General features: G+C 37.4%; 3 protein-coding genes and 1 long non-coding RNA gene across 8 annotated transcripts; 3 read left to right on the top strand and 1 right to left on the bottom strand.

Moving 5' to 3' along the window:
- Positions 1-25,612: 25,612 nt before the first annotated feature.
- Positions 25,613-69,604, top strand: nt5e.L (5'-nucleotidase-like). 2 transcript variants are annotated; one of them, XM_018263421.2, is made up of 9 exons: positions 25,613-26,035; positions 50,521-50,743; positions 51,903-52,091; positions 56,089-56,286; positions 58,197-58,351; positions 58,802-58,910; positions 59,246-59,395; positions 63,372-63,572; positions 65,917-66,633. In XM_018263421.2, exons 1-9 carry the CDS (start codon positions 25,709-25,711, stop codon positions 66,066-66,068), a joined length of 1,704 nt encoding a protein of 567 aa, XP_018118910.1. In that variant the 5' UTR covers positions 25,613-25,708; the 3' UTR covers positions 66,069-66,633. The 2 variants fall into 2 exon arrangements, with proteins under 2 accessions (XP_018118910.1, XP_018118909.1); XM_018263420.2 differs by lacking the exon at positions 65,917-66,633 and adding an exon at positions 68,883-69,604 and having other exon boundaries at positions 25,616-26,035.
- Positions 69,605-78,579: 8,975 nt separating this feature from the next.
- Positions 78,580-135,496, bottom strand: snx14.L (sorting nexin 14 L homeolog). Of its 4 annotated transcripts, none has more exons than XM_018261830.2 (29): positions 134,381-135,496; positions 132,941-133,061; positions 131,769-131,842; positions 131,600-131,678; positions 130,843-130,886; positions 128,909-128,996; positions 127,981-128,065; positions 125,097-125,253; positions 120,661-120,736; positions 118,135-118,179; positions 116,914-116,994; positions 115,798-115,912; positions 113,494-113,649; positions 111,373-111,497; positions 110,523-110,581; positions 107,027-107,053; positions 101,846-101,978; positions 100,873-101,080; positions 100,235-100,318; positions 93,524-93,624; positions 93,122-93,233; positions 90,855-90,895; positions 90,645-90,764; positions 87,980-88,103; positions 86,255-86,419; positions 84,435-84,530; positions 83,282-83,373; positions 81,542-81,598; positions 78,580-78,807 (listed from the first exon to the last, which is right to left on the bottom strand). In XM_018261830.2, exons 1-29 carry the CDS (start codon positions 134,515-134,517, stop codon positions 78,769-78,771), a joined length of 2,841 nt encoding a protein of 946 aa, XP_018117319.1. In that variant the 5' UTR covers positions 134,518-135,496; the 3' UTR covers positions 78,580-78,768.
- On the top strand, positions 96,483-97,740 carry LOC121393714. Its single transcript, XM_041563037.1, has 2 exons — positions 96,483-97,273; positions 97,638-97,740. The coding sequence occupies exons 1-2, from the start codon at positions 96,517-96,519 to the stop codon at positions 97,703-97,705; spliced, it is 825 nt and encodes a 274-aa protein (XP_041418971.1). The 5' UTR covers positions 96,483-96,516; the 3' UTR covers positions 97,706-97,740.
- LOC121393715 lies at positions 97,741-98,799 on the top strand. The gene is made up of 3 exons (XR_005961290.1): positions 97,741-97,809; positions 97,941-98,055; positions 98,723-98,799. It is a non-coding gene; the product is annotated as an uncharacterized LOC121393715 (long non-coding RNA).
- Positions 135,497-137,412: the final 1,916 nt, after the last annotated feature.

Below are 137,412 nucleotides of genomic sequence, written 5' to 3'. Positions count from 1 at the left end.
GCCAGAACACTACTTCCTGCTTTTCAGCTCTCTTGGTTTACACTGACTGTTTACCCTGGTTACCAGGCAGTAACCAATCACAGACTTGAGCGGGGGCCACATGGGTCATATGTGTTGCTTTTGAATCTGAGCTGAATGCTGAGGATCAATTGCAAACTCACTGAACAGATATGTACCATGTGGCCCCCCTTCAAGTCGCTGACTAACTCAGAGTTAGAGAGCTGAAAAGCAGGAAGTAGTGTTCTGGCTGTTTTTTTAGACATCCAGTCACTCCAGTCTTTAAAGATTATATTTTTGCCAAACTAAATATATTAGACATTTTTTTTATTTTGCACCGACTATCTATTTATCCAGTTTTTATTTTTACATTGAACTGTTCCTTTAATGCTCATTGGTTAGAGTGGCATGATATCTGCTTGTGAACAGTATACAATGAAACCTCAATTTTATATCCCCTGAGTTTAAGTTTCCCCTCATTTTACATTGTTGTTTTGTGGTCCCACCAATACATTTTCCCTGATTTTATATTTTCTGGGATTTTACACAATTTTTTTCTGGTCCCCATAAAATGTAAAATGAGGGTTCTACTGTATTCAAAAACCCCTGCTGCAGTACCGTGTATATCTTTAATTATCGGGTAAAACTTTTGATGTGTAGGTAAAATGTTGATATGAAGCATAACAGAAGTGGTGTAAACGTGATAACTTTTATGACTAAGATGATAAAAAACAGCAAACTTTTAGAACATTTCAAAAGTTTACAGAACATTTACAACACTTTTGTTATGCTTCATATCAAAATTGTACCTTCATATCAAAACTTTTTTTTAATGGGAGACTTAACTGACATATATTAGCATAAAGATGCTACTTCTATGTTTGACATGTCCAGCTTCTGTCCCAGGGGTGTAACTAGAGAGGAAGCAGACCCTGTGGCTGCAGGGGGCCCAGGATGTATAGGGGACCCACGAGGCCCTAATTCATATATAGTTTCAATAAATATTGGTAAAACAAATCAACCTCTAAACATTTTTGGGGCCTAAAAATAATTTGCTGTGGGCCCAGTAACATCTAGCTACGCTATTGCTTTGTACACTAAAATCATTGTTAATTTTCATGTAAATTACTTATATGATGAAGTACTGTTTTTTGCTTACAATTAGAGAGGCTACACTATTGTGCATGTTACATATAAATAAGACTGATCATCATGCCTCTTGTGTCACAGAAACCATCCTGCTTAGATGGCTGAAAATCCATGAAGGCATCTTAAGTATCACATAAATGAGCAGTCTACTATATGCCATACAGCACATTTTAACACCTATTAACATTTATCCAGAGAAATTGTGCCATATAAAATGTGTTTGAAAGTTTGAAATTATTTTTCCTTGTCTCAAATATATGTATTGGTTCTGATACCACTAACACCACCCTGCAAACTGAAACCTTAGTGGCTAGTGATAAGCGAATTTATTTGCCAGCCATGGATTGACGGCAAAATTCTGAATTTCGCCATGTGCAAATTTTTATGTGAAACTGCGGCAAAAATTTGCCAAGAAAAAAAATGCGTATATACTTAAATGAATTTGGAGAAAAAAAGTCACCGTAAGAAAAAACGCCCATTGACTTTAATGCATTAGGACAGAAAAAGTCGCCATAAGAAAAAACGCCTGTTGACTTTAATGAATTTGGAGTAAAATAGTCGCCGTAAGAAAAAACACCCATTAACTTTAATGCATTAGGACAGAAAAAGGAGCCATAAGAATAAACGCCCATTGACTTTAATGCATTAGGACAAGAAAAAATAGCCCATCTAAATGCATTTAGTGAGAAAAACTGTCACGCCCATAAAAATGCCCACTGACTTCAATGGGTTTCGCAAAATTTCTTAGTTTTTTGAATTTTTTTCGCAGTTTCGCAATTTTTTTGGCAAAGCAAACTGGGAGAGATTCACTCATCACTATAAGTGCCTGTTTTTTTTTTATTCAAATTGTTTTATGATTAAAAATGTTTTATATGGTGCACAGTTTAAGTTATGTACTAAATATTTTCTATGAGTAACATGTTTTTATAGGTCAATATTACCTCTCTTTTGTTACGTGAAATCTCAATTTTACATCCCCTGATTTAGAATTTTACTGTGTTTTACACAAACCAATATATAATGCATAATAGATTTCCCTGATTTTAAATTGTTCTAGGTTTTGCACAATCCTTTTCTGATCCCCTGAAAATGTAAAACGGAGATTCTACTGTAGTTGTTTTTCATATCTTTCTTCGGTCCAGTTTGGAACAGAACTACATTTAATCCCCAAGCCCAATAAACGTTAATGTTTAATCAGTTATTAAAAATGAATTAACAATAAAATAATTATTTTAAATTATTTTAATTTGTTTTTTATTTTTGTGTATGTACAGTACATTGCAGAGAAGACAAATTAGGATTCATTCATTAAGGAGCACTGCAGAGTTCTGTAAAGTACTAAAAGACACAACATTTACACCAGGTCTAGTAACCCCTACCGACTTACTTGCTATGAGTTGCAGCAAAGCTTTAATCTGTCATTATGTTAGTCCTACATTTTTAAGGTTCCATATTTTCCCTTATTCATGCAAGGTTTTTGGACCCAAATGCTCAGACACGAAGGCTCAAGAATTCTTAAATCAGGTCCCACTTTTATGACTTATGACAAATGTTGTTGTAGTCAATTCTCTTAACAACTTTCACAGGAGGTAAAAACTTATATACTTTTAAAGAAAACTTTTCCATCAGTTTTGGAAGTGAATATTGATAAAATGCCAGATTCAGCCATGTTATTGTGGCAGAGAGGAAGAAACACTGTCAGATTCACACTTTTCTTTTCCTAATGATAAAGGCCTGGGGGAAAAGACTACAACATTTCTTATGTAAAGAGAACTGTGTGTTCACATTTATTTATCAAATTTATCTCTGTGACTAAGGTGCTGTGACTTCAGAGAGGATAGTAGAGTTTGCCATGATTCTCCAAAGGGGAACCTCACAGCGGTCTAATTACTTGCACTGTACAGGACATTCAAGCCATACTTATTGAACTGTAAAAATAAAGCTCACCCTTTCATATATAATATATGTCCCTAAATAATTTCTCGTTGGGTCTTTTGGGTCAAAGGAGAACAGCTTAACAAAGTAGGCAACGAAAGCTGCACATTATATTTTGGTGTTCTGTATCAGCCCAAGGCAATTTTAACTCTAACAGTGAAAATCTGTACCTCCGAGTATACCACCAGTAGCCCCCATCATCTGACCTAAGGGACTTACAGTATTTACAATACATATATGTATGTATAAATATAAAAGTGACAATACAAGGCTGAGTAACTATTCAGATTCTCATAACATGGCAGTTCAGAAACCATTGTAATTTGCGACAACAGCTTTTCGCTTTGCAACAGCTGCACAGACCACACTGAGCATGTCAATGACACTCCTAACAAAATCCAAGATCGTGGGCTCCTTGCACATTACTGAAGGCCTGGATTATTATTGTTATAGTGATGCTGAGCTTTTAGGCTGGTAGACTACACCTTTAGGCTGAAGTCTATGGAAGATGTCCTTCCCATAATTCTGAATTTTCTGCATAACGAGTTTGTGTTTAAAATTAAATCAGTAAACAGATATTTTGCAAACTATTTGAGGAAATTCATGCAGGTCTAGAGATAAGATAAGGAAAGTATGTTATGAGCAGCTAGAGTATGAACATGAGTTTTTTTTTCTGTAATTACTATAACATCTAAAAGCTAAGATCTGTCATATTTAAACTAAATAATCTTCTATTTTGGCATCACTTTAGGCTGTTCTTATTCTAGAACATTGTGTAAGCTTGGTTGCATCATGCATTATTGATCTGATTAGAACAGGTACAGGTATGGAATGTTATCCAGAAATCCATTATCGAGAGTGCTACATAAGAATGTCATTTCCCCATAAGATCTCATTTTCTCTCTACTTGTTCAATAAAACAGTATCTTGTACTTGATAGTAACGAAGCTGCATAAAGATAAGGTATTGCTAATCAAACGATGGGGAAAAAAAAACACAGGTCCCAAGCATTCTGTATAATAGATCAAATACCTGAATCTCATTTTATGTGACAAAGAAACTGAATCTGACCAAAATATTTATTTAAAAACATAAAATCAAGAAGATCATTTTAAAGTCTAAACAGATAAAATGATTAAATGACAAAACACACAAGAAGACCAATGCTAATTGCCTTAGATTGTTCATAAGTGAACAATGACCAACAGAATAGAAAATAAAGAAGAGCAGATTGAGGACAAGAGGCAGACAATACAAAATACTACAGCTACTATACTGTACTCGTCCTTTTACTAAACCAAGCTTGACCAAACTCCCATCCACAATTTTAACTTATTTATTAATAACATAACGCGATTTGGTGCACGGAAAAACTCTAGTAAAAACTAGAATCATATACATTTTCCAGATTTGACACTCAATTTGCTTGATTTTTGCAGAATATTTCAGATTATCAGTAGTGATGGGCGAATTTGGGGCGTTTTGCTTTGCCAGAAAATTTACGAATTTCTAGCAAAATTTGCAAAACGGCAACAAATTTGCGAAATTTCTCATTTTTCACGCCGGTGTCCATTTTTTTTATAGCCGGCGCAATTTTGCTGGTGAATTTTGGCAGCGGTTTTGCAAATTTATTAGCCAGCGGCGGATCGCGGGAATTCGCCGTAAATTTGCACCTGGCGAATAAATTCGCCCATCACTAATTATCAGACAATACCCAGCACAGATCATGACATCTGCCATTGACTTCTACGTGATCTCAGCCGGTTTGAGATTGCATTTTTTAGATTCCGACTTTTAGCACTTTCCAAAAATCTGAGGGTTTTTTCTACGAAAAATTCTAGTTTTTCGCCCAACAAAACCTCAACCTCAAGAAATATATATTGATATATTGATAAAGTAAATATATATTGATATTGTTTAGTTTTTTTTATTAGTGTTTTTAAAGTTATTTAGCATTTTATTCAGCAGATCTCCTGTTTGCAATGTCATCAATGTGGTTGTTATTATATCTGTATTGCTTGCCTACATAGCTGGGGTGGATAATGCTGTCACTGTTGTCAGATAAAAATATTTTTTTTAAAAAAAATTCAATATGTTTTTTACATTGTAAACCATTACATTGACCACTGAAGTATTGTATTCAGACTATTGTATAATAAAAGTTTTTTTTCCATAATATGTCAGCCTTCCATTTACCCATCGGTTAGCTTGGCAAGCCTTATAAAAATATATATATAATATATAACTGTTGTTGTTTATTTTAGGATTAATCATTATATAGCTTTACAGAGCAAGATGCCAAACAAGTTGGAACGTGCCCAGAGCCCAGTTATATACATGGCTGATCTTTCATCTCCATCATCACAAAGCATTAACATTAGAGGGGCAGTGGTGTGAAGTCATTAATACATAGCTAAAGCCAGAGTTAGTGCATAGCTGAAAATGCTTTTGGAATGTAGAGTATTTCTGGTTTATGAAATTGCAATCAATTTCTATCAGGAAAATTTTAACCAAAGGAGCTTGTTTATTGATAGGGTTGCCCAGAGCGATGTACTACTGGGTTATCTCAGTAAAAAAAAACAGCATACTTTAATTTTCCCATGATGGCACTTAACATATGTGTACAACTTTGCATGCCACGGCACTCCAATAAAGCATTCTACATTGACATTCTGCAAATTGCCTCTGAACATCACTCTCTACATCATACTTAAAGTTAATTTAAAGGTGAACAACCCTTTAAATAAACCCAGCAAAACCCAACCTAAAAGTTGAATTTTCGCGCTAATTCAAGCGCAAACCACAGAAACAGGTTGGAGATGGCGGATTTTCGGATTCAGGATTTTTTTAAAAAAACCCTGAAAAATTTGAGTTTAGTTAATAACCCCCACAATGTCCAGTTGCCTTTCATTTAATTCTACTAGATACTGCAAGGGGTGATATACAACAAAATGATCAAACCCCCCCCCCCCCCGGGGCCTAGTGGTTGAAAACCAAAACATACATTGGTAGCCAGGGCCCCTAATGTCCCAGGTTCTCTATAAAAAAGAAACTGATTTCAAATATACATTTATTTAGAAAAAAATCCACACTGTTTATATAGAAAATGTGATTCCCCCTTCACTCCACTAACTTTGATTACTGATCTCACAAATCTTTAGATGCCGCTGGCTGCAATACGTTGAAATCATCATCGCTACCCAAATGTTCAATAGTTATAAAAAGTTGACTTTTACCCTAAAGATTCTCGTTTCCGGGGGTATTTTTAAGTTAAAACTCAAATTTTTCGGGTTTTTTTTTAAAACAAAAACCTCACATTTTTTCAAGATGCATTATACTCTGAACCTGGAAATATCTTGAATCCAAAAATACACCGTCTAAAGCCTGCCTGGGTATGTAGAAGTCAATAGCAAAGGTCCCTTGAACTATTTCAAGATGTCTGCAGCCTTCATGATGCTCAAGTTTTTTTCAGTGGGTTTCTCTCGAAAACTTGATCAAATGGAGCGATTCGAGTTTTTTCCCCGCAGAAAACTCGATCAATTTGAGTTTTCGGGTTCTCAACCCCGACTTCATCGATTCAAGTGTTTTACATTCAAGTTTTTCTTAAATTAGAAACCATTCAGGAGTTCTTTCGAGGTCTAAAATAGCTCACATAGCTCTAAAAATGTGATCTTTGATAAATAACCCCCTTGCAGTAATCAGTAAGAATTATGTAATGCTCTGAGAGGTTCTCTACAAGAGGCAGAATGAAGCTTTATGTTTGTATATATATTTGGATGCAGAAAATAGAAATACAAAAGATAAAAGTAGAATCTATGGTTATGATGGAGACATCTAGATATTTCCTTTTGAATCTGTAAGGTGCAATAAATGCTGATTTGGAACTTGATATTGTTAAAAGAGTAACCTAGGAACCATGTTGTAAACATGCTTTGTGGATTTGTAAATAAAAGTGACATGAGATTCGGATGTCATGTTGGGAATATAATATAACTATCCTGTGCGTGTGAGGCTTCAACGGGGCAGCACCGGATGTGTGTCCTCTCTGTAAGGCGCTGCTGAATATGTTGTCACTATGTAATAATAGTATAATTATTATAATGTTGTAAAGATGCCTCTGATTTCGCATGTAAATTATGATCCAATAACATATGATAAAAATCTTTTTTTTTTTTGATACTATAACAGTCTTCTTGTAAAACACAAAAGTGTCAATGATGTATTAATCATGTGCATTGCAGTACACAACAAAATAATACAATTGGAGGGGAGATTTTACACTCTTGGCTATTTTTATAGTGCTATAATAATGCATTTGCAGGTTGCATTGGGGCTTTCAGGATTCTAAGGGGTAACTAATGACTGCACAGTGCAGTGAGCCATATTCTGATAAAACTGTCAACTCATTAAACAATTTCCTAACATCCGAAGAGCTGAGCATCCTTAAGGATTTCCCTGTTTGAATTTTAGTAAAATCTGCCCCTATGTCCTAAAATCGATATTCTTGTATGAGGGTATTTTATTTACTGAACACTGACATAAACAAATAAAAAGCATAGTGTAAGGGCATAGTGTGGTGCTTCTTCTGTGCCGAGCATAACCCTCCTTGATCAATAATGAATGTGATGAATTAGAAACCGGATAAGCAGCGTTAGTCAGAAGTTATTATATCTGTAACAAATACAAGTCAGGTTTCTTTGCTATGTGAAAGGATCTCGCGTTTCATAGCAAGTCATGCATATAATAACTGTCCTGTCTGTAATGCGAAGAGAAGACAGCTGAATAAATAATGTATCTGAAGCACAAATAAATAGCGCCAATTATATAAAACAATTAAAACACTGTATATGTAGATTTAGAATATGTTTGCTTCAGTTTGATGCCAAACATATGCCTCTTTTAGGCTATCTTTGAAATTGCTTCTATTACACATTGGTTCTCCAAGTCAGGGACATCTATGGTTGTCGGATGGCAGATTGATTTTCATGACCCTTTATATACATTAAGTGGCTTTGTAAGAAACGATATCCCAGCTAAGCATAACGTTATCCTGTTATCAGCATCTTACATGGATTTAGTGGCTGTTTTCAAGGGCATTCAGGGGTCTCTGCCAACTGATAGCTTAACTGCTTACATTATGCATTGGTACACTTATTGGACTAGGTAAATAACCTTGCAATGTATTGCTTTGGGTTAATGAACAAAAAATGCTCAAGATTCCCTAGATCTACAAAGAGGCAACCTGTCTTTTTACTCTTAGCATTAATAGTATTCCAATATGTAAACATAGCACTTTGCCCAGCCTCATTTGCAGGATTTGAATTATATTGGACTCTTACAATCATGTGGCTCTGTTAAACTGGGATTGGTTTGTGATATGAATAGAGTAGACTTTTGTGACTGAATAATTTTTTAATGGCAAAAAGTGTGAGATGTCGAACAAAGGTTGCCAGACAGAGCCAAACTATAAAATGTATTCAAGACATCCAAGTGATGGATAAAAAATCCAGTGATTGGTTGCAAAAAACAACGTGAGTAGGTGGTTGTGCAGTCATATTCTGTCTTACGCCCCCTGATTCTTACCACCAGGGATCATGGAGCTTAAGGGGCCCATTTATTAGCTTGATTGAAGGAATAGAGGAAAAAAACTTTGAATTTCGAATGTTTTTTTTGGCATCGAATGGGCTACTTCGACCTTCGACTACGACTTCGAATCGAACGATTCGAACTAAAAATCATTCTACAATTCGACCATTCAATAGTCGAAGTACTGTCTCTTTAAAAAAAAACTTCGACCCCCTAGTTTGCCACCTAAAAGCTACGGAAGTCAATGTTAGCCTATGGGGAAGGTCCCCATAGGCTTAGCTATGTTTTTTTGGTCGAACAAAAATCGTTCGATCGATGGATTAAAATCCTTCGAATCGAAGGATTTAATTGTTCGATCGTGCGATTTTTCGTCCGATCGTTCGTTTGATCGAACGAATATCGCTAAATCCTTCAACTTCGATATTCGAAGTCGAAGGATTTAACTTCAACAGTCAAATATCGAGGGTTGGTTAACCCTCGATATTCGACCTTAAGTAAATTTGCCCCTTAATGTAATACATTTTTTTTTTACAAAAATGAGTCCATCCCTACACATCTGTGAATAATCCAATTTCCAAAATAAACTGCACTCATGGGGCTTATAGGTGCATTATAACCTTTATTGTTTCCTGAGACAGGCTTTAGTTTAAATCAAAATATCAGACATTATTGTAACATTCTTTAAAGCATCTAACCCCATATGTAATATAAGACACAACGTTTGCCCAGGAGCAGTAACCCAGGGCAGCCATTAAGATGCTTGCATTTAAACAGGTGAATAGTAAATTCTACCAGCTGATTGGTTGCTGTGGGTTACTGCCCCTGGGCAAACTTAGTGCCTTTTATAACATAACCCTATATAAGCCTTTCATGTGAGGTTTATCTTATTTTCCTGTGCCAGATTTTTTTTTGTGGATAAAAGAGAAGAATAATATAAGAAATTACGGTACTACAAAAGAGGGATGGAAATGAACTCTAGTAAAAACCGAAAAGTATCAATGCTAAAGAGTGATTTTCCTCCTATATTTTATCATTTACAATTTTTAAAGAAAATATATAATTACTTTTGAAATAATAATATTATTCATAAAGGCAAATAAATTATATAAATAACATACCCTAAAAGAAACAATACCAGTAGCAGTATCAATACTGGGGGTTGGAACCCTCATAAAATAGTATGAGGTCCCAGTTTACATCCTGTCAGTGTCGGACTGGCCTACCGGGCTACCAGGAAAACTCCCGGTGGGCCCAGGTGTCAGTGGGCCCTCATGCTCCTAAACAAGAGAACAAAGAGGCTAAATAGATGAGATAATAGATTTTAGTATTATTGTATGTAAAGAAAAGAGACTAGGAGAATAGAGGTTGAGTGAAGAGAGGAAGAATAATAGTACTGAGAGTGGGCCCCTAGTTTAAAGTTTTTTGGTGGGCCCCTGGTCTAAGGTTTTTTGGTGGGCCTCTGGTGTCCCATTTGGACACTGCTTCCTGTTACATGTGGGATATGTTGTTTCTTGCTCTGTTTGCAGTTTATTTGATCAATTCACACATTTAATATGATACAGAAGTGATATTCTGAGAATTTTTATTATTTGTTGTTTTTGAGTTATTTAGCTTTTTATTCAGCAGCTCTCCAGTCTGTAATTTCAGCACTCTGGTTACTAAGGTCCAAATTACTGTAGTAAAAATGCGTTGTTATGAATAAGAAGTTGGAATATGAATAGGAGAAGGCCTTGGTAGAAAGATGAGTGATAAAAAGAAGCAATAACAACAAATGTGTAGCCTTACAGAATATTTGTTTTTAGATGGGGTCAGTGACCCCCGTTTGAAAGCTGGAAAGGGTCAGAAGAAGAAGGCAAATAATAAAAAAAACTATAAAAAATGAACTGGCCATTATATAACATACTATAAGTTAACTGAAAGGTGACCCACCCCTTAAAAAGAGACCCACTTAATTAGAGTTTAGTGAAATAATAGCATTACATACAGGATCATCCCGATAATCCATGGTATGCTCTTCTTGAAAAATCAAGCGAAAACCCAAATCGCTCAAATTTTTTGGGCTTTTTCCCAAATTGCCCAAAAACCCAGAAAATTCAGATTTTTGGGCTAAACCCAGCGAAGACCACAAAAAATCCAGGTGCCTCATCCGTTGACTTATACAGGACCTCGATAGTTTTAAGATGGCGGATTTTCGGATTCGGGTTTTTTGCAGCATTGGGGCATAATAAATATCTTTTTTTTTCGTCTAAAAATTTGAGTTTTCTAGGGAAAAAAAACCTAACATTTTTCAAGATTTTAACATTCGGATTTTATAAATAACCCCCATAAAGTATGGAGATCCAAATTATGGAGAGACCCTTTGGATAACAGGTCCAAACCTGTATCTTGAAAAAGCCCCTTTTATCCATTGAAGGGATTGTTCACCTTTACATTAACTTTAAGTGAGATGTCGAGAGACATTTTGGGATAGCTTTTCATTCTTTATGTTTTTTTGAGTTATTTTGCTTTTTATTTAGAAGCTCTTCAGTTTGTAAGTTCAGCAATCTGGTTGCTAGGGCCCATAGTACCATAGTATTCATGCATTGATTAGAATAAGAGACTGGAATGTGAATAGGAGAGGCCTAAATAGAAAGATAAGTAATAGCATAACAATCTGTAGTTTTACAAAGCATTTGTTTTCTGATGGGGTCCCCTGTTTGACAGCTAGAAAGACTCAGAATTCATTAAAAAAAAACTATAAAAAATAAATAATGAAGGCCAATTGAAAAATTGCTTTCAATTACCCATTCTATAACATACCAAAAGTTAACTTAAAGGTGAACCACCCCTTTAAGGCAAGAGTATAATTTTATTTTAACGCAATTCTGTTATGACATAATTAGATATTTTACAAAAATCTCATAAGACCAAAACAGAATCACAATTGCTTTATTCAATTATAATGGCTTCACCATCTTTTCATTAAATCCCAATGTCATTTTTATTTGGAAAAAAGTATTTTGCTATAAAAAGGTCAATGCTACTGGCCATAGTAATAATAATTTTGTGATACAGCAGTGAGACTACTTTACTATTATTAGTGATGGGCGAATTTGCGCCATTTCGCTTAGCCGAAATTCGTAAAACGGCAAAACATTAGCGAAACGGCGCTGGCGTCTAATTTTTTGATGCCTGCGTCCGTTTTTGATGCCGGCGCCCGTTTTTTCGACGCTGGCGTCTGTTTTCCGTTTTTTGCCGGCGTTTCGCAAATCTATTATTACACACTTGTGGGACATCATGCATGTCCGGTAAAAGCAACATATGGAAGGTTTTCTCCGGTGTCTCCAGCAGTACACTAGATGGAATGATTCCATTTATGTTTACTTGTTTTCACTGTGACAAAAATACAAATTATATAGAGGATACTGAAATTCAATATTTTAGAGATGGGAAGGTTGAGTCCTGTTTTCAACGTGACTCAACAGAACTTTATTTTAAGATGTTGGTGCTCTCTAGTGGCTTGTACACATACATGGCCTAATAATGTCAGTGGAATGAAAACATTTAAGAAAACTATTTTAAAGCAGGTTTACAAATGTATATTTGTGCTGAAAATCTTCTTGCAGGGTTCAATTTACTTTTTCCATGGGGCTAAAGGTTCTTTAACCTTGCAGGCTGTTCAGAAATCATCTACTTTTATATTTCATGGTATGGTGTTTAGCTGCAAGCACAGTTAGTATGATTATTTTTGGACCCTCATAGGATTGCTACCTTTAAAAAAAACTTATTTTTTTATACCTGATCTTGATTCTGATTCTATTCTGATTCTTATTTCTGAATCTGAAAACTGATCCTGATAACTAATACTGAAAACTGCTCACAGTCCTGAAACTTGATCCTAATACCATATGAACAGAACACAGCTGGGAACAAGCTTTGCTGACAGTTAACTCTGATTCTGATTGACAAAGGGTCTGTCTCCTAGGCATCTTTATTTCCTTTTTATCCTTGTTAAAGTAATGGAGGGAAATTGTAATGTAATCATCCTACAGGCTACCAGAAAAGGAGAATTGCCTGAGTCCCCCTTACACCATCTTAAGTATAAGGTAATGTTTTATTAGAGAAAAAGGAAATACATTAAAATTATTTGTTTTCAATAGGATATGGGATATATAATGGGATATCATTTAGGGCTTTGTTAATGTCAAGTTTAAGCATAATGTATCCCATACCTGTATATAGTGAATAAAGTACCCCCTCTTGTAAATTATAAGGATATTATAAGTTACAGAGGAGTTTCATGACCATATAAAAGCCAGAGGCCGAATTTGAATCGAATTCGTCCAAACTCGATTCGAGTTTTTTTCTCCCTGGAAAAAACTCGAACGTCAGGAAGGCTACTAACATGTCCAAATTGGTCCTTGGACCTCTCCCATTGACTTATACATGAACTTGGCAGGCTTTAAGTAACGAATAGTCTAATTCGAGTTCTAAAAGGGCCAGAGTGTGATAAATCTCAAAATTAGAATTCTCAATGTGACCCTTAACAAATCTACCCCCTAGGGTGTGATAGTTAGTGAAGTACCCTGGCTCCAGGTAATTGGTATTGATCAATCTAATCATATATCAACCTAATATAACTATCTGTAGGGATATATATACCCTTAGGCTCCCTAGCATAATGCAATCAGAATTTGTATCATTTTTCAAATGTACTAATATCCCTAAATGATTAAGAGGATAGGGTTTGATGGGTAAAGCAGAAAAACTGGTTTTTGGTTTAACAGTATAACTCCAGTGATATAATGAGTGGAAAACACAAGGCACATGGCATGATTCCTCTGTTTATATACATAATCATTTATACGGATGAAGTGAAAGGCTAAGATGGGGGCCACTAAAATTGATCTTTGCCCAGGACCCACCAAGGTCTTGAAGTGACCTTGTTTCCTACAACAAGACAAGGTTTAATAATATACCATAAAAGCCACCGTGAGCTACTTGAAAAAAAGCTGAAGGTTTTGGAAAGGCCCTCACTGTCTTCTGACTTAAACATCATTGCAGTTTTGTGGGTAGATCTTAAACCTGCACGATGGCCCAAGAAGATCTCATAATTAAAAGTCTTCTGCAATGAAAGGTGAGCAAAAATCCCTACAAGAACAGAAATACTCTCAGCTGGATAGGTGTTTACAAGCTGTGATCTATGCCAAAGGGAATGTTATTAAATATTGTCTTAATAGGGAGGCCACACTTTTGCACATGCCACATTTACTATTTTCTTTGCTCCTATGTTTTAAAGTTTGTACTATATAAATGTAACTGTGCATTAACATTGGCAATTTAATACACTGATTCCTGCATTGCCTGTTTCCTATTTTTCCCAAAATGAACTAAAAAAATGGCAAAGGGTGCCCAACTATATAGTTATATGTAATATATATATAGTTGAATATAGATATGAAGATGTATCCAGCTGTGGACAGATATATATTGTTGTGTAAAGATGTACTGTATATAAATATACACAGAACAATGTAGATATTTACATATAGATGTTTAATAAAGTATATATGTATTATGGACGCACTGTATCCACTATTTTAGGATTCGGCCAAAACCTGAATCCTTTATGAAGGATTTGGCCGAATATCAAACTGAATCCAAACCTTAATTTGCATATGTAAATGAGGGAAAAGAGGGGGCAAGAAAACCACGCACTGCTTGTGCGGCTGAAGAAAATGTTGACTTCCTTGTTTGTGTGACAAAAAGTCACATGATTTTTCGGATTCAGTTCGGCAAGGTACTTGGATTCGGCCAAATCTTATCCTGCTGAAAAAGGCAGAATCTTGGCCAAATCCCAAACCAAATCCTGGATCATCCCTAATATATACAGGTATTTGTGCACTATAGAGATAGCTATACTCATGCATTCCCCATAATGAAGGAATAGTCTCTTCTCATTTGCATCAGGAATGTCCCTAACATATACCCATGGTTTCATTCCTCTGTTTAATTTTAAAAAATCATTTTACCCAAAATGTTTGATAACAAGTACTACCTCCATAAATAAGGAACTAGTATGGGTGCCAACATGGCACCCAGCTAGGCTAACATTTTCAACTATGATTTGGAGGAGAAAACTATATTGCAAAATTAAATGTTTTGTAAATAAATTTTCTGGTATAATAGATATGTGGATGATGTATTCTTTGTCTGGAGAGGCCCTTTGAACAAAGTGCTGCAATTTTCTGAATATATACTGTAAATAAGGTGCACGATATAATGTTTGCACTTAACTATGATAGGATGTATTGTGAATTTTTGGATGCAACAGTAATAAGGCAAGGTACAGTCCTGCAAAATATGTTGGCACTATATAAATACATGTTAATAATAAATAATAATACTGTACTGTCCATATCGATATATATAAAACTGGTGGACTAACATAGTAAGCTAAAATAATATCGTTCTTTTAGTACGTAAAACAATATTTGGACATGGAAACTATTTTATTTTAGAAAAAAACAATTAAAATTATAGAAAAAATATGATTGCTTTCATCCCTCTAATACAATAATTGGTCTCCCTAAGAGCAAACTTCTGAAATGTAAACACATCTCATTTTATGGAGTTAGCTATTATCTAGGGATTGAGACGATATTGGAGATGTTTAGGAGAAGGGGTACCCTGATAAACTGTTAACAAAAGCCAAGGAAGAGACAAATTAGATATTAAGCCAGACGTTATTAGAGAATAAAGTAAAATATACATTAGGTACAAGGATACCATTTGTCACTACATGTGATATCCACTGCAAAAAGGTATGAATCAAGGATTCATATGATTTTCGGACCGTGTGTGGAGAGTCTTGACATTTTTCGTCTGGCGGAGATCGGTCGTTTGGTCGATCGGACAGGTTAAAAGATTTCTGTCGGCTGCCGATAATATCTCTGCGTGTATTGCCGATCGCACGATTTTCAGTGGGAGACTGTCACTAGCTTTGGACGGTCATAACTTTTGTACGATTGCTGTCAGGGGCAGAACATCGGCTGATCTGTTCTTTTGTACTTTATTTGATCGGAATGGTTAGCGGCAGGTCGGGAGATGGGAAAGTCTGATGGTACGATGATTTATAGAATTGGATCTTTGCATCTATGGCCAGCTTTAGTGCTTGTTTACTGGCAGTTAAAAATGTTCAGAGGGGCCTGGCACCACTTAAACAGAGACCTGCCTGCCAGCTCACTTAAGCTATAAAGGAAGCAGACGCCATAGTCCAGGCCCCCCTTTTCCCCTCTGTTTCCTCTATAGTTACACCACTGCTCACTCTCTGCACAGTGTGCCAGATCAAAATCTGGTATATGAAAAGATAGCCGATACCTGTTATACTGCAAACGGGGTGATCCCAAATTTTATTCCATGGTGCTCTCAACACTTTAAATTGACCAACTGTTTTGGGGCCGCATGACCCTTCCTCAGTGATACCCAACCAAAGATATGTTGCAATTTTATAGCCAAAAGACAGCGACTCGTAGTGGTGGTATATACTTAAAGTTCTCTAATATATACTGGAGAAATGTCCATTTTTTTTGGGTTAAAGTCCATATTCATGTAGTTTTTAACACCCTATTTTACTCCATAAATAAATACTTTTTAGAAAAATACTTATTTCATTGCTGGCGTGTGGCTGGGCCAGTACCATATACCTGCTTCCCTGTATTGATTTATGTAGATCAAAATCTGGTGCATAAGAGATGCAGCCCAGTCCTGTCCTTACTGCCTGCTGGACAGGGCCCTGATGCTGACTGCTTCTTCATCTGCTCCAGTCAGCGCTGGAACTAGGGGTAGGTAGAAGAGGTACATTCCTAGGGCACAAAGCTGGGGGCTGCCAGTAGGTACCTTCTGTGCCACCTACCTCAAATCCTGTCCCCTGGCATCACTTCCCTCACTCGTGCTGGTCTGTTGGTCCCGTAGAGAGAGAGAGACCGTCTGCATCAATTTGTGTGAATGCATGCAACCGTTCTTGCTGGTGCACCAATTTGCATGTGCGTCAGGGGGAGGGACGCAACACGACCAACCAGGTTGCCTAGGGTGCCTGGCTGGCCTGGCCCAACACTGGCTTGGGTAGGGGGCTACTCTTTAATCAAGTGCTGCCTAAAAACAAAAAAAACAAAAAACTGCCAAATGCGGCATTGGAAATGACCCCTTCAGTCTTTTTAAAACCAATTTAGCAGCAAGCCAAAGCAATAATTTGGAGAGAATGCAAGTGAGTTCAGGAGCTGTGCCCAAGGTTGGAGGAGTTTGAGTTTTGTGACCTACACAATATCGGTACACTAGGTTACTCCAAAAATCATTCCAACCCTGCTGTATATATGGGTAGTGTATAAACCAAAAAAAGAAACATCATTGAACCTGGCTAATATTTAATTTTATATTCATTTAGTAGTCTTTCATTGAAGACATATGCTTTCAGATAAAAAGACAAATTTGAAAATAACCACAAGATGGCAATATAGCACCACATTATATTATTACCAAACGCATCACCAGCTGGATGTACACATTTTTTTCTTCTCTTTTCGTATATAGGTTTTCTGTGATCATGTATTGCCAAATAAGCAAAAATGGAAGCACATAATATTATTAGTTCTGCCACATCACCAGGATGTTTTCATTATGGTTAGCAGTATGTTATATGAACACAGAAAACTCCCCCACACAAGTTAAAGAAAAGTGGAGCCAATACCGAGCCCTGAGGGACCCAACTAAGAACATAACTCCAAGTAGAGAATGTCCCATTAACAACCACCCTCTTTACCCGACCCTGTAGCCAGTTTCCTATCCATGTGCAAATGACTTCACTAAGACCAACAAACATTGGTTTTCTAGTATTTAAATGGAAAGTTTCATGTCACTTTCTTATGTCTTTTTAAAGCAGCTCAGGGGTGCCAACTATGTAAATTATTCTAAATTGATACATTTCTTATCTTTGTCCTTGCTGAGCAGAATCCCAGTGTTTCATTAATGGCAGCTGTTATAATCGATACAATAGTTTATAATAGCCAACAGATGCTGATGAGAAATGTATCAACTAATGTAACAGTTCAGAATCTGCACCTGAATTACTGAGCTGCCAGACTGAAACACCAGAGGGAGGAACATAAAACTTAAAAGATTTTGGATAAACAGTAAAAAATAAAAGATGCAAAGCAGTTGAAAAAAGCCTTTATTTCTGGTGAACTGTAAACAACTGAACTGAAAAAAGTATTTGGAAGGTGAACAACTCCTTTAAATGCATTAAAGAAAAACTTTACCCCCAAAATTAATATTTAAACAACAGATTTTGTATATATTATATTAATTGGCATATAAAGGGTTTTTACCAAACTGGAATATACAGTTAAGTAAATATTGGTCTAATACATCTCTTGCCTTGAACCACCATTTTGTGATGGTCTATGTGCTGCCTCAGAGATCACCTGACCAGAAATACTGCAGCTCCGGGGGTCTTATTTATCAAAATATATAATATCAAATATCACCTCAGTGTCTAGGTTTCTGCTCACTTTCTCATAGAAGGCAATTGCATCTGTCTGGCAATATCTATTGCACATAAAACCACACTAACTGATTAGCACAGTGGTTTTTTTTTAAGTATTTAAACCTCCTAATTTCCCTCAGGTTGGGAAAATAAAGCCACAATTAAGTTATAGGCACGAGATCCCAATCCAACAGTTTTTAATAACCAGTGTAGAGCTACCTTCAACAAAGGCAGACACATATACAAGAATTGTCATCGCACAGGAGCTTGAATCTCTGCTAGTATCTCACAGATACAGTATACATACAATGGCCGGCTCACTGGAGGGCATAAGCATCTCTGAGGCGCTAACACGCTCTACATTGTGACATATTGTAGTTAGGCAGTGAGTATGTCTTTCTGAGCAGTGTTGGAGCTCTGGGCTTCTCCTCTTGAATGAGCTTAGCAGAAGCACCACCTTCCTGGACAATGTTATTGGCTGGAAATGATAGCATGATGGAGTCCCATATAACCACTGGTGACCCACCCTCCAGTTTGCTGGAAGTTCTCAGGGAACATGAGTAAGTGTTTAATTCCCAAAAATGTTTTGTATCCTGGAACCTCCTACAGCTTAATTATCAGCAATTCCCTTAAATTTAACTTTTTAAAATACTTGGAACTATATTGGCTGTTTTCAGGCTACTCTGTTTCCTGCCCTACATTTGATTATTATTGTAATAAAACCAAGTTTCTGTAGATGGCAACAGGACTTTTTAATAGAGCATGCATATCTTTTTTCCACTGCTTACTAGTGCTCCTCTCGCTGAACAGGAAAGCTATTTCTCATTTTCGGAAACATTACATCCATGAAACAAGAGTATGATTTTATTCGGATTGTGCTGAGGCTCAGTTGTTATTCATTCTCCTTTACTCCCTATGGGTTGCTTCCCAAAGACATCAATGGGAAGTGCCAGAGGTCAACCTGAACTTTAATTATCAACAATCATATGGTAATATGATAATAGAATGCTTATAGAAGCCCAACTGCATATCATTTCACTAAATCCTACTCACTCCTATGTGTTATAAAAGGCCAAAGTTTGCTCAGGTGCAGTAAACCTATGGCAAAATATAAGTGTTTTGCTTTCAAACAGGTGAACATGTTGGATAGACCTGTAATAACAAACGTTGCAACTTTTATTACATAAGCCCACACAACTGTCCCTTTAAACTGTAATGTGTAATGTTTGGGTCATATGGATATATACACAAGAAGCTCACTGACAGGTATAGGGAGTCAAAATATTGTACCTAGTTTAATTATATTATTCTAACTGCACTAGAGAAGTAAGGTCTAACTGCTAAAGTTTATTGGACCAGAGTGGACTTTTCCAATGTTACTTCATAAAAGTCTCCATCAGTAGAAATCCAAGTGCAGGACAAATCCACAGCAGTATTCTTAACTGCAAAATCTTTTATTGGGATTTGTCCTGCACTTGGATTTCTACTGATTGACTCTATTGGGGGATCAACACAGGATACCCCGCAGGATAACCAATCAAGCAAACAAACGGTGAGCTGCAGTCCATCTTTATATATAATAGACTGTTCATAAAAGTCTCCCTAGTGTACATTTATTTTAGTCTTTCTCCTGTATCATATGAATTAAAGGAGAACAAAACCTTAAAAAAGAATATGGCGAAAAATGGCATATTTATACTGTATATTGAACTTACCTCATCAGTCTAAAGATTAAACATCTCTATAACAGTAATGATCCAGGCACAGGAGATCCCCATCTTGTATTTTGTTAGGAGTGTCAGTGACACACACATGCTCAGTGTGCTCTGGGCAGCTGTTGAGAAGATAAACTTAGAGGGTCATCCCAAATCATCAAGAAGATGATTCTGCTAATGTAATGAAAATGTACATTATATAATATAATGAAAAACTGAATTATTTACTGTTCAGCCTTGTATTGTGACTTTTATATTCTATATATGCAGTATATTCAGAGTCGGTCGGAATATCTTATGGATGTAAACTTTTTTTTTTTAAACCATTAAATACATCTGACAATAGCAGTGAGATAGAGACAACAGAAGGATACTGTGCATATTTATATAAGTATTATACATATTAATATTTATCAGCAGTTGCTAATAACACTGATAAACAAGTAGTGCCAGAGGTGCTGACTAGCCAATGTTCTAAGTATAAAATCTGCTTGAATGCACTGTTAAAGTCACTGAACACTTGCACTTGTGCAACAATTACTTTTGCTTACATGTGCGCTCTCAGCATTTATCTAGATAATTATATCTTTCTGGAAATGAGTCAGTCATAAAGGACAATAATGAATCAAATATTTGTACGTGTCACTAACCCGTTCCCTAAATAGACCCTATAATGAAACAAGACAAGGATGCTCAGTATACCACTTGCTTTTTTTATCTTATCATTTGACCCTTTATCAATCTGGAATTCAAAAGAAAAGATTACATTTGAGGAAAGAGACAAATTAACTTCTTGGGATAAACTCCACATATATATACTTCCAACGCACAGTATGCTTGCGCTATAATATTTTGAATATTTTGACTGTTTGATTTTAATCAGGTGACAGTAACTGCAATTGACTGATTCTATAGGTAACTAGACTTGTAGTAAACTTTGCATCTTTTATTACATAATCCTTACAACATATACCTGCCAAAAATAAACATACTTTTATATGAAATCATAATTTTAAAATATCATCCAGCCTGTGACAATATGGAATATTTAACTAAATCGAAAAAAGTGAAAAGCAATTATATAGCATATTTATTTCTGTTACAGGAATGTGTAAACTCTGATTTTAAGTATCTCTGTCAAATCTCATATTCTATCTCTCCAGGAGGTGCCCCACTGCAAGCTCTTTAATATTATCCTATATGGTTACAAGCCCGGATTTTTCGGGCTGGCCCGCCCACACTGACCCCGTGCGCCACGAGCGCACGTTCGCCTGCATGTAAGTGCCGGCATACAACGCTATTGAATGGGGACGCACAGGTCCCCATAATGCGGCCTTGTCACAAATCCGGGCCTGTATGGTTATGCATTCTGAAAATATATTCAACCAAGGTAACCAATTAAGAAAGCATACCAGGACACAACCTTGGAAAACATATTTTAAATAATGGAACATGTATCAAGTTTTTTTATTGGAAAACTTTCAGGGTTTGCTACTGGTCTATTCAGCCTTTTAATGGTCATATGTTTGAAAGTAAACATCTCAGTGGATGCTATGGGATCCTGCATCTGGCAAAATGTAGTTGGTAATGTAATAAATTATTTCCAATTTGATCTAGTAACGCATAGCAACCATCCCACAGGTAGCATTTACTGATCCGATTGGTTGCTATGGGTTAATAGATGTGGGCAAACCTAAAAGTTTTCATTACATTACTCAATATGTGGCTTTTTTGTTACATACAGTTTATATGTTTATTCTGTCTCTTTAGACATCTCAAATTTTTAAATGAAAACATGAGTGTTTGTAAAGAAATATCCTGTTTAACCTTGGCTAACTGAAAGCTATACCACTTATTACCATATATTCTTGGTTGGATATGAGTAATATGCAATTTGTGGTATTTTATTGTAAGATCATTTTCCTACTGAATTTCCTGTATAGTGCAGATGAATAAAAGTAGCACTGTGCTGCATGGAAATACTGAGCACAGATGTTCTTTCCTATTTCATTTTTCAGGCTAAAATTGAACATGGTGTAAACTCCACTGCATTTTCATGATAATTTCATGATAAATACAAATAAGGCTTGAAATTCATAGAAGATTTGTTACACAGGATAAAAAAAGATTAATTATAGAATTACTGTTAAACTGAGATGATAATTAAAACACTCCTACAAATCACTAATAAATTAGATGTATTTAATTCCTTATAACTTTAAAGGAATAGTTCAATGTAAAAATAAAAACTGGGTAAATAGATAGGCTGTGCAAAATAAAACATGTTTTCAATATAGTCAATAATGTAATATATAAAGGCTGGAGTGACTGGATGTGTAACATAATAGCCAGAACACTGCTTCCTGCTTTGCAGCTCTCTTGGTTTCCACAGATTGGTTACTAGGCAGTAACCAATCAGTGACTTGAGGGGGGCACATGGGTCATAACTGTTTGCTTTTGAATCTGAGCTGAATGCTGAGGATCAATTGCAATCTCACTGGACAGTTATGTCCCATGTAGCCACCTTACTTACTGACTTACTCAGCATTAGAGAGCTGAAAAGTAGCGTTCTGTTAAGTTAGACATCCAGTCCTCCGCACCCTACAAACTCTACACAAGAATAGACCACATCTGGGTTTCTCAAACACATGTCTCCCTGCCCAAGTCCTCCAAGGTTTTAACAGTTCTATGGTCAGACCACTCCCCCTATCATACAGAGTTATTTTGCAACAGATATCCAAAACCTATACCAGATGGCGCTTGAATGAACTCCTGTTAAAAACTCCCCTGAATATTATACACAACTTTACTTAAAGACTACTTCTCAAACAATATAAGCTCAACAATATCATATGACACACTATGGGAAGCCCACAAATCGGTTATTAGAGGGCACCTGATTAAACTGGGAGCTTATAAGAAAACTAGAACTAAAGAGCTTGAGGATTTACAATCTTCCCAAGCTGCCAACCTCAGTATTGACCTTTCTAGTCACTAAAACACAACATGCATTACAGTGGCAACATTTTTGTTTCATTCTAACAAACCGAGCCGTCTTTTTGCATGAAGGCTGCTACAGACTAGATTTTACCACAATAATCACCCTCAGAACCACATCTGGCCAACTTTATAATGCACTACCTTAAATTCTGCAAGAGTTCTACAAATTTTATAAGCAGCTTTATGCTTCCACCACCTCTATATCTCAAGCACAGCTCAACAACTTTATTAGGAACTTACCTAATAAATATATGTAACCATACTGGTCTCCAGACCACTCGCATCACTGCCAAATGTATGCAAAATTTTGCAAAACTTTGGATTGATAAGTGATAAATCCCATAAAAACTGTAGCTTTAAATATCAATCTGCCCTCAGAGATGGTTAAGCTTTTGACCATAAACTTTGAAGTTCAGTGGTGTAATAAGCATATTACTATATTGGGCATAAGTTTTACTGTATCATACAACCAGTTATATCAAGCTTACTTCCCCTATACATAAATAAAACTGCAAAGGATGCCGGAGGACTGGAGCAAATCTCTTGGGTAGGTAGCATAACGGAAGTGAAGATGACACTCTTCCCCAAACTTCAAAGAAGACCCCAAGAAGGAGGCTCAGGCTTCCCTAACCTAAGAAAATACTTTATAGCATCCCAATTAGCTCAGTTTTAATTCTCATCCCCACTATGGGTAGAACTGGAAAACTTTTTAAACCACCCATACTTTGCAAAAGCTTTACTCTGGGCCCCACTGACAGTCTGCCCACAAGGACAAAGCCCATGCTTACAACATATACTAACGCTTTGGGATCAGCTATACACTCTGGTATACACTCTGCTATCTCCATAGCACCAATCACATGCAACCCATACTTCCTCCCAGGGGTACAAGCTCACCCCTTTGCTTGATGGTCCTCCTATAAACTGACTAGAATGGTGAACCTCCTCACAGTAAGAGGACCCTACACACTCACCTAGCTGGTATTAAATCACAACTTACCTAAAACAGAAAACTTTCAGGCATCCCAACTCCTGCACTGGGCCAGGAGTTCCATTTGTTGTTATGCAGCTTTCAGGCTTGGAATTTTGGAACTTTAAATGCTATCCAGTTGCCAGAGCTTACCATAGCAACCAGGCTACTGCTTGGAAGTTACAATGCAATAGCAATAGTAAGAGGGCTGAACTATAAACAATAAAGATAAGAAACTATGATAAAACTAAATCTTTACAGTCACATACCACATAGGGATGGGCAAATCTAACCTGTTTCACTTTGCTGAAAATTTGTGAAATGGTGAAAATTTACCAAAATGCATTTACATTTATGGACAACCACAATTTTTTGAAATGGGACAAAATTTCGCACATCACTATGATGGCTGATGAGTTGTAAAAGACAAGGAAACCCCAATTAACATGGGTATCTGCAGAAAAAGTTTCCAGTGGTCGGCAAAGTCATCAAACAATTTCAACCTGTTTTTCTAGACTTAGGGGCAGATTTACATAGGGTCGAATATCGAGGGTTAATTAACCCTCGATATTCGACCATCGAAGTTAAATCCTTCGACTTCGAATATCGAAGTCGAAGGATTTAGCTCAAATAGTTCGAACGAACGATTGAACGAATTTTCTTCGACCCAAAAAAGCTACCAAAGCCTATGGGGACCTTCCCCATAGGCTAACATTGACTTCGGGAGCTTTTAGGTGGCGAACTAGGGGGTCGAAGTTTTTTCTTAAAGAGACAGTACTTTGACTATAGAATGGTCGAATAGTCGAACGATTTTTAGTTCGAATCGTTCGAATCGAAGTCGAAGGTCGAAGTAGCCCATTCAATGGTCGAAGTAGCCAAAAAAAACATTCAAAGTTTTTTTCTTCCTTCACTCGAGCAAAGTAAATGGGCCCCTGTGTCTGTGTAAAGTAACTTGTAATACCCGGCAATGCCAGTTTTGTGGGAAAGTTGTTCAAATTTATATAATCGTGTAACTTAGGGGGCTGTTTTAGTAGAGAGTCGAAATCATGAAAATATGTTGCACTATACATAACACGATAACCTGATATTATGAACAGGTATAGTGTTTTATGTCCTAGGAGAGCGCGGTGGTTAAGGGTCGGGTGCAGGTTCTCAAGTGTCGGGTTAGGATCAGGTGCAGGTCGACTAGCACCCAATGTCTAGTATTGAAAAAAAAAATTTCCTGCATCTAAAACGAATTAAATCTGTACTATTTTTTCACTGCTGCCTAAAATACCAGTGGCTAATGATTTACCGGTATCTCTTCTGTGCACATTGTAAACCTAAATACCATGCCCACACGTATGTGTAAGCAAAGAACACAATGAAAAGTTCCCCTAGAATCTTTTCTGCTGTAAGCTTAGATGCAAATAAATATATGCTTGTCGGAACTTGGTCTGTGTGTGTAATGTGACAGAGAAAATACTACTAGTTACTGACACTTCTGCACCATTATTCACAAACTGTATTATCAGGGGGGAAAATTTTTTTTCAGAAAAACCTGCTGGGTACTTATCTTCTTTCTGCTTCTTTCTTTCGCACCTTGGATCAATAAATATCTGAATAGTGTGATTGCTTCTTGCCAGCTAGAAGTACATGTAATCTAAGGCTTGTGTAGTGTGCTTGAGCAGTTGCAAGAGCAGAGCTACCAGCTCTCTTTGCAATCTGATTTGGACTCCACCTCCCCTTTCCCTTTCTAGGCTACACGCCTTTCACTTGAAGTGTAGGAGGCAGCAACAGTAAATGAGAGCAGAGTCCCAGAGCAAACTGCACAGCAGGTAGAAGTACAGTGCAGAAATGCAGAACCTTTCCATGTTGCTTCTGCTGCTCTGCAGTCTATGCTGCTCTCCTACCACTGGCACCTTCCAGCTGACCATACTCCACACTAACGATGTCCATGCTCGAGTGGAGCAAACTAACAGGGACTCGGGCAAATGTGGCAACCCTGAAGATTGCTATGCTGGGGTGGCCAGGAGGTTCACCAAAATCAAGGAGATCCGGAGCACTCAGGAGCATGTGCTGTTGTTGGACGCAGGGGATCAGTACCAGGGCACAATCTGGTTCAATTACTACAAGGGGCACGAAGCTGCTTATTTTATGAATTACCTCAAGTATGATGCAATGGTAAGAGTCATAAATATATATATATACACATACATATATAGTGCTGTGCTTAAGTTTGAATGAATGAATTTATCTATGGTTATATATTTAGATTAGAGGACCACGATTTAATCTGGGAGACAGCTTTGCCACCCATGAATTCATTATTCATCTTATTTTAATTACCATTGTTTATCTATCTGGGAGATAGCTTTGCCATCCAAAAATTAATTATTCAGATTATTTTAATTAGCAGTGTTTATTGTGGGAAGAAATGTTGCTGTATTAAAAGGGATCACACCGATATCCAACCTAAACAGCATGAGAAGCTATTTTTGGGTATTGACCCCTAGGTTAAGAAAGCCTAATTTAGATGTTGTTTCTAACCACATGTACAGCCTTGTTCTCCTTTATTCACAGAACATTGTATCTACTAATACATTTATTATTCCTGTTCCTATCACACAACAATAAAGTGCCCTTCTGGAAAGCCAGTCACAGTCCACAACACACACCTGTGGGCCCCACGCTCCCAGCACCAGTGTTAGATGTAAGCGTGGGGTGGGGGTCCTTACTCGCCCACTCTGCCTGCTGCCAGGACCGCTTTAATTAAAGGGAAAATTTTAATCAACCCCAGCATGGGCTTAATGAAGGCAAACCAGCAGTGTCAACATCTGTGGGACAACATCTGCAGAAATAATGAAAACTGTCAGCATAAGGAACAGGCACTTTTTTCTCTCAGAATGAGTATCTTGGTGAAGCAGTGCAGGGAGGAGGGGGAGGAGGAGGCAGCCTGGTCAGAACTACAGACCTACAGACCTAGACCTCAGCATGTCAGGGAACATCATAGGGACAGAGAGTCTTTTGGAACTGGTTAGTGCATACAGTGGAGAGATGTGAATTTGTTTCTGGTTAACTTTATTTGCATCTGAACTGAACACTGCATTTATTTTACTTGAAAGAATATGTGTGTCATTTTACTATGAAAAAGCAATGCAGAATATTGCATTAACTAGCCTCCCTAAACAGCGAAAGTGCCAAATCTGCCTCATGGTCCTTACCTTCACGCACCTCACACCATTCTCTGCTCAACCTACAATATGTTTGTAGGTTTATACCTGAAATTTTAGGGGAGATAGAGGGAGGATCTGTTGTCTGTGGAGCAGTGGAGGGTGATTGGTGAAGGCTGGGCTGGATTTACATAGCAGGCACCCCTAGGCCCGTCACCATTCATTCACCCTGTCCCATCCCCTTCCTTTATGCACATGAGCAAATTTTCAACATCAGGTCCGGATTACTGGGCATTGGTGCGCAGGAAATTTAAAAAAGTATTGTATCTAATGCAAAACCCCAGTGCTTCTGAACCAATGCGGGTGTGGTTGGACGGCATGCTCATCCTCCTAAAATTGTGCCGCCTTAAGCCTGGGCATTTGTGGCCATTAAAACAACCCTGTCTGACTTGTTAGTGCACAGACATGGCATATTTCTGCACAGAACCACAAAAATGCATTTTTGCGATGAGATTCACCCCATTTGTGCACTAACATTATTAATACAGTTAAGATAGAAAATAGATCATATAAGATTAATTATTTGTCACATGCATAGTTATACAAGTACAACTTGCAGTGAAATGCATCCTGATCCACGGTGCAAAGTTAAAACATACTAGTTAACTACTACAGCTAAGTACAGAAAATTTTTTAAAAATAAAATTCTAATTTAGGTAGACTTTGTCTTCTATGTCTTTGCATGCTATTTATAATTTATAATTTTCCCAATAAAGTGTTTGCCAAATCCTATCAAATTACATATCAGACCCCCCAAGTTTCTCTATAAACTGCCATATTTGTGCATTTTTGTGAGAAGGGACAGTCAGGCTTAGGAACTTCAAGTAACAATTACTTACAAAAGCAGCCCTATCAATGAAACATGATCAACATGACCTATAGGCAACTTTTAATGCACATTATTATTTTAAAGAGTTGTTTTTTTTGTGTTTTTAGTGTTTTTCATTAAATTTTCGATTTTTTGGTCAACACTTACATTTTCAAGTTAAAAAACAACTACAATTTTTGGATATTTTTTATACCTGACCCTGGAAATAGCTTGAATCTGAAAATACACCATCTAAAACCTGTCAAGTTCATGTAGGAGTCAGTGTCAGATTTCCCTTGAACCAGTTCAAGATGTTAATAGCCTTCATGATTTTTGAGTTTTTTTCAGAGGATTCTGCCCGCAAACTCGATTAATTCGACTTTTTGGGTTTCACAACTCGAACTCGCAGAATGAAGTTTTTTCCATTGGAGTTGTAAGTTTATTCGAGGTATAAAAAAAACTCTAACATTCGACCTTTTATAAATAATATCCCTAAATGTATATACTGTATCTGTGAGAGTGTAGATGATGAGTGTAGCACTGTGATCTACCATCTGCAAAATAATTCTAATTCTAAAATAATTCTAAAAATATGAAATGATTCTCCACTTAAGAGACCAGAACACATTAGTAGTTCTGTTTAGTACAGACTGTAAAAAAGCAACAATACATTTAAACACTAAGATAAATATAACTCTGCATCAGCTTTTGTATGTACAAAGTAATGATCAGCAGCAAGTGGACTATAATTAAGCAGCGGAAGCACTTGCTCAACATACTGCATATAAACCATATAAATAACCAGCAAATTGGAACATGACTGGAATAAAAAAAGTACAAATTCCCAATATATGTAAACAGCAGCTTTGCTGGGAATAAAGTAGCCTGTTAATATGCTGAAAATTCCTTTTTCAAATGGAATGCTTTTAGAAAAGTAGCCAGGCATGGCAAATTTAAGTCTTCATGAAGTGTCTTTTATTGTGCACATGTAAGGCGGAACAGAAAAACACCTCACTGTTCTGAAATTTCGACTTGATTATTTAAAGAGGTTGTCCACCTTTGAGTTAACTTTTAGTACAGTCGGAACTTTCTGGATAACGGGTTTCCGGATAACGGATCCCATACCTGTATTATGAAGAGACTTATATTCTGAGACAATTTACTATTGGTTTTATTTGTGGTTTTTGAGTTATTTAGCTTTTTATTCAGCAACTTTCCAATGAAAGTTGCTGTTTAGATAAGTAGTATTAGATTAGATTAGTAGTAATCATTAGATAAGTAGTGTTAGTATATTTAGTATAGTTAGTATATTTTTATAGGTCACCTTCCTTAAGAAATGATAAGAAGGTGCTGAGAAGGGAAGAGTCTGACAGTTCAAGGCAAAGAGTTCCAGAGACAGACAAAAGTCCTATGAGGAGAACAGAGGTGAAGGTCAGAAGTAGAGTGTAGGTTGTGTGAAGGAATGTATTCAGAGATTAAAGCTGAGATATTGGGAGGGGCCACTAAGGGATATTCATGGGGGAGCGGCTGATGTGGGGCAATGGCATAAATTAATGAGTCTAGCAGCATTTTAGAAGAGATAGGACAAGGAAAAGTGGAATTTTAAGGACCTCCTCCCAATAGCTGTAGGTGAGCGTGGGCATAGTGATGATGGGGGTCACGTATTGTTTTCTATTATTCTTCAGCTAATTGATCCGGGAGTAAGTAAAGCAAATGTGGCTAGTTATTTCCTGGACTGTTATCCCATGGTGCGTCTGTGTCTTCTTTCTTCAAAGGTTATTAAGAGGTTCGGTATTTCTACTGACATATTAAATTAATCCTGAGGAATCTTACAGAGAAAAATAACCTTGCTTGGGCAATGTTGAGCCTTGGACTCTGAGCAGTGGATATTAATATTGGTTCAGTTGGCAAGCATAATAGAAAATAACTCCCAAAGAAAACAGTTTCAGGGAATTTGTTGCACCTGGGAGTTGCATGTATGTATGTTACACAATTATATGTCATACAAATTATGGGAATCCTATTCCCAGTAATTAAATGTAGCATTGCTCAGCATTACTCTTTTCTGAACTCACTGGGTGGTCTCACAAAAAAAACTATGTTTAGATCCAGTTACCCACTTTGTCTCACATATACTAAAACCACTCATCACCTTGCATCGACCAAACCCCCCTAAGGTATTCAGTCTGCCTTTTTTGTTGTTAAATCCCTGCCAGTAGTAAGACATTTTTACACTGAGATCTTACTAACACGTTATGCCACTGTAACAAAATCATGTGTATGTTATTCACAATACAGTTGGATGTCACAGGTGGTATAACCTCAGTTATACACTACCCCCCTTCCTCCTTTGTTGTAAATTTTTTGTTAGCAGAAGTTTGTTAAATAGGGGAATTATCGCTGTACTTGTAATTTAATTATCTACCTCCCAAGAATTTCCTGTTTTGCCCAGTTAAGTTTAAGATATAATAAAAACAATAGATTTTTCATAGTTAAAAAAATGGCAAAAGGCATGTTCAGAGCAAGTCCTGTTCATTGTACTCATGTTAAACAAGAGGATATACTGCCCCATTAAGCTGGGGGGAAAAAGAGTGCGTTACATTTAGGTATAATATAAACACATGCCAGAAAGAAAAGTCTTGCAGTCGGGAATGGGATGAAGTTATGGGAGGAGAAGAGAGAGAAAGGTCAGAAGCAGAGTGTAGCTTGTAAGGAGTGTATTCTGAGATTAGAGCTGAGATATTAGGAGAGGCTATTCACTGTTATGGGCTTTGAATGTGAGTGTTAGTCATTTTATTTTAATTTAATTTAAAGTGGACCTGTCACCCAGACACAAAAATCTGTATAATAAAAGTCCTTTTCAAATTAAACATGAAATCCAATTTCTATTTTTTATTTAAGCATTCATAGCTGTTGTAAACTCATTTCAAAATCTCAGCTGTCAATCAAATATTGTCTGCCCCTCCTCTATGCCCATGGCATAGAGGCGGGGCAGACCATTACTTTCACTTTCAATTCAGCACCTTCTAGATGTCACTGCTCTCCACACATTCCCCCGTTCTCTTTACCATTTAATTGTGTAGCCAGGGCATGGGGATGGACTTCGGGTCCCCCATTCTGGAGCACAAACAAGATTCTGAGATGATGCAAGGCTTGCCTTAATAACAGTGTCCACAAAATGGCTCCTGCCTGCTTGCTATAATTTTGAAATCCCAGACTGAAGGAAACAAGATTCAAATGATTTATATAGTGTAATTAAAGTTCATTTTCCTTGACTAATCTGATAAAATAGGATTTTGAATAATTTTTTTGGGTGACGGGTCCCCTTTAAGAGGAGATTGGGAGCCAGGGATATTCATGGGGAAGTGGCTGATGTGGGCCAATGGCATAAATGATTGAGTCTTGCAGCATTTTAGAATAGATAGGACAGGCAAAAGTGGAAGTGGAAATTTAATTATCTAGCTTAAGACATAATAAAAACAATAGATTTTTCATAGTTAAAAACTCATGAACATGGCAAAAGGCATGTTCAGAGCATTTCCTGTTCATTGTACTCATGTTAAACAAGAGGATATATTGCCTCATTAAGCTGGGGAAAGAAAGGTATAATATAAACCCATGCCAGAAAGAATATTTTTCCCCTAGAGTCCAAAAAATATATTTTACCACATTACCTACCAACCCCCACAGGAGGCCGGAGGAGTGTTCCATCAACCAACAGGAAGTTAGTAACAGGAAATACATGGAAAGTGTTTTTTTTGTGAATCAGAGTTTGTACATTGTACATTTTATCTTCTCCAGCATGGGCAACAAAACATACTGTGTGTCATCACCCTTAATGAAGGCTTGGAACAAAATTACTTAGTCCATTTTTTTTTTTTTTTCTTTTTTTTATGCTGTATAATTTTGTGGTTATGCTTTATAGAAATAGTTCATGAAAACCATTCTCTTGGTTGGATTCTATTTATATTCAAAATTACAACGGCAATGCGTTCAAGTGAACTAATTAGATACAGCCCCCTAAGGTTGGATACAATAATTCATTTTTTGCTGGATCACACGGAATTTAGTTTGAAGTGACACACGTATCCAAATGATTTATTTTTGATTTATAAACAGAAAATATTGGAACACAAATGAAAAAAAATGTTGCAGTGCTAACACATTAATTAGCCGTTCTTTTCTGTGTGGGTGAAGGTACACTGGATCTTAGATCAAAATAAAACACACACCTTTATAAATACCGCAATTTTTCTATTTTTTTCATGAATGGTTTTAGTGATCATGATGCACAGCTTAAAATCAGACAAAAGAAGCTCTATTGTATATATTTTACACTATTGTCTGTTGCACATTATTTCTCTGGTATAAATAGATTTCACAGCTTTGTAATTGAGTCCCTCATATGTCTGAGGTGATATGTAAATCATTGGGTTAATGTGCATGAGTATAATGTGGACATAGGATGGGTTAAAAAAAATAACTGTTTACTTGCTTATGAATCTGAAGACTGTAAATTAGTCTTCATGTGTCTAATTTAATGTTATTTCAGCTCAGCCCTCTTTTGAACCCCCTTTTCACATTTATGTTTAGCTTAGTTCTGTATAACCTGTCTGGCAAAGATACAAAGCAGTACTATGTACTTCATTAATCAAAGATGACCTGCTAGTATATCCTGACTGGGTATTTATATGTGCAAAGTGATCAGGCATTTCAAGAAACTGTATAAATAGTATTCTCTCCCATCATGTATCCTATTCCAGCCTGAGAGACTACTAGGGAACCCAATGGCAAGCAGGTACTGCAAAATATCATTAAATTGTTCTCTTTGCAGAAATGAAGCCTGTTTTTATGGACATTAAATAATCATGTCACACCTACACATCACAATATATTTTTATTGTCATGAAAGAGATTAGCATTCTTTTTTGTTCATTTTGCATTAATTTTGTATTTTATGGTATTTCACTTATGGGCCATTTTACATTTATTGGCCATTTTGCGTTTTTGGGACTTCTGACTGCAACAACTGATCTTTATACGGGTATGGGAACTGTTATCCAGAAACCCATTTTCAGAAAGCTAAGAATGACAGGAAGGCCGTCTCCACAGATAATCAAATAATTCAAATTTAGGGACATCTGGTAGGGGAGATATGGCATTTTAAAGAGCTCCAGCTCAACACATGCCATTTGGGCTGATCTTACTGTGCACATGGTTTCCATTAACAGGTTATAAGCATCACTAATAGTGCCAAACACCCAATACAGATGTATTAAATCTTTCTCTTACCACTGCTTATCGAACCTACTTGATTACTGGCAAGGAAAATGATTGCCAAACTTACATTCAAGCTAAGCAGGATTTGGACACTTTATATACCAATAGGGCAAAGAGAAATCTTGATTTTTAGAAGGAACCAATTTTATAGATGTGGCAACAAAACTGGTCGCCTTCTAGCTAACTTGGAACGAAAAATGAAAGCTGCTTAATATATTTTGAATATTATATCCCTGGAGGGACCAAAATTCACTTCATCTGAAATTATGAATGACTTTAAAAGATATTATGAAACTGTTTATCAAGCCCACATAAACAATTTGCAGGATATTCACTCAATTAATATTCCCATTAATAGCTGATTCTATTAAACCATTTGCCAACCAAAAAGCCCCAGGTTTAGATGGCTTCACAGCAGAGTATTATAAAATACTGTGCAATGCCATTACACCAATCTTACATTCTCTCTACCAACACATTTCAGATAGAGCAGAGACCAGGGAGGGGTTCAGCGAGGCCAAAATGGGTGACCTAGTTGAATCTTACAGACCCATTTCGCTCCTTAATCATATTTATATTTTCACTAAACTTTTAGCAAATAGACTACAAATCTCTTCAGAGAGCACAACACTTGAACAATTAGGTTTCACCTGCAATAGACAGTCAGTAAAAGATATACACTCTCACAGCAGTAATAAGTTACACCCAAGACAAACACTCACATGTTAGTGTATTTAGATGCTGACAAGGCATTTGATCGGATATTTCATTCTCACCTGAATAGATTGGTGAAATTCAGACATTTCAGACACTTTCTGTTAAAGCTATCACAGCACTATATCGCCGTCTGGCTAGATTCTCTTATTCTTTCACGTGGAACCCTACAGTGATGCCCACTCTCTCCTGTTATTTAATTTGGCTTTAGGTCCTTTTCTGCGATACCTGCTAACTTCTCCTTACTTACAAGGGATACATATTGGCACCCGGCATATTAGACTGCAAGCCTTTGCAGATGATATTTTGTTGATAATAACCAACCCACAAGAAGCTATTGCCTTACTCTCGGGTTACAATAATAATTTTGGTAAAATAGCAGGATTTATGATAAACATAAATAAAACTATTGATATGCAGTCTTAACATCACCCCTTTATTGAATAAACTGCCTCAGGAAATCAAAGTGTGGTCAAATCTACCTATCAATTATTTAGATTGGTGCTAGGATCTTGGTACACATAGGTACCAATGACAAAGTTAGAGGAGGTGAAGTCCTCAAGAACGATTTTAAAAAACTAGATGTAAATTTGAGGGCTAGGACTTCCAAGGTAATTTTCTCAGAGATATTACCTGTGCCATGAGCAACGATAAGAAGACAGTGGGAGCTTGGGAAGATTAATGTGTGGCTGAGAGATTGGTGAAGGGAGGAGGGTTTTGGAGAACTGGGCTGATTTCTCAGTCGGCTACAGGCTCTTTGCTAGGGATGGGTTGCACCTCAATGATGACAGCTATTTTGGGAGAGAAGATGGCTAGAGGATTGGAGGAGATTTTAAACTAGGCATGGGGGAGGGTTCAGTAAAGGGTTCAGTGGAAGACAGCTTAGAGGAGATAGTGGGCAAAGAAAGGGAAATGAGGGAGGAAATTTGGTTGGGTGTACTGTTAAGGATAGGGAGGACCACATGCCATTTGTTCAATATGGTACCAGTATTAAATGTATGTTTGCAAATGCAGGGAGTCTGACTGGTAAAACTGAAGAGCTGGAGGTGCTGGTGCTGGAGGGAAAATATGATGTGATTGGTGTGGCTGAAACATGGTTGAATGAGTCACATGACTGGGCAGTTAATATCAGTGGCTATACTTTGTTTCAGAGGGACAGAGGCAATAGAAAAGGAAGAGGGGTATGTCTGTTTGTTAGGCAGGATTTAAAAGCTTATATAAAGGAGGAGGTGATGATTTAAAATGAGGGAGCAGAAGTGGAGTTCTTGGGTGGAGTTCTTTACCAATTGTAAAGAGTCCAGCAAATTAATTGTTGGAGTATGCTATAGACCCGCCTAATGTAAGTGAGGAGGAGGAGGCTAAGGTCCTGATACAAATAAAAAAGGCTGCTAGTTTGGGTAAAGTAATGATAATGGGGGATTTTAATTACCCAGATATTAACTGGAGCAATAGTACTGCCAGATCAGTTAATGGGAACAAGTTTATAAACTTGTTGCATAACAATTTTCCTAGTGGGGTCCCTCAGGGCTCGGTATTGGGTCCACTTTTTATTTAACTTGTTCATTAATGACTTAGGGAGGGGTATTATAAGTAATGTATTAGTGTTTGCAGATGACACAAAACTATCCAGCCCAATTAATTCCATCCAGGATGTGGCATCCTTGCAACAGGATCTTGACAAACTGGCAATCTGAGCAGCTAAGTGTTAAATGAGATTCAAAGTTGATAAATGTAAAGTCATGCACCTGGGATGTAAGAATATCCAAGCCACTTATACCCTTAATGGGACTGCACTAGGCAAATCCATTACGGAAAAGGACCTTGGAGTCCTTGTAGATGATAAACTTGGCTGCAGCAAGCAATGCCAGTCAGCAGCATCAAGGGCAAATAAGGTCTTGAGTTGTATTAAAAGGGGCATTGATTCACAGTAGGAAGGGGTCATTCTTCCACTGTATAGAGCACTGGTAAGGCCCCATCTAGAATATGCCGTACAGTTTTGGTCTCCATCACTCAAACAGGACATTATTGTATTAGAGAGGGTACAGAGAAGGACAACTAAGCTGGTGAAAGGTATGGAAAATCTTAGCTATGAGGAAAGACTAGCCAAATTGGGGATGTTCACATTGGAGAAGAGGCGCTTAAGGGGTGATATGATAACTATGTATAAATATATAAGGGGATCATATAATAATCTCTCTAATGCTTTATTTACCAGTAGGTCTTTCCAGCTGACACAAGGTCCATTCCAATTAGAAGAAAAGAGGTTCCGCCTAATTATTCGAAAGGGTTTTTTTTACAGTGAAAGCTATGAAGATGTGGAATCCTCTCCCTGAATCAGTCGTACAGGCTGATACATTAGATAGCTTTAAGGAGGGGTTGGATGGCTTTTTAGCAAGGGAAGAAATACAGGAAGATAGCTCATAGTACAAGTTGATCCAGGGACTAGTCCGATCAGGGCCTGAACTAGGGGTAGGACGCAAAGGCAGAGGGGCGCCAGGCACATACCTCTTATGATGTCTTCCCTTAGTTCGGACCCATGTGTCCTTAAGCTGCGGCTGCAGTTCCTTCTAAATGCTGAGTGTGCGCTCTTTCGCACTTGAGCCTCCACTGCGCTTACGATCTTCCACACAGCGCACTCACGCCTCCTGTGCACTTCCACTCTTCTGCGCATGCATGAACGGTGGGGGGCGACGTAGTTGGCCAGGCACCCTAGGCTCGCCATTTTGGAGTAAGGAAGTAACATTTTCCCCCTCTGAGGCAAATTGGAGAGGCTACATATGGTTTTTTTTTTGTCTTCCTCTGGAGCAATTAGCAATTAGGCAGGTTAAAAAGTTAAAAGGTTGAACTTGATGGACGTGTGTCTTTTTTCAACCTAACTTACTACTTTAAGAAAAGAAAATAAATACATTTAGCTCTTAAAATGGTATTAGAAAAAAAATCATTCGTAAAATAAAAACAAAAGAAGAAATAGTTGTCCTTCAATATAATTCTTCTTTTCTACACAGAAGCATTGTTATTACATTCCATACACGAGAAATAGCTGTCTGGTTATCCAGTAACTGGAATCTGTTACATTTGTAAAGGCTTACATTTGGCCTTGTAGGATAAAAATGTCCAAACTCCACTGTGATTAGTTGGGGAGTGGGGGGATATATATCACTGAAGCTCTGAAAACAATCCTATACTCTGGGCTGATTTATTATTTCTGTAAATTTCAATCAGCAATAATGATAGCTTTACTTATCACACTGGAACTATTTGTTCCAGCACAAGAAATACTTTTCTGAATCCTCTCTCCTTGCAGTCTATACACATTTGGTAAGGATTCTGATTTGGTGTACAAAACTGCTGCTGAGCTACCCAGTGCATTAATCCCCCATTAGAAGTGAATGTGTTAAATTTTTCAGAGAAGCCTAACACCATTCTGAGTAATTGACAACTTTGCCAGTTTGTTAAAAGTTTTTGTCAGGAAAACAGACCGAAATGCTGCAAGTCTTTCTGGATTCCCGAGTTCCATCATTGATAAATCAGCCCCTGTGTCTCTGCTCTGCAAGATTGCACCATGTCTTTTCCCAGCATGTCCCTGGTGGAATTTGCAGGCAGTAAATATTAAGTCATAAAGTGTGGTGAAGTAGAAGTACTTTATTCAGCTCTACGGGTGAGATTAGTCGAGATTAGTCTCCCTTCTTCGGCCAACTAATCTCCCCGAAATGCCTTCCTGCCGCAAGAATACGAATCACCAGCGGGATGGCATACATTTCCAAAGTCCTCATGAGGAAACTTTGGGCGACTTCGGAAATCTGAAGCATTTCGTATGCCATCCTGCCGTTGATTCGTATTCTTGCCGACGGGAAGGCATTTCGGGGAGATTAGTCACCTGAAATAGGGGAGATTTATAAAACACAAGGAAAACCTGACTGTTGCTGTAAAATAAAGTTGCCAGAATTTTAAAGTGAAATCATACAGGGAGGAGCAGGTGTATAGCATGTTGTGCTGTATGGAGGCCATGTCTACCCTTTCACCACTTTTATTTAAAACACCCCATTCAAGGTCACATGGTTTTTCATCTTATCTTATATATTTCAATTGCTATGTTCAAATTTACTTACAGACGGATCATTTGTGTGCACACAGGGAACACCAGAAGTTTGTGACACAGACAGACTGACAATTCATGCTAAAAATCATTGTTGCTAGAGAAGTACACAGACAAGCTGAGCATCTGAGCAGCACACAGATTTCAATACCATTTGATTTGATTCCATGAAATCTGAGTTTAATAAAAACTGACTGAAAGCACTAGTTTGAAGCTTTGCCTATTAGCTTTCCGCTCTGTTGTGCTGATTTATCACTATTAAAGGCAATTTGCTTGATGTGCTATGTCATTTGCAGTAACTCTCTCTTGGCTTGCACAGAAAAAAAGCCCCTTTTCACCTGCCAAATGTTTTGGTTTTAAGTAGTGAAAGGAAATGTCCAGTGTCCACCCTAAGAAGAAAAAAAAATATTATTTCACATAATAAAAGGAAGTATAATGCTTAGCAACGTCCCAATACAATAAATACACATTTACATTATTTTAGATTTATATGACGTAAATTAAGTTATTTGGAATTGTCCAGTTTAGTTTTGGTAATATGGGATGCTGAGTAAAGTGATGACAAATGTAAGGTTATGTACCTGGAATATGAATATATAAAAACCACTTATACCCTTAATGGGTCTACTTGAATAAAAGGGAGGGGGTGGGGGCGATGAACGTCAGCTGGCCTAGGGGTAAATCTGGCCCTGCATACAATAAACTCTATAATTCAGCAGTAGAGATCCTTCCAGCAGAAATAATGCGTCCACTGAGATTTAAAGAAAAGGAGGTTTCAACTTAAAACGTGAAAACTGTGAAGCTGTGAAATTCTCGCCCTGAAAAGGTTGTACTGGCAGATACATTAGATAGTTTTAAGAAAGGATTGAATGCCTTTTTGGAACAGTTTTTTTAAGAAAAATACAGGGTTACTGGCATGGACCTGAGTATTTTTTCAATCTCATTGACTATGTATGTTACTATGTAATTACTACTGAATGTCGTTTCTCTCTGATTTTACAATTCCCTCCTCTTCTTTCCCTGATTACTCATACCATTGCAAAATTGTACCTGTGGTCAGCTCGCCTCCAGCCAAGACTCCCCAGGTTCCCACATCTGGAATTAACAGACCTGAGACGGAGAGTAACAAATATGCAAAGCACTGTGGGAATTGGCCGGAGCAGAGATTATTTATGATACATTGTTTCTGTAGTCTGGAAAACTGAGAAGTGAGTAGCAAAGGACATAGAGAAATAGTTTTTATTTGCAATTCTAATTTATGGACATACTGAAAAATAAAGGAGGTGATATTGTTGAGGTGTAAAACTAGGGGGATTATTTATTATTTATGGACACATATCTCCATAGCTGGGACAACCATTTTGAGAAATGGGGGCACAAATGCAGATAATGTTTATTGCAGTTTTATTGTTCAGCCCAACTAACAGTTTGTTGTTTTTCCTCTGCAATTTTTTTTTACAATGGATGTTGGTCTGTGTCTGCTACTAGCTCTAATAAACAATGGGTAAAGATGTGCTAGTACCATGGTCAGGGCTGTATTTACATTGACACCCAAGGGCCGTGCCTATGGTGGTATCTTTAGAGGGCAGCCTTTGGGTGCCTATATGGAAAAATGTGTTATATTTACAAAATAAATCCCCCCCAGCTAAATCTAGTAGTGGAGCTGAGGGGGTACTTCTCTCTTGTGCAGCACATGTAAACTGATTATATTCTGCATGCATTGATCAGGGAAGAAAAGGTGACAGCTGACCAGCAAAGACAGTGCCAGTTGTTAACACAGCCCAGATTATGGAGATTCACACAGATTGCCAACTCTGCCTTGGCCCTGCTCTTGCCCACAGCCAGTCTGGAGCCACAACACTGCAAATACCAGTCTGAAGACAGCAATTTTGGTGCTTTCTCTTTGCTTCCAAGTTACCAAATTGTGCCAAGTTGAATGTGATTGATTAGATGGTTTGTTAACCTATAATTTCTATACTTGATGCTTTACACCTATCTACAGCCAGAAAGCACAGGGTCTAGGCACCATTCAGGACTAGGGGTTGGCAAATTTTTTCACCTTGTTTCGCCGCAAAAATGACACCCATAGACTTGTATGGCATTGTGCGACAAAAAAAAGACGCACGTCAAAAAAAAAAAATTTGCCACGCAACAAAAATATTTTGTACGCCCATAGACTTTAATGGGCGTCGGTGACATTTCGCCGGCGGCAACATTTTTGGTGAAACAAAACGGGTTTCGCCGATCCCTATTCAGGACTACATTGGTTGGTTAACAATCCTGGGATTTATATTATTAGCATACAGTATATTATATCCATACACCATGAATATATTGTAACTAATACAATTAAAATGAAATTATTTTAGTTTGTAAAGCAAGCAAATGTATAACTTGCTACATTTATTGCATATTTAGTATGCATGGCTTCTTCTAGATTTACAGTAATTAAACCTTATCATGCGCAGCTTTTAGCTACTGTTTGTGGAGTTGATTCATTTTTGTAGTCAGGGAGCACAGGAAGGTTATGCGCTTGGGAGTAACTGATATGAACTTCATATCTGTGGGTTTGGTGTTCCTTTTGCTTATCTAAATAATGACTCAGAATGCTCTCCATGTGGGATGTCCTGCTATACCACAGAGACCCGTTATCTAATGCAGATTGGCTTATTTTGTATTCTGTTATATAAATGTGCTGTAAGAGGCGTTATTAGCTATGTAAATAGAAAGAGAATAGAAACTAGATGCAGTGCTATGGCACAGTTGCACAGAAGCCAATGCTTAGAGATAACTGGGGAGTTTTATTTTGAATTGAATTTATTATGCAACACATAGGGCCTCGTTTATATATATCTTCCCAGTTTTAAAAAAAAAAAAGGGGCCAGAGTATAATGTATTTGAGTTAGTATTTTTGCTGAGTACAATAACATGTGGTTTAAAAGATAAGACTGCTGCATTTTAAGCTACTCTGCTATGAAAAATGTAATTCTGACAGAAAGCAGCTCTGTTTACATCAGGAAAAAGAGTCCATAGCAAATAGTGGCATAACTATAATTTATTGGGTGCCACAACAAGTTGCTTTATAGCCCTCTGTCTTCATAATCCCCACACATGGGGGCTCTTAGATCAACACTGGGCAAATTTGCACCTAGGCAGAAACCGATGGCAACCAATTATTTTTTGCTTTCATTGTTATATTTGCAGTTGGCTGAAAAAGCTATCAATGACTGGATGCCATAAGTTGCTGCTCATGTATAAAATTGCCCAATATGGGTAAATGAACCATTTTGACATTGTTAATCAGGAGAGATTTCCAGTCTGTTGGGACACTTACTCGTAGGCAGAGTAAGTGTCCCAACAAATATGAAACGTGTCAGACTTTTTGTCTCTCATGTCCTAATAAAATGATCTTGTACTTTTAACTATCATTGGAGTCTATAGGCGTAATTTTAGTGGCGAAAAATTTTTGCACATCACTACTTGGGAATCATGAAATTGGCGAGAAACATTCATGTACTGTTGAAACACCAATAACAGCAGTCCACTGGAAGCTTAATGGGGTGGCTCACATTTAACGTATATTCTGTAAAAATAGGTTTCCGCACCTTCTAAGCATCTGCAACCACTAGTTCAAAAATAGCAAAATAGATGTGCTGAAAAAAACCACCAAAGTACCACAGAAGAAAGGAACTGCTAAAGAGAGTTATTGTGTCGCACAATCTATAACAAATTGAGTGTAAAATGAATGGTGTTGTGCTGGAATAAAGTGTGAACAAGGGAATCACATCTTGGTGTAATTAAATATTGATTATTTCAATTAATAATTAAATTGATATTGTGAAAGACAGAAATGAGTGTCATTATGAAGTATTGTGAAAACCAAAAATAGTTAATTCATAGTTAAAGTGCCGTGTGTAAAGTGCCAATTGTCTGGTATGCAGATTTTCTTGCCTGCAGTGATGTATTTTTAAGGTTATGTGACTTTTTGAATGGTCCGCCTGCCGTTCCTATACACACCATTAATTATTTTATTTATTGTGCTGCATATACTCTCTCGTGATCCCCACAACATACTATGTGTAACTAGAGGGCATTTAGGTCAATTTAGGTCGATGAAGATCTGGGTGGGACCAGTATATCAGTCTATTATAGATGCTGTAATCCCAATAATCTATATACCAGATCAGCAAACATCTATCAGTTTTAAGTGTTTTTAACTTGCAAATTTTTCCCTCATTTTTTTCTATTTTTAAAAGATCCATTAAATGTTATGTTTTAATTGGGTTATTTACTAATAAGTGGAATGTGAGCTGTGTACCAGACAATTGGCACTTTACACACTAGCAGCACTTTAAATATGAATTAACTATTTTCTAATTTCACAATGTTTAAAGGGGTGGTTCACCTTCAAACAACTAGTTGGTTTCAGATAGATCACCATAATGACTTTTTCCAATGACTTTCTATTTTCTATGTGTGTCAGTTTTTCTAATATTGAAGTGTAAACTGTAATTTTTCACCTTCCGAAGCAGCCCTGGGAGGGGGGGGGTCGCCGACCTGGTAAACTGTTCTAAATGGATACATTTAGTTGATACATTTGTTATCTTTGTCCCTGCTGAGCAGAATCTCTGGGTTTCATTACAGACAGCTGTTAGAATTGATACAATAGTTGCTAATACTCCAGAGATGCTGCTGAGAAATGTATCAACTAAATGTATCAACTAGATGTATCAACTAAATGTATCAACTAAATGTTGCAAAATTGTAACAGTTTAGAGTCTCCACCTGAATTACTGAGCTGCCAGACTCAAACACTAGACACAGGAACATTCACCTTTAAACTTAGATTTTGGAAAAACAGTAAAAAATTAATAATGGAAAGTAATTGAAAAAAGTCTTTATTTCTGGGGAACAATCTAAAAACAATTGAATTGAAAAAAGTGTTTGGAAGATGAACAACCCCTTTAATAATGACACTCATTTCTGTCTTTCACAATATGAATTTAATTATTAATTGAAATAACCAATATTTAATTACACCAAGATGTGATTCCCTTGTTCACACTTTATTCCAGCACAACACCATTCATTTTACACTCAATTTGTTATAGATTGTGTGACACAATAACTCTCTTTAGTAGTTCCTTTCTTCTGGGGTACTTTGTTGTTTTTTTCACTTTTAAGGTAACTTTTATTATAGTTATAGAATGGCCAATTCTAAGCATTATTTATTTTTTTATAGTTTTATAGTTGTTTGCCTTTTTCTTCTGACTCTTTGCAACTTTCAAATGGGCGTCGCTGACTCCCTCCCTAAAAAACAAATGCTCTGTATTGTTACTTTTTATTACTGATCCTTCTATTCAGACTCTCCTATTCATATTCCAGTCTCTTATTCAAATCAATCCATGGTTGCTAGGGTCATTTGGATCCTAGTTACCAGATTGCTTAAGATGCAAATTGAAGAGCTGCTGAATAAAAAGCTAAATAACTCAAAAACCACAAATAGTAAAAAATTAAAACCAATTGCAAATTGTCTCAGAATATCACTCCCTACATCATACTAAAAGTTATCTCAAAGGTGAACAACCCCTTTAATGTCCTCTAATGTACTTGTAAAGTGTAATCATGTCCCCTCACAATCGTCTTTTTTCCAGAGAAAACAACCCCAATCTTGACAGTCTCCCCTCATAATTCAAGTCTTCCGTCCCTCTAACCAGTTTAGTTGCACGTCTCTGCACTCTCTCCAGCTCATTTATATCCCTCTTAAGGACTGGAGTCCAAAACTGCACTGCATACTCCAGATGAGGCCTCACCAGGGACCTATAAAGAGGAAAAATTATGTTTTCATCCCATGGGTGTATGCACTTTTTATGCAAGACAGTACCATGTAAGCAAATTGCTGGCACCAGCCAATTAGAGCAAGTGAAATCTCACATAATGAGTGTGTCAGTTGCAATTGGAAATTTGCAGGTACAAATAAATGTAAAAATAATCATAAATACACATTCTTTCCTATTGTGTCCATACTCACTGCACCACGTGGAACCGCCAGATACAGGTGGAAAGTACAAATACAGTTGGAAAGAATGAGTCACATTATCTTATGTGTTCCCTTATGATAGAAGGCATACAAAAGCCATTGCAGGGGAAGACAAAATGCTTGTGTATATGAGCCTCAGTACACTGATTTTTGGAAATGTAGAGGCTTGATATCCCAGCAACACTATCTGTCTTGCATCATTCTCTGTACAAGGTGTGGTGCATGGAACAACCTGTTGCGCATCAAGTCTCAGCAGAGAAGGGAAAGATTTTCATGTAAGCATGTTTAGGCTTGCAGTCTATGAAAAGTGAGGTTATTAAAGTATATCATTATTTTACAGGCTACAAATACCATACACAGTGCTGGTAAGTGTGTCATTGTTTAAATGGGTTATTCTATGATACAAAAAATGGCTGAATGGGAAACTGCAGTATTGTCTACTTAAACATTTGTATCCAAATATTTAACATATTGCATATAGTGCTTGTATATGATTCCTGCATAAAAGAACCCCTCCTCCCATATTCACTTAAAGGAACAGGAGCACCAAAAAATAACAGTGTTTTGATAAAATGATAGTGAACTATTGCCCTGCACAGGAACAAAATTACCAGAAATGACTACTATAGTATTTATAAACAAACTGCTGAGGCTTGATGTAGGGTCAGAATAGCCCAGAACTTCGTCTGGTTGGTGGCACAAATAAGACTTAATTTCACCTTTTCGGAGTGCTGCTGGAGTGTTTATTGTATATAAACAAACTGCTGTGTAGCCATGGGGGCAGCCATTCAAAGCTGAAAAAGGAGGGCACAGGATACACAGCAGATAACAGATAAGCTCTGTAAATACATTAGGATTCTGCTAAACTTTTCTGTTATCTACTATGTCTGCTGTGCCTTTTCTAATTTTTTCAGACTGAATGGCTGCCCTCACAACAGTTTATTTATAAAATCTATAATAGTGTTTAGAAAGCAAGGATGCCAGTTTTTACCAGTACAGGGCAACTGTAAATCTATTTTAAAACACTTTCATTTTTTTGGTGGTACTGTGCCTTAATTTCCTTTCTCCCCCACTCACATGACAATGCATACAATGTACATGCATTACTCTGACAGCAAGGTGCTTAGGTCACATCTATGAGGGATGCAAGACCCAATGTTGTCCAGTTCAGTCAGTTTTACATCAAACCGGCAGGTATGGGACCCAGAAATTAGTGTCTGGAATGAAAAATCTCAAAATAAAAAAATAAAAAAATCTGCTTGGCCCATGACACATAGTGATACATGTATGTGGTTTTACAGCTTAGTCACTTCCTTTCTCATTTCTTGCAGTCTCCATGAGGTAAAATTACCTTTTGTGCTCAGTGTCCTGAAATCACTCTGTGCACCATGAGATATAAAATGTACCAAATGGAATCTTTATTACTCAGCCCTGTGGTATAATTTAGAAATCTGAAATAAGAAATCAGATTTGTTATACATTGCATGTTCTTGGCTCAATGTCCTGTGTTCTCCCCAGCTTGTTATTGCACATAATTTGCGGCTCGTTTGGATAACGCAGGGGTAAAGAGCTAAAGTTCGGGACAAAGTATTTGGTTCTGGTCACCTGAGTTTCATGAGATGACTCCTCTGAGGTTGAAGGCCAGGGCTAATTCTATATGATTCTGTTTCTATAAAGATATTGTAAAGATAATGGCTGTGGGGTGCCAGCAAATGCAAAGGCACATCTTCCCTACAGCCAAGTAACAAATTAAATTGGGGTGCTCCTTTCTTCAATCCCTCACAGACTGGCACCACTCTTCCAACCCCAGCAGTTTGCCTATAAATTAGAAATTAGAGTGCAGCCGCAGATTTCTTGTCAGGGGTACTGGGCCCAATGATTTCTGCTTAACTAGAATGGAGTCTCATGTCTGTCTTAAAACTCTAGAGTTGTTTGTGTATAACATGCTGCTATTCTGACCAGGCAAAAGGGGTGTGTTTTTATAACATAGCCTGCCGATATCATGTAGACTTCAATGGCAGATGTCCCTTTTACAATATGAAGATATTGTGATCTGTGCCGGTTGATTATGATTGGGGTTTTTGTGCAATAACCCCAAAAAAATTTAGCAATTTGGGCTTCAAATCCAAAAAATTGTATGATTCAAGTTTCCCCTCAATTTTATAGGGTCTTTTCCGGCACTAAATTTTTCGAGTTATTTTATTGATAAATACGTTTAAATTAAAGTTTGGTTTAATAAAAAGATGAGATAAATTATAGTAAATTTAGTAAATAAACCCCTAGAAGTCCAGGAACTGGCACATCCCAATTGTCTTATGTGTTCAACCAAACCAAATCCTAACCCTTGAAATCACATGACTTTAGCCCTGGACAAATTTTTTTTTATTTTCTCGGATTTGAATACACAAATTATTCATCTGAATTATTTATGGAGGATTTGGTATTTGGCCAATTCAAAATCTAAAATATACAGCAGTTATACAGCCAGTACTATAAATTAGTACATGTCCCATGTCTTTTCATGGATTGCACTGACTTCTTTGCAGGACATTGTCATTTTACATTGACGCTGTTTGAGAAATAACTACATGGCAAAAAATAAACACTATGAGTTAGTACAGATCAAGCTTAATGGGCCTAAACTGCCTGTCTGTGGGCACATCCTTTACCCATGCACATGGAAATCTCTTTTGTTCTCCTGTCTATTTTTAGCTTGTATATGAAGTAAGATTAGAAATGAGGGACTAAAATTATTGTGGCAATGAGTGACTATAAAGTATCGCAGGCAATACGAGCACTCATGTGTAGTGGTAATTTGTTCTAAGGTGTGTCCTGATGTTCAAGCAAGCACATCAATTCTATCAGTAGTGAGGAGGGTGCAGGGAGCAGTGACAAAGTACAAAGAATGTGACAGCTTCTCTAAATATTCCCCCTAAGCAAACTTTTCTTCTCAGTTACACAAAATCACAAAAATACAGAAAATAAAGGACTTTGTATGCAGTTTATTATGACAAAAAAAAGCATTGTTCACAAAGTGCAGTGAAGGGTGCATAGTACAAAGAAGTGCAACCTGCCATTTTTTAGCACCCTGTCTTTCACTTTGCACCTTGTGAAACTACCTGTGTTTCCCCCCACGAATACAGCTCTGCCTGTTGTATGGTACTTACTGGTGATAAGCAAAATGTATCATCAGCCATGGATTCACAGAGAAATTCCACATTTCACAATAAACAAATATTTTTATGAAACCACCGCACAGCATGAAATATGTCAAAAGGTCCATAGACTCCAATGTATTTTGTGCAGAAAAAGCCACCACAAAAAAAAAGTTGCTACAGAAAAATTTGTCCCATCAAGGTCACTACATTTTGCAACAGTTTGATTATTTGCAAATGTTTTGACAAAAGGAAACAGATTCACTCATCACTAGTACTCAGAGGCGTAACTACCGGGGAGCAGGGGTTGCAATTGTACCAGGGTTAGTACCCCCTGTGAGCCAGCCGGCAGTTTACACGAATGCATATGCGCTCAAAAAACGCTTCTGGAGGTGCGCTCAAAAAACGCTTCTGGAGGGGGGTGGGAGGCTGCACGGTCTGCACCTGGGCTTGCCTATCCATAGTTACGTTACTGCTAGTACTTATGTTACTGACCTATAGGGTGGTGCATCTGGAGCTCCTATGCTGGAGAAAGATCGCTTCTGGGGCTGGAAAAGCTATCTTTTTTTAACAATTTTACATCCACAATAATTGCTCAGATTTACTTTGTTAATGATTATCTTGAATAAACAGGTTAGATAATTAATGTATAGCCCCTTGTCTGTTATCCATGGACCTAGCACAAAAAAGTCAGTTGTTTGAGGCCTGGGTATTTTCTAGTGTCTACCATTACTCTAATTGTCTTTTGTATTTCTATAATATACTTTAGTTACCTGCGTTATGACGCCTACTGATATATTTAATGATTTACTGTCGTGTCTAATCAGGTCAACACAAAGTTGCTGTATTTACATAAGAGTTTTATAACCTGATATGAGTCAATAAAAAGAATAGCAGGAGAGCTGGCACACGTTGCATAGAACTTTGATTCTATGCAAATTAAAGGGACAAAATTGGAAAGCTAGTTATCCAGGCAGAAGAATATAACTCCATTGCTAAACCTTTTATCCTTTGTATGTACTGTATGTTTTATATTAGCATATTCAGATATTTCCCTTTGATTCTTGGTAGTTACAAAATTTGGGTTTGTAAATATTTCATGCTAACAAACCATATTTTGTTGATTTGTATGGATATGTTTGCCTCTGTGTTAGGACAATGAGTGGTTTGGCTTTCCATTATATACTTATCACTAGTTTATGCACAGAGACCAGACTAAACAAGCAGAATTTTCTTTTCAGCAAGCTCAGACAATAGCAAAGGCTGTTCTTAGAGGAAAGAGAGTTGAGCCAGAAAACCAAAGAACGTGCCTCATATAACTAATTATATGTCAGTACTGTTGTCTGCAGTATTCCCTAAATATTGGTGGTCAGTGACGTCTATTTGAAATCTGGAAAGAGTCAGGAGAAGAAGGCAAATAATTGAAAAACTATAAAAAATAAATAATGAAGACCAACTGAAAAGTTGATTAGAATGAGCCATTCTATAACATACTGAAAGTTCACTTACAGATGAACCACCTCTTAAAGCTACTAAAAAATGTCTTACCCTTTGTTTGTCCATATATTGCAAGAAATATAAGCTGGCCAACTGTGCCATCTCTGATTTGCCCAGTCCTACATTCAAATTTCATCTGATTCATTGAGAAATCGACTGCTTCAATATACATTTTACACAGGGACTAAGTTTTACTTTCAACTTACTTGCTGCTTTCAAGGTTACAACTCCCAGGTGGCTACCCTTTTATTGGCCACCACCAATATACAACATATTTATTGTAAATTTTGGGGGAAGACAACATTAAATCTGCTATATGGCTAATGTCTCCACCATGCCAGTCACCAGTCGCCCACTGTGGATTCAGTATCACACAATCCAGGCAGCACGTCATTCAGATTGAGGATCTCTATGCTCCATTGTAGGAGGACAAACTGTAGCACCTCTAGACATAACCTGTAAAGTATACCTTGACCAAGGCTTTGTAAATGAGACGTAGAATCCTGAGGTTACTTTAGAGATCTACACTTCATAAGGCTGACTGTTAGGAATTATTATTATTTTGTAGCATATCCAGTGTGTTATAATCCTTAGAAGCACAGGTGATTGTCACAGAAGAATCTGTGGTAGGTTGTTCAATTAGGTAGCTACTTAAGACAGCTTTAAAATTATTATTATATCTGAATGTTAACACCTACATTTCCCTGGTCCAGAATATATTTATGGTTTATATTTTTTTTTTTAACTTTGTAAGTGGGTTCATTCTAGCTTGTTGACTGTTAGATTGGCCTTATTTTATTTGCAGTTCAGCAATTGTGTCCAAAAAGTTTGACCAGTGTTGAGTGTTGAAAAGTTTTGGTGTTCCATAGGTAATCTTTCACTTTGGTGGTCATCTAAGAGCTAAAACATACGAATTGCAATGTGTTACTGTAGGGCAAATGGAAAAAATACGGTTATTACAGTCATTATAAATTTACACTTTACCCTGAGTGGTAGCCTTAGCTAACTATATTATTATATTATTATCTTATAATTCATTGTATTGGCATATTATGAAAAAATAAAATATTGTACCCAATTCTCCTTAAAGGACCAGTTTCCCTTCTAAAAATGTTGTCAAATCTAATGCTTAAAATTGCTTGACAGCTAGCATGCGGAAAATCTTCTGTAGCTGAAAGAGTTATAAAGCTTGGAAATATTATCAGAACCAAGTTGCTAAGTAGCTGAGTTGTGCTCCCTGCAAGCAAAGCCAAAGGGAGCTCTCTTCAAATACATTGGGGTGAATTTACTAAGCGGCGAAAATTCGCCAGCGATGGCTTTGCAGCCATCGCAACACTTCGCCAGCAAAAATTTGCTCAGACAATACTAATTTACTAAAATGCAAAGTTGCTTCCAGGGTGCCGAACACTGGCGAATTTTTGCTAGCGTTACTACGGCAATCAAAACAAAGATGCGCTAGCGTTCAATTATGCCTAGCGCAACTTCGTTTGAGGTCTTCGCTCAGGTTAATCTGTATACGGTGGGAAATTATGAAGTTACATGGACGTATATGTTGCAGCGAATACATTACATTACACAAGTCCAGGGAATCTTAATAAAGAAAATAGAGTTGTTATAATGCCCTACACATTAGCCCAGTTTTTGCTAGTGAAGTTACGCCCGCGCCCATTAGTAAATCGGCGAAGTGCCTGAAAGCGGTAACGCTGGCGAATTGTCGCCAGCGTTAGTCACTTTGCCCTTTAGTAAATCTGCCCCATTGTGTGAGAGGCAGAGTGCTTTAACTGATGACTGCAATTATATTTTCTTCTGTTCCATCAAAAATATTTTCTAATCCTTCTTGTTCTAGGCTCTTGGAAACCACGAGTTTGACAATGGCGTCTCTGGGCTTTTGAAACCATTTCTTGAGGAGGTTAAGTTTCCAATTCTGAGTGCAAACATTAAGTCAGATAAACAACTGGCTCCGACTATTACTGGCTACTATCTCCCTTATAAAATACTACAGGTCGGCCCAGAAAAAATTGGTGTTATTGGGTACTCATCAAGGGAAACACCAGTCTTATCAGATTCAGGTACATTTCATTTTCTTAAATTGTATTTGTATATTATTGTTTATGTTTTATACATTTTAAAAACATTAATGGTTTGCTTATTTAGAGCATTACATGTGACATTAAGTTAGGCCATTGGTCAGAACATAACAGGGGTCGAAAGGGCTCAATCCAGTCCTCCCCTAGCAGGACAGCAGCACTGGTCCATAGCAAGGGATAGCCATAGGTATATAGTCTATAATGTTTGTTATTGTGCTTCCTCAATGTTACACTTTATTCCTGTTGCAAACAACACAAGCATATCAAACTTACTGCCAGCTGTTAGAAGAGGGACTCACATAAATGCTTTGTTTGTGGCAATAAATAAAACATTAAATGCAATAAATATCTAAAAAAAAAAATGAATGAACAAAATGATAAACACTGTTTGGGAATCAGATTTATTAAACACACATTTTAGAGGATTTTTGCCTAATTCATTACATGAAAACTCATTTGAAGTCTATGGAGATATGTAAAACGAAATCAGGAGACAAGTTCTTCTCCCTGAATTGAATCTGGCTTATTGGGTCAGATTCAATTCAATGAAAAATACTTTTCTCATAATTCTAAACTCTCCACTCTATTGCGTTTTCATGAGATTAACTATGAGATATTTTTCTTTTTAAGTTGCATTTGACTCTTTGGGCCATAATCAGTGTTTTCAGTGAAGCTGATCAGTAAATAACTATAGCAATCTCTTTGCTGTTGTCCATGATATATCTAGGAAGGTTGCAGATGCTATTGGAGTCCCACAGCGCTATAGAGAGAATAAAGTTATTGACGTTCCTTAAAGACGTAGCTGCTAAAGATCTTGCTTTGTGGTTCTTATCCTAGTACTGCAGTCTGAAGCCCTTCCTAACTTAATACATATATAAATGGGCATGCAGTTTCAGTAAAATCAAACTTGGTAGCATCTTGTTTTTCAAAATATTAAGAAATCTTACATTAAGTAGTTTTAAGCTTGTTTGCCAAGATTGTAGGAACACATACCTACCCAATGCAAAAATAACAATTCATTTCCTTTAATTAAAAGTAATGGCAAATGCATGATTTTCTTTTGATTTTATGCAATTACTGTTTTCTACATCTTGAGATAATACACGTTTTTCATCAGCATTTTTTGATTTCATTCCTTTAGGCCCACATTTGGTGTTTGAAGATGAAGTATCAGCGTTACAGCCGGAAGTGGATAAGCTTCTGACGCTTGGTGTCAACAAGATAATAGCTTTGGGGCACTCTGGATTTGAAACAGATAAACTTATTGCTCAAAAGGTTAAAGGAATTGATGTTGTTGTAGGAGGACATACAAATACTTTTCTCTACACAGGTAAGTTACTTCAAGAAAATGTATGTTGTGACCAGAACAATTTGTTTATGCCCTATACTAAGCAACATTCAGCAAGAAAACATTAGTGTAACAGAAAAGCCTTATTATACGTGTGGCTTTACAAACAGAAACAGATGCCAATGTTTTAGGTAACATTTAAATGAACTAACCATCTAATCAACTATAATTGTAAATTGAGTGTAAATCTGTAACAGATGTATTTTTTATATAAGGCCCAGTTAATCTACCAAGATGTGTAAAATGTAAATATATATATATATATATGTAGATATGATATGTAGATTTGATACATTGTAGTGCTTTGTTTTTCTTGCAGGTTGCATTACACTTCTGCATCTAGCAAGCCACAATGTATTGGAGAATAGCATGTTAATACATATGACATGATCCTTGCAAATGAAATTTACATAGTACTAAGTCCTTCTCTGCCTTGCAGACATGCTTCAAGTGTAAACCATGCACATTCATGAGCTATATTGTGACCTTTGATTTAGTCTGTTTGTTCCTTGTTTTTGACTCTTCTAACCTGTAATCCCTGATTTACTCACCTAGGGATACCTACTGTTTCTTGGTTCTGCTAGTGCAGCTATTTTGGAACTGTTTGATTATTATTTGGTAGTCAGAAACAATTCCCCCACATATTATTATTATTATTATTATTATTATTATTAGTTTTAATAATAATAATAATAATAATAATAATAGCAACACATATATATATAAAGCAGCAAAATAGTAGGGCATAGTCCTAGTGCTAAATGCTGCCATTTAAAATGTGTTTGCACGTTCAAAGCAATATTTGGTGGACAATTAGTTGCCCTAAATTAATGTACAATATATGTATTTTTATTAAAAAGAATGCTTACAAAATAAGGTTACAACAGCATTTTTCTTTCTTCTAAAGTACAGGTATGGTAACCTGGAACATCAGTATCAGCAGTGAGTAGTGTGCCTAAGCTGCACCGTATACTGGAAAGTTATTTTTAAATTAATTTTCTTTCTAATGGCAATATTTTACGTTTGAGTTTATACCCCCTTTAAGGTGTGTTGCTAAACAGCTTTCTGCTAATAAGGCCATGGAATGATCCTACTGCTATGGATATGACTCTACTGGGTTTTTTTTGTATCTACCTGATTTGGGATTTTTAGTATATTAGTATATTTTTAATATGGTATATTATAAATTGCTATAAATGTAGAAATGAGCTCTTGGGAATAATTTGATTTATTTCTTACAGTGGTTGTATGACAAACTTGAAGTTGATTCTGTGCCCCAAGGGTAGAATTATGATTTCTTTATTAATTGTTATAAAATTAGGACTGTAGAGTATTCCACAGTTCTATTTCTAAGGCTCATTTTTAACATTGTAATACGTATATAGATATTACAATATAGTCTATTGTAATCCATAGTCAGTGTTATAGTTCCTATATATAGGTGCCATAGCCAGATATTTGATGCAAAAATGAGCTGAGGGGTTATATACACAGACTATTCTGCACATACACCAATCAGCAAGGAGCTAACGGAGGTATATTGCCTGAATACAGCAATCACTATATCAACAGCTTCATCCCACTTAGCAGCAGAGAAACATGGGATATAAGTGCAAAGAGGAAAAATTGGTGCAGCATTTTCCACAAGCGAAATAGTAATTACAGAATTTTGTGCCATAAATAGGTCAAAGCCATGACCTGCACATGTTTCTAAAGAGAGCACAAGTTGCACTTGATTCATTATGGGCTTCAGGCTCATGGGGCAGGGGTGTTCTCTTATTAGTCCTCCAGTTAGATTTGCAGCTTCAAAAATACAAATGGAACCATGTAGTTTGTCCCTGGACAATGGCAAGTGTACCTTATTATCTTTAAATCTCTGAACACAGCTATTTGTACTTCAATTGCATAAGTGCATGGGAAGTATTAATGCTATGTGCAAAACAAAAAAAACAGGCACAAGCGATTTCTGAAAGTTTGAACGTGTTTAAGTTCTGCAAGTTTGCATGTCTGTTTATGCCTACCGTTGCACACTACAATAGCAAACGAGGCTCTGTATGTTCACACAGAGTAGAGATATTGCCAGTTGTGATTACTATTCCCAGTTACACAGATCTACTACAGTTACTATTGGTTTTATTTCTTTTGAAATTGCATGCAAAGAAACAGGTCAAATCATTTTAATAACTGTATTCAGGACTGAACACCACAACATTTATGCTAGGGATGCACCCAGTTTTGGACTGGGATGCCAGGTGGCACACCAGAAGACCTTAGACCATGGGCTCACTAAAAATCTTAGACTGTGCACCCACTTTCCAAACTATTATTTCTCCTCCCCTCACTCAAATTCTTTATTCTACTAGTCTTTAATATCTACTTACGATATTCTTCCACATGCATTTTCCCATAAATAAATAAGGAATGACCATGAAATAGACTAAATGGTTAAAAGCAAGAGGGACCACTGACACCTGGGCCCACCGGGAGTTTTCCTGATATCCCAGTGGGCCAGTCGGACATGGATGCACAGAATCCAGGATTCGGTTCGGGATTCGGACAGGTTTCAACCTTTTTCAGCAGGATTCAGATTCAGCTGAATCCTTGTGCATGGCTCAACCAAATCCGAATCCTAATTTGCATATGAAACTAAGGTATGGGACTTTTGGTCACAAAACAAGGAAGTAAAAAACATTTTTTCCCACCTTTTCCGCCCCTTATTTGCATATGCAAATTAGGATTCGGATTCAGTTTGATATTCAGCCAAATCTTTCACGAAAGATTTGAGGATTCGGGCGAATCCCAAAAAGTGGATTTGGTGCGAATCCCAAAAAGTAGATTTATACCACTATGATATGGTAGTATTGTTAGCTGTTTAAAAAATAATTTAGCTCACCGCATACCAGCATCACTTTAAAGGGGAGGTAAAAACCTTTTGTTGAAGCTTTACCTGAATTTTGCTGTACTACATATCACATTATACACCTCCATTTTATCAGTGATTTAAGCATGCTGGGAGCTGTAGTCCAGCACAATTAGGTATTGCAGAATACATTGTTTCCCCAACACTTTTGTTAAACTGTAAGGGAATCCTCTAATGAGAATCCAACCTGATCTCTGTAAATATAGCTCCATTTTCTTTATTCCTGCAACTGGAACTGGCTGGTTTTAAACACAGGTTTTCTATTACAGAACAACTAACAACCAGCATGTCATCCCATCTGAGGTTGATTACTGTGTAATATCAAATCCAATAACCTCAGTATGTTAGATAACTACAAAAAGACTGAATTCTGATTTGTGAATTTTCTTGCATCTCTCATCAGCTTTTTAATAATCTGCATTAAAGAATTAGTGCAATGGGACAGTTCTAGGGTTTACAAGCCCTTTGCTGCCAACTAGTTCTATAGCTTGAATCAAAACACAAAAAGTCACGTTAGTATCCCTTATTTACAGTCATCTCCAAATGCTTTGCCTCCGTCAGCCTCATTAGGTTTACCAACAACATCAAAATCCACCAAAAAAGGGTTAATCTTGGATTAACAATATACAATATGGGATTATTGGATGTATTATATGGAGCAAGGCTTTCCTAATTCTTCATAAATTCTCGAGGACACAAAAAATATTCTTTTTATTACAATCTTAAAAAGGGAATTATTTTAATTGGTTTTATATGAATTGGGTTAATCACATTTTACCATAGATTTTAACTTTCTGAACTGTTTTTTGGATAACAGATTCGATACTTGCAGTATATTGACAATTGTATATAAACCAGTTTAGAGTAGGAACTATTTCTGCTTAGTCATCTATAATAAGTTACAATGACTGGAAGTCTGTAGAAAATAGGAACATAATCAAAGACTGACACACTTATTAACAACTCCAAGATACACCAGCCCATCAGCAAGTAGGCACACGTGTGCATTTATATTGCTCTTTGTTTTAAATGCGTTTAATACATTATATTTATTGTCAGGTCCTGCACCCTCCAATGACGTCCCAGTTGGCGAATACCCTTTCATTGTCCTGTCTGATGATGGCCGCTCTGTACCAGTTGTTCAAGCCTATGCATTTGGCAAATATCTTGGATACTTAAACATTACATTCAATGATCAAGGAAACGTTATCCATTCTTCCGGAAATCCAATATTGCTTGACCGAACCATTCCAGAAGGTCTGTGTAATAAAATAGAAATGTTTTGTGTTATTTTATTTACTTTCAAAATGAAAGCCATTTTGTCTTGCTTTCTCTTTACTAAAGGCTTTTCTGCATATGAATTTTAATACACAGAATATAAATGAATGTTAAAGGGCACAGAAGTTCCATATAGATACTCGTTTGCACATTTACAATTTATTTCCTGAATATTGAACTCTGAGATCTAATGTTTACAATAACTCAGCTTAGTAATCAACCTTTATTGTAATGCGTGTTCTTAAGAATTAAAAAGAGCTAACCTTAAGTCACTGGAATATAATAAATCTCTATTTATAACTACTTTCATCCACTAATTATTAATCTTTCTGGGATACAATCCAGCAGCAGTTAGTTCACAGCACAGGGGTGGCTTGTTTGCCCTGGATTATGCTCATTTTCTGGCTGGCGACACCAGATACTTCTCTAAATGCAGAATAAATGACTAACAGTTCTGCATACAACTCACTTTTTATGTGCCAGACATTGCAACAGCTAAACAAACTAAAATGCTAAATTGATACACAGCAGACAGTTTGTGTTCCCAGACAAAATTCCTAACTAACTCTTCTAGATGTACTGTACATAATACCTACAGTATACCACAGTGTTCATTTTAGGGTGGATTATTATGAATATGTTGTGTCAGAATTATGTTGAAAACGTTGTGTATAGTGATGGTGCACATAGGTACATGGTGCACATAGGTACAAAGCTTCAAAATACACAGTATTTTTTCTGGAGTCACTAGAGTGCCATTTATGTTTCCATTCATACCCCTTGATCAATCCCTAAAATCTTCTGGCAATGTAAATACAATACAAGCCATGTAGAGGTGATGTGGAATTTAAGGCCAGCCTGACTTAGTTGTACCTGTACAGATGGTTTGAACTTTTATTTGCTGTGTATAGTAAAATCTATGGTGCTAACTGTCAAGGACCTTACAGAGAGCACAGCAGATTTTATTTATTCTGGAGAAGCTGTTAAATGGACACATTCAAATATTTTTGTTTTAATTTCGATGAGCCAAACCCACAGTGGAAGCAAAAAAACATACTGTATTCTTGCCCTTTAAGATATAGTGATGTTTTATCAGTTAGATGTACTTGAGATACAAGGATTTCTATCTTACTTCCGGCACACGCTGGGCTCTGCCAAGGCTTCACAAACCTTGTAATCAACATTAAAGTTGTTGTTCACCTTTAAATTAACTTTAAGTATTTTTTAGAATGGCCAATACTAAGCAACTTTTCATTTAGTCCTGGTTATTTAACTTTTATAGTTTTTGAATTATTTTCCATCTTCTTCTGACTTTTTCCAGCTTTCAAATGTGGCTCACTGATCCCTTCTAAAAACAAATGCTCTGTAAGGCTACACATGTATTGTTATTGCTACTTTTTATTACTCGTCTTTCTATTCAGTCTTTCTCCTATTCATATTCCAGTTTCTTATTCAAATCAATACATGGTTGCTAGGTTAATTTGGACCCTAGCAACCAAATGGCTGAAATTGCAAACTGGAGAGCTGCTGAATAAAAAGCTAAACAACTCAATATCCACAAATAATAAAAAATGAAAGCCAATTGCAAATTGTCTCAGAATATCACTCTCTACATCATACAAACAGTTAACTCAAAGGTGAACAACCCTTTAAACAAAATCGCAATAGCCAATACCTTGTAAGTGTTATTATATGTTATAGTCATGGATCAAAAAACCGTAATTGTAGTAGACTTAAGCTATGACAATCCAAACTACAGAAAGATCTGTTATCCGGAAAACCCCAGGCCCTGAGCATTCTGGTAATAGGTCCCATACAATATTTGTAAGAAATGCCATTCAGGTTTATATCAAGCAACAAGTGGAGTTTTTATTCCTCCCTTCTTTCAGATCCAACACTCCTAGGAGAAGTCATTCAATGGAAGGAAGCAATAAAGAATTACTCTGCCCAATCGATTGGGAAAACATTAGTATATTTGAATGGTTCAGCTTTGGAATGCCGTAATCGAGAATGCAATATGGGAAATTTAATATGTGACGCCATGGTAAGAAGATAGCTATGGTATTATTAATCTTAATATGGCAATTGGCAAAGATATTTACAGTATATCCATATTCTGATTATGATAGAACAGAATGTCTATTAAGAATCAATATAAAGAATTTTTTACAAGCTGTGTTTATATATCAATGTAACAAACTATAGTTATGTAAGTTTGTTGAATAGATTTGCAGACACTTGAAGCAGTTGCTTGCCACACTAGAGTGTATTTGCTGTAAGAAAACTGCATTAACCTTATGGTAGAATGAAATAAAGGGGTGAGCCTATATAAATATTATTTTTATGAATATCTCCCCAGTTTCTCCCCATCTTCCCCACCTTTGTTAGTTCTCTCTGTAAACAGAAAAGTGCAGAGATTTAGAAAATCAAAATGTTTGTTTTAGAGTTTTAAAATTCTGTAAATATTATAATGACTGAGACTGTTTCAATGCAGATTGATAACAACATTCGGCATCCGGATGAATTGAGATGGAACCATGTTTCTCTCTGCATCTTAAATGGAGGTGGAATTCGAGCATCGATCGATGAGAGAATCAGTAATGGTGTGTAGTAAACATCACCCTCTCCCAACTGCCAGGGCCGGGCCAAGTTACACAGGCTCCCCAGGCAACCAGTGTGTATCCCCATCCTTCCAGTGTGAGCATGGATGAGCAGCAGTAGGGAGATGCCAATTTGAAACTCGGGAAATGTCCCCATGCCTCAGCATTTTCCTTGTTAAACTTTTCCCATGGCTCTTTAGCTCCTATTGGACTCTAAAGCTCAGTCAGTAGTGGGGGACCCTGGGAGCTCCAATTCAGGTTCAATAATGCTACATATTAGTTATTGCCTACCCTAATTCATAATAAAAAGAAACACTTTATATGTTTATGGTTAACAGGAACCATCACAACAGAAGACCTTATATCTGTTCTGCCTTTTGAAGGCACCTATGATTTGATTGAAATTAAAGGGTCAACATTAAAAGCTGCATTTGAGCACAGTGTTCATCGATATGGCTCTGGAACTGGTGAATTCTTACAAGTTGGCGGTAAGTCTCTTAAACTATGATCTGTGACCACTCTGAATGTTCACTGTGTTTTTATATAGTGCTTAAAAAAGTGTTTATATGTTAGTCAAAGTTGTAAAGTTCTCGATTATTGGTGATGTGGAAGCTGTTCTGTTTCAATCTTCAATACTTGTCAATGCCAAATGATTATGCAGTCCATATAATACTGCTTCAACTTTTAAAGGAGAACTAAAGCTTAACTAAAGAAGAATAGTAGAAATGTTTTACATTATGTTTTGGCCTTCTGTACCAGCCCAAGTAAACAACAGGTTCACAGTAAAGATCTGTGTCTCCAAAGACAATCCTGAAGCTCCCCATCTTCTTTTCTGATGATTCACTGCACATGCTCTGTGCTACTGTCGTTTACTGATATTAGGGACTGACTCACAATATACTGAACATATATAATATAAATGTCTCAATATATGTCGGATTAGTAAATAGTAAATAACTGATTATTGGTACATGGCAGCACAATAAGCACCAGAATTAATAATCAACCCTCTAGCATTAGTTTATATGACAGACAAATCTCATTTTTTGCTTGAGTATTTGTGACGGCCCCTAAGCTTAGCTTCTCAACAGCTGCTCAAAGCCCACTGAGCACGTGCATGTCACAGACACTCCTAACCAAATATAAGATGGGAAACTCCTGTGACAACTTTAATTAACTGGATCATTACTACTATAGAGATGTTGAACATCTAAGCTGGTTCAATAAGTTCAGTATATAAAATATATTTCCAGACAAAATATTGTTTAGGGTTTAGTTCTCCATTAAGCAGCACACTACCCCAGTTTGCTGCCATAATGCAATTACTTGGTGTTGCGAATGATAAAGATGGAACTGAATACATCATCAATAGCCAAGAACATTGTGACCATTAACTGACATTTACAAACACATAAATACTCAGTCTGCTATACAGACAATTCCTCTATATACTGTTTGTAACAGGCTGGACACAGTTGAAGGGGTCTCAAGGGTTGTGTTAGAGGACATGTCCATTAACTGTTAAAGCACTGTGCCTTTCTGGACATCTATTCACATGCTCATTATACATTTGTTTTTAATATGGGATACATTTTATAATCAAGTTTTCATATAATTATTATGTATTTATTGAGAATGCATTTATATTACATGATTTTAATAAATGTATGAATTTATGGCATAAACTCATAACTTTTGGTGTCTTGGGTCTCACAAGGAATAAATAATTTTCTTTTTAAACAAAACATAACTGTGTGCTTTTGATATAGATACTTGATATAGATGTCAGCTCTGTAAACGTATTTATGCCAGAAAATAGTTGTTGCGGATTGTTATTTCTCCATGGTGTGGTTGTCTAACCTTTCATTGTATTTCCATTGCCTTTACTGATGAGAGAAGATACTTGGGATGTGGGGTCATTATGTTTCATGATTATGGTATAGTGCCCTGATTCCACATTGTTGATGCAGTTGCCTATGGCTTTTATTTCGAGGAGTAGAGAGGCTTGAAAGGTTTTATTGCTGTGATGGAAAGCAAAAGATAAGCTTTCTGTTAGAGGAGAAGTTGATCCGGTTTTATACTTGTACCTTGTATGCCTACCAAAAGAAATACATCCTGTGCTCATTGATGTAGTCAGTTGGGTACAGACAGAACATTACATTGCAAATACTGGAGCATAAGCTGGATAAGCAGCTGCTGGCATTCTATAAAAAGCCCTAATTTATAAACTGTAATGACATAATAACAATCTTCAATAAAATAAGATAATACATACAGATCTGAAAAATGATGAATTGTCAAAGTGAGTCTAATGTAACTTAATAGCTTGTAGAGACAGAAAAGATCCTTCAGAAGCATTTGTTGAGACATGCCTAGTGGGGTGCTTGAATCAGAACTTTGTATGTCAGCATACGGATAAAGCAGCCATTCTCCAGCAGTTGTAGACACAAACAAAATGGCATCAGTTACATTCCACACCCATTAGATCAGCAACATTAAAGAAACAATGGCACAGTGCCAGATCATCTAATAATTCTTATTTCTTTCCTCTGTGAGATCTTTTCTTTTCTTTGGGAACAATGTTGTTGTGTTTGCAAAACACTATTATTCTTGACAGAGGTAGATCATGTTCTTTGTCCTGGCCTGGGTAAATGTGATTGGGGAGTGGCTCTTCTGAGCCACAAGAAAGATAGCTTTTTTATCTATTGCATGCCACAAACTGGCACATACTCCAAATCAGATAAATTGTGTAAAATGTTACTGCCATATAAGAAATCAGCACTTACTGGCAGTTTAAACATTACCGTTTTTTTACAGCTCATAATGAGGGTGTGGTGGCACTGTAGTGGGGAATGGGCTGTTATTTGAGACTGGATATTCTTTTTCATGACCATCTGCAGATAGACTTAGTCATCTTGGTACCAAGAGTCCAGATCCAAACCCTGGACAATACAATGAATTGGCAGTGCATCAAGCTACTGAGCTGCTAGTGGCTTTGTGAGCTTGCTCCTGACCAGTTGCTGGTAACTAATTATGGGCCTGTATAAAGCTGCTAGTACCAGTTGATTGATCATTAAGCCTTTTGCTGTGATCCTAGCTGATTTCCTGAGCTATTTCAGTTGAGTTGAGTTCATACATTGGTTCCTGAGTCTCTGCCTTGGTTTCTCAGTATCTTAAACGGGTCCCTAAGTCCCCACCTTGGTTTCTGAGTTCCTGCTTGGCCACTGAGACCTCTGGCCTGTTAATTGGACACTGCCCAGACCTCTGGTCAATTTACTGGACCCATCTTCATCCTGGTAACCATTCACTATGAATGCATTCTATTTCTTGCCCCTCTGACAGACTGTTCATGGAAGTTTTTTAACAGCATTAACCAGGACATGGACTCCAATCTGCTTATACACCTGTTGTTTATGACTACCGATCAATTTTTTATCTGGCCATGTAACAACAGGCATTTTAAATCCAAATAATGCATAAAATGACTAGGTAATTTTTTTGAGCACTGCATAAGTTTTATGGGGGGCATCTATTCTGTCTCCATTTTTCGTAGTAAGAAAATGGCAAATGTATTTACATAAAGTGCATTCAGAGAGCATTCAAAGAGCATTCAGATGTTTGATTCTTTGATAGTGCTTACAATCCAAAGTAATTGTGATGCCAAATTTCTCGGCATAACATCTAAAGCCTCGTTTACAAAAGTGCAAAATGGAGGTTGGTTGCAAATGTTGGGGTTGCTTGAGCTAATGTGGTCCTTGTGTCCTTGAGCAAAGCACCAGTTTAGCTGACCCATGAATAGTGCAGCTATGCCTATTGTTGCTAGGAACCCTGAAATTATCACCACTCTGGAAGTCAGGGAGGGAACTCTGCACTGAGGGGAAAAAAATCTACTTATGTCAAAAATCTGAACTTTGCGCAGCAAAGAAAGTCAAGTGATTTTTGAAGCACTGAACATCCCAAATCATCAATGTTCACAGCATATTTTTATTACGTAATTCATAAAGCACCAGCACATTCCACAGAGTTGTACAATAGTATTTAAGTATCCACAGGGGATGACTTAATAACAACACCCAGTTACCCTGTGAAAGTAAGCAATGCAAATGTATTTGCTTTTTTTTTAAAGAAACATATTATGTCTCTCTTTTTAGGACCTTTTCATTTTTAAGTCTGTTACTCAAACAACTACTTTCTAGGGTCCTCAACCTTATCCACCAGACAAAAACTGAATGAACATGAAAAGAAACAAGTGAAATTTGTTTTATTAGAATAGAATGTCTACGAAAAATGAGTTCACTTGCAATTTGAAAGTGATTACTCTTTGTTTATTGCCACTATCGTGTCTCCATCTTTGTTAATGAAGACAATTTGTTTTTCTTTCCCTTTGTACTTCTAATTTTTTTTTTGCAGGATTTTTTTTTGTTGTTCTCTTTTATTTGACATTTTTAATGACTTGTTTTCTAGGCATCAAAGTGGTTTTCGATATAGATAAAAGCCCTGGACAACGTGTTGTTAAATTAGAGGTTGTCTGTACAGAATGCCGTGTACCGATATATGTTCCGGTGGAAATGGACAAGATCTACAAAGTTGTGCTTCCCTCTTATACTGCTGCAGGGGGTGACGGCTTTAGTATGCTTAAAGATGAAAGCTTGAAGCATGATAGTGGTAAGTGTTATATACTCTATAAGGCTCATTTATGAACATAAAAGACCCACTTTCATCACCTAATGAATCATATGATGCCGGTGCTTGAAGTAATGTTATTCACACACAAATTTAGTAAGAAAACTTGTGGTACAACTTTGACACCGGGGCTCATTTATAAACAGTGGGCAAATTTGCACCTGGGCAGTAACCCACAGCAACCAATCAAATGATTGTTTTCAGTGCTCAACCTGCAGCTGGCTGAAAAAAAGCTAATCACTGATTGGTTGCTAAGGGTTACTGCCCAGGTGCAAATTTGCCCAGTGTTTATAAATGAGCCCCACTGTCTACCAATGCAGACATTAATTTGCGTCCGCATTAGTAAATTGAGTTTAAGTAGCCGAACTCTGTTGGGGAGGTCTCCAATATCACTGGAATTCTGGTGAGAACGCTGCATTGTGGTCAAGAAATCTGCGTCCATTTTACCGCACATTGCACTGGCATTCATAAATGAGCCTTATTATGTTTTTTTCTATAATATTCTATTTCTTCTCTTCACTTTAAAAGGCCATTTATTTACTCATCCAGGGATTTCATTTGATGGATTGTTGGAAGGAGCAGGAAATAGTAACAGATTTGGGTTCCTTTTTGAAACAGAGCCCCTTTTTGATCGGTATATTTTATGGTTTATGGGATGAATTGCAGACCCTAAACTACATGAAATGGGTACTACTTCTGAAGGTTACTGTTGACTTTTGGTTCCAGTATGGTAATACCTTTAAAATGGTTTTATTTTTGCCTGGATTCTAAAGCCTATTTATGGGCTTATGGATATGGTGGTACTTTTACTCAGAAGCTTGTATTGCAGAGCAGGGACTCACCAAGTTCAGTCGCTAACTACATACAACAGAACCTTTCCTGGCTACTACAGTATGCTTTCACTTTAAAAGTTGTCTACTTGTACAACACAGCTATTCTCCATCTTGATCCTTAGTATTTGACATATTGGTTGTATGAAACATTTATTAATGATAGCTAGCAAACATTTGCCCTTCTACTTTTTATATTCCTTGTTGTGCATCAATAGTTCATGTTCTTAATGACTTATTAGTAGGCATATTTGTCTATTTAGTATATCATATGATTTTTACCTTGTGTGTACAAGGCTCATTTACCAGAAGCACTGGTTCATGTGCTAGAATCTTAAGAGTCAAAAAATTCCCTCTTGGCCCATTTAAGATGCACTTGTGGTAGTACCCTTAGCAAATTAATGCTGTTCTTTTACCTTGTGGCCCTAAATGAAACCATAAGTAGATGTAAAGTACATGTTTCCTTTGAATAATCTGCCAGTTATGGGCATTTCAAGGGATGCCCATGTTCTGCCCACCTCCCAAACCTTATGTAGGTGCACGTGTAGTGCTGGATACAGTGTGAGGCACAGCATGCAGCATGTGCTTTGCCGCATGTTTGTTAAATGAGGCTGATAGTATAATTAAAACCTGTGTTAGTTAACAAGGTATGGCATAAGACATATAGAATGGGTATGAGACCCTGGGTAAAAATACTAGGTTGCCTACCCATCTCTACATAGAGCAGTCTAGTTCTTTGTGCAAAACACACTAAAACCTACACTACACAATATGGCCAAAAGTAACCTGTCCAAACATCTCATTCCCAAATCAACATGGAGCTTTTTCTTTTGCAGTTATGACAGCCTTTACTCTTCTGGGAAGCGTTTCATTAGAATCTGGGACATTGTTGTTGGGATTTGCTTCCATTCAGTCTCTTAAGAGCATTAGTGAGAATGAGCACTTATGCTGTAAGGTCTGGCTTGGCTCACAGTTGCCATACCAATTCATCCCCATAGGTATTCAAGTTGAGGCCAGGGTTCTGTGTAGGTCTGTAAATTTTTTCCACAGCAGTCTAACCATTCTTTGCACTTTAGGGTCATTATTGTTCTGAAACAGGAGAGCCTCTCCCAAGCTGTTAAAGTAGGAAGTACGGAATTGTACACTGTAGCCTTAAGGTTTGCGTTTTATGGAAACAAAGGTCCTAGCCAAACAATGGAAAACAACCTCATTATTCCACCAAACTGTACAGTCAGCATTATGCATACAGGCAAATAGTGTTCCATGGCAGACTGCCCGATGGTAAAATGCCATTTATCACTACAGATGACACATTTACACAACTCCAGAGTCTAACTACAGAGACCTTTGCACCAGCTGACACTTGGCATTACACTTAAACCCACAGGCAAACGCAGGTTATTCCCCCATATTAAAACTTTAGTACGTATCATAAATAAAACGAGCCAGTCTGTGTTTTATTTAAAACTCTTGAATTTTTGTTATGTTTTTTTCAGGTGATTCTGATTTAAGTGTTGTAAGCAATTACATTTCCAGAATGTCAAGGGTCTACCCTGCAGTTGAAGGACGGGTAACATTTTCCAGTGAAGTGCAAGCAAATTATCTGATATTTAATGAATCCACTGGATCTCCCGTGTCTTCAGCATAGGCGTCTGTTTTCCAATAGAGTTTCCATTTGGTGATAATGTGCAGCATAGTATGTGACCTAGTCACTGTAGTTCCCAGACATTTTTTAATGAAGACTCCCTATATATACACTTCTACGCAGCTATGCAAAACCCTTAGATTTTTCTTCACCCAACATGTAAGTTTATTTTTGATATCCCACAAAGGGTTCTGCTGTTAATACCAAAAGGAATCAATGTGCCCATTACACGAGTACATCTACTTAATTACCAGGTCCCACATCCCCCATATTTCCTGAGAAGGATCATCTTTTTCTTATTGAGATAAAAGAATGACAGCAGGTAACAAGAGTATATGTCACATGATATACATAACCATAAAATATGGTTGAATACATTATACATAGACAATCTGGTACAAGTTGACAATGTAATTAGTCTTATAGGCAACCATTCATAATCCAGCCTGGCATTCAGACCACTGCTGGTGGCTCTGGGTCAGTTTCATTTTTAATCCTAAATAGGAGATGTGAAAAAAGTGAAATCATCAAAACAAAAATAAAAAAAATCAAGTGCCCCAAAAAATGTACAATGCTTTGTACCTACTGTGCACCAATTTTCCAGTTGGGTTTCCAAAAATGGTGAGGGACAGGGAGCCTTTGACTGTACAGTAAGTACAAGGACCCCCTCGGCACCATGGAAACTGTATGTCCTTGAAGGGTGTGTATGTCCATGACCTCCATTCCCCACCACTTGTGCTGCACGTGCAAGTATATTGTGAGCAGTATTACAACCAACAATAACCTTTGTCACTCCGGTATCAGGAGCACAATTTAAAGCCTGATATGAGGTAGTACAAGTGTGCTGGCATTCTTTGAGGAAATGTTACAATATCGGGTAGAGCTGAATTGTGCCAGTGATTTGCACTCTACTTTACACAACACATTACTAGTAAATTAACCAGTTTTTCTTTGTCAACGGTACTGTAAACTGCTAAGTCCTATTTATATTGTAATACCTTTGTACGCAGGGCTCTATCTATATTTTAATTTATTCCTTTGTGTATAGGTTTCACAGGAAGAGATGTAGAACGTCATAATAACACAGAGCTATTAAAATGTGTCTATAAAATACGGTGGCATGTAAAACGATGTGTTGACAGTATCTCTGTAGAACATCATATTGAGAATACATGTGCAAATGCATGGATTTTGACTACATATGCATTTCAGCAAGAACACTTCCCTTGCTATCTGAATACAGGCCTCATTGCCAGAGTTGGGCATTTTTAACTACTGGGCTTGGCATTTTAACTACTGCTTGTAAGAGCAGAATATTCCAGGTGTGCAATGTGTTGGCTTTGCCTACGGAAAACACTAAAGGGAATAGTTTGTACCTTTAGCAATGTGAATAGTGAACCGTCATTATTGCCAGCACTATGCATTTGAGTAAACAGTCAAAAGGCATGCTGCAGCAGGGAATTCAGTTTTTACTGCATCCGCTTTTGATATACATAATGGCATCTGACATCAGTGTTTCTGATGAACATACACCCCATCCCCTGCACATAAAGCAGCACTGATCTGAACCATTAGGAAACAGGCCTGGGGTGTGTGGTGTTTACTTGTAAAGGTAAAATGTGACAAGTCACCCTGTGACTCCTGTTAAAGGAGTGGTTTACCTTTAAGTTAAATTATAATATGTTATAGAATAGCTAATTCTAAACAACTTTTCAACTGGCCTTCATTTTTTTTCTTTTTTTCTTAGTTTTTAATAATATTTTTCCTTCATTTTCTGTCTCTTTCCAGCTTTCAAATGGGGGTCACTGACTCCTTCTAAAACAACATTGTTATTGCTGCTTTTTTATTACTCCTCTTTTAATTCAGGCCCTCTGCTAGTCGTATTCTCATATTCAAATCAATGCATGGGTGCGAGGGTAATTTGGACCCTAGCAACCTGATTGCTGAAACTGCAAACTGGAGAGCTGCTGAATAAAAAGCTAAATAACTAAAAAACCAACAACAATGAAAAATGAAAACCAGTTGTGAAATTGTCTCAAAATATCACTCTCTACATCATACTTAAAGGGGCTGTTCACCTTTAAATAAACTTTTAGTATGATGTAGAGACCGATATAATGAGGCAATTTGCAATTGGTTTTAATTTGTTATTATTTGTGGTTTTTGAGTTATTTCACTTTTTATGCAGCAGCTCTCCAGTTTGCAATTTCAGCAATCTGTTTGCTAGGACGTGAATTACCCCAGCAACCATGCACTGATTTGAATGAAAGACTGGAATATGAATAGAAGAGGCCTGAGTAGAAAGATGAGTAATAAAAAGTAGCAATAACAAATACCTTTCTAGCCTTACAGAGCATTTCTTTTTTAGATGGGGTCAGTGACCCCCTAGTTGAAAGCTGCAAAGAATCAGAAGATGAAGGCAAATAATTCATAAACTATAAAAAATAAAAAAATTAAGGTCAATTTAAGAGTTGCTTATTATTAAACTTTCTATAAAATACTAAAATACTTTTAAAGTTCATTAAAAGGTGAACAACCCCTTTAAATTCTCATGGATTCCTACTTTTAAAAACAGCTTTCTGCAACACCAGGGGCTGCATGTCCTGTATTAGGAGGGCTATACATTAAATGACATTATTTATGGGATACATTGTCCAGGTTTTACGCTCAGTTCCTTGTGACTGAAGATAAGTCAGTGAACTTTTGGCAGCTAAGTGATCACAACAATGGCTGCCTTCACTCATTGCCATCAAACCAATTCCCATGGGCAAAAAAAACTGAAAGAGTCTGAAAGCTTTTTTTTTATTTTTCCCTTAGGTGATACTGATCTAACAGTCGTATCCAATTATATTACCCAAAGGGGAAGGGTTTATCCTGCAGTTGAAGGAAGAATAACATTTGCAAACGGAGATTCTCACAGTGGATCTACACATACATGCCTTGGCAGTCTTCCAGTGGTTTCCCTTCTAACTCTCTTTGCCTTACTGCAAACTCTATTCTAAAAGTTGTTCTTACATCTCCATTGCCCGGAAGGACTGCTGCCTGTAAGATTAGCAAGCAAGCAGTGGAATTAAGAGGACGGAGCAATAAAGCCACAATACAAATGCTGCATGGGGATATCCTATTGTATTGGCTCCAAAGGACTAAAGGAAGTTATATAATATAAAGGTTTCTTTCCTGATCTTGTAACCCCCTAAGCAACAAATCACACCTGTTTCGTTGCTATGGGTTACTAGAACTGAATAGCAACTGTCAACGTCAGAACCTTTTTGATCACTTTATTGGGAATATGGGTTTAAAGACATCAAGCAGTTAAGACAAACGGGATCCTGTGTACACAGTTGTATTTATAACATTGCTCCATCAACTTACTGCAATTTGGAAGAAACATCAATATCAACAGTAGGAGAAAAATAAGAATTGTGTTTTCTTGGGAGATCAGATGACATAGAATAGGGTTTATCTGTGAGTGTGATTGCGTAACCAGGAAAGGCCTTTATTTGCACAATAAAATGAATAAAGGTAATATGCAGAACATATCAAGTGGAAGACTATGGGGCTCATTTACAATTGCAAGTGCAGTGGCTGCAAGGTGGCAATGTGGCTGATGAAGTTGTGTGCATGCTCCAATGCGGCTTTTGAAAAAACTTTGAATATTAATTTTAGTCCTCGTCAAAATTATTTCTGCTCCTTATTCTTTCGGGTTGAGTTTTCCCAGCATCAATAGCGCAATTATGCAAAGGTGCAGGGGATTGGATGCAAGTACCTTAAATGAATGGTGCCGATTTGTGCAACAACTGCACAACCTCTCCCATGGCTGCAACTGTGGTTGCGATTGTAGATGAGCCCTTATGTTTTTAATACAGATTCAGAATGACCCTACAAATACATTAAAGGAGAACTAAACATAAAAATTAATATGTCTTTAAATGCCACATTGTATATACTAAACGTACGAAACCACTCGAAAGGTTGAGCATCTCTATAGTAGTAATGATCCAGTGATCCGAGTTGTCACAGCATTGTCAGTGACACTGCACCCGCTCAGTGAGCAGCAGTGGAGAAGTTAAGTTTAGGGGTCATGCAGATCATCAAGCAGAAAATGAGGTTGGTCTGACATATAGGCTGATGCTACAGGCTTGATTATTAAATTCTGATGCTAAGTTTGCTGGTTTCTGAGCTGCCATGTACGGTACCAATAATTATTTACTAATCAGCCTCAGCCACGTATTGTGACTTTTATATTATATATTTATTGAAGCTCAGTAAGTGACAGCAGCACAGAGCATGTGCAGTGAATCAGCAGAAAAGAAGATGGGAAACTACTGGGGCATCTTTGGGGATACAGATATGTACTGCTAAAGGGATGTGGTTGCCTTGGGCTGGTACAGAAGCTTAAAACCTAATGTGTATTTTTTTTCCCCTACTAGTTATTACATATCTCCCAGCTGTCCCGTTTTTAGAGGGACAGTCCCTCTTTTGACAGCTCAACCCGCAGTCCTTCGTTTGTACTGGAAAGTCCCGTTTTTCTCTGCACTGAACAGCCAGAAAAAGAAACAAAGTTTCTAACTTAATCGGCTTTTGGCAAAACAGCCCAGAACAGCCACAGCAGCAGATAAGATATTTTTCAAGTTAAGCAAATAAGTAATTGTAACAATATAAGATAACAGGTCCCTTGGGAAAAGTTAGACTCACAGCTTAAAGGGCAATTCACCTTCATTATCAAAACTGTAATAACTGAAAAAAAAAACACAGAAATATGTTCAAACTTTCATAACCTGCCAAATTTTGTAAAATGAACATGGTAATTAGGGCGTGGTCAAATATTGTTTTGCCACACTACGCGCTCCATCTTTTTTGTCTCCAAGAGGTATGCTTATTTAGTTCTCTTTTAAGCTATTGCCTAATTCTTTCTTTGCAACCCTAATTTTAAGAAGGCATGGTTCTTTTTTCCTATAGTTTTTGCAATACAAATGGTATATTAGTATGTTTCATCAACCTAACATTTTTTCAGCCATGTTGTGTCTCTGCAGGCACAAAGAAATACTTAGGGGCTGCTCTATGGCCCGCTCGAGGATGTAGCTGGGCAGTGTTCCTAAACTTACAAATTTATACAGAAGATTGCCTTTTTTTTCTTTCCCCTAACTGATTTTTGTAAACATAAAAAGTTCTTCTGTAGCCTTCATTTTGACAGACCATGATCTTTGAATGATCACAAATTCGCCCCTACATATGCCATTTGCCTTACACCAGAAGAGCAGAACAGTGTCGGACTGGCCCACAGGGATACCAGGAAAACTCCCGGGGGGCCCAGGTGTCAGTGGGCCCTCCTGCTTCAAAACATTTGGCATATTTCATAGTCATTCCCTATTTCTATGAGAACAAAGAGACTAAATAGATTGAATAATAGAGTATAGCTTGGTGTCCCAGAAAGTCTGTTCATGTTTTAGCTCTTGCCAACTGCAGCCTGCTTTGCCAAATAATTTCAAATCAGATTTCTATGGCAAACAGCTTTGGACTAGGTTTGCAAGGACCCACCAGAAATGTCCTGGAATCTTGGCAGGTCAGTCAATTCCCACTGACGGGCCGATAATTGTTTCACTGTTGCCATTATATTATTGGCTTGAAGGAGGCCAGACAGGGCCAGCCAATGCTGCCAACGGGAGTAGACAGACTAAAGCGGATGATCCATTTCCTAAGTCCTTCAAAAACGACAGCCATAGAGTACCCTGCAATCCAGTGAACACGTTTTATTATTGTAATAATAATCAGTGCCAATACCGATATTAAATCGATACTAACACGTTCCTATAAAAATCATAGGAATCTGTCTGTATCAAGTAAATGCTGCACCCGAAAAAGTTCCCCTCAAAGCCCCCTGCCCCCGCTAGTGTTGCCACCCGGCCGGTAAAACACCAGCCCAGGCCGGGGCCGGTATTACAAATTTACCGGCAATGTAGCTGCCGGTAAATTTGTAATACACTTAAAAAAAGCCCGTGGCCTGCCCCCAGCCTGCTCCAAACGTACCTTTTTTTCATGGGCTTCTTGCCAAATTTGCGTGTTTGGCTCCGCCCCCTTTGACGGCACAATCCGGCCAGCCAATGGCGCGCCCGGCCCCGCCCCCTTTATCGTCACGGCCCCGCCGCTTTAAGACCGCCCCTCCACCTGCCGGTAAAGTTTATTTTAAAAGGTGGCAACCCTAGCCCCCGCAAACCCACCCTCCGACACCGCTAAAGGATCTTCTCAACCGTTTCAGTGACGCTGGGTTGGGGGTGGTGAGATCCTTCCATAGGCTGTCCAAAACAGGAGTTCAGCCTATGGAAGGATCGCTCCGCCCCCAGTCCAGCGTCACTGAAGGAAAGCAGAAGATCAGTTAGTGGTGTCAGCCAGTCTGCTGCACACAGGTTCACGGGGCTGGGGGCAGCTTTGCAGGGGGCTTTGTTGGGGAACTATTCCGTGTGCAGCATTTACTTCATACTGACACGTTCCTATGAATTTTATAGGAATGTGTCAGTATCGCTTTAAAATAGTAAATGGGAAAAATACAGTTTGCTCAGCAAGCCTAGGCCTATGTACTTTTCTTTTGTAAATGAATGTAAAGATGTTCTGCCCCAACTGCATATACCTCAGCTTTACCAAAGATTATTTTTCGAAAATGTAAAGGAAAAAGGCTTGACAAATGTTTCGATTAAAAAAAAAAAAGTATTTGCTATTTTGCATGATTTTTTCATTGTGCTGGCTCTCGACAATAACAGGGGACACCCTAAGAAATAATTCTAAATTCTTTTGTAATGTTTTTGTCAAGCAAAATAAACTTTACTTGCACTATATAAATGATTTCTATCTTGTTTCCTTCAGTCCTAGAATTCACAATATCAGCAATCATGCAGGCACCATTTTATGGACACTGTTATTAGGGAAAGCTTTGTCTCACCTCAAAAACTCGTTTATGTGCCAGAATGGGGGACCTGATGCCGATGCACAGGATACACAATTATACACAGTGAATAGAAAGAATTTGAGGAGTACAGTGACATCTAGAAAGTGCAGAATGGAAAGTGATTGCTGTGCCTAAGGCATAGAGGCGGGACAGATAATATATGATGGACAGCTGACATTTTTACACACTTTATAACATTAATTTAATTTGAGTTTCATGTAAAATACTTTTATTCCATTTTTATAATACAGATTTTTATATCTGGGTGACAGGTCTCCTTTAATATTAAATAATATATTTTAAATAATTGTAATGATTTGTTTTCCCCTTATCTGGTGTATTGGCCTATATACTATAAAGTAGGGGTTCTCAAACCAATCAACTGGCTTAACTGATGTTGGGTGAAGACGTGTTTTCTGCCCTAGATACTTTTGTAACTATATTTAATAAGGTAATATAGTAGTGTTCTCTTATATCTGTAGCCCTAATTATGAGCCTGGGGGCTGCTCAATTGTTGGGCCTCCAAAGGGCACAAACTGGAAAAGTGGAAAATCACTGGCATGCAGTATACTGCTCTAATTATACAGGTCAGAGATCCATTATCCGGAAACCCATTATGTAGAAAGTTCTAAATTACAGAAAGGCCGTCTCCGATAGACTCTATGTTGTCCAAATAATTCAAAATTTTCAAAATGATTTCCTTTTTCTCTGTAATAATAAAACAGTACCTTGTACTAAGATATAATGAATCCTTATTGGAGGCAAAACCAGCCTATTGGGTTAATAAGTTAATGTTTAAATGATTGTCTAGTAGACTTAAGGTATGAAGATCCAAATTACAGAAAGATCCATTGTCTGGAAAACCCCAGGTCCTGAACATTCTGAATGACAGGTCCCACACCTGTACCTACAAAAAATAGACTTGAAATATAGATTATTGCTTAATACAAGGTTATAATTTAACACCATGGGGCCAATTTATTAACCTCCGAAAATTTGCCAGCGACGGCTTCGCTCACATCTCAACACTTTGCCAGGCGTAGATTCGCCAGGACAATGCTAGTTCACTAAAATCCGAAGTTGCGTCAACGCTGGTGAGGTTGTGCAAGAGTTACTGCACCAAGCGAAGTTGCGCTACCATTGCCTAATTTGCATACGGCGTAAAGTTAAAGTTGAATGGACGTGCAGCAAATACATTACAAAAGCCCGGGAAACCTTAATAAAATAGAGTTGTTATATTGCCCTACACATGAGCCCACTGTATAGTTTATGTGCCATATGGAAATGTAGGGGGGAAGCCGGATACCCCCAAAAAAAATTACGATCTTTTGCAGCCTGAACAAAAAAAAAAAGACGCCAGTGTTTTCTAGGACTTTCAACTATTTTTTGAGGAAGTCCTATCTACTCTATTGCACTTCGCCTGGTCTGAGGTGGTGAAGGCAAGTCTGGCACAAGATGTAACGTTCATTAAAATCCGCATCTTAGTGAATATGCGTAGTTACGTCCATTCACCAGATCGCAAATTCGCCTGGCGTTAGGGAGCGAAGTACCACTAGAGTCTATCTCCTTCGCTGGCGAAGTTACACCAGCGACTGTCAGTAAATCAGTGAAGTACCAAAATGACGTCACGCTGGCGAAAATGATTTTACCTGTACTGGTTATGCACTTATAGTAATACAGCGGGGTATCCTGCCCTTACATATCTCATAACGTGTCTAATATAACAACTCCTTCCCCTGTGCAATATTTGCTTTAATTTGCTTTTTTTTTTTTTGATCCCATACAGTCCTATTAGGGCTTTACTAAATAATTCTACTATTTGTATCAATTCTGCCATCTTATAGTATATTTTGTGGCTAAAAACAAACTATAACGTTGTGTAAAGTATTGCAGATTTAAAAAAAGTAAAACCAATTCAGCTCTCCGTTTGATTGAGAATTTTGTGCTACAGTCTAGACTCTGTACTTTTTAGAAAACATAATGAAATGAATCCATTCAAAGCAGGAATATGGTAGGAGGTATTCGCTTATTTTCTACACAGAGTTACCTGTATAACATTCAGGGGCAGATTTATCAAAGGTCGAGGTGAATTTTCAAATGAAAAAAATTTCAAATTTCGAGCTATTTACTTCAACTAGGGAATAGTCCAAATTCGATTTGAATTCGAAAATTCGAAATTTATCATGTACTGTAAAATTCGTCTTTGACCATTCGCCATCTAAAACCTGTCGAATTGCTGTTTTAGCCTATGGGGGACCTCCTAGAACCTATTTGAAGTCAATTGGTGGACTTTGAAAAAGTTTTTTTGGGGGGAAACTTTGAATCGAATTCGATTGAATGTGATATTCCTTTGATTCGAATTTGCCTCAATACAGACCTATTCGATCGAAAACTGATGTATTTGACCAAAAAAAAAAACTTCGACTTCATTTCGGTTGGTCTTTTTGAATTCGAATTTTGAAGTTTTTTCAATTCGAAATTCGACCCTTGATAAATATGCCCCTAAATGATTATCACATGAGGCACTGTGAGACGTTAAGGTATATACAGACTGTGTATTCTGGCTATTAACCTTCCATTACCAGTCAAACCCATAAAGTTTACCAATATGTTAGGCTGGACTTTTTTAATCCTATTTTACACTCCATTTGAACAGAGCATTGTGTTTTTATCACTTTACTTTAAGTATGTTGCAGCATATTATATTTGCACAGTGTTCCCTACATGTTTTCATGTAAACAGTGTGGAATAAATGGCATTATTTTTGTGTATTATTGTGTGTTTTGTCTGTTGTATTGTCTTGTGGATAAAGCCATACGTGACAAATAACTTTCCCCTAATAAGACCCTCATGGTGTCACGAACTTATATTACAAGAGCTTCGTAAATGTAATCACACCACTTAGAATGTAAATTCTATGGGGCTTTAATCTCTTAAAGGGGTTTTGACTTTTGGGTTAAACTTTGGTATGATTTGCAACTGGGTTTCACAAGGCAGTTAATTTGAACAAGGCAGATACATCAAAAACTATAAAAAAAATATAAAGGCCTTTTGAAAAGTTGCTTAGAATTCTATAAAATTTGACATAATGGTTAAACACTCCTTTAGGGCAGTTTATTTAAGCCATATTTAAATTAAACAGAGAAATGAGGAGATGAGCTCAATAATATACAATAATACTGCAAAGCCTATTAGCCCAAAGTGGGTGATTATCCACGGCCACAACTCCACAATAGGTGGAAATAGAAATTGTATTAGTCACATACAGTGATTTTAAAAGGGTTGATCCCCCAATTTGATTTGACAAGAGTATAAACATGCCCTAATCATTTCATATTCAACTAGAACCAAACAAAACTAGGAACAACTTGAAAATGTATTTGCAGGTTGGATATTATTTAAATGACAACAAAAGTAATTAGTGACCATGGAGTATAATGCCTAACAGTCATAAAAGCTCATGTTTCCACTTTCTGCTTGATGGGGTATGGACAAAAAAGGAACCACCTCTGCCTATGATGGGAGCCCCCCGACTTCAAGTACATGTACAATGGTCTATCCAAATCACTGGACATAAACAAATCTAGTGATTCTGGGAAATTCAGAGCTTTCTGCATAGTGGGTTTCAGAAAGCCATACCTGTACCCCTATCTCAGTTATCCAGTTAATCCAAAACAGCACTAGCTGGTACTATATTACATTATAGACTGGTGTAAATTCTGCTCCACCAATAACACATTTTTCCAAATCTGGCCTTATTATCTTTTGGGGACAACCTTAGGCCTACAGCACAAAGGATACATTCAATGCACTTTCCCTGCATCATTTTTTGGCTCTAGGGTGCATTTTAAGGCTGCAATATTACAGATTGATGCATCTGTGCTTGAGTAAGAAACCCCCTAAAACGTGGTCTATATAGAACCACCAAGGCAGAGAATGGAGGAAGCATATATAATAATCATACATGTAACACTGTGTATAAAGCTTCTGCAAAATCTTTGTCATATTGTACAGTACACTACTGTCCACTTTCACAGGCTTTCGGTCTCTGTTCTAAATCATATTCTATTACTTGGAAATCCATAACATTATTTCCACTATCTTATCTAGAATAGATGCCAACATTTGAGATTTGCTGTTTTTAGCTTAAAGGCTGAGAACATTTTGGCTTTTTTTAACATCAGTTTTTTTCCAAATTATTGGCAACATCTCAGATAAAAAGAGTAAAAATAAACTCCTGGCTAGAAATAAGCTAAGCTCGGTAAGGAATAATGGATGTATGCCAATTGGCCTAGGTGCATTATTTAAGAAAAAATGTAATTTCACTTGATTCTGGAGTCAAACTGGGATGTAAAGTTCACATATTGGCGTATTTGTTGGGAATTACGTTAGGAAATCTAACATTTGGTAAAAACAGTGGGCATATAAAAATGACACATAAAACACACAGTATAAAAGTTGGTGTTAAATATATTTATTGATTAAGTTACCATTGCTATTGTTACACATGCTGTGCATTGCAAATGCTGAAATAATGCAAGAGACAAATGTTGTATTTATGTCAGTGAGTATTTTAGTGCAAGAAAAAAACACCTGAAAGCAGCATCAATTTTGATGAAGAAGCCGGCACCTCAAATGCCGCCCCCCTCCGCCGGCTTACCTATCGAGAGGGGAGGCAGGAACACTAGTGCGGAGAGCGCAATTGCACTCTCTCGCTCTAGTAAAGCTGAATTTCCGGTTTCATTGGCGGAGCGCCCCTGCCTGAAAGGATGCCATAAATTCACACCACTCTACACCTGGTGTAACCTATTGAAGTCAATAGGACAAAAATAATTTCTGCAACGAAAAGGAGTGATAAAAACACCTTTAACACAAGAATTGCCATTTGACAGGGCATACCATGACATTAAAGACTGAGATAATGGAGTTAACTGTGATAGAGACCTCTCTGATGTTATAGGTGTTAGATGGGAGAAGTAAGGGTCAGTGCCTTGTGGAACACCACCAGAGAGTAATGGGACATGATGATACTCTGTTGTAGGAGACACTATAACAGAGATTTGAGAGGTAAGAGGATGAACAAGAGTCCAAAAACTTATGTGCACTCTGGAAGCTCTTTTTAGCGATGGAGTTTTACTCATTTCGTACCCGTAAATAGTTTTTCAGATGCAATTAAATATCCCGATGAGGGGATACTCCCCCAAATACTGGTGTTTTCCTGATTCTGGGTGTAAAACCTTTAACTTGTATCATCATGTGGGATTTTATTTGTCAGAACAAATCAGTCTGAAGAAGTCAGACTAAAAGATGCCGCAAGACATTAAAATGGTCAGTTCAGAGACACCTTTTTCTTCTTTGGTAAAACAGGACAGAATGTCTACATTAAGTACCCAGCACTGCACTTGGGCTTAGAAGAAGAGGCCGTGCCAGACAAGAGTACATATACAATTAGTGTAAATATGTATTATGTGTATTTTAACCAGTGTTAGGTGCCAATTGCTCTCTGTAGGGATCCTTAGTAACAACTACTACTATATGGAAAAAGCTCAAATTCCATTAAAATGATCACAAATGTTGGTCACAAATTTTTTTTATTCTCTGTATTCACAGATCAAAAGTTTTTACGTTTTACTGTGCAAACATTTACAGATAACTTTACAAAGATATGGTCATTTTATGACACAGAGTTGCAAATAAGTAAAAGCAAGGTATATCTACATAATTACATTGTAAGTGTGGGACTTTGCATTCAGCGCAAATTTTTTAAATCCAGGAGGGCGTTGAAGACGCTTCCTTCTGTAACTATAAAGAAAAGGAAACACTCATAGTAATAGTCTACACATAATTTTTAAGTTAGATGCACTTATAAATGGGGAAGGCAGGACATAATGAAACAACGACAAAGATCCTAAAAGGAAGGAACTGCCAAGAAGAGTTCTAAAGTTGCACCATCCAAGATTTATAAGTAAGAAGTAATGTGTGTACCCCTCCGGCTGAACTCATCCGAGCGACCCTCAAACCAGAAAGCTTACATCTCGCCTCTACCAGGCCCTGATTGGCTCAACCCTTGCCATTTGATAGAGCAAAAAACGTAATGGCTACAGATAGTGTTGGCTAGAAATGAAGAACAATGGGAGGAGGCAACGGATTCCCTATACAAAGACCTAATATCCACTAGGGACAAAATGATCCAATTCAAGTTTCTCCACCAGATCTATATCACACCTATAAAACTACAAAAAATGGGGGTCATCCAATGGCTGAATGTCCCAGATGCCAAGACCTGAATGCCTCATTCCTCCATCTGGCATGGGACTGCACCCAATACAAAGATTTTGGAGGAATATTATTCAATACCTGCAGATTTTCCAGATTTACATATTCTTGAAACTTGTTTATTAGGCCTGGTAGAGAACTACTTCCCACTAAATAAAACTAGGTCTTGGCCAGAGTACTACTATTTTATGCAACAAAAATGAATTACAATAAACTGGATGGGCAGCAATGCACCTACTGTGGACCAGTGGGTTAACCTCATCAACAAAATCCTTTCTGCTATCAGACTCAGCTACGAAAGTAGAGGCTGCCCAGCCGAATTTGAAAAGCTATGGTTCTTGGCTAGATATCCACCCAACAAATAACGAAAATCATCAGTAAATCATAAACAATCCCTGGCATTCCACAAGAGAGATTAGAAACTCTGTGTAAAGCTGACCATAGATGCAAAGATCTGATCCTGCGAATGGAGGATTCGTGCGATTTTCGACCGTGTGTGGAGAGTCCCGACATTTTTCGTTTGGCCGATCGGACAGGTTGAAAGTCGGCTGCCGATAATATCTCTGCATGTATTTCCGATTGTACAAGCTGTCACTAGTACAGTACAAGCTGTCACTAGCTTTGGTCGGACAAAACTTTCGTACGATTGCCGTCAAGGGCAGAACATCGACTGATCTGTTCTTTTCTACTTTATTCGATTGGAATGGTTAGTGGCAGGTTGGGAGATGGGGAAGTCAGATCGTTCGATGATTCGTACGATCGGATCTTTGCGTCTATGGCCAGCTTAACTATATATGTAAAAAATTGGTTACTGTGATAAATATTGCCGTATGAGAAGCAAACCAGATGTACACCATATTTTCATTCTTGTCAATGTCTTCTTGTTATTGTTAAGAAAATGCAATAAACCTTAAAAAAAAAAAGAAGTAATGTGTGTGGAAAAAGAGAAAACACTACTGAAAAAACTCAATTCATTATTGTGTCACATTATAAGATAGAATGTTGATCGTGGAATTTCTAGTAGATACTATTGTGCTTTATTCTTGTGTGCACCTCCGCCTTGGGTGCAAATCAGAATTCAGTATACTGTAGGTATATTACAAGAATTTGGCACTCCACAACAGATTAACTGCTAAAGTTAATCTGTCATGGAGTGCCAAATTCTTGTAATATACCTATACTGGGTCAAATTTATTGTGACTTGAATAAATTTCATGTGATGAAAAAGAAACAAATTATTTCATCAATTGTGCAAGAAAAATTTCTTTAGGTAATTAATTCATCAATTGTGCAAATTCATTGAGAGAATGGTAAATATAAAGTGCTTTTAGTGATTAAAGTGCCAAATCTGAGGTAGGCAGTTCTCAATCCACTAGTAGAAAAATAATTAATGTACTAAGCTAAAACATAACATTTAATAGCTATGTTACATTTTTCTTACACAATTGATGAAATAATTTGGGACAGCAGTTTCTTTTCATCACATGAAATATATTCAAGTCACAATGAATTTGACACAACAATGATTTGAGTTTTTTCAGTAGTGTTTTCTCTTTTTCCACACACATTACTTCTTACTTACACATCTTGGATGGTGTGACTTTAGAACTCTTCTTGTCAGTTCCTTTCTTTTAGGATAGTTTTCGTTGTATATACGGGGTTGTCAGCACATTCATAAAAGATTGGACCCATTAATTGCATTGGAGTTTTGCTAGGAGGTGCGGATATACACAAAAAAATTTACAGAATGAAACAAATGCATCTGCACTGCCATACAATAAATCAGAAACACCAGTTGTAAAAATATTCTGAGGCCTAGATCACTGGTCGCTCACATATAAAATATATAAATGCTGGTATATAGTCACAGAGAGCAAGATTTGGAAATTAGAATGCATGACAATATTTTACACTTTAAAAGGGGGACTAAATTCAATTCCTTTTTCACCTCAGGAAAAAGCAGTGGGGATTTTTTTCTTTTCTTTTTACATCTCTTACCTATGCAACAGGCCTGACCATCTTGGTTGATATTATGCTTTAACTTCTTTTGTATGTATGAATGACAGTTTACATTTTTACCCACTTTATACCCAATGTACAATCAATAAGCAAGAAACGAAAAGGAATCACATTCAGCCAATCATTTTCTTTCTGCATTATTTCAAAAGTACAAGTATCCACTTATCTACCATCTAAATATTTTGGATATAAACTTTGAAAGCTATTTTTACCAAGAAAAGAACAATTGCATATATTATACCTTACTCAGCTCTGGGAAAAGTTCCTGAATAACAATATCTAGTAGAACGTACGACAGCTGAAAAAATAGAGAAAGATACAAAGTACAATTAAAGACAACAAAAATGCCAGTGCCTGGGTTCTACGGAAAACATAGTATAATAGAACAAAATAAATCACATTTGGCACAGGTATGAGGCCTGTTATCCAGAATGCCCGGGACCTGGGGTTTTCCGGAAATCGGATCTTTCTGTAATTCTTAAGTCTACTAGAAATTCCTGTAAACATTTAATAAACCCAATAGGCTGGTTTTGCTTCTAACATGGATTAATTATAACTTGGTTAGTACACGGTACGGTTTTAATATTACAGAGAAAAGGGAAATTATTTTTAAAAATTCGGATTATTTGGATAAAATCGAGTCTATGGGAGACAGGCTTTTCATAATTCAGAGCTTTCTGGATAACAGGTTTCCAGACAAAGGATCCCATACCTGTACTAGTGGCATTCTCCTTGCAAGCCTGCCATGCACACCATGTTTGTTCTCCTGACGGAAGACTCATGAACACTCACAATTACTAATGCAAAAGAGACCTTTAGCTCCTGGGGTTTTTCTAGATTTCCTGGCTCTTGGTGTGATCTTTGTTCATTGACCATTTCTAGGGAGGGTAACAATTTTTTTGAATTGCCTTCCCTTATACACGATCTGCCTAACTGTCCAAACTATTTGGAATAATTTTGTAAACTTTTCCAACCTGGTGAGCAGAAATAACTGTATTTCAGAGTGCCTAAGAAATCTCCTGTGTTTGAGCCATGACACACTTCCATAAACCTGTTATTAAAGGAGAAGGAAAGGCTTAAATTAAGTAAGCTTTATCAAAAAGGTCTATATAAATACACCAGTAAATCCTCAAAGTAATGCTGCTCTGAGTCTTCTCTCAAAGGAAACACTGCATTTCTTTCCTTCTATTGTGTACACATGAGCTTCTGTATCAGACTTCCTGTTTTCAGCATAAAACCCCAGGGCAGGGCTAGAGCATGCTCAGTTTGCTCCTCTCCCCCTCCCTCCTCCCATCCCTGCTGTAATCTGAGCTCAGAGCTGTATGTGTGCAGGGAGAGACTCAGGCAGGAAGTGATGTCACACCACACTTATATGGCAGCTTCTAACCTAAACAAACAGAGACAATGTCTAGAGCTGTTTACTCAGGTATGGTAAAGCATTCTGCAGAATAGATATAGTGTTATAGCTTGCACTATTGTGGTTAATCTGTTGGCAATAAACTGTCTTGGAGCTTTCCTTCTCCTTTAAAATCAGACTTGGACAGTGAAGATTCAGGTTCCAGTTTTATAATAAGGCAGGGTCTCCAACTGATTATCATCTCACGGACTGAAACAGTCCCCTTCAATTGAACCGAGTAACCTAAAGTTTTCCATGCTTTTGCCACACAGATAACTTTGGATTGATTTTCAATAAAGAAATAAACAAATATTATGTTTATGCAGAAATACTGAAGACTATCAAAGTGCTATTAATTGCTTATTAATTATGTATGAACGGTGTCTAAAGTTTTTCTGGCATTGCAGTCAAGGGGAGGTGCATGCATTGGCAATTATCTGAATTAGATGACTCACAATTAATTAAGTCAATATTATCAAGATAATGACTGAGCAAGGTAGTGCTTTATGACATTATTTTCCTTCCTATTGTGGCAGCTATTTGTGCATTCTATGTAGAGAAACTCTTGGAAAAAAACAAAATTACTTGTTTGTTCAGCACAGGTTGCTGCAGTCCATCAAACAGAAGTCGGATGCCTTCATATTTAGCTTCATCACCAATACATTTACCAATCAAATCTAGTTGAGATATAGACCAGAAAAATACCTTGATTAGTATTTTTTTAGTACAATACATGTAAAAAGAATTTCCCTAGAATCGCACATTACTGTGCAGGTGCCACTTGCACAAAATTCTTTTCAATATAAAAAGACCCCTTTTAATCTATAGGTATTTTGGGTTCAAGTTATAAATAATTTCCTCTAGACTGAATGTATGGGTATTGTATATACAACAAAAATCAGATAAAACATATTATGATAGAAAATGGACATCTGGTCTTACCATATGTTTACATCTATAGCCTTGAAATAATGCATGAATTCCAATAAGGGGATTTGTGTTATTCACCAATAAATCTTTTTCTCAGAGTCCTATAGAGGCAGCATGTGTGCCTAAACTTTGTTCCTAAACATATCCTGAATCGCTGAAATCTGTTTCTTGCTGGGCTGGGATTCTTCATAACATAAACCTGGAGGAAAAAGTACCTTGTACCCATTGGTTGCTAATAGTGAACCAGATCTGTGAGTGTGAGTAAACCAGGCTCCAGTGATTTTCAAGGTGACAGAATTTATCTTACTACCGAAACGGGCTAAAGGAACACTTTTTTGATTTGAGCTCATTGTCACTTGTTTTCCACACTACTGAGATGATCTTCATGTGGATGTTCCAGGATTTGGGTATACATGTACATTGGCATTTAAATGTTTTGATTTGTTTTCTAGCCTTTTTTTACTCCTCGTTTCAGGGTTCTAATTTTTAAATGCTTGAGAGCACTACAGTTAGGTAGCATAAAAGCATTCCTTTCATTAAGGAAATATGTGTAATGCCCCACCCACTTGCCCATACAGATCTCTAAGGAAATAAAAATAAGTAAAGGAGGGAAGAAGGGAGCAACCTACCTCCTTGGTAAGTACCACAAATCCCCTTACTTGAATGCACACATTATTTAAATTCAACAACTGTAAACACAAATTCAGAGTAAACCTATCCATATATTCTCCAAATAAAAAGTAAGTTCAAAGAGAATGTTCAAAGATTTTGTGATAATTTACTTAAGTTAATGTGAACGTAGAATTACCTGGAATATAGCGCATCATTTCTTCAAATGTAAGCTTTGCCCTTTGCTGCTTCAGATGTAATGATCGTGGTTCAGCGGTTTCACAAAATATAGCATCTAAAAATAAATTATGATTAGAAAAATTGATGCACATGAATTATTCTTACATTTTTATGTTTGCAACTTGTGTACAACTTCCCTGGGCTGTGCACATGCACCAGCACAATTATACACTTTTCAGAAAGAAAGTGATATTCCCCATTAAAAAATACACATGGCATTAAAGGGTTACATTAACTCATAGATGGCAAAAATAACTTGCTATAAATGATCTGTAGTGTAGGCTAAAAATACATTTGAGAACTAGCCTAGAATAAGGTATTGTAAGTTATAATTGTATGACAGGAAATTATTAACTACCTAAGCCACTGCTATAACACAAATCTGTCATGACTTTGTGGACACACAAATTGCTAGTTATCTAAGATGTAGATTCAAATGACCAATCACATGTATATCCTGGATGATAAAATGGCTAAGCAACAGTAAAGCCATGACACAGAATTTACATGCACTTTTCTAAAGCTCTCATTTTTGCATTGTCTAAATTGGGGTGGGGTCTTGACCTGCAGCAAGCGCCAACTGAACAAACTTATCAAAACCTTATAGTACTGGGATTGTGTTGAACATGTTCTTGATTTTAGAAGAATTTCAACAACATCTTCCTTCAAATTCAGCTTTCTAAGTCTCTTCCTCTCAACCTCCACGCCATCAAGGACAGGCGGTTCTCCTCTTGGCACTGAAACTTCCCCTGGGTCAACCACCCTGGAAACCACGTAAATCTCTTGGGTTTCACCAAAGTCAACTTTCAAAGCAACGGAAAACAATTGTTTCCGCTGCCTCCAGATCCATATTCCTCTAGTTTGATTATAACATTGGATCACAAAGAGAGACCCTATTTCTGTCATTTTAATCCAATCTCTTGGCCCTAGGGCCAAATGATTGGGTTAGCCCAAAATCGCCCACATTTGGTGGACATATCTGTGGAAATCTGCTCATTTAGTCACTATAAGAGATTAGAGATTGTGGTAAAGGAGGAAGTTAGACATCCGGTCACTCCAGCCTTTATAGATTACATTTTTGACTACCGTATAAACCAACCCGAGTATAAGCCGAGGTACCTAATTTTACCTAAGAAAACTGGGAAAATATATTGACTCAAGTATAAGCCTAGGGGATGAACTGGCACTTAGACAAAATAAGTTTAGTGAAGATCCGGTGTCTTTGGTGTTGCCCAGCATCTTCATTGACAATAATATGGTAATCCCATAATGTTTTATTTTTAATTGGAAAGCATCTTTAAACACGCCTACTGTTTCTTCATTGGTGGGTGGGCGGGTTAGGCAGAACAGACGGGCCATGAGGATTTCTTTACAAGAGTGCTGAGCTGAATCTGGGGGAATAACCGGACAGGCAACCTAACAGATATTATAGCAGCAAAACGGTAAAAAAAAAAAAATAATACTTTCCTAAAATGCTGACTTGAGTATAAGCCGAGGTAGAATTTTTCAGCACATTTTTGGTGCTGAAAAACTTGGCTTATACTTGAGTATATACAGTAACTGTACTGGAAATATTTTTTATTTTGCACAGCCTCTTTAACCAGTTTAATTTTTACACTGAACTGTTCCTTTAATATATCATTTGTAATATAATAGTTACAAACTTTGACAAGCACACTGTGGAGCCCAGGCACTGAGATGCTCCTCTTCTTCTGAGCAGGAGAGTTAAAAGGCAAATATGTTACAAAATACATCACAAAGTAGAGACATAGTACAAACCTCTAAGCAGAGTAATCAAAGAAACCAAGCGATGCTCTTGAAAGAGGCGTTCTAATTTATAGTTTAAATAGCTATTTGTGTAAGTCTCGAGGGTATGTTTAAAGAGGATTCGTCCACCCATCAAAAGATGATGAAACCAATCAGGAATGTGAAAAACAACACGTCCTGAAATGAAAAAGTTGCAGAATCAGTTTCAATCAAAAAAAAGTCTGTGATGCAAATACTAAACATAGGTCTATTAGTCATAAGAAGAAATTTGGTAGATCTACATTTTGACAACAACTATTTAAACCTTGGTGTGTGTGTGTGTTTGTGACAAGTTCTATCCTGGGTTGGTCATTTGGATGAATGGAACAGAAACCCTAGCTGATAGGTGGCATAATTTTGCACATGCTTTAGGTCATTGGCCAATTTGAAACTGAATGGCCACAGATTTATGAAGAGGGATTATCATCTTTCTATTCAGAACTCCTATTCATATTCCAGTCTTTTATTCATATCAATGCATGGTTTCTAGGCTAATTTGGACCCTAACTACCGGATAACTGAAACTACAAAAACTGGTGAGCAGCTGAAGTACAAATATATTTCAGGTCAATATTTACTTAAAGGGATACTGTCATGGGAAAAAATGAATCAGTTAATAGTGCTGCTCCAGCAGAATTCTGCACTGAAATCCATTTCTCAAAAGAGCAAACAGATTTTTTTATATTCAATTTTGAAATCTGACATGGGGCTAGACATATTGTCAATTTCCCAGCTGCCCCAAGTCATGTGACTTGTGCTCTGATAAACTTCAATCACTCTTTACTGCTGTACTGCAAGTTAGAGTGATATCACCCCCCTCCCTTTTCCCCCCAGCAGCCAAACAAAAGAACAATGGGAAGGTAACCAGATAGCAGCTCCTTAACACAAGATAACAGCTGCCTGGTAGATCTAAGAACAGCACTCAATAGTAAAAACCCATGTCCCACTGAGACTCCTTCAGTTACATTGAGAAGGAAAAACAGCAGCCTGCCAGAAAGCATTTCTCTCCTGAAGTGCAGGCACAAGTCACATGACCAGGGGCAGCTGGGAAATTGACAAAATGTCTAGCCCCATGTCAGATTTCAAAATTGAATATAAAAAAATCTGTTTGCTCTTTTGAGAAATGGATTTCAGTGCAGAATTCCGCTGGAGCAGCGCTATTAACTGATTCATTTTGAAAAAATTGTTTTTTCCGATGACAGTATCCCTTTAATGCAATCAGTAACTTTCTGACATTTTAAAATAATGTAATTTTTAAAATAAATATAGCTTTCTTTTTAGCAAAGTAGAAAACCAAGTAATCTTAATTTTCCTCTTGCTGCTGTCCAGACTCTTTTCTTTTTTTACATCTTAATAGTAACCCCCACAACAAAAAACAAACACACACACACACACAAGGTTTAAGTTAATGCAAGGCTTTGAAAATCAAGGAAGTGGCAATATATAAACCAATTGCATCCTATAACTGCTTCACACCACCCTTAGCCATGCATGAATGAGGAACACAAAGTGCACTTACTGAAAAGAAGCACAATGAAGACTTGCAGGGAAGATAGTGAATTTAGGCTAAAACATTAGGATAAAACAGAATAAATTCTGATAGGTCTAGCTGAAGTTATTAACTAATAAATCCATTCTCCCCCTTTTGTCGAAAATAAATAAATAAATACACAGAGAGAATACGGCAAAACAACTTACCTATATACATTAAATAGTCATAAACACCCTCTACGGTCATCACTTCCATAAAGTAATTCTGGTTATGCTTCCTTTCTGTATTTTCAGAGCGATTAGCATTATTCTTGTACAGATCATTAAAAAGCTGAATTAAAAGATGAAAGATTAATTATTAGTATCAGTACATACAGAGGTTATTCACAAACTGACTCTGACATGCAGCAATATTTTAATAAAAAGGTCTTTACACCTATTACTACAGCTTTCATACAGATCATTTGTTTTCATTTGTTTACAGTTGCCTTTATAATTTCTCCTTCTACCAACTACCATACAGACATCCTATATACTAACCGAAGGCCTATCTATGTCCCGAGTGGAGGGGAGGCAGATGCGCACGCAACTTCGGTTAGGATCTATGAGATGCGCGCGCAACTTCAGCCGAAAGACATAGATGCGGCCTTCGATTAGCAGATGTGCTGGAAGGTTAGGATCAGAACAGGTTAGGATCGGGGAGGCAGATGCGCTGGAAGGTTAGGATCTAGGGAGGCAGATGCGCTCACCGTCTCCTTCTGCCTCCCGCCGCCTCTTCTTTCCTGCTCACTCAGGCGGCGACCGCTGGAAGGTTAGGATCTAGGGAGGCAGATGCGCTCACCGTCACACTAGGGGAACCGGTTGCGTACCTGCACGAAAGTCTGTATAAGCGTCGGCCATCTTGCTACTCCTCTGCGACTTTGTCATCCGCCCACTGCCAAATCCGCCCACTAAAGTCTGTATAAGCGTCGGCCATCTTGCTACTCCTCTGCGAGTTTGTCATCCGCCCACTAAAGTCTGTATAAGCATCGGCCATCTTGCTACTCCTTTGCAAGTTTGTCTAATGGCGGCGCTAGCGTCACTCTAGGAGGGGAACCGGTTGCGTACCTGCACGAAAGTCTGTATAAGCGTCGGCCATCTTGCTACTCCTCTGCGACTTTGTCATCCGCCCACTGCCAAATCCGCCCACTAAAGTCTGTATAAGCGTCGGCCATCTTGCTACTCCTCTGCGAGTTTGTCATCCGCCCACTAAAGTCTGTATAAGCGTCGGCCATCTTGCTACTCCTTTGCAAGTTTGTCTAATGGCGGCGCTAGCGTCACTCTAGGAGGGGAACCGGTTGCGTACCTGCGTGGGTGGCCATTTTTAGCAAAACGGGCTATATTATCTCCAAAAATATTGATGTTGACATGATAAACAACCAAGTGATTGCATTACTTCCTGGACAAAGCTGTGTCTTTCTGAGTACTGACTGTATTGATTCTGAAGACGAAAGTGAGAAACTTAACTTCCCATTAGAATATTTAAACACTATCAACAATGCTGGATTACCACAACACAATCTTATACTCAAAGTAGGAACAATAGTCATGCTGTTAAGAAACCTTAAGGGTAGGGGCACACGGCGCGATTTCGCCGCGATTCTGCGCTAAGCGAGTTGTCGCTGCGTTTTTAAGCCGAAATAGCTTTGCTAACTTTGGCGCTGGCGTCAATGCAAATCGCGGCGAAATCGCTGCGCTAATTCACACGCGGCGATTCGTTTTCTATTGTCGTCCGAAGTTGCCTCGCTGAGCGTTTCCGGGCGACAGTAGAAAAAGAATCGCCGCGTGTGAATTAGCGCAGCGATTTCGCCGCGATTTGCATTGACGCCAGCGCCAAAGTTAGCAAAGCTATTTCGGCTTAAAAAACGCAGCGACAACTCGCCCAGCGCAGAATCGCGGCGAAATCGCGCCGTGTGCCCCTACCCTAACACTAAGCAAGGTTTATGTAACGGTACACGGTTGGTTGTGAAGAGCATGAGACAAAATGTTATCAAGGCAGAAGTGCTTACAGGATCCCATAGCGGTGATACTGTTTTGATTCCCAGAATTGACCTTACCAGTTCTGACCAGGAATTACCTTTTAAACTTAAACGACGACAATTCCCCATTAAGGCTGCATTTGCCATGACAATCAACAAATCACAAGGACAAACATTGGATAAAGTCGGCATTTACCTATCTGAGCCTGTGTTTGGTCATGGTCAACTTTATGTTGCATTTTCAAGAGTGCAGCGTTCATCTGATGTTAAAGTCAAGATTTTAAGTACAGCTCACCAGGGAGAACTCATTCAAGGACAGGAGAACATTTTCACAAAAAATGTTGTTTATAAAGAAATTTTTCAGTAACACTTTACTACCAATAAACTCAAAATTTAAGAATTCTAATAGCAGATAGGTAATAACAAGCAATAGGCACAGATTCACTCTACATCCCCACAAATTAGCGTCGCCAGTTGCTGCCTGGGGATGCCGAGTGAATCAGCACCCATCGCATTTTGCTGCCTCACTGTTGTTACCATTCTTTCATTAACGATTCTTTAGAGAATCGGGGGTTTACTGGTATAGTATAAACCATTACTCTAAAGCATCTTTAGTAGACGCTGAAGTCCAAGTTAAACCTACCCCAATAGTCATTGATCTTGCATCATGGGCAAAATATGCAACCATGATGGGCATTAATTAATATCTTTTTATAACTATTTCTCACCCCTTATCACTTGAGTTCCATTTATATGCCATTGGTATTTATAATTACTGATAACCATAAATAAAGTTTTTAATGATTTCTCAGTTATCCAAATGGCATGAAAAATAAACATTAATAAAATCATACCTTTTTATTGTTTTCTGAAGTCGGGCTTAGAATAGTCAGTTCAGGCCTACTTGGTTTGGGTTTGGGTGATTCACATGAGTTTATGAAATTCATTATAAACAGCTCCAGATGTTGCCCTTTCTGTAAAATCAGAAGCCAGTAACCAGAGTTAAAAAAAAAATCCTTAGATGGAAAAATGTTGTCAAGACTCATAAAGAAACTCATACTCACTTCTTTAATGAGTTTTCCAGGAACTGACTTGATCATTTTTCCTGAAATAGGATGTTTAAATGTACATTTACTATAGTTCCTTGTGATATTCCTAAACTAAATACGGATTGTCACAATACAGTGGCTTGCATATGTACATTATAATGAGGGATTTTCTCTACAGGCACATCTACGCCAGGGGAGAAAATGCTGATCAGTTTTTTTCTGCTACAGTGTTGGCCTGTTAGTGCACACACAGGATGGATTTTGGTTATGAATGGATAATTTTGTGTTTCTGCACCAAAATTGCCCGTTTGTGCACTACAAGGCCGAAGCTGCCAGTGAGTGCACAGTAATGCCAGGCCAGAAGGACATGGATCTACCTTTTGGTGAACAAAAGAATGTTGCTCATAGCAACCAATCCGATCTTTGCTTTTGTTTTGCAACTGTTCAAATCTAATTACTGATTGGTTGCTCTGTGCAACAGGTAATGTTTCTCTCCACTTTTTACACAGCATGATAAATAGGCCCCTAGCTGACACATGGCCCTTCCACATTTGTATGCACACAACTGTTGAAAAATCCAAGGTGGTTAATTATTATTATTATTATCATTATCATCAACAACATGTATTTATAAAACCCACAAAAACCAATACACAAGCTTACAATCCAATTATGCAAAACATTACAGCTTTAAAAGTTTAAGCTGATCTTTTGCTGCAGTTATCAAATTATTCAAAATTATTCAATGAGCAAATCAAAAACAAGCAGATATAAATACTGGAAACACTGGTTTTATCTTTAAAGGGAACAACTTATGCAGTGTAAATTCTAATACTTAAAGGGGATGTAAAGGCAAAAAAATGTATTCAATGAGCAAATCAAAAACAAGCAGATATAAATACTGGAAACACTGGTTTTATCTTTACAGGGAACAACTTATGCAGTGTAAATTCTAATACTTAAAGGGGATGTAAAGGAAAAAAATAAAATCCCATTTTTACTTTAATGAAAAAGAAACCTATCTCCGATATATTTAATTTCAAAATGTATACAGTTTTTATAAGAAATCTGAATGTATGCAATGAAATTCTCATTTAATTTACTTGCTCTGACTGCTGTGGATAGGAAACTTCAGACGATTCCCAGCTGCTCTGCAGGGAAACGATGATACTTTCAAACGGCAGGGGGAGCACCCCACCTTACCAGAACTGGAGCAGCTTTGTTTGTTTCCCTGTAAAGCAGTCGGCGACAGATTCGTATTGGATTTTATTTTTGCCTTTACATCCCCTTTAATATTTCCAACTCCAGTGGCAGGGAGAAAGATCATGGAGCCAGATTTAAACAGATACAATTAGATAAGTATTTGATTATTTTGCTGCAACCACTGGTTCTGCAGAGTAGGAGAAGGTTTGTATTAAACAATACAAAAACTATAAAAATCGACATTAGATTACATGACAACACAGGGCCCAGCACAGTCTACATATTCTGATTATTAATCAGTCTTGCTGTATTGGCTTCTGGCAGATATTTGACCTGTGCTGTTTTGATAATTTATGACGATCCCAAAGCGTAGCCTCCCAACTGAAGTCCAGACCACAATGATCATGTGCATGGCCTTGCAAAGATTATTAACAAAGTTACAAGATGATGACCCCCTGCAGCCAACTTTGAAACCATAAATCATTTGTTTTATAAGGCTTGTGGTGCAATAAGTACAAAATACAGCATTTATAGCATTATTCTATTTTAGACTTTAGTTCCCTTTAAAGCAAGTCTGTGAAGCAGCAAACATTTTTTAAAATAAAGTTTTCTAAAATATGGATGGAATTGTCAGTGACAGAAAAGTAGTGATTTAACCTTTAAAAGAGAGACATATTTTGCATATGTATACTGCACCATTCCAGTCAAGCTTTTTTGATCCAGTCCATGGTGTTTCTCGAAACAGATAATTCAAATAACATTTTTTAGGGACACCAACAATAGGAGAGCTCTAGATGCTACAGAACACACGTTTATCTTAAATCTAACATAGGAGGTAGTGGTTTAAGAGCCAGGTCTGGAACATGGTGCTTCTAATAGGTCTAGAACTGTGTATACAGGTATACGTATACATGGACATTTAGAGCAGATCCACCAGACCTTCTTAATCATTTATTTTGAAAAGTCATTAGCCATCCATTCTGTGTATAACAATGTTAGAAAGTTGTCATAATCTCTAAGGTTAACAATAGAAACAATGCTCAGAAGAATAAAAAAAAAATGAATATGTTAACACATACCCAAGTTCACATCTGGTAGGATTTTGTCATGAAACTGAGTTTCCAAACTATTAGGGGATAAGAAATCTGCCAGCAATTGGCTGTTACTAAGTTCAGGATGCTGCAAAAGATTCTTGAAAGTGAAAAAAAACACAAGTTAATATTGAATAATAAATAACAGAAATACAACTTCAAGTCATATTTTTTCATTTAGTATTACATGGTATGGTCTCCGGGGACCACCATCAATTCTGGGAAAACGCAAAATCCATAAACAAAAAATATGCAGTTTGCCTGTATGGGACCTCAAAAAAAACGTCATCAATTCCAGGAAAGTGTAAAATCAACGACATAAAACTGTGTATTTCAATAAGCACATAGTTTACAGAAATTGTAGCAAGCTCAATAAAACGAATGTCATACCTGTAGATATTCTTGAAATTCTTCTCGTTTTGACTTTAAAAATTCATAATTTTTTGGTCCAATTATTCTTTTTGACGGTAGCTGAGCATCAGGAAAAGTACCTTTAAATAATATTAAACATATAAACTCCTCCTACAATCCAATCAAATCTACAGATTATTTGAATGTAAATTCCACAAAGAGTATTATTTTGTTTTTAGGTACATAGTCCACAGTCATCAGGTTGGCCAGACTGTATCCTTCACATATTTTACACATGTGTCTATGCCTATGCGGTGTAGCTCCTCCTGGTTTTGAAGGTCAGTGGATAATATTTTCCGATACAATTGTTCTTGCCATAATTTCTTTACATCCGGGGGCAGAATTGCATAAACCAACAGGCACATACATTAGCAATGTAAGGATAAGGTAAGACAAGATATTGTATTGTAATATTGTACTTTTCCTCACAGTTCCAATATTGATTAAGATATGGTTGATTATTTTTTTTCAAATGGTCCTTTTTTGCCATTAAAAGCAGTAGATTGACCTATTAGCCCTTTCTAAATGGCAAACTACTAATATACAGAATTTAGTAATGGGTGGAGGGCACACCAATTCAGCAAATGCTGTAGGTAAACAGTGCAAGAGGTGCAAACATCAAAAGGGTACCCCTACAATGGGTACCCCACAACGTAACAATATATAGATAGGTATGCACACTCAAAAGAAGGCAAGTATGGTATATTTAAAATAAAGTTTTACTTGTTTATGCAAATAATACACACAAAGCCACAATAGTAGGCCTGTATAATACAATACATAAGCTTACATGGTATATACCTAACGTTTAAACATAGCCACAATTACATAACAGTAAACAGTAAGTATTACAATTATACAGCAAGGAGCAGATACACCTACCACCAGTATGAGAATGGCCCCAACGTTTCGGCGTAAGCCTTTGTCAAGGGGATTCTGACGTTTGACCTATCGTGTGGAGCTATAAATACCCTGTTCAATTACCACATGGTGTGTGACGTCACTTCCGCCTATGTCACTTCCGCGGATGAGTCATCCGCTTAGCAACACGGCTCTCTATATTCATTGTACTTGCCTGCACTACAGGGAAAGCATGCGCTCATGTTTACTCTGTCGCTAGGTAACCAAAACATGGGGTAACTCACGATAGTTCACATAGCAACCAAATGTCATCCAGCAACACAGGATATAAACCATACTTTTTTGTTTTGATCTGTGATTAATTAGTAGTATGGTTTATATCCTGTGTTGCTGGATGACATTTGGTTGCTATGTGAACTATCGTGAGTTACCCCATGTTTTGGTTACCTAGCGACAGAGTAAACATGAGCGCATGCTTTCCCTGTAGTGCAGGCAAGTACAATGAATATAGAGAGCCGTGTTGCTAAGCGGCTGACTCATCCGCGGAAGTGACATAGGCGGAAGTGACGTCACACACCATGTGGTAATTGAACAGGGTATTTATAGCTCCACACGATAGGGCAAACGTCAGAATCCCCTTGACAAAGGCTTACGCCGAAACGTTGGGGCCATTCTCATACTGGTGGTAGGTGTATCTGCTCCTTGCTGTATAATTGTAATACTTACTGTTTACTGTTATGTAAGTGTGGCTATGTTTAAACGTTAGGTATATACCATGTAAGCTTATGTATTGTATTATACAGGCCTACTATTGTGGCTTTGTGTGTATTATTTGCATAAACAAGTAAAACTTTATTTTAAATATACCATACTTGCCTTCTTTTGAGTGTGCATACCTATCTATATATTGTTACGTTGTGGGGTACCCATTGTAGGGGTACCCTTTTGATGTTTGCACCTCTTGCACTGTTTACCTACAGCATTTGCTGAATTGGTGTGCCCTCCACCCATTACTAAATTCTGTATGCTTTTTCTACAGGAGTGAGCACCCAAAATGTCGTTTACAGACATTGGTACCTTAACAGCAAGGAAAGCAGATACACTGGCCTATACACAGGCTGAGGTCAATGACATTATTTCAAAATTCTCCTCTAATTCCTTTGATTTAGACACAGATAAGAACGCCTTGATGCAGAGACTAGAATTTTTGTATAAAAGGAAATCAGCTTACAGCTGGATTCTGATACTTTAATTGAATATTTGAAAGTAAAAAGGATACCTAGGGGACTACGACTGGGTATAAAGCCCACGTTATGTAAAGAGGACACTACACATTGTAAAAATTGGGAGAAGATCCTCAATAAGTGCAGTTTGGATTTGATGACACTAACAGTGGAAGGAGTTCAAACAAAGCTGATGAAATTAAGGGTTGATATCAATGTGGTTAAACAGAAACTACAGGCTGCACTTAATGAGGGTGAAATGAACAATTTTGAAACACAATTAAGGGATATGACAGCTAAGCATAAATCTGACCTGCTGAAAGTAAAAATGGATAAATTCAAAAGGGATACTATTGACTATCAGGAGGAAAGGGTGTATAATTGGAAGAGACCTTTCATTAGGAAGAGACAATATAGTAAAACACGGTCTGTGGATAGTGAGGGGGCTAGTGGCTCAGAAAATTCGGACACTTCCTCTAGTTCTTTTTTAGACAGAGGTACAAGAGGAAAACCAGGAGAGGGAGGAAAAGGAAAGAAAGGAACAAAGGAGCCTGTAGCCTTCCAAATGTCCACCAGGACGAAAGTACGCTAGTAGTCAATATCAGCGCAAGGATTTTAACGGATGCCGAGATGAGTGTTCTCTCCAAAGGTTTGGGGTATGTACCTACTAACAATGGTGACCAATTATGTCTTGATGTTGAATTGGAGAAATTTTTTCGTCTTTTAAGACTTAAGGCTCATTTTGCACAGGAAACGTCGGACAATAATATGCCACCATTGGGGAAAAATAATGATGATGATGATGACACACAGGAAACAGAGGATATGCAAACAGTATCTTGGTATGACACGACCAAATGTAGACCAAAAAGTAAGTTTTTTCCCCCAATGACTAATCACTGCGTTGAGACATTTGTAAAGGCAGTAGAAAGGGACATTGGAAAACTAGAATGGTCAAAAAGACATAGTAAAACCCTAAATCTATCTAGGGAGGAACGCGTGGCTTTGCAGACTTTGAAAGATGATACTTCCATCATCATTAAGCCAGCCGACAAAGGTGGCGCTATAGTGGTCATGGACATGGAAACATACAGGGGGGAGGCACTCTCTCAGTTACAAGACACAACGCATTACAGGATATTAGGTGGGGATCCGACAAATGATTTGAAACAGATGATAGATAATCTATTAAAGATCAGTGAAGAAGCTGGTATCATTACAAACCGTTTAAAAAAATTTTTGCAGGTTGATAACCCCATAATACCTGTCTTTTATCTTTTACCAAAGATACACAAAAATCTGCAGAGACCACCAGGGAGACCCATTGTGGCAGGAATGTCGTCTGTATTTCAACCTATAGCAGTCATGTTGGACACTGTCCTCAATCCTATAGTGGTATGTACTAAGTCCTATGTTAAGGACACTACTGATTTCATTAATAAGCTAAATGAGATTGAATTGAACACAAAAGATGTATTTCTTTGCACAATGGACGTCTCCTCCCTCTATACCTCTATCCCCCATGATCAGGGAATCGAGGTTATCACAGCAGCAATGGCAGATCTTGGATTACCAGGGGGAGTGGTGGATTTACTTCTACAACTTCTGGGATGGATCCTGAAAAGGAATTATTTCCTCTTTGAAGGTAAATTCTATGAACAAAGCCAAGGCACATCAATGGGTTCTAATGTTGCTCCTGCATATGCAAATTTATACATGGCACACTTTGAAGACAATTTTGTCTATAATAATCAGGAGTTTTGGCCCTTAATATTGATGTGGCTTCGCTATATAGACGATCTATTCTTTGTCTGGCAAGGGACAGAGGAATCACTAAAACTATTTGTTAATCACCTCAATTCCAGGATTCCAACCATAAAATTCACTTTGGAGTATGATAGAAATCAGATACACTTTCTAGACGTGACAGTCAGGCTACAAGATGGGAAGTTCTCCACTGATATATATAGGAAACCGACTGACAGAATCACTTATCTAAATCCACACAGTTTTCACCCACCCTCTACAATCAAAGGGCTACCATATAGCCAAATGTTACGAACAAGACGCATTGTAAGTGAAGATGACAAATTTGAAGAGAGAGCAGAAGAATGATGACCCACTTTGAGAGTAGAGGCTATGGGACAGATATGTTGGAAACAGCCAGGGAGAAAGTAAAAGGTACATCGAGAACGACCCTATTATCCAAAAAAGCAAAGAAAAAATCAGACAGATTACCCTTTGTCACTACATACTCAAGACAATCAGGTAGGGTAAAAAAGATAATATATCGACACTGGCATTTATTACAGATGGACCAGAGGTTAAAACCATGGGTGGCGGAACCTCCAATGATGGCCTATAAAAGATCAAGCAACCTGAGGGACCATCTGGTCCATGCGTTAATTGAACCACAAAAGAAGCAAGGTACTTGGCTGAGTGGGGCTAAGGGAATGTTTAAGTGTGGAAGGTGCGTTAATTGCAATTTTGTGATGCGCACAGATAAATTCTATCACCCGATGACGGGTAGGGAGTATGAAATGACAGACTACATAAATTGTCAGACTGACTATGTCATATATATGGTAAAATGTCCTTGTGGTAAAGTATATGTAGGGGAAACTACCAGGTCCCTCAGTATTAGGATTGGGGAACACAGAAGTGATGTTAGACTTAAGAAACATACATCCCCTCTGGCAAGGCACTTCATGGAAGCAAACCATCAGGTCAGTCAACTGAAGTTTATGGGGATAGAACGAGTAAGAACCCCTACCCGTGGTGGTAATAGGGAAATTCTATTGAAACAGCGTGAATTGAAGTGGATATATAGGTTACAAACCCTATCTCCGAATGGTCTAAATGAGGATAGGGAATTATCACTGTTTTTTTAATGTTACCTTCAATATTGGTAATTGACCTCTGATGGACATTGTGTTAAACAATGAGGCTTTCCTCTTATTAAGAATTTTGATGTGAGTCGTAGGACCTCAGCCTGTGTACCTATATGAGTTTACTATATAGTAATGTTTTTCTGATGTTTTTAATAATTGTTTTTAACCTTATTTATATGTTACTATTTCTACTATCTTCACAGATCATATAAGAAATGAGTGATGGATTATCCATTGAATTTTTGTGTCCTCCTATTAACCTCACCAAAGGTTTTTTTTTAAAAAAAACGAAAAAATTAAAAAAAACGAAAAAACGAGGAAATATGTTAATGAGCACTGTCACTTTAAATATATTGCACTGACCACGGGTCTGTTTTTATATTGTTTAATATTAGATTGCACAATATGGACTGTTTTATAATATTGATTGTCACTATAATGAACTAATGAAAGATGATTGGTTACTATATGTATTTTTATGAACAAATCTTTTTACATGAATTCCCTACATATGATTGGACACATTGAGACACATGATTATAAGCACATACTAACTTTAGAGGTCATATGACCCAGGTCATCGATTATACACATTGGACACATCGAGACACATGATTATAAGCACACACCCACTTTAGAGGTCATATGACCCAGATCATCGATTGGATACATTGAGACACATGATTATAAGCACATACTCACTTTTGAGGTCATATGACCAACTTTATCGATTTTATTATATGCAATGGTATAAATCAATTAATTCTGCACACAAGCACTTTAGAACATATATTTATATGTTTTATCTATATGATAAATTGGTTTTTTGTTTTGATCTGTGATTAATTAGTAGTATGGTTTATATCCTGTGTTGCTGGATGACATTTGGTTGCTATGTGAACTATCGTGAGTTACCCCATGTTTTGGTTACCTAGCGACAGAGTAAACATGAGCGCATGCTTTCCCTGTAGTGCAGGCAAGTACAATGAATATAGAGAGCCGTGTTGCTAAGCGGATGACTCATCCGCGGAAGTGACATAGGCGGAAGTGACGTCACACACCATGTGGTAATTGAACAGGGTATTTATAGCTCCACACGATAGGGCAAACGTCAGAATCCCCTTGACAAAGGCTTACGCCGAAACGTTGGGGCCATTCTCATACTGGTGGTAGGTGTATCTGCTCCTTGCTGTATAATTGTAATACTTACTGTTTACTGTTATGTAATTGTGGCTATGTTTAAACGTTAGGTATATACCATGTAAGCTTATGTATTGTATTATACAGGCCTACTATTGTGGCTTTGTGTGTATTATTTGCATAAACAAGTAAAACTTTATTTTAAATATACCATACTTGCCTTCTTTTGAGTGTGCATACCTATCTATATAAAACTACTAATATACATTGGTATCTGCAACAGATGTTCTAGTACAGACTAATAGTGGCAGGCTTCTTTATGGTATCATAAACTGCACTACTTCATTCCCGTGTGTCCACTCCTGCTATTCAACGCATTCTGTAGCTTCTGTGTAATATTTTAGTTGCTCGATAAACTGTGTTAGTTTGTTGCACTCTTTATAGTTAGCACTACTAAAACATGTCTTCTTTTATCCAAGCCAGTAGACAATACAAATTCACAGGGAGAAATATCTGAATGACAGATTCAATGGAAAGTTGTTGATAAGTATGAAAAAGTGTAGAATAGACCTCACCATGGAATTCAGTGAGCTTGGACTCAAGAACATAAAACTCAATGTATTTTCTGTAAACCGACCAATGTTCAGGTTCATGACCAACTAGAAAGAAACAAAAATGCAAGGCAGAATTAGAAGTACCAATTAGATGCACAGCACCTCTTCTTCAGTAATTATCATTGTGTGCATTTTGGCACAATGTTTGAACAGACAGTAGTATGTTTGAACAAGGTAAAACACTGATTTCTGTTGAAATATTTTGTCAAAAAAGGCACACGTGGTGGCACCAGAAACCACCACTAGTTTAAAGACTTCTCTACCGAGGGCTTATTCGAAACATAGAAGTAAAAGTAAAGAGGGGTTTAGACAATATCAAAATATTGACAATCAAAATTAAACAAACAAGGAACTCTCTGACTGCCTGTATTTCAAGCAGCACTGAATTTTAAAAAGTAATGCAGACTGGCATTTTTACCATTTCTGTTTTAAATCTCTACAAGAGTACTTTTGGGTGCATGGTTCTCACACCAGTCATTTGCTCCCAATTTGAAATGAAGCCTATTCCATAATACCTTTATAACAAAAGATTAATCAATGCTTTAAAATAAGTAGGCTTCCGATCATAATATACAATCAAAAAGAAGAAAATTCAGTACCTGCTTTCCTGTCATTTCTTTCCACATCAATACAGAAAACAGGGATTCGTTCTTTTCTGTCCTTCTTTTCAAAGTTAGTATCTTCGAAAAAGTCCACATATGGAATACTAATTTTCCAGGCTGATAGATTGCGTGGTGTGTTTGGTGTGCTTGCACTCATAGCTTCAACTGGGGAGTCATCCTCTAGTACCATGATCGCTTCCTCAATCTGACAGTAAAAAAATATGTGTTGGCCTACATCATACAAGAATCCATTACATTATAATATACACAAGTTAATAGCATAATAATCATTAATTTTACAATTCAAAATCTGTGCAAGAGGTACATTAAATAAATATCTTGTACATGTCATAACAAGCCCAAAGAGAACCAAACACAAGGCTCTTGAACTCAGAAGGGTGCATTTACTTAACTAGGAGCCATAAGCAAAGTGCAATTTCGAGCACAGTTGTCATGTTTTTACCTCCACAGAAGGCATAAGCAGCTCCAAGGGCAACTATATGGAAGTGCCAAGAGCACATTTTGATGCAAGTAACTTTAATGAAAGTTATTTTAAACACAACCCACTGTGGGAAAAAATGTGAAGTTCACTTGCAGATATAAATGAACCCTAGATCGAATTGTAATACAATGCATATACAATATATCAACTCTGCTTACTGCTGGGAGACAACTGCCTTTTACTCATTTACTCATTTGTTTCAGGCCTACAATAACAAATGAGACTGGAACAATAACAAATAAGACTGGAATATTCTGAGTGTAACTGGCATTACATTAGCGGAAAATAACAAATCACAATGCTTCATTTAACATAAAGTTACTGTATTTACATGACTGATTCTTACAGGATGTCCTAGAAGAGGGCAGTTTTATTTATTTGATTAATTGCAAAGGGTCTACACTGCATCCTGTAAAATCAGCAATAGCTGTTACATTGCACAACAACTGTCACAAAACCTTTACTTACCACATCCTCCTCACCTTCCACCATTCCATAATTGGGAAGCATAGCACCTTCCATCGTTGTGCTCTTAAATACGCCTTTAATTTTATGGCCTATTTTACCAATCCCAGATGGCTCGCCCTTTTTTTGGGTGTTCCTTGGATCAAAAGGTGAAACAGTTGTTTATATGTCTTTGCAAAAACACATTTTATTGATGACACTAACACATTTTGTTCATATAGTATATTCTTTGTACCAGTAACTATTTTCACTCATCATGCACATCACAATGGAGACTTGAATTAAATGAACTTCCATTAAATTAAATGGAGGTTAAAATGAAGCAGAATATATAGGTTCTACAGCTAGAAGAATTCAAGCTCTGTCCACTGGACCTTCTGAAGGGTTGAATATTCCCAGCTGACACAGCTAACTATATAGGACCTAAAAGTCAGAGCAGTCTGTTATGGCCACAGCACGTCTTATTACAAAGTACAGTGCACACAGACGCAAGTAAAACTTGGAAGTAACACCTGCCTTAAAGGGATGGTTCACCTTTAAAGTGATACTGACACAATTTTTTTTTTTTAAATATTAATCTACATTAAAAGTTACATGTAGGTCGCTTGATAGATTTTCCCTGATAGTTCTGCTTTTGTAAGTAATTGTCACTTGAAGTTCCTAAACCTGACTGTTTTGCCAACCTGACTGTCCCATCTCAACCTGTGAGTTAGAGTTTCTAATGCTATCCAACTACTGCTGCACAAATATGGCAGCCCCCTCCTAGAGGAACAGGTTAGTAAGAAAGGTAATGTAAAAGCATCAGGCAAATACTTTAATGACAAAATTATAAATAGCATTCAAAGACAATGTTATGTTAGATAATAAAAAAGGTTATTTTCTGATGTCAGTATCTCTTTAGGTTAACTTACAGAATGGCTAATTCTAAGCAACTGCTCAATTAGTCTTACTTATTTATTTTTTCTTCTGACTCTTTTCAACTTTCAAATGAGGGTCAATGGTCCCATCTAAAGACAAATGCTCTGTAAGTCTACACATTTATTGTTATTGCTACTTTTTATTACTCATCTTTCTATTCAGGCCCTTTACTATACATATCCCATTCTCCAATTCAAATCAATGCATGGTTGCTAGGGTAATTTGGACCCTAGTAACCAGACTGCTGAAATTGTAAACTGGAGAGCTGCCAAGGAAAAATGCTAAATTATTTAAAAACCACAAATAATAAAAAATTAAAACTAATTGTACGTTGTCTCAGATTATCACTCTCTATATCATACTAAAAGTTAACTCAAAGATGAACCATCCCTTTAAGGATTTGTTACTTCCAGGTTTTCCTTAGTGCTTTGTGCCTACATATGCAACTCTAACACCATTTCTGGGACTGCCCGCATTGGATTCTGAAAATGACATTGTATGTACCAAGTAGCTATGAAAATACCAGTGCAAACCGCACTTTGTTTTCATAATTGTGCCCTAAAGTAGAATAGTTTTCATTCGCTCAAGCTCCATTTAAATCACATTTCTTTCCCATGAGTAATCAGCATGTTACATGGTTAAAAATCCCTGTCCCTGCATTGTCCAAAATATAACAGCACAAAAATATAAGGGCAGTTGCAGCCCAGCAAAATTGGGGTTCCCAAGGAAACTGCTTTATGCAAACTAGTGATGGGCGAATTTATTCACCAGGCGCGAATTCGCTGCGAATTTGCGCGATTCGCCGCCAGCGAATAAATTCGCGAAACGCCCGTGAAAATTTGCGGCAAAAATTCGCCAGCGCCAAAAAAATTTTTCTGAAAAAATTGACGCCGGCGTCAAAAACTGGCGCCGGCATCAAAAACGAGATGCCGGCGCCGTTTCGCAAATTTTTCGCGAATTTTTGTCTAAAGCATAAATTTCTCAAAAGTAGCTTAAAAGTCATCTATTGTGCCAGATGTGTGTATTAGATCCTTAATATATTTTATAAATGTTACTATATATGGAGGCAGACATAGTTTACGCATGGATAGGTTTTATGCCCAGGGATGCAGTGCATTGCCTGGGAGTCAATGTTAGGTCCTCGTGGTCTACCAACAGGTCAAATTAACTCAAATCTTACGGAGATCTTTTAATACTTACTGGTACAAAGTTAATACATGCAGTAACTTAAAAACAACTGGAAAATAACTATGGATATTTTTGTGTAAACTGCTTAGTAATCAGCACTTGAGCAAAAATACTGTATTGGATCAGACTATCCAGTGTTACCCCAGAAAACAAAAAGTGTGATGATAGGGCTGGGCACATCTGTAAACAAAGCATGCAGACCTACTGGAAAGAAACATAACACAGAGACTTAGGGGGGCTAGAGGGGAAACACTGCTGGCCAATGCACGACCAGCAAAAAGGGTCTCGGGATAACACATTCATCCCATATAAAATTCTGCATCACTCATTTTTTGTGTTTTTTTATTGCCATTGAAATGTATGATCTGATCAATTAGCAAGAAGTGCGTGCAACACATGTAGGTTTGGCATATAACTTCCTTGATCAGTAGCTGAAGTGAACATAATACTTTTTTAAACCTTACACCTGTAAAATTGCACCTATAAAATAACTTGGCTCTATGATGAATTACTTAATCCCTTTAGCCCCCTGGATTCTGTATAGGGATTCCTAAACTGCTCTTGGAGTGGTGGGGTGCTTGGCCTGAAGGACAGTTAGTGGGAAAACTGGAGAGAATAGCCATTATCTTATCGGCCTTAGCGATTTCTAATATCTTACTATAGAGAGCCTTTCTCTCTCTCAGAAATCAGATATTTTATGTTTCCTGGGGAACAGCATCAAAGCGGTGTAAATACCAGAAAATTGTAACATCTGAGGGCATAAAATCGTGGTTCTACTGTATATACAAGCAGGGAAAAGAATTATTGAACACAATAACGTTTTTCTCAGTAAAAATATTTATAATGGTGCTATTGACATGAAATTGACACCAGATGTTGGTAACAACCCAAGTACAAAGAAATCAAAGCAAAAAAGTCCATAAATTAAGATATGTGTAATAAAGTGGAACGACACAGGGAATAAGTATTGAACACACTAACTGAAATGTATTTAATACTTAGTAGAAAAGCCTTTGTTAGTAATGACAGCTTCAAGACATCTCCTGTATGGAGAAGAGAAACTAGTCACATGCATTGCTCAGGTGTGTTTTTAAGCCCATTCATCCACACAAACTGTCTTCAAATCTGGAACTTTCCTGGGGCCTCTTCTATGAACTCTGATCTTCTGTTCTTTCCAAAAAATTTTATTGGATTCAAGTCAGTTGATTGACTGGGCCATTCTAGCAGCTTTATTTTCTTTCTCTTGGCTATGTGTTTGGGATCATTGTCTTGCTGAAAGAGTTCAATTTTGGGCTCATCTGACCAGACTATATTCTCCCAGAATTTCATTGGCTTGTCCAAATGTTTAAACAAGCTTCAACATATTTTTTCTTCAGCAGTGGAGTCTTGAGCAGTGAGCGTACAAAGGCCATGCCGGTTGAGTGCATTACTTATTGTTTTCTTTGAAACAACTGTAGCTACTAATTTAAAGGTCTTTCTGAAGCTCTCCGCGAGTGACTATTGGCTCCTGGACAACTCTTCTGATCATTCTTTTGATTCCTCTGTCAGAAATATTGCCAGGAGCAACCTGGTAGTGGCCAGTTAAGGGTGATATGAAGTTCTTTCCACTTCCGTATTATGGCCCCAAAGGTGCTCACTGGAACAAGGGATGCACTGAATCCACTATTTTGGATTCTGCCGAACACCAGAATCCTTTGTGAACAATTCGGGCGAATACCAAACCAGAACCCTAATTTGCATATGCAAATTAGTGCTGGGAAGGGGAAAACATTTTACTTCCATGTTTTGTTACAAAAAGGCATGCAATTTCCCTCCCCACCCCTAATTTGCATATTTAAATTAGGATTCGGATTCAGTTCAGCCGAATCCTGCTGAAAAAGACTGAATCCTGGGTGAATCCCGAACCGAATCCTGGATTCGGTGCATCCCTAACTGGAACATCAAAAGCTTAGAAATATGTCTGTAAACAATGCCATCAGTATGTTTTGCAACAAAAAGTTTGCAAAGTTCTTGAGAGGGCTCTTTGCTTTTACCCATCATGAGATGCTTCTTGTGTGATACCTTGGTAATGAGGAACCGTTTTATAGGCCATCAATTAGGACTAAACCCAATATTAATTTGCACTGATAGGGGGCAGGATTGCTTTCTAAATACTGACAGATTTCAGCAGGTTTCTGGACTTTTTTGCATCTCCTTTTTCCATGTGTTTAATACATATTCCCTGTGTCATTCCACTTTATTGCACATAACAATGTATGGACTTATTTGTTTTGATTTCTTTGTATTTGTGGATTACTTTCTCAGGTGTGTCCAAACCAGTTAGTTGTAGTTGTAGTAAATAGACTCAAGGAATCAGCACTCCATTTTTGTTAAACAACATCTGGGACATACAAACTGCAGCAAAAAGGTTACATTAAAGAGGATATTCACCTTTAAATTAAACTGTAGTATGTTACAGATGAACTAATTGTAAGCGACTTTTCACCTTCTCTTACATTTGTATTTTGTATTGTTTCACATGTATTATTAGCCATTGTATTCTGCCACCTTCCAGCCTGCCACTAAAAATGCTATATGGCTGCAGGGTTCACTGATTCCATCAACAATACAACAAATGATTTTAAGGCTTCTTATTTTTATTCATTGTTTTTAATGACAAAAAAGTTTTATTGAAGCCTTTTATGATACCATATTAAAATATTAAGGTGAATTTACCCTTTAAAGTTTCAGCAGACTGATCATGCATTTGAGTACTTAGGCATGTGTTGAGTTATTATTGTGGTCTGTCACAGAGCTGCGAAGAAAGACATGCATATATACTAGAAGGTTACAACAGAAGGCTCTTAAAATGCAGGACCTGTATGCTGGTACAACAAAATAACCAAATCAATGTACAAACTGCAAAAACATTTAATTCCCCAATGGAGGTAAACTTCATAATGATCAAACTATTAATTTATGTGCCAAGCTTTATTATAGCATACAAAAACACATCATTGTTAGAATTCAACAAATATGCGGATGCACAAAAATGCAGAACAGTGCGACTAAACAATAAACATCATGCTGAGAACTCACCGGATATCCTCCAAACTCAGGCTATTTCTGCAGCAGGTGTATAAAAATACAGGGACAGAGCATTAAAATAAAAATCAAATATTTCGGACTTGCCCCAATTTTTCCATATTCAGAAAATGTCTTAATTGTTTGCAAATATTAATGCAAACTGCCAGTGGTGACATAAGCTGCTTTCCCACTAACTCGCATATATAAATAAAAAGCAATAACCAGTAATAAAATAAGTCACCTATAGGTTAATGTATGTTATATATATATCACATACATAGTAAAATGTAAGTTACTTCTCCAAGACAGCATTAACACTAGAGGCACGGGAGACAGACAAACAGGCAAATAGGGTAATATAGTTTTGCAATGTTGCCACCTCTTGTGTAGGGAACAGATCGTTTGTTACACCATATATGTGTGACCTTCCTTTACTGTCAACCTCCACCAAAAAAGGGTTAAAAAGACTCTCCTCAAGAGCTTGTTTAGATGGGTACTCACAAACAGGTAATATCAACTTGCATGTAAATTCTGAAGCGCTTCCCTTCGTGTAGACTGTAAATCAACATGTAGCAGCAAATAGTGTAAAAATCTTTTTAATATTTATAAAACAAAGTTTAAAATGCACTCACATGGCAATGGTTAAAATAGAGCATATCTATGCACCGTCCAACTGGAGGCCCCTCTGATTGCACCAGTCCACAGCAACAAGTCCCAAGATGATCAGGCTTGGGAAAACGAATATAAGAATGTTTGCGTTCGTTCCTTGTGTGTGATGGTTGTTTGCGTTCGTTCCTCGTGTGCAATACTTTGGAGTATTGCACACGAGGAACGAACGCAAACAACCATCACACACAAGGAACGAACGCAAACATTCTTATATTCGTTTTCCCAAGCCTGATCATCTTGGGACTTGTTGCTGTGGACTGGTGCAATCAGAGGGGCCTCCAGTTGGACGGTGCATAGATATGCTCTATTTTAACCATTGCCATGTGAGTGCATTTTAAACTTTGTTTTATAAATATTAAAAAGATTTTTACACTATTTGCTGCTACATGTTGATTTACAGTCTACACGAAGGGAAGCGCTTCAGAATTTACGTGCAAGTTGATATTACCTGTTTGTGAGTACCCATCTAAACAAGCTCTTGAGGAGAGTCTTTTTAACCCTTTTTTGGTGGAGGTTGACAGTAAAGGAAGGTCACACATATATGGTGTAACAAACGATCTGTTCCCTACACAAGAGGTGGCAACATTGCAAAACTATATTACCCTATTTGCCTGTTTGTCTGTCTCCCGTGCCTCTGGCGCTGGCTCTTTTATTTTAGCAACAGAATTTTCGGACTTGAAGGGATACAAGTGGGAGCCGGCTGGGATCTGTGGACACAATCAAACCTTGGGCCTATCTTTCTGTTTAAGATATTTCCAGCATTAACACTAGCTTCTGCCTTCTGTTGCCTCATTAAGTAGCATTTAACTCTTCTTTCAAACCGAATAAAAATATGCCATCTTGATAGTAATCTATTGCAAACTGAAAAATGAGGTTCAATGTTGATAAATGTAAGGTTATGCACTTTGGCAAAAATAATATAAATGCAAGTTATACACTAAATGGCAGCGTGTTGGGAGTTTCCTTAATGAGAAGGATATATGGGTTTTTGTAGACAACATGCTGTCTAATTCCAGGCAGAGTCATTCTGCGGCCACTAAAGCAAATTTCTGTCTTGCATAAAAAAGGGCATTAACACAATTTTGCCCCTATATAGGTCCCTGGTAAGGCACCTGATAAATGAAGTGCAGTTTTGGACTCATAGGGATTTACACATCAAAATCCCTGTATTGTTCACACCTCAGACCCAGACTGAAACTGCCCACATTGTTCACAACTCATACAAACTGCTGGAGGGGCACCTACTCTGTTCTGCCTGGGGGGTGCCGTACTCGCTGCCTGCCCCACTATCCCTGGGGGGTGCCATACTCGTTTACAAACAAGAACGGGTGGAGGGAACACCAATTAAATAGACAAGCAAGCTTTTGTAAGAGGTGCAAAAAACCCCAAACCACTCCCAAAAAGTGGCCACAGATACTCTATTGCAAATAAACTGGGCTTGCAGAGCACATGGACTAACCTGTGGCCAATGGCCCAACAAATGTTATTTGGGAAATGAGGGTGCACCATCTACTGATAAATATATTTGTAAATGAAGATAAAGACCTGTAATATCTTTTGAAATACAGATATTTCTTTTGGGGTTAAGTGAAAAATAATCTAAACTGTCTTACATTTCTCTGCGCAAAGAAAATAAATGTGTTCAACTTAACTAGTCCTACTCTGCCATACAGCTATACTCATAAACTTCTCTACAAGCTATCTTGTTGTTGGAAAAGCATTCAAGCATGCAGTGTTTTGGATCCTATGCTACAATTCCCAGCAATAGTACCACTACAAATAAACATGCTAGTCACTGTCAATCTATAGTACAACCCAGGTGTTGGCTGTCAAACCTTACAGAGTAAAGTAAAACCAGTAGCACTCTGATAAGGTGAACAATGAATCTGTAATTTATTTAGCCCATGTGCATACAAATTCAGGGCAACATTTCGGGCTCCACTGAACCCTTTATCAAGCACCTGACACCCGACATTGGGTGTGAAAATAAGGGTTTGAGCACTCCACATAAGATAAGTATTGGCTGTCAAACCTTACGTGATAGTACCCTTGTATAAGTAAGGCTAATGCCACATGGGACAGATTTGCAGCACAGATATGCATACTTAAGTGCTTTGGCGCTGAAATCCAATCGGTTTGCATGCACCCGGGTCAATGCAGTGGCTTCATTTCCAGACACAGAATGAGCCCTGTGTGGCATTAGCCTTATTGCAATTCCCAGCAATAGTACCACTACAAATAAACTTGCTAGTCACTGTTAATCTACAGTACAACCCTGTCAAACCTTATGTGATGGTACCCTTATATAACAATAAGGCTAATGCCAAAAGGGACTGATTGTGTGTCTGTACCCAAAGCCGCTGCATTTGCCCGGGTGCTGACAAAGGTGAGGATTTGCAGTGCAGATATGCATATTTATGAGTTTTGGCACCGAAATCCACTCTGTTTGACTGAACCCGGGACAATGCATTGGTAGACATGTAATCTGTGTGTGGCATTAGCCTTACTATTTATCGGCAAACCAATAATCAGCCCTGTGTGGCATTAGCCGTAAGCTTAATATCATTCCTGTAATTAAAAGACTTTGTTTAACCAAAAAAAAATAAGCTCAAAATAAACAACCCCTCTCTTCCCCAGCAGTCTGTAATTTTGAGAACCTGCCTTCTTGTCCTTCAGCAGTTTCCCTGAAGAACCCAAAAGTTGGAGAATAAATTCACCATTCATGCTGTTTAGTGCAAGTAAAAACAAATAAAAATTGAATTCATGTTGAATAAGGAGATTGGCTGTTTGAGCACTTCAAAGTATTAAATTAAGCACTTTTTAAAGGTAGTTAACATACCTGTTAAATTTTGAGCTACGTGTAGGAGACTCTGCACCTTCCAGAAGTTGTCTAAAATACTAAGGAGAAAAAATGTTAAAACAAGTAAATGTAAAGTTGAACAGTGTAACTTAACAGTACATTTTTAAAGATGGAATTAAAGGGGACCCGTCACCCGAAAAAAATATTCAAAATCCTATTTTATCACATTAGTCAAGCAAATTGAACTTTAATTACACTTTATCAATTATTTGAATCTTGTTTCCTTCAGTCTGGGATTTCAAAATTATAGCAAGCAGGCAGCAGCCATTTTGTGGACACTGTTTTTAAGGAAAGCCTTGTATCGTCTCAGAATTTTGTTTGTGCACCAGAATGGGGGACCTGATGTCCATCCCCATGCCCTGGTTACACAATTAAATGGTAAAAAGAACGGGGGGAATATATGGAGAGCAGTGACATCTAGGAAGTGCTGAATGGAAAGTGAAAGTAATTGTCTGCCCCGCCTCTATGCCACGGGCATAGAGGAGTGGCAACGATATTTGATTGACAGCTGAGATTTTTAAATGAGCTTATAACAGCTATGAATGCTTTAATAAAAAATAGAAATTGGATTTTATGTTTAATTTGAAAAGGACTTTTATTATACAGATTTTTGCGTATGGGTGACAGGTCCACTTTAACGAAGATCTGGGAAAAATGGAGTTTTGCACTCGGAACCGTCTATGCCTAATGAAAAACCTGTGTTTGAAGAAACTGAAAAAGTGTGTAATAACCATGGCTGAGTGTGCTAATAATGGATAACTTTCTAGTTACTAAGCTTACAATCATTCTGGCTCCTCAGTGGATCCCTCTTTGTTGTATACATGCTTACCTCATCACTGTGACAAAACATCGGAGTAAAAACATTCTCCAGAAGGGAAAGTACATGTTCATAGGCTTCAAAAAGGCAACACATGGTTTGTAGCTTCACTACTTCTTTATATGGGCCTTCAGCAACTAGAAAATAAAATAAGTCTTAAGAAGTGTGGTATAAAACATTACCAGAAATTAGAAATATTCTTATTTAAAAATACAGGTATGTGATCTATTATCCAGAATACTTTGGACCTAGACTTTTCCAGATAAGAAATCATTATGCAATTTGGAGGCACAATGCCTTAATTCTAATAGAAAACATTTAAACCTAATACAGGTATGGAATCCGTTGTCTGGAAACCTGTTATCCAGAAAGCTACGAATTACGAAAAGCCCGTCTCCCATAGTCTGCATTATAATCAAAAATGTTTTAAATTATTTCCTTTTTCTCTGTAATAATAAAACAGTACCTTGTACATAAGCCAAACTAAGTTATAATTAATCCTTATTGGAAACCAAACCAGTTTATTGGGTTTATTAATGTTTACATGATTTTCTAGTAGACTTAATGTATGAAGATTAAAATTACGGAAAGATCCACTATCTCGAAAACCCCAGGTCCCAAGCATTCTGGATAACAGGTTCCATACATATATTCAAAAAGTCCTTTTACTCACCACACACACCACCAAATTATTTTTGAAAACATTTTTTTTTGCAGGATGTACAGAAGGTTTTTGTTTATTTTTAAAATAAACTGAAGGTTGAATCTTATGTGTGGTGAGGACTTTTTGAATGCTTACACAAGGTAAAATGTGTTTTGGAGTACTAGAAATTTTTATTTTTTCAGCTGATCCTCAACTAATCAAATATGTTTATGCAGGCTCCTCAACTGTTAATGGAGTGTTCACCTCCACATCTGTAGCATACATAGTAAAAGCACACTAGAGAGCCTCTCAATGCAAGTCAGTGTAGGTTTATTGTTAAAGCACTACATGTTTTGGACGACACGGGTCCTTCATCGGGTGCAAGTTACAAACATTTTGATAACGTGACCTTTCTTTTAAAAGCTATAGAATACCCACAGTCCCTTTGTGCACAAAATCCTCAGCTCCATCTAGTGCCCAGACGATAAAATACATAGATAATATAACTCATCTGGATCCTATAGTTAAATCTATCCATAAGTAATCCATAATGTAGCCTTTAGTAAAGTTACATATCAGCAAAGTAATAAGCAGACAGTATCAATGTTACATGTCAACAAAGTAATGGAATTAGAGTATTCCTCACCAATCGTAGAGAGAAACAATTGTGCTATCTAACTGGTGGCCTGGGACCACCATTTGTGTGACCCCCCCCCACATGAAAGCCTGCCTGCTGTGACTGTTTATTTTATGTAAATTTAAAAGGTATCACTACAGAGATTATCGGCTCCTGCATTGTCTACACCTCAAATTCAGACAGTTAGCTCCTGCATTGTTCACACCTGTAAACCCCCCTGCATTGTACACACTGTAATACCTCTATTTTTCACATCCCTAAAGCCCTGTACTGTTTACACCTCAGACTCAGACTGTAAATGCGTTCATTGTTCAGATGTTCACACTCTCATACAAACTGCTGGAGGGGCACCAGCACGGTGTCCCTGTATGTAACACATCTTAGACTGGTCCTGATAGGTTTCCCTGTCTCTTGCTGTATTCTACCTTCCCTATGCTCCTTGTGTGTTCCATACTCTGCCTTTCCCATGCTCCCTGTGAATTCTATACTCTGCCTACCCTATGCTCCCTGTGTGTTCCATACTCCATGTCTGCCGTATACTCCCTATGTGTGCTATACTCTGCCTGCCCTATGCTCCCAGTGTGTTCGAAACTCTGCCCACAATGTGCTCCCTGTGGGTGCCTTATTCTTCCTGCTCTACGCTACCTGATGCTACCTATGCTTTGCTAATTGTTTGAATTTCACGTCTCTCTATACTGCAAGCCATTACTGCAAAATTGCCAATACAACCATGTGCCCTACCGAATAGTGGTTAATTGCTTTATTAATAAGCAAAAGCAGCAAGATGGACAAAATTCTATACTATCCCTTTAACATCACTATAATGTAAATATACAATTACTCAGCTACTTACTTTTTTTTATTTCTTCCACAATGAAAGGATCAAAACGAATTTTATCAATACTTTCTTCCAGGCAATAAGTCACGTAAATTTTCAGAACCTCTTTATGAAGTGCCTGCAATTCCTCATCATTAATCTCTGGTCTTAAAATCTTGTCATTAAATTCCTCTTTAAGGGAAAATAAAAATGTTAAAATTGTATAGAAATAACTCGCATACACAATATAAACTGTAGTAAGCATTGAACAGTGAATGTGATTTCAGAATGACCTGGATTAATTTAAATTGCACTGAATTGGGTTCCTTAAAGGGGTTGTTCACCTTTCAAACACTTTTTTCAAGCAGTTGTTTTTAGGTTGCCCCCCAGAAATAAAGACTTTTTCCAATTACTTTCCATTATTTATTTTTTCTTGTTTTTCCAAAATCTAAGTTTAAAGTTGAATGTTCCTCTCTGGTGTTTGAGTCTGGCAGCTCAGTAATTCAGGTGCAGACTCTAAACTGTTACAATTTTGTATTGAGTTGATACATTTCTCAGCAGCATCTCTGGAGTATTAGCAATAATTGTATCAATTCTAACATCTGCCTGTAATGAAACCCAGGGATTCTGCTCAGCAGGGACAAAGATAACAAATGTATCAACTCAATGTATCCATTTAGAACAGTTTACAGGGTCGACGACACCACCTCCCAGGGCTGCTTCAGAAGGTGAAAAAAAAGACACTTGATACTTCAATATTAGAAAAACAGTCACACATAGAAAATAGAAAGTCATTGGAAAAAGTCATTATATCTGGTGATCTATCTGAAAACAAATAGTTGTTTGAAAGTGAACCACCCCTTTAAAGCTGATCTGAGATTTTCAGTTAATATTAAGTAAATAATTATTTGTATTTGCATGCAATTGCAAGCATCGAATATCAACAGCCACAACTACTATGATGCAAACCCACCAATCATTGTACTGAAATGCAGCAGAGTAACTATACTGGCAACAGACCCTGCAACTACTTGGGGCTTAGAAAGTATAGATCCCCCAATGGGACTGCAATATATGTTCAAGGAAAACATCTTGTTCCCAAAGTTTAGGGGCCCAATGATTGTGCTGTGGGCTATAATAACTAGGCAGCAGTATTCTATATAAATAGCAAAAATAATTAATTGTGTTAATATGCCAGTTTCATTGGGGACCAACAGGTATGGAGTTCAACCATAACCACTTACTTGCCCAGTAACACTGATCTTGCCTATGCAAGTTTCTTATGTAAAGTGCATATGTAACATAAGTTAACGCATATGTTACATAAATTGCATAAATCTAGGGGGACCAATGATCTTGCTATGGGGCCCAAGAACTTGTTATTCCACTGCTGAAAAGTTCATGTAGGAGACGCTCACATAATTCAGTAAGTGCATCCCAACATAAACAGCTGATGTTACTCTATAATAAGCAGTTCATTTAACCAGTTCATAAAATTTCATTGGAGTTAGTGGAATTAAAGTTATTTAATTCATTGGTGGTCAGTGGAATTTGCCCCTGCTGCTCTTGTTAAGCTTCTTTAAGTTTCCAAGCAAGATAGGACAGTTTTGTGGAATTCACATAAATTGTGCAAGTTTTAACTTACCTTTATTCATAACCTACGCAATTTGGGTGACTTTCGCGACTTTCAAATGAGAATTTCACTGGCACAAAAGTAACTCTTCTTCCCCCTGAGGGGACCCTGACTTATTCTGTTAAAGGGGTTGTTCACCTTCAAATTAACTTTTAGTATGATGTAGAGAGGGATATTCTGAGACAATTTGCAATTGGCTTTCATTTTTTATTATTTGTTGATTTATTTAGCTTTTTATTCAGCAGCTCTCCAGTTGCAAATTCATCTGGTTGATAGGGTACAAATTACCCTAGCAACCATGCACTGATTTGAATACGAGACTGGAATATGAACAGGAGAGAGCCTGTAAGAGGAGTAATAAAAAGTAGCAATAATACATTTGTAGTTGTACGGAGTATTTGTTTTTAAATAGGGTCAGTGACCCCCATTCAAAAGCTGCAAAAAGTTAGATGAAGAAGGCAAATAATTAAAGAACTATAAAAAAAAATAATGAAGACCAATTGCAAAGTTGCTTAGAATTGGCCATTCTATAACATACTAAAAGTTAACATGAAGGTGAACCACCCCTTTAACTAAAGAACCTAAGTTATTCATGGCTGCTGTGAACTAAATGAATATATTATCTTTGCATATTTAGACAATCTTCTTCACAGTTCCATTTTATTATATACATTTATAAGGCCAGTAGTGGATATTAAATAACCTACCTACTGTAAGACAAAACTGCAATACGTGCACTGCTCCCTCTTGCTTCAGGAAATTCATAAACCGAAATAAAAGATCTTGCTCTTTTCTGATTTCTTGCAGTTCCATTTTCAGAACCTTATATAGAAAACATATGATTTCACATTGAAATGGCACTTCTCTTCAAGAGATGAATAAACCCTTTTATTCTGGTGATCTTCATTAATGTGATCCTAATGACTGCCAGAGCAAATGATTATGCAAACCCAAAACTGCTCTTGCAACTGAATCGGGCCAGTTTGCCTTATTCCAATTGGAAATATTATAATAATTTGTTCCTATAATTGATAGGAGTGTGTCAGTATAACCTCCAGCCTAACTATACTTACATTTCTCGACACTCCAACCAGGCAAAAGTAGTCTGAATGCAGACTGGCTGGGGGTGGCATGACCCTTTAATAAGCTTTTACTTTTGTACTCCTAACTTTGGATTGCACTATACCTCAACCTCAAGACTTTCATATTCTTCTCACTGTTATCAGTAATTAGTTGTGGGTAGGGCTGAAAAGTAAATACATTTATTTATTTAAATGGTTTTATGGTCCTTAGTCACTACCACAACTGACACTTTCCCATCAATTAAAGGAACTTTTCAGTGTCAAGTTAAAGGGATGAAAGTGATTTTTTCAATTGCTTTAATTTTTTTAAGCATCTATGAAAGCTATGCAAGCTTAACATGCACTTGTACATAAGACTATACAGTATAAGAAAAGCTGTTTAGTATGCAACCATAAACAGGTGGATTAGCTTACTAGTGACCATGTGGGGTCTGAGTGCACACATCCCAAACAGCTTGAGGAGAAGGATAGTGGCAGACACGTTTAGTACCAAAGGACAGTGGACAGTGGCAGGCACTCACAGATCCCACGGACAGGCATAGGAAAAAAAGAGCAAACTTTATTTAAAGCAAACAGCCTATGATTAAGTGCCCTGGTACATGATACACAAAAGGCTGTTTTAGTCTTATGTTTGCTTGAAATAAAGTATAACCATACACTTATCATATATACTTCACATTTAAATATAATTATGTAACATTGGGCAGTAAACAAATGCTTAGGCTTGAAACAGATACTTACGGATGGATTCTTGCTTCTAGGCTCTGCAAATTTTTGTAGAAAGGGAATCAAGCTTGATGTAGGCTCAGTTGCTTGCTCAGGCTGAAGAAAAAGAGAAAACCATTGAAATGTGTATAGGGATGTGCTGAATACAGGATTCAGTTTTCAACTCAATAAAACCCTAGCACTTCCAAAATGCCTTGTATGCAAATCCATAAAGGGGGTAAAAAAGCTTCTCACAAAGAAGCTTCTGAAACATAATCTTGTTTCTACCTTTACAATACTTGAGCTATGAAGACTTTTGTTAGGCACTGTATCTGCTTAGGTAGCAGACTGATGATGTAGATGGCTTCACCAAAAAACACTTGACAAATGGCAAGTGAGTCAGTGGAAGGGACCAGTATGATGTGATGCTGCAAAGATTTCTTACACCAAAGAGTATTGGGACTTGTTAGTGACTGTTTCCCTAAATAAGAGAGGGGAGAATTGGGTCCATTTCATAGTGCCAATAGGGTCCACATTTACTGTCTCAGGGTTGTGGTATTTGGAGGGAAAAGTATATTCTGTGACGGTGACAAAGTTTGCCCAGGTCTAATCACCCATAGCAACAAATCCTATGTTCGTTTTTTAAACGGTTAGTAAATACTACTGGTTGATTAGTAGTTATAGGGGACTAGCCCATTAAAAAACGGTGTGTGTCCTATTATCAAAACCCCATATTTAAAAAAAAAATGGTTAAAAAATGATTAAATAAATTGCAATTATTGTTGGAGGGTTTAGGTCTACTTTAATGTTATGACTTTAAAATTAATTGTCAACAGCAGAAAACATATTTTTTGTTATTATAATTGTTAATATTGAGTATTGAGGCAGATCTTTGGAAGAGGATTGGGCCAAATGTAAAAATTCTGTATAAGCATATGTTCTTATAGAACTTTTGGAAGAAGCAATTCCCACTTTCCATTTAAGGTGGTCATACACTGGTAACACTCGTAAGTATATGATCAATTGGCATGACCATATAAGGGGCTACAAATGGTATAGCCACCTGTCTTTTGTTCCTTTTCTTCAGACCCTCAGAACAATCGCTACAAAAAAAAAGTGCAGAGAAACAAATATACAGATATAGAGGGGAGGGAAGTCCTCCAGTGCCTTAAAGTGAACCAGAAGGCACAAATCCTCCAGAATACACTAGACAACTCTTTCTTTTAATACATTTATCTGATTTTATCTGATACTCACGGGACTATCATCCATGAAAATGAGAAGTAATTTGTTCACAGTATCCTGCAAAATAAACATCAGATTACAATATGATAATTTTAAAAAAAATCTCAGTCATAATACAACAACAAGAACACTACAACAAAAGCTGCTTTCAAGCACAAAAAAGAGAATTGTCCACTCAGTAACATTTCCCTAAATTATCATAATTTTTTAAATTAATTATTCCCCAAAACATTACATACTGTTTCCAGGGGACACTACATATGTTTTTTTGATTATGGTGTTCCTTTAATATAAAGATTGCAACACATAGAAATATATAAACATGTCCTAGATACCTGTATGCCTATTCTATATCATAGGTGCTTTGCAGTCTTAAATATTGAATGAAACCATATAACCAATTTCAAACAAAATACTTCAAAAACTCTAAAAAGACTGAAATAAGGATTTGTATTATATCTAGTTCTTAAAGAGATACTGAATTCCAGCATTTTTTTTTTTTTTTTTACTCCAGCCTGTAGAAGACTACACTACCATGAGTGCAATGCGATTTATAGAACTGGCTGTCTCTGTACAGCAATGTCAGAGAGTCAGGAGTTACAAGTAATGCTTTGCAAGGGGTAGTTTAGTGTTCCTGTCAGTTATAGCAATGTCTCATCACCACTTTAAAACTAAGGCTACAAAATCTATTTACTTCTGCAGTACAATTCAGTTAGACAGAGATGCATGCTCTCCTCAAAAATAGATATGGTGGCTGAAACCATCTGATCCATAGTAAATTGCAGCACTCCCATGTAGTTATAAAACTGCCTTTATTACAATATTACATCTGGCACAGCAACGTTTCGGACCTCCCAGTTATGTTTTCAAGCTGACAAAGTATGCAACTACAAATTTGTGACTTCCTTAAATGCCCACACTGACAATGCCCTCTAGTGGTTGCAATGTATCAAAATGCTTTGTTAAAAAAAACATAGCAAAATTTATACACATGTATCACTTCAGTTCCTAAATACATACAATATTATAATACATTTATTTATGGCATAGAAGCTAACTTAGCTTTTGTTGCTTCCAACAGATAAAAACACCTTGCTGCTATATTCTTCATTTCATCCAGCACATGTAAAAAGATCTGTACCAAAAACACAATTTGCTCGTATAAAGAGGATAGTGTCTGAAGTTGATGCTTTGACAAACAGGCTGGATAAAATGGAGAACAAAGTAACCGTTAGGGGTTACCCGAGAAAAGCATTGGAGAAATATAAAGGGGAAGTAATGCCCCAGACAGAAAAGAAAAGACCAAAAAAAGGTGAGAGATTGGTCTTTGTGAGTAATTATAATATTCTGTCTAAAGAAGTTGGAAAAATAGTCCAAAGACATTGGGACATTCTGAAAGTGGCCTGTCCAAGGATACCTGTGTTTCAAAATCCCCCTTTACTATCATTCAAGAGGGCGCAATCCCTGAAAGATAAATTAGTATGAGCTGATGTTGGGGCAGGAAAGACGTTATGTCAGGGTACATTACATGATGTAAAAAATGGTACTTTTCCCATGTCTTTCTTGCAGGCACTGTAACAGCTGTATAAAAGGGGACATTCTATAGCACCCACATAAGGGCACTACATTCAGGATAAAAGGCTATCACACTTGCCTGTCAACATGTAGTCTATGCAATAAAATGTCCGTTTGGATTTATGTATATATAGACTACTAAAGAGAAAGAATAGGAGAACACAAATCTGATAAAAAGAGAAAAGTCAGACAAAATCCTGTAGCATGCTACTTTGCTGATGTGGGTCGCTCAGTTACCCAATTGCGATTTCAAATTTCACAACAAATCTCCAGAACCCAAAAGGGGAGGTGATAGGGTCAAGCAGTTATAATGTAAGGCAAGTTGGATTAGAAAACTTGGAACCCTTATGCTCGGAGGTCTGAATAAGGAATATGAATTATATCCTCTGTTAGAAGTGTGGCAATTTTTAACTTTTTAAATTGGTTTTAATATGATATTTACTCTGTTTATCTTCTAGTGGCTACCAAAGACTGTACAAGTGAAGCAACAAAAGATAAGCTTCTATGCCATAAATAAATGTATTATAATATTGTATGTATTTGGGAACTGAGGTGATACATGTGTATATATATTTACTTTTTTTTTTTTTTTAACAATGCATTTTGATACATTGTAACCACTAGAGGGCATTGTCAGTGTGGATATTTAATTGAAGTCACAAATTTGTACTTGCCTACTTTGTCAGCTTGAAAAAGGACCGGAAGGTCTGAAACATTGCTGTGCCAGATTTAATATTGTAATAAAGGCGGTTTTATTACTACATGGGAGTGCTGCAATTTACTATGGATTTCAACTAAAAGATGGGAAGGTGAACATATTGCCTGGCGTGCACCCCTGAACAGTAAGCTCCTATAATCTAAGTGCTGGATGACTACTGTCTGTATGAAACCATCTGATCCACAGTATTCCAGAGTCCCAAATTACAAAGTAAAGCACAAATGACTTGAGTAATTAGGACGTACTGGGTCAGCAAGGAAGTCCATGGATGGCAGGAACACAGAACCGGACAGAATTTCTCTTACCAACAAAGTTAGAGGTCTGGAAAAAAAATAATTACAAAATTTAAACATGGAATACAGGCACAAACACATCACAAAATGCATAAAAATACCCCAGTAAAGTTGAAATAGCCCTTAAAGGAACAGTAACTCCAAAAAATTTAAGTGTTTTAAAGTAATGAAAATATCATGTACTGTTGCCCTGCACTGGAAAAACTGATCTGTTTGCTTCAGAAACACTACTATAGTTCATATAAACAAGCTGCTGGGGAGCAATGGCGGAAATTGAAAAACGGCTATATGGCACAGGATAACTAATGGATAGAAGATAACACCATTAGACAGACAGAGCTTATTTTCTATCTGATGTGTAACCTGCGCCTTTTCTCCTTTGAATGGCTGCTCCCATTGCTACACAGCAGCTTATTTATATAAACAATAGTAGTGTTTCTTAAGCAAACACAGCTGTTTTGCCAGTGCAGGGCAACACTGCATTATGTTTTCATTACTTTAAAACACTTATTTTTTGACGTTACTGTTCCTTTAAACAAGTGTCACAGTTTTATATGAAAGTCAAATATATCAAACTCTACACCTATGGCCTTTTCTTCTGCTTCTGAAAACACAAAATATTAAGCTACGCTGCCATCTATGGAGTATAAAGAAAAACAACACAATTTCAAGGGTATTCCCCTTTGTTCAACTTGAGTTCAATAAATTTTGTTCGTTCTGAACATACTTTTTGCCTGTTTAAATCACAAAAAACATTTGCCTTGTTTGGCTCAAGAACTAATAAAAACCAAAGAAGTAAACTGAAGCTACTCAAACTTCAAACACCCATCCAAATAACAGAAGTGTTAATAATATCAGTTACAGAATCCTTCTGCCCGGCCGAACCGAATCCGAACCCTAATTTGCAAATGCAAATTAGGGACGGAGAGGTAAATCACATGACGTTTTGTCACAAAACAAGGAAGTAAAAAATGTTTTCCCCTTCCCACCCCTAATTTGCATATGCATAGGATTCAGATTGGTATTCAGCCGAATCCTTCGCGAAGGATTCGGGGGTTCGGCCGTATCCAAAATAGTGGATTCGTTGCATCCCTACTGCATAACTATTACAAATCAAGAATGTGTAGTTGTAGAATTTTTGCAGGGGGGGCAACTTGAAACATAGCCTACCCTTTATGGTGCAGTTGGGTCCTGTGGAAAATTATGTTTCCATGATGAATTCTCTGTACCATGGCATGTTTAAAACCTTCAAGAAGCACTATGAGGTATTCATTTACAAGATGGCAGCAGTGGTGCCTAGCATAACTAAATAACCATTTCCTTACCATATATACTGTATAGATGTTCTAAACTTGATATGGAAATAAGTGCAGTAATGTACCCTTCATATAATAGACTCTATTTTACGCGACGGTGACCCGTGGCAACAAACAAAGAAACGGTGTGGTAAACGCGGAGGCGTCTGAAACAGATGGAGACAACAAGCACATCGACCACCACTGCCCACTATCCTGCTGGCTAACAAACTGGATGACCTAAGAGCAAGAGTTACTTTCCAACATGACATGAGGGATTGTAACATTCTTTGCTTTACGGAAACATAGCTAACACCCACAGTGCCAGATCTAGCAGTAACACAGTCTGAATCATTATCTGTGTTTCTCATGGACAGAACGGCAGAGGCTAAGAAAGCTAAAGGCGGAGGAGTCTGTTTCATGGTCAACAAGTTGTGCAATGCTAGGAGTGCTACTACTCTCTCCGGCTATTGTTTGCCTCATCTGGAGTATTTAATCATCAAGTGTCTTCTAAACGACATGCCTTACGAGTTTACCTCAGCCATTGACATGGCTATCTACATTCCACCCAGTGCGGACACAGGTATAGCCTTGTCTGAAGTCCACGATGTGTTATGTGCGACTCAGAACAAACACCCAGACGCAGAACTCATTTTAGCAGGGGACTTTAATAAGGCAAGCCTCAGACAGACAATGCCAAACTTTTACCAACATTTTACGTGTCCGACCAGGGGAGCTAGGACTAGGACTTTGGATCACTGCTATACCCCATGCAAGCAAGGCAACAAAGCTGTATCACATCCAGCGCTTGGGAAATCTGACAATAACGTCATCTTCCTCTTTCTGGAATATAAACAAACTTTCACCTGTGAAGCTCCGGTCATGAGGGAGGTGAAATGCTGGTCTGTTCAATCAGAAGCCACGCTACAGGACACGCTCGCCGACCTAGACTGGGACATGTTCCGGGCATGCACAGACGACATCGAGTTTGCAAAAGTAGTTGTTAGCATGCTTGCTGATGAAGTTGTCCTTATGGCGAAAATTAAATCTTTTCCGAATCAGAAACCGTGGGTTGACAGATCGATTCAGTTGGCAGTGAACACTCGAACTGCTGCTTATAATGCTGGACTTACTACAGCCGATATAAGCGGCTTTATATGGCATTCGGCGCACTGTAAAAGACACTAAACGTCAGTATCGTGAACGAGTGGAGTTGCACTTCCATCAAGGAGACACACGGAGCATGTGGCACGGACTGCGCACCATTGCAGACTACTAAGGAAATTCCTCTGCGACACCAAGTAGATCCTGCATTTGCTGATGAGCTCATCGCTTTTTACGCTATAGTTAGCACTAAGGATAGTGCTAACTATAACCTGATAATGGAAGATGGTGACATAAGTGACGAGAGCATCATCAGCATTGCAGAGCATGATGTGCGGGCAGCACTAAAACAGGTAAAAATCAGGAAAGCAGCAGGTCCAGATGGCATCTCCGGACGACTTCTGAGCTGTTTTGCTGATCAACTATTTGGAGTTTTCTTTAACGAGTCTCTGGCGCAGTCTGTGGTCCCCAAATGCTTAAAAAAATCCACAATTGTTCCCGTTCCAAAAAGCAATAAAGCCTCATGCCTGAATGACTACCGACCTGTCACACTGACATCATTAGTCATGAAAGTGTTTGAGAGGCTTCTTAAGTACATCATCTTCTCCTTCATACCAAGTTTCATGGACCCACTTCAGTTTGCCTACCGTTCCAACAGAGCGACAAAGGATGCCATTTCCCACGTGCTGCATACCACCCTCAGCCACGAGGATAAGAAACAGGGGAACTATGTGAGGATGTTGTTTATTGATTACAGTTCAGCATTCAATATAATACTACCCTGCAGACTGTTCACTAAACTGAAGGATTTAGGACTTAACAGCCATTTGTGTGCGTGGGTGTTGGACTTTCTCACAGGTAGAACGCAGGTAGTGAAAGTTGGCAACTGTGTCTCTAACAGCATTACTATTAATACTGGAGCTCCACAAGGGTGTGGTCTTAGCCCCCTGCCGTACTCTCTCTACACCCATGACTGTGTGGCCACACATCGCTTAAACGCTACTGTGAAGTTTGCTGATGACACAGCTGTGTCGAGGACCGCAAAGCCCTTCAGACAGTAACACATGCAGCAGATCGCTGCTGCAGGTCAGCTCTTCCATCTTTGCTGAACATTTACACCACGAGATGCAGGACCAAAGCCCTCAGGATTCTCAAGGACCCATCACATCCCAGTAATGGACTATTTTACCTACTTAAATGAGGGAAGGGATTTCAGTATCCTGGCCAAGACTGAGAGACTTAAAAGAAGTTTCTATCCTCAGGCCATTAGACTGCTACACCAGGACATGCCACCTTACCGATAATCTCCCATATCCTTCCACCCTCTTCTTTTTCTCACTTGTACCTATTTGATCTATGTGACACACTACGTCACCACAATACAGTACAGCTTTTTTTATACTGTCATATATTGCACTGATGTTTTTTATATTTACATATTTTTTATACAATCTTCACTCACTGTCACTTATGTAGATAACTTGGTTCATGTCACTTTACACATAATCTCCGACCCCTTCTTGTTCTCACTTGCACCTACTTGACCTATGTGACACACTACATCACCACAATACAGTACTACACAATTCACAAACTATGCACTTTAATACTTTGTACTGTTACTGCACCTTTTCTTTTTTTTATTTTCTCATAGTACAGTCCATTTACGTTTACATTTATTTCACCGTCACCTCATGTAACATGGTTATTGTATGTACTGCACTGCACTGCTGTTTTCTTCTTAGAATTCTTGTTGTTATGGTAATCCTTTTGTACTTAGTTGTAGTATTTAACTGGTATGTTTTTAATTTTGCAGTCTAAAAAAGTGGATCAGGATGCATTTCACTGCATGTTGTACCTGTATAACTATGCATGTGACAAATAAAGAATCTGATCTATCTAATTTAAGAAATAACAGTTTATAAAGTTTGTAAGTATGGGAATATAAGCATTATACGTCTTGCCTTTGCAATAAATGATAACACTCACCTACTGTCAGTTGATTTTGGAGGCAAAATAAAAGGGAACAGAAGTTCTGTAAGTTTTCTGAGGTAGAATAACTCATCTCTCCTGCTTCTTAAGGCAACATGAAGATCCGGCCCATATTCCTCTAAGGCAGCCTGCTGCAGATACTCTGAGTTTTTCACTAATAAAGAAATGTAATCAGTTAAAATGTGTACATATACCAAAATGAAGTTTTTTTTTTAGCAATAACCCCTCCACTTTGTGCATGTGTTTCTTGTGCAAAAAAATTATAGGGAACCACAGCCCTTCCATTAATATATTTTATTGTAAATTATACTGTGCAAACTGTTTGTGCCATGTAAACATACTCTTTGCACAGTATAACTCACAATTAAACATTTTAATGGAAGGGATGTGGTTCCTTATTAAATTAAATGTCATTGTGCTTGCCTCCATTCTATTGCATGTGGACTTTAGTACAATGGATCAGGCTGTTAAAAGCTTATTGCAGTAACACCCCTACAACTGCAGCAGAGTTACAAGTCGGTAAGTCGGTAAGTGCACATAAGTTTGTTCTGAAACAATTAACTGGAAACCCATCCAGAAAGCTTTGAAATACAGGAATGCTGTTTCCCGTGTCATATTTAAACATATAGCTCTTCTTCGTGCTCTCTCTATGATAGTAAGACAGTACTTTGCAATAAGTTAGCATAAACCCTCATTCAGAAAAACCCAGGTTCCAAATATATCCTTGAAAGTGCTTAAATGAGAAGAAAAGGCTAAAACATCAGTAAACCCTCAATGTAATGCTGATCTGATTTCTCGGTTAAAAGAAACACAGCATGTCTTTACTGCTATTGTGTACACATGGGCTTCTGTATCAGACTTCCTGTTTTTTTGCTTAAACCTCCAGGGCTAGGGCATGCTCAGTTTGCTCCTCTCTCCCCTCCCCTTCCCTCCCTGCTGTAATCTGAGCACAGAGCTATGAGTAAACAGGGAGAGACTCAGACAGAGAGAGTTATAGAGCTGTTTACTCGGGTATGATAAAGCATTCTGCAGAATATAGTGTTATAGCTTGCACTATTGTGGCTAATCTATTGGCAATTAAATGCTTTGGTAGGTTTTCTTCTCCTTTAAAGATCATTTAAATTATAGTATATTTTAAGATTTGAAATGCTAACAATGAATGCTAACAAGCTAATTTTCCTGTAGATTGGACTGTCATTTACTGAAACAAAACAAAGTATCCTTTTCACATATCAACATGAATTTATGTTGTAAATGGGTTACCCAACTAACATTTCTGAATTAAGGCTGTCATGCAAAGAAGAGTAGGGCAAAATACTTCAATAGTGGTGTTAATGATTGATATCAGATTATAGGAAGCATTTGCTTGCAGTTATTGCTGCTAAAAGTTAAGTTTAAGGGCATTGCCGAAAGTGGAACATATCTTGCCATACATTTTGGGTTCTGAGAATTACTACAAGGAAACACTGAAATCATATGAAAATGATTATGTACAAAGGTACTTTCACAAGATTGCATGATTTGAGTATTTGAGTATTTACCCTACAACAATACTCAACAACCGCCATGACCCGCCATGTTTGTCACTGCCTTTGGAGTGAAGCCACTTTATCACATGGGTCATGGATATGTTTGTTCATTAAATAAATGCAGTAATGATTTAAAAACTCTATGTTATAGTCTTACTCAGGCTATTTTTATTTACTTTTATATTTTATAAATGATCCTAAACCACACAGTGTGACAAATATACAATAGTAGGGGAAATCAGGAGGGCGACAAATACTTTTTCACATCACTGTATACTTACTTATTCTACAGTAGTTTTAAAATTAACACGTGACTATTCCCATATTCCCAATGCAAAGATCGTTTCTTTTTTTGCATAACCTGATCCACTGATGCCATGCCTTAATCCAACTAGCCATAAAACATGCATGACAATTAAATAGCCACTTTCTGGCAGGCAGCACATCCTTTTGTAATAAAAGTTGTTATATTGTTTGCACCTCAGGAAGTCTTGCTACACTGTGCCACCTGATATTCCGATGCCGAGTTTGGGTTTATTGTGCCAATTACTAGACCTACACCAGGGCCTACAATATCTATTTTTACCTGCCTAGATAGTCAGATTTGCTATCTGGACCCAACCCACAACAGTTTTGTTTCCCTTACCACCTCCTGCCCTAGTTAAAGGAAGTAATGTCATGAGAGAATATCTGTTTTTAGGAAAGCAAATTGAAAGACGTTACAACATGCTAGTACATCAACCCCCACTCCATCTGCACTTGACAAACCACTACCCACCAAGTACCTACCATAACCCACAGGTACCCCACTTGCAGCAAAACTCTAAAATTTGAGAATCTGCATGTTGTACAACACATAATATGGCTTATTAAACAAAGTCAACAATTACTTGATTACAAGTAACCCGTTAAACATTTTGGAACCACTATTCTTACATCCAAGTCATGAAAAAGCACAACAATCCAATTAATCATTAGGTGTCCAGATATGTACAGATATGTGTTAGAAAGATTTCCAGTATCAGTGTGCACACCACCCACTAGAGCCATAAAGGTCAGAAATTAATCAGTAATAGTGTCAGGTTAGGGTGTACAAGCCCCAAACCTATACAGTATAGCGGAAAAGACAGCAAGTACTCAGATATATTGTTTTTTATGTCTTGCAGCCTTGTATCAACACCATGCTTCAGACTTGGAAGGCTACCAATGAAGGACTGGATCTGTGCACCCTTAAATTATTTAGGCAGCTAGAATGCTCATCTCCTCTTTTTCAATATCTATGTAAGCTGCTACTTTAAAAAGGAAATAAGTGGATACAACCTAATCAAAGAAAAAAACAGCATTTCTTTCACCTTTTTGCCTCGCTTTTGCAATTAGTTCAATATGCTTCATAGCAGCTTTCAACAATTTTTGTGTAATAACAGATGGGATATCCACCTAAAATTATATAAGAAAGGGAAAATAGTTAGGCTATATAATGCACTGCAAATTGTCTATGTTTACTTGATATTGCATGTAGACCCCTAGATATGAAAAACCAAGGCATGTTTTTGCTTAAAAAAACTCATGATGTGTGTGGAGTTTGGTTAAGACCATACAGACATTTACATGTGGTGACAACAAGTGGTTTATTAATTTAACTTTCCTGAAAAAGCAATTCACAATAATGACAGTTAAATACGTGGGAAGACTGGAGGATTAAAGGGGTTGTTGGCCTTCCAAACACTTTTTTCAGTTCAGTTGCTTTCACCAGAAATAAAGATTTTTTTTTGTTACTTTCCATCTTTTTATTTTTTTACCGTTTTTCCAAAATCTAAGTTTAAAGTTTAATTTCCCTGTCTCTGGTGTTTCAGTCTGGCAGCTCAGTAATTCAAGTGTACACACTATACTGTTACAATTATGCAACATTTAGTTGATACATTTTTTCAGCAGTATTAACAACTATTATATCAATTCTAACAGCTTATATCAATTCTAACAGCTGCCTTTAATGAAACCAAGAGATTCTGCTCAGCAGGGACAAAAATAACAAATGTATCAACTAAATGTATCAAATAATAACAGTCTACAGGGTCGGCGACCCCCCCGAGCTTCTTTAGAAGGTGAAAAATTACACTTTACACTTCAATATTAGAAAAACAATCACCTATAGAAAATAGAAAGTAATTGGAAAAAAATGTTATTTCTGGTAAGCTATCTGAAACCAACTGAACTGAAACATTTTTGGAAGGTGAACAACCTCTTTAAATAAACAGCTACAAGCAAAAATAAAATCACTACCTTCTGTATTCTTCGAACAAGCACAGATGCAAAGAAGCGCAATGACAGTCTCAATTCATCTACAAATGACTCGTCTTCAGTAATATCCCTGAAAGAAGTAAAAAAAAAAAAGAGAAATGAAGATCATGAACTATATCCTCAAACAGATGTATTATGGAATAGATGATATACAACTATAAAGGGCAAGTATATATTACTGATCACTAGTCTTGCATCTGTGATTTTTTTCATTTTCAACATGTCTCTGCAGATAAACTAGATCCTTTGACCCATATCAATACATACATCTAGACATAGGGTGTTGTTTAATATAAGACACTAAGGGGCCTATTTATGATGCTTTGAAAACACTGGAGAAAAACATCACCAGTAATGGCCTACAAGTTCAAAAACAAAAGGATAGATCTGATTGGTCGGTAAGGAAACATGGCGGGTGATATTTTTCTCCAATGTTTTACACAGCATGATAAATATGACCCTAAATTTGCCCATGAGCAGTTACCCATAGGAACCAATCAGCAGGTACTGTAAAGTTTACTAATCGCCTGTTTAAAAACAAACTTCTTATCAGTTGCTATGGGTTACTGCTACCGGGCAAACTTAGTGCCTTTTATTAAACATAGGGGGATATTTTGTTAAAACCTTTCCAAAAGTCAAGGTCATCTCAGGTATGTTGGCAGTTCTACCAATCAATTGATTGGGTTAATCATGAAGTCCAGAATTTAACTTTTTTATGGAAAGGTACAAGTTTAACTACAATGTTCTTTAGATACTACATGGCTCATTTGACATAAGCAAACTGTATCAGTGCTGGATGATTCATTCAAACCTTGAAGAACACAGAGCACTCGTGAGACTTTAATTTATGTGCAATAATAGATGGTTTAAGTTGACGTTTCGGTCCTAAACAGAGGTCATTTATCAACACATAACAAACAATTCCCCAAACCAAATCAACTGAAATAGTCAGTAGTGAGTAAAAATTGGCACCTAAAACCAACCCCCACAACATCATTGGTGTGAAGTATACAACGTAGATAACATCACAATGTATAGATAGTTAAGCTAATAATCAAAGGGAAAGGAGCGCATTTAAAGTGCAGCGAAGTAGCATGTCCAAGTGATATATAAAATCAGAGTAGAATATAGTCAAATAGATATAAATAAGGAGACATAAGAGGAGGATTGAAGTGACCACCATATGCAGAGTCTTCAGCACAGCTATAGGTTAGCAAAGTGGCAGCGTATGTAACACCTCAGTGTCATGCGGTTATCCTGGGAAACCAAATATGTGAATAGACTCTGTAAAGAAAAATAGCCACAAGGGCAGATTGCAGAACTATACCTGGTGTTGAAAGACTGTATACTTATCATGGATACCTGTGCTGAGCAGTGTGGGGTGGGGGGGGGGCACCTGAGAGTCTGGCACATTAGTATTATAGACTATAGACTATATTTAAAAAAATGTTAAATAATGAGGGACAGGTTAGCCTATTACTGGAGGCGTATAATGGTCATATGAGTTACCAAGTAAAGAGCAACACTCACTACTGACTATTTAAGTTAGTTTGAGGAACGGTTTATGATGTCTTAAAACGTTGACTTACACCATTAAAGTTTTGCACATAAACACAGGAGTGCTCTGTGTTCTTAATGCTGATATTACTTTTGCAGCAGCACCTGGGCTTTTTTTGCCTTTTTTTAGGGGTGAGTGCCCTGGCTTCAGATGCTCTCTTTCTCTTTAAATATATATGTTTTCCACCGGATTACCATAGTGGTCAAAATATCTTCTACATTAGAATACAGAGAGGGCTTATTAACTGCTACCTACAGCCTTTAAAGCAATACAACTTTCAAAGAATCTAGAAAAAAAATCTTCTCTGCAGAATGTTTTAACAACATTTTCTCAATGGTAAAAACTACACAATACTCACCGATACCAGGGGTAAATAAAGTTTTCAAGCACTAATTCAAATACCTGCATAAAATGAAAACAGGATTAGGAATCAATTTACTCGTTATTCTATAGCATCATATAAACCTGCTGTATGAGTTGTGAGACATTTTTAGATTGTGAATTCTTTTAGGCAAGGCCAACTTTACCTATTCTATTGGTTATTGGTAGTATTGTATGTAAATCTGCGTGTTCAGTGTATATACCAATGTACTGTACAGCACTGCAGAATATGTAATGATAAAAATTATAATGTGATAACTGTGACTCCTAAAAGCAAACATTGTTCATATGTTCTTTACGTCCTGCATTTAACCACTTGTGAAGATCATCTTTTTATACAACCAAATCATTTAATGTATATTTTATATTAGAAACTATGTTTAATGAACCCTACTAAAAACATCTTTCTTTATATACAGTGCTTAAACCAATAAGTTGTCCCATACAACTGCTGCTGAAAGTGTTTGCAAGGGTAATAAACTTAATACATTTTACAAAAATATATACTACTTAGGGATATGATCTATTTTTTACACCAAATATTGCAATTGTGTTGCAACCTAGAGAAAGTTGGTAGTAACACATGGCAACAGAGTTATGCTTGAAATGGGTTCAGCTCATGGGACCCTATAGAATTCAAACAAATAAAGGATTGTTATTACACGACTGAGGCATATACAATAGAGGGGTGCAGTGAATAGCTTAGCACTTATTTAAAATTAAATAATACATACCTCTGACAGTGATGCATCAACCTTTGAAGGTACCTTCAGATTCAACCACGGCTGGTAGTTTTCCAGCTGAAGGGTAGGCCTGAAATTTGGTAGGTAAATACATAATTTTAGTCTTTTGCGGGTCCTACATTCATCTTATAATTTCTTCATCATCATGCTACCTACTTACCTGTGCCTTTTGCACTTAACTTTACCACACACAGCACAACTGTGACCTTGCGGAAAAAGCTCCTGCAGTTCCAGCTGCTGAAGAAAAGATAAAAGGTGATTTTATCATAATTATCAAATAAATACAGTGAAACCTCAATTTTACATTCCCTGATTTCCTCATTTTACATCTTTTTCTGTTGTAAAATCATGGAAATGTATCGGTGGGACATTTTCCCAAACGTAACAACATTATTTTCTGGTCCCCTGAAAAATGTAAAATTGGGTTCCTATTGTAATTCCCACTGTAAGATTGATTAAGGCTGGGACAACACCCATGACATGACACCGGCCATAGCCTTAAAACATTACACACATTATTTGGAACTACCAATGCAATTCAGAAGGTTTTATAAAATTAATTATAAAATTAAGTTGCAGAATGTCATTACATAGTACTTTTTTGTAAACTATCAAAGAAAAATTAAAACACTCCACTAGATTTTAAAATCTAATTCAGTGGACAAGGACCCCCCCCCCCCGAATCCTGACAAAATTACATACCTTTTTTTCTGTTAGTTGATTTTTTTTTAAATTACATTCTGAAATTTTTCATAAATATTTGAAACTTTTCCTTAAAAATTAAAAACGAAGTATTGCAATGCAAGTCTAAAAGAAAATCTTGTAATCATTTTTACTCTAGAATTTTAATAAATAATCATAAAGTGGCACAAATAAACACTTTTCTGCATTTAACATATGCAATTCCACATAAAATCCAATGCATTTATAAAGTTTGTAGTTGCTACAAATGATTGCGCAATACTAACAGACTAGGTTCTGGCACACTAGTTGCACACACTGATGAAAGCAAAAAAAAATGCTGAATGATGAAGTTTTTTTCAGAACAGTGCAGAATAGTGTAATGTGACTTTTTAGTACAATGTTTCTATATCTAAAGTTCAACACATTCTTTTCTGAAGAATTTAAATAATAAGCACTTCAAATGGAAGACTTCATGTAAAGAATTTAAATAATAAGCACTTCAAATGGAAGACTTCATGTAAAGTGTTATGTAAAGTGACCCCCATTTAAAAGCTTTAAAAAAAAACAGAAGATGACTGTAAAAAATACAGTTATGAATTGCTTTTTGTGTGTAAAAAAAACACAGACAAATATGTTCTGTAAGATTACCTTTGGCTTGAACTTTATGTTAAACAGTATATTTGGAAGGAGGGATTCAGGGCCCAATAAACAGTAGAATGTAACAACACCAGCAAGAAATGACCAGAAGATCATAAGAACGTGGATATATCTACAAAACAGAAACAAAAAAACAAATGAATCTATTTGTGACAAAGGTATCCTATAGTAAAAAGAATCTACAGTATACTATTTATAGATAAGTCAAGAAGTTAAAACCAGGAGATAGTTGAGATGTTGTGTTTTCAACTAGGACACTAAACCTCAAACCACCAAACAAACCCGTTCTGAATCCTGCCCTTCTGTGGTATGTTTGAATTATACTGAAATCTATAGTCAAAACAGTGAGATCTGTTATTGGGTGTATCTCATGGACACACGTACATTAAGGGCTCTTACTCACGGCCGTTTTCTCCTGCACTCCCCTATGTTGCATTTCTTCCGTTCAAGTCGCAGGGGAGCGCAGGACTAGACGCACTCAATTGTTGTGAAGGGGCTGTACTCACACAGACGCATGTAAGTGCCAAACGCAGGTGCAACGCAGCATCTTGCATTCGGCGCATACATGCATCAGTGTGAGTACAGCACCCTTCACAATAATTGAGTGCGTCTGCTCCTGCACTTCCCTGCGGCTGAACGGAAGAAAATCGCTGTGTGTAAGAGCCCTAACTGGGTTTTCATTTGGAGGGGTTGAACTTGATGGACTTTGTCTTTTTTCAACCCAATTTAACTATGTAACTATGTAACTATGTAACCGAAACCCCTGCAAATATATCAAGTAAAAATCCACTTTAAGGCCTCCCTGTTAAGAGAATGGCACAGCACGAGAGAAACATACGAACTGTACGAAAATGAAGAAATACCAATAACACTTTAAGCACCCGGTGGCCTTAAATGTTCCATAAATGAAGCCAAAAGGTGGCTCTTTAAATGAGATCTCCATCCAAAAACAGCTTTTCTAATAATGAAAGGAAATGTCATTCTAAACAACTGCCCCAAATATTGCCCTTTAAACTCAACTTATCAATGTGTGTAAACTTATTGGATTTTATCATCTTTGCACTACTGACTGTGACTCCTGGAACAATGTGCAGGTTTTGGGTGGAAATCCCCTTTAAAGCTCATTCCTCCTTTAAAATACAGCAGAAATAGACATGCATGCAACTAGACAATCAATGCAAGTAGTTCCCCTACATTTCCTAAATAAAAAAAAAACAGCCTAAGAGGAGAAGGTGCTGCTGGCTCCTTTCAGGGCTGTTAGCAAAAGGGATAGGGTGGGGGTAGTGTGTTCCTGCCAGAAGTGGAGAAGCAGTAAGTCTGTTACAGGAAGTATCAGTCAATGAGAGAGAATAGCCGGTGTGTAATTGGGCAAATTGTGGAGTGCAGAATCTGTCATGGCCCCAGCAGGGATTGGCGGAGAACTCCTCGTACCTTTTCAGCAGCATGGTGGCCAGCATAAAGAAGAGAACTATGAAGCAGGACAGCGGGTACTGCCTGCACATTTCCCGCAGGGTCCCCATCCGGAATCGCTGCCTGATAAACATCCACAATTCCCAGGCCGCTACCATGACAGCGCCTCGTAAAACGCAGCAGCACCCAGTCTCTTCCTGTCAGTCCGGGGAAATCAGACACAGAGCGTACGTAACGCAAGGGGTGGGGCTTGAAAGCGAAGCAAAGGCGGGGCTTTTGTTGCACAGCTAAAGTTGGTATTTTGCGTTTGAGAGTGTTTTTAGAGCTGCGCTTGCGCAGAGAGGGTTCCGCAAGACTTTTAGACACTACAGGAAGCATATACGCACATTAGCTTCATTAAATGTGACATCCATATCATAAGATTGAAAGAAAACTGTTTTAAAAGGCAGTCCTTTAGGTTTACTCTCTCCTACCGATCTTTCCACAGTCTCTCAGCCGTATCCAATTCCAAAACAAAGATAGAATCAGCGCGTACAGCAACGGAGAAACCAGAAAGCCAAAATCAATCAGTGCAGCACGTTTCAATATTGTGAAAGCACCTGGTGTTAAAAATGTTCACTCAGGTGTAGTTTCCCTTTAAATTCTCCTTTAGTAGTAGTGATACATGCAGTCAGTTCTTTACATCCAATCAGGTTCAGACTGGGGGGGGGGCCGTAGCCCACCGGGACCGCTGGTCCAGGACCCCCTACTGCGACGTGCCAAGCTTGGCGCGACTGTGTGAATGCGTCGCTCGGTGAACATGCGCAGAAGGCGTTGCGCATCAACAAAAACTTTTTTTTCCTCCAAAATGTAAATAGGAGAGGGGGGTCTGGCCCACCGGGTTTTTTCCCGGTGTCCCACTGGGCCAGTCCGACACAGCATCCATCAGTTTCCACCACCATATGGCCAAATTTCCTACTTACAAGACGACCACTTGATATATTGGCAGTAATTTTAGCAGATCCCACTGTTCCTCTAGGTCCGCTTCTTTTACTCCCATTTAGAGAAATCTAAATAGTGTAACACCATTTATTCAATTTGAAACAAATTTTGTTTTATATTTGGTTGTTTGAAGTCAATCACAAATATATACAGAAATATCACAGGTTGTTTGCGCTTATTGAGGGACCCTGTCAGTGTGTGTTCCCCTCGTGGCTTCCCCTGCGATCGGGTGTGACGTCACTTCCTGACACAGTTCGCCTACCAATGGGCTTCCTTCCATATCATAAAAGAACATTTTCACAGATTTTTTTTGCTACAAACCAAGTGTGAGGAGAATGAAGCCGGGTTACTTTTAAAAAATCAAAAAGCTTCATAACTAGGTCAGATCGATATTAGGGGTGATTTAAGATATTTAGACCTTGATTGGAGTAATGAGGTATATCCCTGTAGAATAATAGGCCCGGGTATTTCAAGCAGCCCAACCAGACCTCACCCCGGCACTATATACGAAGTACATGGACTTATAGGGGTGACTTTATGTATATTCCATATTTATATATTCATATTTATATATGGTACATAGGGCATTTTGCCAATAAGGCTTGCCCACTCCAGAACTGTCAACTTTTAAAGTAACAGTTCAGTGTTAAAATAAAAACAATAGGTTTTGCAAAATAAAAAATGTTTCTAATAGAGTTAGTTAGCCAAAAATGTAATGTATAAAGACTGGAGTGACTGGATGTCTAACATAATGGCCAGAACACAACTTCCTGCTTTTCAGCTCTCTAACTCTAAGTCAGTCAGCGACTTGAAGGGGGGCCACATTGGACATAACTGTTCAGTGAGTTTGCAATTTATCATTACCATTCAGCTTAGATTCAAAAGCAACATTTATGACCCATGTGGCCCCCCTCAAGTCACTGATTGGTTACTGTCTGGCAACCAATAAGTGGAAACCAAGAAAGCTGCAAAGAAGGAAGTAGTGTACTGGCTATTATGTTACACCTCCAGCCTTTATACATTACAATTTGGCCTAACTATATTAGAAATATTTTTTTTATTTTGCACAGCCTATCTATTTAGCCAGTTTTTATTTTTACAATGAACAATTCCTTTAAATATTTCTTACTGGCAGGCCAGGATTTATGGAAAGGCCACCTAGGCCCGGGCCTAGGGCGGCATGATTTTAGGGGGGTGGCATGCTGCCCAACCACACCCACATTGGTTCAAAAACACTGGGGATGCGCTGGAGATACGATCATTTTTTAAAATTTCCCGTGCGACAATCCCCATTGCTCCTGTCCAGATGAAAATTTGCACGGATAAAGGGGACAGGGGCAACGAACGGCTAGATATAGATATAGATATATAGATATATAGATTAATTAATCTTTAGGGAATCTTTTATATACATGTGCGTGTACAGTCAGTTTCGATCGGAAACTATGGGTTGAACTTCCATTAATTTATATAGTAGTTATATGGACAGGCTTAGATATCCTAGTGGGTTGTCCTTTTACTCAACCCAGAAAAAGAGTAGAAGGACAACCCACTAGGATATCTAAGCCTGTCCATATAACTACTATATAAATTAATGGAAGTTCAACCCATAGTTTCCGATCGAAACCGACTGTACACGCACATATATATATATAAAAGATTCCCTAAAGATTAAAGTGGACCTGTCACCTACACATAAAAAGCTGCATAATGAAAGTCCTTTGCAAATTAAATATGAAACCCCAAAAATATTTTTCATTAAAATATCCATACCTGTTATAAAGGTGTTTAAATATCTAAACTGTCAATCAAATATTACCTGCCCCGCCTCTATGCCCGTGGCATAGAGGAGGGGCAGTCAATTACTTTCATTTTCCATTCAGCACTTCCTACATGTCACTGCTCTCCTCACATTCCCCCTTCCCTCCTCAGGCTCTATAATTGTGTAGGGCACTGCACATGGACATTACGTCCCCCATTCTGGTGCATACACAAGATTTTGGGGTGATACACAATTTCCCTTAATAACCCTTAATAAATGTGTCCACAAAATGGCTGCCTGCCTGCTTGAT

Source organism: Xenopus laevis, chromosome 5L (genome assembly GCF_017654675.1).
Source record: "Xenopus laevis strain J_2021 chromosome 5L, Xenopus_laevis_v10.1, whole genome shotgun sequence".
Classification (NCBI taxonomy): Eukaryota; Metazoa; Chordata; class Amphibia; order Anura; family Pipidae; genus Xenopus; species Xenopus laevis.
The sequence above is the reverse complement of the archived record's forward strand: the minus strand, read 5'-3'. Positions and strand labels throughout refer to the sequence as shown.

Coding starts and splice junctions, on each gene's coding strand:
- nt5e.L (XM_018263420.2), top strand. CDS start 25,709: ATGCAGAACCTTTCCATGTTGCTTCTGCTGCTCTGCAGTCTATGCTGC. Junction 26,036..50,520: donor ACCTCAAGTATGATGCAATG/GTAAGAGTCATA, acceptor TTCTTGTTCTAG/GCTCTTGGAAACCACGAGTT. Junction 59,396..63,371: donor TGAATTCTTACAAGTTGGCG/GTAAGTCTCTTA, acceptor CTTGTTTTCTAG/GCATCAAAGTGGTTTTCGAT.
- snx14.L (XM_018261830.2), bottom strand. CDS start 134,517: ATGGTAGCGGCCTGGGAATTGTGGATGTTTATCAGGCAGCGATTCCGG. Junction 93,625..100,234: donor CAAGCTCACTGAATTCCATG/GTGAGGTCTATT, acceptor TATTATTTAAAG/GTACTTTTCCTGATGCTCAG. Junction 78,808..81,541: donor TTTTCCCAGAGCTGAGTAAG/GTATAATATATG, acceptor TTTTCTTTATAG/TTACAGAAGGAAGCGTCTTC.
- LOC121393714 (XM_041563037.1), top strand. CDS start 96,517: ATGACTAATCACTGCGTTGAGACATTTGTAAAGGCAGTAGAAAGGGAC. Junction 97,274..97,637: donor GAATTATTTCCTCTTTGAAG/GTAAATTCTATG, acceptor AAATCCACACAG/TTTTCACCCACCCTCTACAA.